Here is a 121,896-nt window from a genome sequence, read left to right on the forward strand (position 1 = left end):
TTTTCACTGGCATTTTCAAACTTTCTCTTTCATATGGCATTGTTCCCTCTTTTTAAAAACGCTATCATCACCCTTTCCATATAAAGCCCACTCACAACCCCAATAATCTTGCCAACCACCACTCTGTAGTGAAGATTTGAGTATGTTGTTCACCTAACTAAGTTTCTAGGTTAACTAGGTAGTTAGGAACCTTTCGAGGTTCTCAACTCTTCCACTGCTCCCTGCTCAAAGTCCTTAAGTCTGATTTCCAGACAACTCACACTTGTTCTTTGTAAAGTCCCGTGTGACTGCAATCATAGTTTTCTGCTTCTCCTTGTCCTCCACAACCTCTCTGCTTTTACATTGTTGACCACCCTATTGTCATCTATCACCTTTTCTTTTTTGGAACTGCTCCTTTGTTGTTCCTCCCCTACCTGTTCCAGTGCAGTCACTACATCTGCTCGAGTGGCACAAGGTCACAAGGTCACCTCTGCTCCAGTACTCCATTCTTAGCTTCTTTTGTTCACCATATGCATGCAATTTCTAGGCAATATCCATCATTAAGAATAATGATGACACCCAATTTTGCATCTCCACTACCAACTCAACTCTTAGGATCAAGATGGTGAGAGTGGAAGAGTCTCAGACCTTGCAATTGAGCAACAAGTTTGAGGTTCTTGCAGCTTGTATGGACAAGAACGAGTGCTGTAGTGTGGATAACCAGGCTGACCATGGCACCATGGTACAGGAAGCCATTCAAGTGGAGGGAGCATAAAGGAAAGTAGTGGTAGTAGGGAACAGTATAGTGAGGGGGATTGACACTGTTCTCTGCAAAAAAGAGAGAGAGTCCAGAAGGCTGTGTTGCCTGCCGGTGCCAGGGCTTGGGACATCTGCTCAGGGCTGGAGAGAAACTTACTGTGGGAGGGCGAGGATCCAGTCATTGTGGTCCATGTAGCTACTAACAACATAGGTAGGACAAGGAAAGAGGTTCTGCATAATCAGTATGAGGAACTAGGCACCAAATTATGAAGCAGAACCTCAAAGGCAATAATCTCTGGAGTACTACCTGAGCCACGTGAAAATTGGCATAAGGCAAATAAGATTAGAGAAATGAATGCGTGGCTCAAAGACTGGTTGGTGGAAATGGGTTCTGGTTCATGTCACCAGGACTGGGGAAAGTGGGGGCTGTACTGTTGGGACAGTCTACACCTGAACCGTGTTGGGACCAGTGTTCTAGTGAGCTGCATAACTAGGGAAGTAGAGAGGGTTTTAAACTAAATAGTGGGGGAAAGGGATCAAATTTGGGAAGATGTGGTAAATCAAAGAGTAGCGACAAGGCAAGAGCGAAAAGATAAACAAATTGTGACATGAAGGGACAGTGAGTACAAATCTAAGAGTAAATCAGCAGATAAGGCTGGAGGTTACAAAAATAATAAAAGGACAAAACTAAAGGCTCTGTATCTGAATGCGCGTAGCATTCGAAACAAAACAGATGAACTGATGGCACAATTAGAAATAAATAAGTATGATCTGATAGCCATTACAGAGACATGGTGGCAGGATGACATAGATTGGGACCTGAATATTGAAGGGTACATGACATTTAGGAAGGACAGGAAGCTAAGAAAAAGTGGAGAGGTGGCTGTGTTAATTAATGATGGTATTTAGCACAATAGAGAGGAATGACCTAAGTTCAGGAAACCAGATGTAGAAGTGGTTTGGGTCGAGATAAGAAATGAGAAAGGCAAGAAGTCACTTGTGGGAGTTGTGTACAGGTCCCCTAACAGTAATCACATGGTAGGATGGGGTAAAAAGGAAGAAATAATGGGAGCTTGTCAGAAAGGTGCGGTGATAATCATGGGGGATTTTAATCTACGTATAGATCAGAAAAATCAGATGAGCAAAGGTAGCCTAGATGAGGAGTTCATAGAATGTTTTTGAGATAGTTTCTTACAATAGCATGTTCTGGAGCCAACCAGAGAGCAGGTTATATTAGACCTGGTACTGTGCAACGAGATAGGATGAATTAATGACCTCATAGTGAAGGCTCCCCTAGGGACCAGAGATCATAATATGATTGAATTTTACATTCAATTCGAGGGAGCAAAGAGTGAGTCTAAGACTAGTATTTTAAACTTAAATAACAGCAATTATGAGGGCATGAAAGCAGAGCTAGCAAATGTGAACTGGCAAAGTAGGTTAAGGGATAGGTCAGTAGAAATGCACTGGCAGACATTTAAGGGGATATTTCAGAATACACAGAATAGATACATTTCAAAAATAAAGAAAAATTCCAAGGGGAGGACCCACCATCTGTGGTTAACTCAAAAAGTTAAAGATAGTATCAAACTTAAAGAAAAAGCATATAATTGCACATAGATGGGTGGCAGGGCAGAAGATTGGACAGAATATAAAAAGCAGCAAAGAACAACTAAAAGTTTAATAAGCAGAGACAACTTAGAGTACGAGAAAAAGCTAGCTAGAATTATAAAAACAGATAGTGAGAGTTTCTATAGATATTTAAAAAAGAAAAGGGTTAACAAAGTGAGAGTTGGTCCCATAGAAAGTGAATTTGGAGAATTCATAAGGAAAAATAAGGAGATGTAGATGAATTGAACAGGTATTTTGGATCGGTATTCACCATTGAGGATACAAGTCACATCCCAGAAATAGCTGTAAATCTGGAAATGGAAGGGAGGGAGGAACTCAAGAAAACTACAATCACCAGGGAAGTGGTACTGAGCAAATTGTTGGAGCTGCGGGCTGACAAGTTCCCGGGTCCTGATGGACTTCATCCTAGGGTCTTAAAAGAAGTGGCCAGTGAGATAGTTGATGCGTTGATTTTAATTTTCCAAAATTCCTTAGATTTGGGGAAGGTTCCATTAGATTGGAAAATAGCGAATGTAACTCCTTTATTCAAAAAGGGAGGGTGACAGGAAGCAGGAAACTACAGGCCAGTTAGCTTAACATCTGTCTTAGGGAAAATGTTAGAAGTTATTATTAAAGACGTTATAACAGGGCATTTAGAATAAGTTACGGTTATCAGGCAGCATCAACATAGTTTTGTGAAAAGGAAATCATGCTTAATGAATTTAGTGGAGTTCTTTGAAGAAATAACATTTGCTGTGGATAAAGGGGAACCAGTGGATGTATTGTACTTAGATTTCCAGAAGGCATTTGATAAGGTGCCACATCAAAGGTTATTGCAGAAAATAAAAGCTCATGTAGGGGATAACATTTTGTCTTGGATAGAGGATTGGCTAGCTAACAGGAAACAGAGAGTAGGCATAAATGGGCCATTTTCTGGTTGGCACAATGGAATGAGTGGTGTGCCACAGGGATCAGTGCTGGGGCCTCAATGTTTTACAATTTATATAAATGACTTAGATGAAGGGACCGAAGATATGGTCTAAATTTGCTGATGACACAAAGATAGATAGGAAAGTAAGTTGTGAAAAGGACATAAGGAGGCTACAAAGAGATATAGAGAAGATAAGAGAGCGGGTAAAGATCTGGCAAATGGAGTATAATGAGGGAAAATGTGAAATTGTCCATTTTGGCAGGAAGAATAAAAAAAAGCATATTATCTAAATGGTGAGAGGTTGCAGAGCTCTGAGATGCAGAGGGATCTGGGTGTCCTAGTGCATGAATCACAAAAGATTAGTATGCAGGTACAGCAAGTAATTAGGGAAGCGAATAGAATGTTAGCATTTATTGTGAGGGGAATTAAATACAAAGTAGGGAGGTTATGCTTCAGTTATACAGGGTACTGGCGAGACCACAGCTGGAGTACTGTGTACAGTATTGATCTCCTTATTTAAGGAAGGATGTAAATGCTTTGGAAGCAGTTTGGAGAAGGTTTACTAGACTAATACCTGGAATGGGCGGGTTGTATTCTGAATAAAGGCTGGACAGACTAGGCTTGTATCTGCTGGAGGTTAGAAGAGTAAGAAGCGACTTGATTGAAACATATAAGATCCTGAGAGGTTTTGACAGAGTGGATGGGGAAAGGATGTTTCCCCTTGTGGGCAAATCTAGCACTAGGGTTAACTGTTTAAAAATAAGGGGTCACCCATTTAAGAAAGAGATGAGCAGAAGTTCTTTCTCTCAGAGGGTTGTGAGTCTTTGGAATTCTCTTCCTCAAATGGCAGTGGAAGCAGAGTCTTTGAATATTTGTAAGGCAGAGGTAGATAGATTCTTGATAGGTGAAAGGTTATTGGGGTAGGTGGGAATGTGGATATGAAGTTACAATCAGATCTGCCATGATCTTATTGAATGGCGGAGTAGGCTCGAGGGGCTGAGTGGCCTACTCCTGCTCCTAATTCGTATGTTCATATGTTCAAAGACTATTGCTCTACTTTCTGGATGCCTTTGTGACATCAAGAAATAGTTAAGTCTGAGGTATCAGCTATGGCTCAGTTAGCAGCACTCTTGCCTATAAATCAGCAAGTTGTGGGCTCAATTCCTATTCCTAGATCTTAAGCACAAAAAATCTAGACTTAGGGAGTGCTGTGCTGTCATTTAGATGAGATGTTAAACCAAGGCCCTGTCTGTTGTCTCAGGTGGACATAAAAGATCACATGGCACCCTTTTGAAGAAGAGCAGGTCCCCGGTGTCCTGACTCATATTTATCCCTCAATCAACTTTACAAAAACAGATTAGCTGGCCATTGTTACTTTCCTGTTTATGGGAGCTTGCTGTGTGCAAATTGGCTGCTACATTACAATAGTGATTACACGACAAAAGTACCTCATTAGCTGTAAAGTGCTTTGGTATGTCCTGAGGTCCTGAAATATGCTTTATAAATGCAAATCTTTTTTTTTCTTTGAACTTCTGACAGCTTTTTGTCAAAATTCAGCTTTTGCCAACACCGGTATGTCTCTGGTGGTGAATCCATCAACCTCTTTGACTGAATACTCAGGTCACATACAACCTTGAAGTTAACCTGAGTCTCTTACCTTTTATGTGGCCTGTTGCCAAGATACCTTCTTCCACTGCAGACATTGACATTATACACTTACGCAGCCCTGCTGAACACTTCCTCCACACCCTCTTCAACTCAGAGCTAAATTCCTTAAATGCTCCATGCTGGCTCCCATTCTACTTAAGATTCAACTAATCTAGAATCTTGTTATGCAATAAAATCTCTCACACAAAGTCTCGCCCACCCATCAGCCCTGTCCTCACTCAATTCTACTACCTTCCTATTCGCCAGTGAACTGACTTCAAGATCCTCATTTTCAAATACTTCCACAATCATACCCCACTAAATCTAGGACTATTGTTTCAATCATATGTCCTCTGTCCCTCTGACTGCACACTACTGTTTAATAATCACTCCCTCCACTCCATTATCAGAAGCAAATATTTCACTCAGTTCCAGAGGTCAGGGAAACAATCTTCCAAACCACTTCATCTTTGCCAATGCCGCCTCTGCCTTTAAAGAGTCTTAAAAATAAAACTCTTCAACTGTGCCTTTAGTCTCTTCATTAACACCCCCCCCAGACATACAAATTCCTTGACTCCTTGCTCAATGTCCATTATTGTCTGTTGTAAAGACTCCAAGACATCCTTTTATTTAACCAATCTATATAAAATTAAATTGATGTTGTTGCTATTTCTCGAAATGAATAAAAAAAGGACCAACTAGATCAATTATTAAAGGCAGATCAATCACTGTGAACAATGTTGCAAATTCTAATATTACTGAGCCTTCTATGATTCTACGATTTATGCCTACTGTGCTATAAATTGCACTTGCTTCAAGTTTTAATATCACTTAAAGTCAATACATTTCAAGATAATTTTTGAATAACAGACAACATTTTCAATATATAGAAACCGTTCATACATTGTCGATGCATCAAATAATAAAAAAAATTGTAATATTGCTGGTTTGTAAAAGTATTTGCATTATATTTGCATCTCCTTAGTGTTGTTATTGGACACTGAAGGAACATTAGCATTAACAGTATGCTGACATAGAACAATGCTAATCATCCCTAACATGAATATATCTATGAAAGCAGGACCAAAGGACTGACAGGATATCAGGGCGTCATATATTACAAGATTAATTACCAGACTTTGTTGCGGAGGAGAGTCGTCTAGTTAAAAAAAATTCTGTATGGATTCAGAATGGCAGATAAAGGACGCTATTTGCAAAAGTAATCATTGTTGACTAAATAGGTAATCTGTATACATTCCTCAAACATATGGTGGCTGGTTACATCATATATGATTTATTTACATATAAAAAGCTTAACGAAAACTCATGAACCATTGTAAACAGCAAGCTGCCAACAGGATAACTTGTTAAGAAGCACAACCTCATCTGTGGTGCAAAAATAAAAAGTAAGGAAATCCCTTCATGATATGTGTTACTGTGTTAATTCTGAAGATTAATGACCAGTCTGATTTTTTTTTCCTACTCTCTACCATCCGTGCTTAACAAATTGGACTTAATTAAAAAAGACTCCCAGCAATCGATCTCTCGAGAGACTGAACAGGCTGGCAATTAAAGACACTGAGCTGCCTATCCTCATAACCTGAAGCTTTACCTCCTGCAAAAACCTTATTAACCCTTCTCTAGCTGCTTTCCATGGCTCCTTAGGCAGCATGCCTAAAATTAAAACTAATACAGAGTAATAAAACACAAAACATTTCAGAGTGGACCAATTCTATTTAAATACTCAAGAAGTTGCAACAAGATATTCTCAATTATATTTAATTGTGAAATTCTGATAAGGATAAAGAAAGAACTTATATTTATATAGTGCCTTATGAAACTCTCAGGATATCCCAAAGTGTATGGCAGCAAATGGATTATTTTTTGAAGTGCAGTGCAGTGCTTACTCTTAGATAGGCAAACCTGGCAGCCAATTTGCCAACAGCAAGGTCCCACACACAGTACATGAGAAAATGAAAAAGTATTCTGTTTGGCAATATGATGAATTGTTAATTGACCTGTGTTAGCGGGAATGAACCTAGAAGAATCACTCGACACTCAGGTCTGCTCCAATGTCAAACAGTTTATTTAGTTACGCCAGCGGGGCGCAGGTCACTGGGCTGTCCAGATGCCTCTCCACTGAACAAAGGAAAATCATCCATACTTATACATTTTCAAACAGTTACTCAGCCCATCCCGGCCGGACATGGTCCAATCACAACGATTATCGATTATATACATTGATTATTAGAGCCAATAGAAGCGGTTACTAGGCATAGAGGGGCTGCATGACTGGCCCATACACAAATACGGGATTACTCATGATGTTTTCCATACCCCCTTATCTTCACCTCATTACAATTGTTAGCACCTTTGTCAGCTTCTGCTTTTCATTTTAATTAGCCTTTTGTTTGAGATTGGATTACTCAGCTCCTGTGGAATGTGGTCAAGTTAACTGAGCCCCATGGTGTTTTGCAACCTCCTCACTGTTCACTAATATTGTATGTTACTGGTTACTCAAATAATATTTAAGCATTATGATATTTACGGCAGGTGCCTCTGTGCTTGGGAATACCCTACAACAACCTGTTTTTGTTTTGGTTGAAGGAAAAGTGTTAACCAGGATACAAGGTAGATTCGCTGCACTTTAAATAATGCCATGAAATCTTTTTACCTTCATCTAAGCAAATGTATCCAATTCTAGAGAGCACACTTCTAGCAATGCAGAATTCCATGAGTACCATACTTAATTTTCAGCCTAGATCTGGAGTGGAGCAAATGTTTATCAACTGATCAAAGCTGGCATTAAGTGAGTCACATAGAAACTAGACTAGAGGTACCGATTGAGCTGCAAATACTTGATTTTCTTGATTTTTGTTAAACACAACTATATTCTGGAATAGTAATGGAGGTGAGGTGAGAGTGACTGCCCTTGACATCAAGGCAGCATTTGACCGAGTATGGCATCAAGGAGCCCGAGCAGAACTGAAGTCAATGGGGGAAAACTCTCCACTGGTTGGAGTCATACCTAGTGCAAAGGAAGATGGTTGTGGTTGTTGGAGGTCAATCATCTGAGCTCAAGGACATCACTGCAGGAGTTCCTCAGGGTAGTGTCCTAGGCCCCACAATCTTCAGCTGCTTCATCAATGATCTTCCTTCAATCATAAGGTCAGAAGTGGGGATGTTCGCTGATGATTGCACAATGTTCAGCACCATTCATGACTCCTCAGATACTGAAGCAGTCCGTGTAGAAATGCAGCAAGATCTGGACAATATCCAGGCTTGGGCTGATAAGTGGCAAGTAACATTTGCGCCACACATGTGCCAGGTAATGACCATCTCCATCAAGAGAGAATCTAACCATTTCCCCTTGACATTAAATGCCATTATCATCGCTGAATCCCCCACTATCAACATCCCAGGGGCTACCATTGACCAGAACCTGAACTGGAGTAGCCATATAAATACCATGGCTACAACAGCGGGTCAGAGACTAGGAATCCTGCGGCGAATAACTCACCTCCTGGTTCCCCAAAGCCTGTCCACCATCTACAAGGCACAAGTCAGGAGTGTGATGGAATACTCTCCACTTGCCTTGATGGGTGCAGCTCTAACAACAATCAAGAAGCTCAACACCATCCAGGACAAAGCAGCCCGCTTGATTGGCACCCCACCCACAAACATTCACTCCCTCCACCACCGACGCACAGTGGCAGCAGTGTGTACCATCTACAAGATGCACTGCAGCAATGCACCAAGACTCCTTCAAAAGCACCTTCCAAACCCATGACCTCTATCAACTAGAAGGACAAGGGCAGCAAATGCATGGGAACACCAACACCTGCAAGTTCCCCTCCAGGTCACACACCATCCTGACTTGGAACTATATCGCTGTTCCTTCACTGTCGCTGGGTCAAAATCCTGGAACTCCCTTCCTAACAGCACTGTGGGTGTACCTACCTTCCATGGACTGCAGCGGTTCAAGAAGGCAGCTCATCACCACCTTCTCAAGGGCAATTAGGGATGGGTAATAAATGCTGGCCTGGCCAGCGACGCCCACATGCCATGAATGAATAAAAAAAAAATAATGCAAAAATCTTAAATAAAATCACAGAATAGTACAGCACAGAAGGAAGCCATTCAGGCCATCAAGTCTGCATCAAATTGTATTGTGTTATTCCGAAATTCTTTTCACTGTTATTTCACTTTAACTGAATTAATACATCTGCCTAAAGAGCGATGAGAATAATTTTGGATGATCAAGATACACATTTGTATGCTTATATCCCATGATGTATGCCTGTGCTGGGACGAGGGAGCAGTACCTCAGGACATGCGCGATGACAATATCATCGCCCTCTATAAGAACAAAGGTGACCGCGGTGACTGCAACAACTACCATGGAATCTCCCTGCTCAGCATAGTGGGGAAAGTCTTTGCTCGAGTCACTCTAATCAGGCTCCAGAAGCTGGCCGAGCGCGTCTACCCTGAGGCACAGTGTAGCTTTCGTGCAGAGAGATCGACCGTTGACATGCTGTTCTCCCTTCGTCAGATACAGGAGAAATGCCGTGAACAACAGATGCCCCTGTACATTGCTTTCATTGATCTCACCAAAGCCTTTGACCTCGTCAGCAGACGTGGTCTCTTCAGACTACTAGAAAAGATTGGATGTCCACCAAAGCTACTAAGTATCATCACCTCATTCCATGACAATATGAAAGGCACAATTCAACATGGCGGCGCCTCATCAGACCCCTTCCCTATCCTGAGTGGCGTGAAACAGGGCTGTGTTCTCGCACCTACACTGTTTGGGATCTTCTTCTCCCTGCTGCTTTCACATGCGTTCAAGTCTTCTGAAGAAGGAATTTTCCTCCACGCAAGATCAGGTGGCAGGCTGTTCAACCTTGCCCGTCTAACAGCGAAGTCCAAAGTACAGAAAGTCCTCATCAGGGAACTCCTCTTTGCTGACGATGCTGTTTTAACATCTCACATCAAAGAGTGTCTGCAGAGTCTCATCGACAGGTTTGCGGCTGCCTGCAATGAATTTGGCCTCACCATCAGCCTCAAGAAAACGAACATCATGGGGCAGGACGTCAGAAATGCTCCATCCATCAATATTGGCGACCACGCTCTGGAAGTGGTTCAAGAGTTCACCTACCTAGGCTCGACTATCACCAGTAACCTGTCTCTCGATGCAGAAATCAACAAGCGCATGGGAAAGGCTTCCACTGCTATGTCCAGACTGGCCAAGACAGTGTGGGAAAATGGCGCACTGACACAGAACACAAAAGTCCGAGTGTATCAAGCATGTGTCCTCAGTACCTTGCTCTATGACAGCGAGGCCTGGACAACGTATGTCAGCCAAGAGCGACGTCTCAATTCATTCCATCTTCGCTGCCTCCGGAGAATACTTGGCATCAGGTGGCAGGACCGTATCGCCAAAGCAGAAGTCCTCGAGGCGGCCAACATCCCCAGCTTATACACACTACTGAGTCAGCGGCGCTTGAGATGGCTTGGCCATGTGAGCCGCATGGAAGATGGCAGGATCCCCAAAGACACATTGTACAGCGAGCTCGCCACTGGTATCAGACCCACCGGCCGTCCATGGCTCCGCTTCAAAGACGTCTGCAAACGCGACATGAAGTCCTGTGACATTGATCACAAGTCGTGGGAGTCAGTTGCCAGCGTTCGCCAGAGCTGGTGGGCAGTCATAAAGGCGGGACTAAAGAGTGGCGAGTCGAAGAGACTTAGCAGTTGACAGGAAAAAAGGCAAAAGCACAAGGGAAGAGCCAACTGTGTAACAGCCCCGACAAACAAATTTCTCTGCAGCACCTGTGGAAGACCCTGTCACTCTAGAATTGGCCTTTATAGCCACTCCAGGTACTGCTCCACACACCACTGACCACCTCCAGCTGCTTACCCATTGTCTCTCGAGACAAGGAGGCCAAAGAAGAAGAAGAATGTTAGATACAATGAGACTTCTATGCAGCGGCCAACACCTAAGGGGAAAGCTTTTGAATTTTCTGAGTAATACAAATGTTATGAAAATACTGTGCTGAATTTTTGCTTTGTCATTATGATGACATTAGGAGTTGGGTAATTAGGGTGTCAATTCAGTTTACATCAGCTTTATGATGCACCCAAATTGAATGGGACAGTTTCCTCCTTCCTCAATCCAGTATAATTCAGTAAAAATTGGAAGATCTTAACTTTCAATTGGGGTTAATTAGATGTAGATTTTTGTCATTATTATTGCTTTTTACAGTTTTACATCAATTTGATTAGGGCTTCCAATTAAATAACTAATTCTTAATCACACAGCTACTGTTAAAGGTCAGCAGAAAAAAATACATTCCATAATCTGGAACGTAGGACTTAGGAGCAGGAGTAGGCTATTCAGCCCCTCAAGTCTGCTCCGCCATTCGATGAGATCATGGCTGATCTGGTTGTGGTCTCAACCCCACTTTCCTGCCAGCCTCCATAACCCTTGACTCCCTTGTCTATCAAAAATCTATCTAACTCAGCCTTGAATAAATTCAATGAGCCAGCCTCCACTGCTTTCTGGGGAAGAGAATTCCACAGACTAACGACCCTCTGAGAGAAGAAATTTCTCCTCATCTCCATCTTAAAAGGAAGACCTCTTGTTCTTAGACTGTGTCCCCTAGTTCTAGTCTCCACCCCAAGAGGAAACATCCTCCTGGTATCTATCAAGTCCCCTCAGGATCTTATATGTTTCAATATGATCACCTCTCATTCTTCTAAACTCCAATGGGTACAGGCCCAACCTGTTCAACCTTTCTTCATGAGGTAAGCCCTTCATCCCCAGAATTATTTGAGTGAACCTTCTCTGAACTGCTTCTAACGCAATTAGATCCTTTTTCAAATAATGAGACCAACACCATACACAGTACTCCAGATGTGGTCTCACCAAGGTCCTGTACAGCTGTAATAAAACTTCCCTACTTTTATATCAATAGCAACATGTGAAATAGGAGCAGGAGTAGACCATATGTCTCTCCAGCCTGCTCCACCATTCAATACGATCATGGCTCATCTTCTGCCTCAACTCCACTTTCCCACCTGCTCCTCATATCCCTTGATTTGTGAGAGATCAAAAATCTATCTATCTCAGCCTTAAATATATTCAGTAATGGTGCATCTGCAACTCTCTGAGGTAGAGAATTCCAAAGATTCACAACTCTCTGAGTGAAGAAATTTCTCCTCATCTCAGTCCTAAATAGTCCAATAAGTAAAAGCACATCAAAAGAATACAAGCAAGACTCTCTAACCTTCCATGGAAAAAAAAAGCAAAAATCTGTATCTAAATTAGATGTAAAAACACCTCACTATGAATCAAATGCAAGTAGCTATAGTAATTTTATCCTATTAGCAAGTGCACGACATAACAGGTGGATCAGCTGTACCGGTGGGGTGGGGTGGGGATGGTGGTGGTGGAGGTGGTGGTGGCTGGCGGAAGACTGGCAAAGCAATAGTGAAAGGGGATCCTATAGTTTAGATTAGATTAGAGATACAGCACTGAAACAGGCCCTTCGGCCCACCGAGTCTGTGCCGAACATCAACCACCCATTTATACTAATCCTATATTCCTACCAAACATCCCCACCTGTCCCTATATTTCCCTACCACCTACCTATACTAGTGACAATTTATAATGGCCAATTTACCTGTCAACCTGCAAGTCTTTTGGCTTGTGGGAGGAAACCGGAGCACCCGGAGAAAACCCACGCAGACACAGGGAGAACTTGCAAACTCCACACAGGCAGTACCCGGAATCGAACCCGGGTCCCTGGAGCTGTGAGGCTGCAGTGCTAACCACTGCGCCACTGTGCCGCCCAGGTGAACAGATGGAGTTTCTGTGGCCACAGACATGAATCTAGAATGGTATGCTGCCTTCCTGTTGCCAGGGTCAAAAATATCACTGAGAGCTGCAGAGCACTCTGTGTGGGGGAGGGTGATCAGCCAGAGGTCGTAGTCCACATCACTGCCAACAACATAGGTAGAAAGAGAAATGAGGAACTGTAGGCAGACTTTAGGGAAATCGGAAGAAGACTAGCAAGCATGATTTAAAGGTAATAATCTCCAGATTACTCCCAATGCCACGCATTAGATAGGAAGATAGATGGTGCAGAAGGGAGGATCAGCATTGATCCCTTAGAGGTTGAGACTAGGGAATAATGGGAAACAAGGAAATGGCAGACATTTTGAACAAGCATTTTGTATCTGTTTTCATGGAAGAAGACACAAAAAGCATCCCAAGAATAGTAGAAAATCAAAAGGCAAAAGGGAGGGAAGAATTTAAAACAGTCACAATAACTATAGAAAAATTACTAGGAAAACTAATGAGAGTAAAGCTGATAAGTCCCCTGGAGCTGATGGCCTGCATCCTAGGGTCGTAAAAGAAGTGACTGCATAGAGAGTGAATGCTACAGTTATAATCTTCCAAAATTCCATAGATTCTGGAAAGGTCTCAGTGGATTGAAAAACTGCAAATTTAACACCTCTATTCAAGAAAGGAGGGAGTCAGAAAGCAGGAAACTATAGGCCAGTTAGCCTAACATCTGTTGTTGGGAAAATACTGGAATCCATTATTAAGGAAGTAGTAGCAGGGCAATTAGAAAATCATAATGCAATCAGGCAGAGTCAACATGGTTTTAGGAAAGGGAAATTGTGTTTGACAAATTTATTTGATGTCTTTGAGGATGTAGTATATTTTGATTTCCAAAAGGCATTTGATAAGGTGCCACACAAGGTAAGAGCTCATGGTGTTGGGGGTGATATATTAGTACGGATAGATTGGCTAACTGACAGGAAACAGAGAGTCGGGAATAATGGGGCATTTTCAGGTTGGCAAATTGTAGGGGGGTGCCACAGGGATCAGTACTGGGGCTCAACTATTTATGATCTATAGTAATGACTTAGATGAAAGGACCAATTGTATTGTAGCCAAATTTGCTGATGATACAAAGTTAGGTAGGAAAGCAAGTTGTGAGGAGGGCACAAAGTGTCTCCAAAGGGATATAGATAGGTTAAGTGAGTGGACAAAAATTTGGCAGATGGAATATAATGTGGGAAAATATGAGGCTGTTCACTTTGGCGGGAAGAATAGAAAAGCAGAATATTATTTAAATGGAGAGAGACTGCAGAATGCTGCAGTAGAGAGGGATCTGGGTGTCCTTGTACATGAATCACAAAAAGTTAGCATGCAGGTACAGCAAGTAATTAGGAAGGCAAATGAAATGTTGGCATTTATTGCAAGGGGGATGGAAAATTGAAGTAGCAAAGTCTTGCTACAACTGTACAGGGCTTTGATGAGACCACACCTAGAGTATTGTATCCAGTTTTGGTTTCCTTACTTATGGAGACTTACACCTGCATTTCGAGAAGATTCACAGAGCTGATTCCTGGAATGAAGGGGTTATTTTATGAGGAAAGGTTGAGCAGATTTAGCCTATACTCATGGGAGTTTAGAAGAATGAAAGGTGATCTTATTGAAACATATAAGATTCTGCAGGGGCTTGACAGGGTAGAGGATGTTTCCCCTTGTGGGGAATCTAGGGCACAGTTTAAAAATAAGGGGCTGGATTTTAAGAGCCGCCACCTATCTTGGCTGTGGGCTCAAAAAATGGTGGCCCACTCATGCGGGCCGCATGCTGAAGAGCCACCATGACCTCCCTCGCTCATTTAAATAGTTGGGGTGGGCCGCCCGCCCCCCCCCACATTCACATGGAGGGGGCGGGCTGTCCGTTCCCGGCAATGGCGTCAGCTGCTTGTGCACAGGGGCTGGCACATTTTTAAAGGGCAGCCAACCCTGCCAGCTCATTTAAATTTTTAAAGAAGTATCCCCCCCAAAAATATACAATCAATTTCTAACGCCCCTTTCCCACCCCTCAATAACATTTACATTAATTATTTGCCTTTTCCCCCAAAACACTTACCTTTTAAATCTAACCTTCCCATCTCAGACTCCACAAAGTTTAAAGATCACCACTTCCCACCATCTCCTACATCCATTACATTTATTTGAGCGCATCTCCCCCCACCCCACAGAAAATATTAACTCCTCCCCCCTCCCCCACCAGTGTCACACCACCTTTCCCCGGACGGAGAATTGAAGGCGCGTGAGTGCCGGCCACAACACCAAAGATCACGGCGGACTTGGAAGATAGAAGATAAGTCCATTTAAATGTATTCATTTTATTAATTTAAATATTTAAATTCAAGTCTCGTCGCCCAGCCACAGAGGGGCCGCCATGGAGCCTTGCCACCACGAGAGGATTGGGCTGGGCCCTCCCAGCAACAAACTCCATGGCAGGCCTCTTCCGGACTCACCTTCAGGACCCCCCAGTGATGGATCACAATCTTGGGGGATTGGTAAAATCCAGCCCATGGAAAGAAAGAAAGGAGGAGGGGTAGCAGTATTGATTACAGAGGATATTATAGTGCTGGAAAGAAAGGATGTCTTAGAGGGGTCAAAGACAGAATCTATTTCGTTAGAGTTAAAAAACAATAGAGGTACCATTACACTACTCAGTGTGTTCTATAGGCCACCATCTGTGGTTAACTCAAAAAGTTAAAGATAGTATCAAACTTAAAGAAAAAGCATATAATTGCACATAGATGGGTGGCAGGGCAGAAGATTGGACAGAATATAAAAAGCAGCAAAGAACAACTAAAAGTTTAATAAGCAGAGACAACTTAGAGTACGAGAAAAAGCTAGCTAGAATTATAAAAACAGATAGTGAGAGTTTCTATAGATATTTAAAAAAGAAAAGGGTTAACAAAGTGAGAGTTGGTCCCATAGAAAGTGAATTTGGAGAATTCATAAGGAAAAATAAGGAGATGTAGATGAATTGAACAGGTATTTTGGATCGGTATTCACCATTGAGGATACAAGTCACATCCCAGAAATAGCTGTAAATCTGGAAATGGAAGGGAGGGAGGAACTCAAGAAAACTACAATCACCAGGGAAGTGGTACTGAGCAAATTGTTGGAGCTGCGGGCTGACATGTTCCCGGGTCCTGATGGACTTCATCCTAGGGTCTTAAAAGAAGTGGCCAGTGAGATAGTTGATGCGTTGATTTTAATTTTCCAAAATTCCTTAGATTTGGGGAAGGTTCCATTAGATTGGAAAATAGCGAATGTAACTCCTTTATTCAAAAAGGGAGGGTGACAGGAAGCAGGAAACTACAGGCCAGTTAGCTTAACATCTGTCTTAGGGAAAATGTTAGAAGTTATTATTAAAGACGTTATAACAGGGCATTTAGAATAAGTTAAGGTTATCAGGCAGCATCAACATAGTTTTGTGAAAAGGAAATCATGCTTAATGAATTTAGTGGAGTTCTTTGAAGAAATAACATTTGCTGTGGATAAAGGGGAACCAGTGGATGTATTGTACTTAGATTTCCAGAAGGCATTTGATAAGGTGCCACATCAAAGGTTATTGCAGAAAATAAAAGCTCATGTAGGGGATAACATTTTGTCTTGGATAGAGGATTGGCTAGCTAACAGGAAACAGAGAGTAGGCATAAATGGGCCATTTTCTGGTTGGCACAATGGAATGAGTGGTGTGCTGCAGGGATCAGTGCTGGGGCCTCAATGTTTTACAATTTATATAAATGACTTAGATGAAGGGACTGAAGATATGGTCTAAATTTGCTGATGACACAAAGATAGATAGGAAAGTAAGTTGTGAAAAGGACATAAGGAGGCTACAAAGAGATATAGAGAAGATAAGAGAGCGGGTAAAGATCTGGCAAATGGAGTATAATGAGGGAAAATGTGAAATTGTCCATTTTGGCAGGAAGAATAAAAAAAAGCATATTATCTAAATGGTGAGAGATTGCAGAGCTCTGAGATGCAGAGGAATCTGGGTGTCCTAGTGCATGAATCACAAAAGATTAGTATGCAGGTACAGCAAGTAATTAGGGAAGCGAATAGAATGTTAGCATTTATTGTGAGGGGAATTAAATACAAAGTAGGGAGGTTATGCTTCAGTTATACAGGGCACTGGCGAGACCACAGCTGGAGTACTGTGTACAGTATTGATCTCCTTATTTAAGGAAGGATGTAAATGCTTTGGAAGCCGTTTGGAGAAGGTTTACTAGACTAATACCTGGAATGGGCGGGTTGTATTCTGAATAAAGGCTGGACAGACTAGGCTTGTATCTGCTGGAGGTTAGAAGAGTAAGAAGCGACTTGATTGGAACATATAAGATCCTGAGAGGTCTTGACAGAGTGGATGGGGAAAGGATGTTTCCCCTTGTGGGCAAATCTAGAACTAGGGTTAACTGTTTAAAAATAAGGGGTCACCCATTTAAGAAAGAGATGAGCAGAAGTTCTTTCTCTCAGAGGGTTGTGAGTCTTTGGAATTCTCTTCCTCAAATGGCAGTGGAAGCAGAGTCTTTGAATATTTGTAAGGCAGAGGTAGATAGATTCTTGATAGGTGAAAGGTTATTGGGGTAGGTGGGAATGTGGATATGAAGTTACAATCAGATCTGCCATGATCTTATTGAATGGCGGAGTAGGCTCGAGAGGCTGAGTGGCCTACTCCTGCTCCTAATTCGTATGTTCATATGTTCAAAGACTATTGCTCTACTTTCTGGATGCCTTTGTGACATCAAGAAATAGTTAAGTCTGAGGTATCAGCTATGGCTCAGTTAGCAGCACTCTTGCCTATAAATCAGCAAGTTGTGGGCTCAATTCCTATTCCTAGATCTTAAGCACAAAAAATCTAGACTTAGGGAGTGCTGTGCTGTCATTTAGATGAGATGTTAAACCAAGGCCCTGTCTGTTGTCTCAGGTGGACATAAAAGATCACATGGCACCCTTTTGAAGAAGAGCAGGTCCCCGGTGTCCTGACTCATATTTATCCCTCAATCAACTTTACAAAAACAGATTAGCTGGCCATTGTTACTTTCCTGTTTATGGGAGCTTGCTGTGTGCAAATTGGCTGCTACATTACAATAGTGATTACACGACAAAAGTACCTCATTAGCTGTAAAGTGCTTTGGTATGTCCTGAGGTCCTGAAATATGCTTTATAAATGCAAATCTTTCTTTTTCTTTGAACTTCTGACAGCTTTTTGTCAAAATTCAGCTTTTGCCAACACCGGTATGTCTCTGGTGGTGAATCCATCAACCTCTTTGACTGAATACTCAGGTCACATACAACCTTGAAGTTAACCTGAGTCTCTTACCTTTTATGTGGCCTGTTGCCAAGATACCTTCTTCCACTGCAGACATTGACATTATACACTTACGCAGCCCTGCTGAACACTTCCTCCACACCCTCTTCAACTCAGAGCTAAATTCCTTAAATGCTCCATGCTGGCTCCCATCCTACTTAAGATTCAACTAATCTAGAATCTTGTTATGCAATAAAATCTCTCACACAAAGTCTCGCCCACCCATCAGCCCTGTCCTCACTCAATTCTACTACCTTCCTATTCGCCAGTGAACTGACTTCAAGATCCTCATTTTCAAATACTTCCACAATCATACCCCACTAAATCTAGGACTATTGTTTCAATCATATGTCCTCTGTCCCTCTGACTGCACACTACTGTTTAATAATCACTCCCTCCACTCCATTATCAGAAGCAAATATTTCACTCAGTTCCAGAGGTCAGGGAAACAATCTTCCAAACCACTTCATCTTTGCCAATGCCGCCTCTGCCTTTAAAGAGTCTTAAAAATAAAACTCTTCAACTGTGCCTTTAGTCTCTTCATTAACACCCCCCCCCCAGACATACAAATTCCTTGACTCCTTGCTCAATGTCCATTATTGTCTGTTGTAAAGACTCCAAGACATCCTTTTATTTAACCAATCTATATAAAATTAAATTGATGTTGTTGCTATTTCTCGAAATGAATAAAAAAAAGACCAACTAGATCAATTATTAAAGGCAGATCAATCACTGTGAACAATGTTGCAAATTCTAATATTACTGAGCCTTCTATGATTCTACGATTTATGCCTACTGTGCTATAAATTGCACTTGCTTCAAGTTTTAATATCACTTAAAGTCAATACATTTCAAGATAATTTTTGAATAACAGACAACATTTTCAATATATAGAAACCGTTCATACATTGTCGATGCATCAAATAATAAAAAAAATTGTAATATTGCTGGTTTGTAAAAGTATTTGCATTATATTTGCATCTCCTTAGTGTTGTTATTGGACACTGAAGGAACATTAGCATTAACAGTATGCTGACATAGAACAATGCTAATCATCCCTAACATGAATATATCTATGAAAGCAGGACCAAAGGACTGACAGGATATCAGGGCGTCATATATTACAAGATTAATTACCAGACTTTGTTGCGGAGGAGAGTCGTCTAGTTAAAAAAAATTCTGTATGGATTCAGAATGGCAGATAAAGGACGCTATTTGCAAAAGTAATCATTGTTGACTAAATAGGTAATCTGTATACATTCCTCAAACATATGGTGGCTGGTTACATCACATATGATTTATTTACATATAAAAAGCTTAACGAAAACTCATGAACCATTGTAAACAGCAAGCTGCCAACAGGATAACTTGTTAAGAAGCACAACCTCATCTGTGGTGCAAAAATAAAAAGTAAGGAAATCCCTTCATGATATGTGTTACTGTGTTAATTCTGAAGATTAATGACCAGTCTGATTTTTTTTTCCTACTCTCTACCATCCGTGCTTAACAAATTGGACTTAATTAAAAAAGACTCCCAGCAATCGATCTCTCGAGAGACTGAACAGGCTGGCAATTAAAGACACTGAGCTGCCTATCCTCATAACCTGAAGCTTTACCTCCTGCAAAAACCTTATTAACCCTTCTCTAGCTGCTTTCCATGGCTCCTTAGGCAGCATGCCTAAAATTAAAACTAATACAGAGTAATAAAACACAAAACATTTCAGAGTGGACCAATTCTATTTAAATACTCAAGAAGTTGCAACAAGATATTCTCAATTATATTTAATTGTGAAATTCTGATAAGGATAAAGAAAGAACTTATATTTATATAGTGCCTTATGAAACTCTCAGGATATCCCAAAGTGTATGGCAGCAAATGGATTATTTTTTGAAGTGCAGTGCAGTGCTTACTCTTAGATAGGCAAACCTGGCAGCCAATTTGCCAACAGCAAGGTCCCACACACAGTACATGAGAAAATGAAAAAGTATTCTGTTTGGCAATATGATGAATTGTTAATTGACCTGTGTTAGCGGGAATGAACCTAGAAGAATCACTCGACACTCAGGTCTGCTCCAATGTCAAACAGTTTATTTAGTTACGCCAGCGGGGCGCAGGTCACTGGGCTGTCCAGATGCCTCTCCACTGAACAAAGGAAAATCATCCATACTTATACATTTTCAAACAGTTACTCACCCATCCCGGCCGGACATGGTCCAATCACAACGATTATCGATGATATACATTGATTATTAGAGCCAATAGAAGCGGTTACAAGGCATAAAGGGGCTGCATGACCAGCCCATACACAGATAGGGGATTACTCATGATGTTTTCCATACCCCCTTATCTTCACCTCATTACAATTGTTAGCACCTTTGTCAGCTTCTGCTTTTCATTTTAATTAGCCTTTTGTTTGAGATTGGATTACTCAGCTCCTGTGGAATGTGGTCAAGTTAACTGAGCCCCATGGTGTTTTGCAACCTCCTCACTGTTCACTAATATTGTATGTTACTGGTTACTCAAATAATATTTAAGCATTATGATATTTACGGCAGGTGCCTCTGTGCTTGGGAATACCCTACAACAACCTGTTTTTGTTTTGGTTGAAGGAAAAGTGTTAACCAGGATACAAGGTAGATTCGCTGCATTTTAAATAATGCCATGAAATCTTTTTACCTTCATCTAAGCAAATGTATCCAATTCTAGAGAGCACACTTCTAGCAATGCAGAATTCCATGAGTACCATACTTAATTTTCAGCCTAGATCTGGAGTGGAGCAAATGTTTATCAACTGATCAAAGCTGGCATTAAGTGAGTCACATAGAAACTAGACTAGAGGTACCGATTGAGCTGCAAATACTTGATTTTCTTGATTTTTGTTAAACACAACTATATTCTGGAATAGTAATGGAGGTGAGGTGAGAGTGACTGCCCTTGACATCAAGGCAGCATTTGACCGAGTATGGCATCAAGGAGCCCGAGCAGAACTGAAGTCAATGGGGGAAAACTCTCCACTGGTTGGAGTCATACCTAGTGCAAAGGAAGATGGTTGTGGTTGTTGGAGGTCAATCATCTGAGCTCAAGGACATCACTGCAGGAGTTCCTCAGGGTAGTGTCCTAGGCCCCACAATCTTCAGCTGCTTCATCAATGATCTTCCTTCAATCATAAGGTCAGAAGTGGGGATGTTCGCTGATGATTGCACAATGTTCAGCACCATTCATGACTCCTCAGATACTGAAGCAGTCCGTGTAGAAATGCAGCAAGATCTGGACAATATCCAGGCTTGGGCTGATAAGTGGCAAGTAACATTTGCGCCACACATGTGCCAGGTAATGACCATCTCCATCAAGAGAGAATCTAACCATTTCCCCTTGACATTAAATGCCATTATCATCGCTGAATCCCCCACTATCAACATCCCAGGGGCTACCATTGACCAGAACCTGAACTGGAGTAGCCATATAAATACCATGGCTACAACAGCGGGTCAGAGACTAGGAATCCTGCGGCGAATAACTCACCTCCTGGTTCCCCAAAGCCTGTCCACCATCTACAAGGCACAAGTCAGGAGTGTGATGGAATACTCTCCACTTGCCTTGATGGGTGCAGCTCTAACAACAATCAAGAAGCTCAACACCATCCAGGACAAAGCAGCCCGCTTGATTGGCACCCCACCCACAAACATTCACTCCCTCCACCACCGACGCACAGTGGCAGCAGTGTGTACCATCTACAAGATGCACTGCAGCAATGCACCAAGACTCCTTCAAAAGCACCTTCCAAACCCATGACCTCTATCAACTAGAAGGGCAAGGGCAGCAAATGCATGGGAACACCAACACCTGCAAGTTCCCCTCCAGGTCACACACCATCCTGACTTGGAACTATATCGCTGTTCCTTCACTGTCGCTGGGTCAAAATCCTGGAACTCCCTTCCTAACAGCACTGTGGGTGTACCTACCTTCCATGGACTGCAGCGGTTCAAGAAGGCAGCTCATCACCACCTTCTCAAGGGCAATTAGGGATGGGTAATAAATGCTGGCCTGGCCAGCGACGCCCACATGCCATGAATGAATAAAAAAAAAATAATGCAAAAATCTTAAATAAAATCACAGAATAGTACAGCACAGAAGGAAGCCATTCAGGCCATCAAGTCTGCATCAAATTGTATTGTGTTATTCCGAAATTCTTTTCACTGTTATTTCACTTTAACTGAATTAATACATCTGCCTAAAGAGCGATGAGAATAATTTTGGATGATCAAGATACACATTTGTATGCTTATATCCCATGATGTATGCCTGTGCTGGGACGAGGGAGCAGTACCTCAGGACATGCGCGATGACAATATCATCGCCCTCTATAAGAACAAAGGTGACCGCGGTGACTGCAACAACTACCATGGAATCTCCCTGCTCAGCATAGTGGGGAAAGTCTTTGCTCGAGTCACTCTAATCAGGCTCCAGAAGCTGGCCGAGCGCGTCTACCCTGAGGCACAGTGTAGCTTTCGTGCAGAGAGATCGACCGTTGACATGCTGTTCTCCCTTCGTCAGATACAGGAGAAATGCCGTGAACAACAGATGCCCCTGTACATTGCTTTCATTGATCTCACCAAAGCCTTTGACCTCGTCAGCAGACGTGGTCTCTTCAGACTACTAGAAAAGATTGGATGTCCACCAAAGCTACTAAGTATCATCACCTCATTCCATGACAATATGAAAGGCACAATTCAACATGGCGGCGCCTCATCAGACCCCTTCCCTATCCTGAGTGGCGTGAAACAGGGCTGTGTTCTCGCACCTACACTGTTTGGGATCTTCTTCTCCCTGCTGCTTTCACATGCGTTCAAGTCTTCTGAAGAAGGAATTTTCCTCCACGCAAGATCAGGTGGCAGGCTGTTCAACCTTGCCCGTCTAACAGCGAAGTCCAAAGTACAGAAAGTCCTCATCAGGGAACTCCTCTTTGCTGACGATGCTGTTTTAACATCTCACATCAAAGAGTGTCTGCAGAGTCTCATCGACAGGTTTGCGGCTGCCTGCAATGAATTTGGCCTCACCATCAGCCTCAAGAAAACGAACATCATGGGGCAGGACGTCAGAAATGCTCCATCCATCAATATTGGCGACCACGCTCTGGAAGTGGTTCAAGAGTTCACCTACCTAGGCTCGACTATCACCAGTAACCTGTCTCTCGATGCAGAAATCAACAAGCGCATGGGAAAGGCTTCCACTGCTATGTCCAGACTGGCCAAGACAGTGTGGGAAAATGGCGCACTGACACAGAACACAAAAGTCCGAGTGTATCAAGCATGTGTCCTCAGTACCTTGCTCTATGACAGCGAGGCCTGGACAACGTATGTCAGCCAAGAGCGACGTCTCAATTCATTCCATCTTCGCTGCCTCCGGAGAATACTTGGCATCAGGTGGCAGGACCGTATCGCCAAAGCAGAAGTCCTCGAGGCGGCCAACATCCCCAGCTTATACACACTACTGAGTCAGCGGCGCTTGAGATGGCTTGGCCATGTGAGCCGCATGGAAGATGGCAGGATCCCCAAAGACACATTGTACAGCGAGCTCGCCACTGGTATCAGACCCACCGGCCGTCCATGGCTCCGCTTCAAAGACGTCTGCAAACGCGACATGAAGTCCTGTGACATTGATCACAAGTCGTGGGAGTCAGTTGCCAGCGTTCGCCAGAGCTGGTGGGCAGTCATAAAGGCGGGACTAAAGAGTGGCGAGTCGAAGAGACTTAGCAGTTGACAGGAAAAAAGGCAAAAGCACAAGGGAAGAGCCAACTGTGTAACAGCCCCGACAAACAAATTTCTCTGCAGCACCTGTGGAAGACCCTGTCACTCTAGAATTGGCCTTTATAGCCACTCCAGGTACTGCTCCACACACCACTGACCACCTCCAGCTGCTTACCCATTGTCTCTCGAGACAAGGAGGCCAAAGAAGAAGAAGAATGTTAGATACAATGAGACTTCTATGCAGCGGCCAACACCTAAGGGGAAAGCTTTTGAATTTTCTGAGTAATACAAATGTTATGAAAATACTGTGCTGAATTTTTGCTTTGTCATTATGATGACATTAGGAGTTGGGTAATTAGGGTGTCAATTCAGTTTACATCAGCTTTATGATGCACCCAAATTGAATGGGACAGTTTCCTCCTTCCTCAATCCAGTATAATTCAGTAAAAATTGGAAGATCTTAACTTTCAATTGGGGTTAATTAGATGTAGATTTTTGTCATTATTATTGCTTTTTACAGTTTTACATCAATTTGATTAGGGCTTCCAATTAAATAACTAATTCTTAATCACACAGCTACTGTTAAAGGTCAGCAGAAAAAAATACATTCCATAATCTGGAACGTAGGACTTAGGAGCAGGAGTAGGCTATTCAGCCCCTCAAGTCTGCTCCGCCATTCGATGAGATCATGGCTGATCTGGTTGTGGTCTCAACCCCACTTTCCTGCCAGCCCCCATAACCCTTGACTCCCTTGTCTATCAAAAATCTATCTAACTCAGCCTTGAATAAATTCAATGAGCCAGCCTCCACTGCTTTCTGGGGAAGAGAATTCCACAGACTAACGACCCTCTGAGAGAAGAAATTTCTCCTCATCTCCATCTTAAAAGGAAGACCTCTTGTTCTTAGACTGTGACCCCTAGTTTTAGTCTCCACCCCAAGAGGAAACATCCTCCTGGTATCTATCAAGTCCCCTCAGGATCTTATATGTTTCAATATGATCACCTCTCATTCTTCTAAACTCCAATGGGTACAGGCCCAACCTGTTCAACCTTTCTTCATGAGGTAAGCCCTTCATCCCCAGAATTATTCGAGTGAACCTTCTCTGAACTGCTTCTAACGCAATTAGATCCTTTTTCAAATAATGAGACCAACACCATACACAGTACTCCAGATGTGGTCTCACCAAGGTCCTGTACAGCTGTAATAAAACTTCCCTACTTTTATATCAATAACAACATGTGAAATAGGAGCAGGAGTAGACCATATGTCTCTCCAGCCTGCTCCACCATTCAATACGATCATGGCTCATCTTCTGCCTCAACTCCACTTTCCCACCTGCTCCTCATATCCCTTGATTTGTGAGAGATCAAAAATCTATCTATCTCAGCCTTAAATATATTCAGTAATGGTGCATCTGCAACTCTCTGAGGTAGAGAATTCCAAAGATTCACAACTCTCTGAGTGAAGAAATTTCTCCTCATCTCAGTCCTAAATAGTCCAATAAGTAAAAGCACATCAAAAGAATACAAGCAAGACTCTCTAACCTTCCATGGAAAAAAAAAGCAAAAATCTGTATCTAAATTAGATGTAAAAACACCTCACTATGAATCAAATGCAAGTAGCTATAGTAATTTTATCCTATTAGCAAGTGCACGACATAACAGGTGGATCAGCTGTACCGGTGGGGTGGGGTGGGGATGGTGGTGGTGGAGGTGGTGGTGGCTGGCGGAAGACTGGCAAAGCAATAGTGAAAGGGGATCCTATAGTTTAGATTAGATTAGAGATACAGCACTGAAACAGGCCCTTCGGCCCACCGAGTCTGTGCCGAACATCAACCACCCATTTATACTAATCCTATATTCCTACCAAACATCCCCACCTGTCCCTATATTTCCCTACCACCTACCTATACTAGTGACAATTTATAATGGCCAATTTACCTGTCAACCTGCAAGTCTTTTGGCTTGTGGGAGGAAACCGGAGCACCCGGAGAAAACCCACGCAGACACAGGGAGAACTTGCAAACTCCACACAGGCAGTACCCGGAATCGAACCCGGGTCCCTGGAGCTGTGAGGCTGCAGTGCTAACCACTGCGCCACTGTGCCGCCCAGGTGAACAGATGGAGTTTCTGTGGCCACAGACATGAATCTAGAATGGTATGCTGCCTTCCTGTTGCCAGGGTCAAAAATATCACTGAGAGCTGCAGAGCACTCTGTGTGGGGGAGGGTGATCAGCCAGAGGTCGTAGTCCACATCACTGCCAACAACATAGGTAGAAAGAGAAATGAGGAACTGTAGGCAGACTTTAGGGAAATCGGAAGAAGACTAGCAAGCATGATTTAAAGGTAATAATCTCCAGATTACTCCCAATGCCACGCATTAGATAGGAAGATAGATGGTGCAGAAGGGAGGATCAGCATTGATCCCTTAGAGGTTGAGACTAGGGAATAATGGGAAACAAGGAAATGGCAGACATTTTGAACAAGCATTTTGTATCTGTTTTCATGGAAGAAGACACAAAAAGCATCCCAAGAATAGTAGAAAATCAAAAGGCAAAAGGGAGGGAAGAATTTAAAACAGTCACAATAACTATAGAAAAATTACTAGGAAAACTAATGAGAGTAAAGCTGATAAGTCCCCTGGAGCTGATGGCCTGCATCCTAGGGTCGTAAAAGAAGTGACTGCATAGAGAGTGAATGCTACAGTTATAATCTTCCAAAATTCCATAGATTCTGGAAAGGTCTCAGTGGATTGAAAAACTGCAAATTTAACACCTCTATTCAAGAAAGGAGGGAGTCAGAAAGCAGGAAACTATAGGCCAGTTAGGCTAACATCTGTTGTTGGGAAAATACTGGAATCCATTATTAAGGAAGTAGTAGCAGGGCAATTAGAAAATCATAATGCAATCAGGCAGAGTCAACATGGTTTTAGGAAAGGGAAATTGTGTTTGACAAATTTATTTGATGTCTTTGAGGATGTAGTATATTTTGATTTCCAAAAGGCATTTGATAAGGTGCCACACAAGGTAAGAGCTCATGGTGTTGGGGGTGATATATTAGTACGGATAGATTGGCTAACTGACAGGAAACAGAGAGTCGGGAATAATGGGGCATTTTCAGGTTGGCAAATTGTAGGGGGGTGCCACAGGGATCAGTACTGGGGCTCAACTATTTATGATCTATAGTAATGACTTAGATGAAAGGACCAATTGTATTGTAGCCAAATTTGCTGATGATACAAAGTTAGGTAGGAAAGCAAGTTGTGAGGAGGGCACAAAGTGTCTCCAAAGGGATATAGATAGGTTAAGTGAGTGGACAAAAATTTGGCAGATGGAATATAATGTGGGGAAATATGAGGCTGTTCACTTTGGCGGGAAGAATAGAAAAGCAGAATATTATTTAAATGGAGAGAGACTGCAGAATGCTGCAGTAGAGAGGGATCTGGGTGTCCTTGTACATGAATCACAAAAAGTTAGCATGCAGGTACAGCAAGTAATGAGGAAGGCAAATGAAATGTTGGCATTTATTGCAAGGGGGATGGAAAATTGAAGTAGCAAAGTCTTGCTACAACTGTACAGGGCTTTGATGAGACCACACCTAGAGTATTGTATCCAGTTTTGGTTTCCTTACTTATGGAGACTTACACCTGCATTTCGAGAAGATTCACAGAGCTGATTCCTGGAATGAAGGGGTTATTTTATGAGGAAAGGTTGAGCAGATTTAGCCTATACTCATGGGAGTTTAGAAGAATGAAAGGTGATCTTATTGAAACATATAAGATTCTGCAGGGGCTTGACAGGGTAGAGGATGTTTCCCCTTGTGGGGAATCTAGGGCACAGTTTAAAAATAAGGGGCTGGATTTTAAGAGCCGCCACCTATCTTGGCTGTGGGCTCAAAAAATGGTGGCCCACTCATGCGGGCCGCATGCTGAAGAGCCACCATGACCTCCCTCGCTCATTTAAATAGTTGGGGTGGGCCGCCCGCCCCCCCCACATTCACATGGAGGGGGCGGGCTGTCCGTTCCCGGCAATGGCGTCAGCTGCTTGTGCACAGGGGCTGGCACATTTTTAAAGGGCAGCCAACCCTGCCAGCTTATTTAAATTTTTAAAGAAGTATCCCCCCCAAAAATATACAATCAATTTCTAACGCCCCTTTCCCACCCCTCAATAACATTTACATTAATTATTTGCCTTTTCCCCCAAAACACTTACCTTTTAAATCTAACCTTCCCATCTCAGACTCCACAAAGCTTAAAGATCACCACTTCCCACCATCTCCTACATCCATTACATTTATTTGAGCGCATCTCCCCCCACCCCACAGAAAATATTAACTCCTCCCCCCTCCCCCACCAGTGTCACACCACCTTTCCCCGGACGGAGAATTGAAGGCGCGTGAGTGCCGGCCACAACACCAAAGATCACGGCGGACTTGGAAGATAGAAGATAAGTCCATTTAAATGTATTCATTTTATTAATTTAAATATTTAAATTCAGGTCTCGTCGCCCAGCCACAGAGGGGCCGCCATGGAGCCTTGCCACCACGAGAGGATTGGGCTGGGCCCTCCCAGCAACAAACTCCATGGCAGGCCTCTTCCGGACTCACCTTCAGGACCCCCCAGTGATGGATCACAATCTTGGGGGATTGGTAAAATCCAGCCCATGGAAAGAAAGAAAGGAGGAGGGGTAGCAGTATTGATTACAGAGGATATTATAGTGCTGGAAAGAAAGGATGTCTTAGAGGGGTCAAAGACAGAATCTATTTCGTTAGAGTTAAAAAACAATAGAGGTACCATTACACTACTCAGTGTGTTCTATAGGCCACCAACTAGTGGGAAAGATATAGTAGAGCAAATTTGCAGGGAAATTCCAGAGAGGTGAAAAAGCTATAGAGTGGTGATAATGGTGTACTTTAATTATCCTAATATAGATTGGGATAGTAATAGGGTAAAAGGCAGAGAGGAGGAAGCATTTTTGAAGTGTGCTGATCAGAATTTTCTAGATCAGTATGTTTCTAGCCCAACAAGGAAGCAGGCATTGCAGGACCAGGTTCTGGTGGATGATGTGGGTCAAGTGGATCAAGTGTCAGTAGGGGAACATTTAGAGGGCAGTGACCATAGCATCATAAGGTTTATTTTAGCTATGGAAAAGGACAAGGAGCAATCTGAAGTAAAAATACAAATTGGAGGAGGGCCAATTTCATTGGGGTAAGAACAGATCTGCCCCAGGTAAATTAGAATCAAAGATTGGCAGGCAAAACTGTAACAGAAAAATGGGCTGCCTTAAAGAGAAGATGGTTCAGGAACAGTTGAGCTGCATTCCCACGAGTGGGAAAGGTAGGGCAAGCAAAGCCAGAGAGTAAGATGAAAATGAGTGGGTATGAGAATGACTGGTTGATAATGCAAGTGAGAACCAGGTTGAACATAGAATGTTCAGAGGGGAAGTGAAAAAGGAAATAAGAGAGGCAAAGAGAGAGTATGAGAAGAGACCGACAGCTAACATAAAAGGAAATCCAAAAGTTTTCTACAGGCAGAGTAAATCGTAAAAGGGTAGCAGGAGGAGGGGTCGGGCTGGTTAGGAACCAAAAAGGGAATCTACGCACAGAGGCAGAGGACATAGCTGAGGTACTATGTGCATCTGTCTTAATCAAGGTTTAAGTCAAATGAAAGAGGAGGTAGTTGAGACACTGGATAGGCTAAAAATTGATAAAAAGGAGGTATTAGAATGGTTGGCTGTACTTAAAGTTGATAAGTCACCAGGACTGGATAGGAAGCATCTGAGGATACTGAAGGGAGTAAGGGAGGAAATAGCTGAGGCACTGTCCATAATCTTCCAACCCTCCTTAGATAACAGTGGTCTTGCCAGAGGACTGGAGAATTGCAAATGTTACAACCTTGTTCAAAAAAGGGTTTAAGGAAAAACCCAGCAACTACAGGCCAGTCAGTTTAACCCTGGTGGTGCAGATGTTTCTAGAAACATTAATCCAGGACAAAATTAACATTCACTTGGACAAGTGTTGAATTAGTTAAGGAAAGCCAGCATGAAATTGTTTAACTAACGTGACTGAGTTTTTTGATGAGGAAACAGAACATTTTGAAGGGTAATTGTGAAGGGTAATATGGCGATGTGGCATACTTGAAATTCCAAAAGGCATTTGATAAAGTGCCACATAACAGGCTAGTCAGCAAAGTTGAAGTCTATGGAATTAAAGCGGCAGTGGTAGCATAGATATGAAGTTGGCTAAGTGACAGGAAAGTAAGTAGTGGTGAATGGTTGTTTTTCAGACTGGAGGAAGGTTTATAGTGGGGTTCCCCAGTGGTCAGCGCTAGGACCACTACTTTTCTTGATGTATATTAATAATCTAGACTTGGGTGTACAGGACACAATTTCAAAATTTACAATGACACAAAACTTGGAAGTATGGTGAAATGTGAGGAGGATAGTGATAGACTTCAAGAGAGCGTAGACAGGCAGGTGGGATAGATGGGCAAGTGGCAGATGTAATTTAATGCAGAGAAACGTGAAGTGATTCATTTTGGTAGGATGAACGAGGAGAGGCAATATAAAATAAAGGGCCCATTTCTAAAGGGGGTTCAGGAGCAGAGGGACCTGGGGGTATATGTGCACAAATCATTGAAGGTGGTAGGGCAGGTTGAGAAAGTGAGTAATAAGGCATGCAACATTTATAAATAGAGGTATTGGCCACAAAAGCAAAGATGAAGAAACAAAAGCAAAATATGCTGGAAATCTGAAATAAAAACAGGTAATACTGGAAATATTCAGTAGGTCTGGAAACATCTGTGGAGAGAGAAACAGAGTTAACATTTTCAGGTCAGTCAGTGACTGTTGAGTATTTCCAGCATTTTTAGAAGTTCAGAAGTTAACGAATGTTTATAAAATAATGTTTTGGTCTCAAGTGGAGTATTGCGTCCAATTTTAGGCACCACATTTTAGAAAGGATGGGACGGCAGTAGAGAGGGTGCAGAAAAGATTTACAAGAATGGTTCCAGGGATGAGGGACTTCAGTTAGGTGGTTAGATTGGAGAAGCTGGGGTTGTTCTCCTTAGAGAAAGAGAGGGTTGAGAGAAGATTTGAACAAAACTTTGAGTGGTCTAGACAGAATAGATAGAGAGAAACTGTTCCCATTGGTGGAAGACTGGAGCCTTGACAGAAATATTTGTATCCTCATTGGCTACAGATGAGGTCCCAGAGGACTGGAGAATAGCCAATGTTGTTCCTTTGTTTAAGAAGGGTAGCAAGGATAATCCAGGAAATTACAGGCCGGTGAGCCTTACGTCAGTGGTAGGGAAATTATTGGAGAAGATACGTCGAGACAGGATTTACTCCCATTTGGAAACAAATGGACGTATTAGCGAGAGGCAGCATGGTTTTGTGAAGGGGAGATCGTGTCTCACTAACCTGATCGAGTTTTTTGAGGTAGTGACGAAGATAATTGATGAAGGAAGGGCAGTGGATGTTGTCTACATGGACTTCAGTAAAGCCTTTGACAAGGTCCCTCATGGCAGACTGGTACAAAAGGTGAAGTCACACGGGATCAGAGGTGAGCTGGCAAGATGGATACAGGACTGGCTCGGTCATAGAAGATAGAGGGTAGCAGTGGAAGGGTGCTTTTCTGAATGGAGGGATGTGACTAGTGGTGTTCCGCAGGGATTAGTGCTGGGACCTTTTCTGTTTGTAGTATATATAAATGATTTGGAAGAAAATGTACCTGGTCTGATTAGTAAGTTTACAGACGACACAAAGGTTGGTGGAGTTGTGGATTGTGATGAGGATTGTCAGAGGATGCAGCAGGATATGGATCAGTTGCAGTCTTGGGCGGAGAAATGGCAGATGGAGTTTAATCTGGACAAATGTGAGGTAATGCATTTTGGAAGGTCTAATACAGGTGGGAAGTATACAGTAAATGGCAGAACCTTAGGAGTATTGACAGGCAGAGAAATCTGGGCATACAGGTCCACAGATCACTGAAAGTGGCAACGCAGGTGGATAAGGTAGTCAAGAAGGCATATGGCATGCTTGCCTTCATCGGTCGGGGCATAGAGTATAAAAATTGACAAGTCATGCTGCAGCTGTACAGAACCTTAGTTAGGCCACTTTTGTAATATTACGTACAATTCTGGTCGCCACACTACCAGAAGGATGTGGAGGCTTTGGAGAGGGTACAGAAGAGGTTTACCAGGATGTTGCCTGGTCTGGAGGGTATTAGCTATGAGGAGAGGTTGGATAAACTCAGATTGTTTTCACTAGAACGACAGAGTTGAAGGGGCGACATGATAGAGGTTTACAAAGTTATGAGCGGCATGGACAAAGTGGATAGTCAGAAGCTTTTTCCCAAGGTGTAAGAGTCAGTTACTAGGGGACATAGGTTTTAGGTGTGACGGGCAAAGTTTAGAGGGGATGTGCGAGGCAAGTTTTTTACACAGAGGTTGGTGAGTGCCTGGAACTTGCTGCCGGGGGAGGTGGTGGAAGCAGGTACGATAGCGATGTTTAAGAGGCATCTTGACAAATACATGAATAGGATGGGAATAGAGGTATACGGACCCCGGAAGTGCAGAAGGTTTTAGTTTAGGCAGGCATCAAGATCGGCGCAGGCTTGGAGGGCCGAATGGTCTGTTCCTGTGCTGTACTGTTCTTTGTTCTTTGATCAAGAACCAGAGGACATCAATTTCAGGTGATTGCCAAAAGAAACTATGATGACATGAGGAACAGCTTTTTTATGCAGTGAGTATTTAAGACCGGGAATGCACTGCCTGAGAGCACAGTGAGGCAGCTTCAATCATAGCTTTCAAATTCGATAAGCACCTGCACAGAAAAAAAAATGGCAGGGGAAAGGGCGAGGGAATGAGGCTAGCTGAGTTGCTCTTGGGGTGAGCCGGCACAGATACGAGGGGCTGAATGGCCTCCTTCTGTGCTGTAACCATTCTATGACTCGATGAGCTCAATGAAATAATGAGCTCTGGCATCGGTAGCTCTGTTCCCTACCCCAGCCCAGAATCTATTGGCTCAATCACCATCAACTCAGTCCTGTAAGCAAAGAGAGCAATGGCAATATTTGCAATGGAGCATCGTCATTCAGTTTCACACAATACTATGCTGTCTTATTTCTCATTCATTAATTTGGGGGAATTACCACTGACTCGGTAAACTTGCTCAATTTCTTGCGGCGAGGTGAGGATGCCTGGGGGCAGATCGTAAACATTGCAGGAAATAGCTGAGTCTGTTCACCATCAGTCTGCTTTTTAAAAAAATCCCGAGCACTGAAAAGTAGAAAGGCAAGGTTGAGATCGGAAGAATGTTTTTGTTCATTTATGGTAAGACGAATTTCGTAATTGAATAGGTGGAGCCTTCTGCTGGAGTTACAGGAATCTGGTGCAGGTTCGACACTCTCAGTCTGCTGTTGCTTCATGACAAGGTAGGAACAGTAATCCAATGTTCTTATTGTGAGGGGGTGGTGAAGGGAAACTATTGATCAGCGAATTATATTCCAACATATCTGGGCTGGATTTGGATAGTGTGATCTTCTTCCCTGCATTAAATCTGGTTTTAGATTGAGCGCAAGTCACCTCAGATCAACAACCTTTCCAGTCTCAGTGGTCATTGTCTAATTAACGATGCAGCAACGTTTAAGGTGCACCTTATCCGTTTTCCTCACCCAGAGTTTCCTTCTTTATTATTTACTCCAGATATACTATTGGGATACGTTCTTTCCTAAATAACAATGATGAATCGGCCCCTGAAGCTGCAGGTGTTTCAAGGATTCCCTGCTGTATTTAGGAATCATTCTCCAGTCCGAATTCCTAAATCCTGCTCACTGTGGTGGGAGGGCTGGCCGTTCGTGGGAAAATTAACGTTGCCGAGTTTACATAACTGTTGCCAACTCTCCGGGGTTGGAGCCGGGAGCTGCTCACAAACAGCCCCGGAGATGTGTTTGCTTTAAATATCCCGCCACAGCAGGGAAGGAGTGCTCAGGATTAGGGGGTCTGAGGGGATTGAGGGTTCGGAAATGGAGGTCTGAGGGGTTTGAGGACTTGGGAATGGTGGTCTGAGGGGTAGGAGGGGTGGAAATGGGGGTCTGAGGGGATTGAGGTCTCTGGAATCGGGGTGCGAGAGAATTGAGGGCTCGGGAATAGTGGTCTGTGCGGACATAGGGTTCAGGAATGGGGTCTGAGAGGAAGGAGGGCTTGGGAATGGGGAGGTTCTGAGAGGAATGGGGGTCTGAGGGGAATGTGGGTTTGGGTGGAGAGAGGGGCTTGGGAATGGAGGCTGGTGGGGAAAGGATGAATGGGGTCTGGTACTTGAGAATCAAGTTGGGGGAGAGGGAGGAAACTGGGGATATAAACAAGAAATGCTGGAAACACTCAGCAGGTCTGGCAACATCTGTGGAGAGAGAAGCAGAGTTAATGTTTCAGGTCAGAGACCCTTCTTCAGAATTCTGGGGAGGAAACTGGGGAATTTGGCAGAGCTGTGCCACGAGTCGAGCAGCCAGTAACAGAGTGAGTGAAACCTGATGAACTTATCTGGGATACTGAAGGATTATTTCCATTGATGGCCAAATGAGGAACAAAGAGACAAAGCCTGAATTGGGAAAGGGCGAAGGAAAGTTCTTAACTGAGGGCGATTATACCATGAGAATAGTATTTGAATGGGAGGAAAAGAAAAGGATCTGGGGAAGAGTGAGTGAGCACTGGGGGCCGATTGGCCATCTTCTGTGCTGTACTTACAGTCGTTCTGTGAAAACTCTCCTTTATTGAGTTTGAGTACAGGAGGTGGTTGAAAAATGTTGGTGTTGAACTGAGTTTAGGATGATGTAACCTGTGAGAAGTGCCTTGAACAACAAGCCTGTTGCCTTTTTTATGATCTTTTGGTTTTGTTCAGTTTAGACAGTCAGTTTTGACATATGAGGTCCAAGTGCAGATTGGCTCTGACTAAGGCTCCCAGTTTGGAATCTTCACACCTATTGCATTCTACCAATTACATATCAGTGAGTTATCGTATTAACCTTTGGTTATGAGGGGCATCTATTAGATTGCAGCACAATATTAGTGAGTTCTATTAAGTCAAATTTTCTGCTACCTCTGGTTTCCCCTACTCCCCTCCCCCCCACCCCAAACCCTTTTATCTCTCCTCCCCCTTTGGTTTCCCTTCTTCAGCTTTTCTAAACTTCTCACACAACAGCTGCTGGTGTGAAACCATGAGTAAAGATACTCAACTACAGAGTCCTAACCTTTCTAAGGTAAATGCAATAGCATTTGCAGGTGTTACATGATGTGAACATCTTGTGATCCTGGATGCTTCTCGTAGGCTGGATGACTACGGGTGCAGGAAGTGCCACCAGCTAGAGCAGCCTGAGCTCCGGGTGTCGGAGCTTGAGCGGCGGCTGGAGTCACCATGGGACATCTGTGAGGCTGAGACTTTCGTGGATAGCGTGTTTCTGGAGGTGGTCATCCCGCAGCTTAAAAATGTGCAGGTAGAAGGAGAATGGGGGAATGAAGGACAGGAGGATCCCACAATTGCATCTCACTCTTCAACAGGTATTCAGCTCTGAATACTGGTGAGAGTGATGGTTCCTCTGGGGAATGCAACCAGAGCCAAGTCATCGGCACCATAGATGACTCAACTGTACAGTGGCGGAGGAAGGAGAATAGAAGAGCAATAATGGTAGGGGATTCAATAGTGAGGGGAACAGACAGTGCTTTTGCGGCCTCAGGGGTATAAAGGAAGAAATAAGGGCAGCTTGTCAGAAAGGTGCAGTGATAATTATGGGAGATTTTAACCTACATACAGACTGGAAAAATCAGATGGGCAGAGGTTACCTAAATGAGGAGTACATAGAATGTTTTTGGGATAATTTCTTGGAACAGTACATTCTAGAGCCAACCAGAGAGCAGGCTATACTAGAGATGGTATTGTGCAATGAGATAGGATTAATGAATGACCTCATAGATAAGGCGCCCCTAGGTAGCAGAGATCATAAAATGATTGAATTTTACATTCAGTCTGAGGGAGAGAAGAGTGGGTCCAAGACTAGTATTTTAAACTTAAATAAGGGCAATTATGAGGGCATGAAAGCAGAGCTAGCTAAAGTGAACTGGCAAATCAGGTTAAGGGATAGGTCAATAGAGATGCAGTGGCAGACATTTAAGGGGATATTTCAGAATACACAGAATAGATGTCAATGACAAAGAAAAATTACAAGAGTGGGACCCACTATCCGTGGTTAACTAAAACAGTTAAACTTAGGATCAAACTTAAAGTAAAAGCCTATAATTGCGCAAAGCTGGCAGGCAGGTCAGAAGATTGGACAGAATATAAAAAAACAGCAAATAATGACTAGAAGATTGATATGTAAAGTAAAATTAGAGTATGAGAGAAAGCTAGCTATAGATATAAAGACAGATAGTAAGAGTTTCTGCAGATATTTTAAAAAGAAAAGAGTTAACAAAATGAGCTTTGCCCTATAGAAAATGAGTCTGGGGAATTAATAATGGATAATAAAGATAATGGTGGATGAATTGAACAGGTATTTTGCATCGGTCTTCACTATTGAGGATACAAATAACATCCTCGTCTTAGCTGTAAGTCAGGAAATGGAAGGGAGGGTGGAACTCAAGAAAATTACAATCACCAGGGAAGTGGTACTGAACAAATTGTTGGAGCTGTGGGCTGACATGTCCCCGGGTCCTGAAAGACTTCATCCTAGGGTTTTAAAAGAAGTGGCTAGTGAGATAGCTGATACTTTAGTTTTAATTTTCCAAAATTCCTTAGATTCGGGGAAGGTTCCGTTAGATTGGAAAATAGCAAACGTAACTCCTTTATTCAAAAAGGAATGGGAACAGAAGCAGGAAACTACAGGCCAGTTAGCTGAACATCTGTCTTAGGGAGGATGTTAGAAGCTATTATTAAAGACATTATAGCAGGGCATTTAGAAAAATTCATGGTAGTCAGGCAGGGTCAACATGATTTTGTGAAAGGGAAATCATGTTTAACCAATTTATTGGAGTTCTATGAGGGAGTTACATGTGCTGTGGATAAAGGGGAACCAGTGGATGTATTGTACTTAGATTTCCAGAAGCATTTGATAAGGTGCCACATCAAAGGTTTTTGCAGAAAATAAAAGCTCATGGTGTAGGGGGTAACATATCGGAATGGATAGAAGATTGGCTAGCTAACGGGAAACAGGGAGTAGGCATAAATGGGTCATTTTCTGGTTGGCAAGATGTAATGAGTGGTGTGCTCCAGGGAAAGGGCATGGGAGTAGGTCTAACTGAGTTGCTGTTGCAGAGAGCCAGACTTGAAGGGCCAAATGGCCTCCTTCTGTGCTGCAACCATTCTATGATTCTAAGATTCAATATTTATAGCATAAAAGGAGATTGCTTGGCCCATTATATCTGTGTCAAAAACTAGAGCAAAAATTCCTAGAGGAAACTTCAAAATTAATCCCATCGTCCGGCTCTTTCCTGATCCCACTATGGGTCTCTGTTTCAAATGTTTCCCTACTGTTCCCTTAAGAGACACATGGTCTCTGCTTCAAGTATTCCATTTCATTTCTCCCAACAACGAATATACCTGAGCATTGGTGGATTCATTGAAGTGACCAAAATATATGGAAGTGTTAGTGACTTTTCTGTAATCATTGTACAACCTTTTATCACCTTGTCAATGTTATTATGTTGCATAGAACAACATTGATATGCGATGACCTGTATTTGGCATCAGCAAGTCTCTCACCTCTGTCATTAACTGGTGACTTTTTAAAGAGACATTGGTCCTGAAAATTCTTTGGTTGTTTCTACCAGTTTCCTGTTGTAACTCCTGGTGGAGCCCGACTGAAACGGCATCAAACAACTAAAGATGAATTTCCCCTGGTGTTCTGCCAGAAGTTATGGTGGGAGACCAGTAGAATTCCTGCAGAATTTCAGGACCATTGACACCAGACAAAATGTAGGCAATCTGGTTACCACTGCACTGCTGGTAATGCTCAAAGATATTCTCCATATTCTATATGTTCAGTGAGTGGTTACTGAGTAATTAAACTGCTTTAACGACTGGTCAGGCTACAGTTGGACTTCAATATAATATTGTTGTATTGATTTAGCACCTTTCAAGTTGAAGTGTCTCAAAACACTTTATATATCAAAATACTTTTGAAACACACCGGCTGGTTTTACGTAGATAAATGGAGCAAATGGATCTATGCAGGCAACGCTCCTGAATCTGCCCTTAGATGAATGACTAATCAATCTGTTTTTAATTGGCATTGTTTACAAGAAGGAATGTTGGCCAATATGCAGTTAGAGATCTCTGTCCCACTTCAAATTGCGCCATAATAGGATCTTTAACATCCAACGGAATAGACTATCAGAACATGACTTAAATCTCATTGAAAGGGTGGGAAATCCAATAATGTTGTGGTCCCTTTTTGCTACTCTGGAATGTCAGCTTAGATTATGCACTCAAGCCCTTTGTCCCACATATAAGAAGTGCAATGATGAAAACTTATGGACAAAAACTGAAGAGTTATAAAAATTGATTTTGTCTTTTAAGAAATAGACCTTTCTTTTAAAAAGTGAACAATATGCTCCAAAACGGCGACTGAAGGTTAAAAGTCTTGTCCTTTTTATATTCAAAATGTCTGACATGGGCAAAGGAAAATCTTCAAAGCTAACAGGTGTCAATTGCACCCATCCTTCACACATCCTGAAATATTCCCAAATTGAATGGGTTCTCCTGAAACAAAGAAGGGTTGAAGTAGCCAATATCCTTGGTCATTGTTGATCACTACAGGGAAGAAAATAACTGTCTTCCAGCAGAGGCGAGCTGTAACACATCTTTACTTTAAAAGGCAGTCTAGAGAGAAAGAGAGAGACCCAGAAAGCAGCATCCAAGAAGCTTGTTTCCAGCAACCTGCTGTAGAATTCTATATCTACAATGTCTTCAACTGAGCTTTCAACCAAGAGAGATATCTACAAACACCTCAGGTCTGCAACCAATGAGAACTTGAAACATAGAAAATAGGAGCAGGAGTATGCTATTCGGCCCTTCGAGCCTGCTCCGCCATTCATTATGATCATGGCTGATCATCCAACTCAGTAACCTGTTCCCACTTGCTCCCCAAACCCTTTGATCCCTTTAGACCCAAGAGTTATATCTAACTCCTTCTTGATTTCCAGGAGAATTCAGCAGGTTTACCGTGATGCCCCAAATCCTACTCCCACTTAAATCCACTTACCCGTTTTCCTCTCTCGTGTGTTTGTGTGTGTGTACGAGTGAATGAGTGGATGTCATTGCGATAATTTCGGTATAAGGCGTATTGATCAATAAAGAATTGACTTTCTGTTTTAAACCTGAAAGAAAACCTGTCGCTGTCTGTTTATTTGACAAATAAAACACAAAGGGGTTAAACCCTAATAACGAAACACGCTTACTGCTGTCAGGTGGGTGTTCAACAGAGGGAACCACCCACACCCCTTACCACATGACCATGTAACACCTTTATACTGGGCACCATTCTTAATTTCTCCATACTCTCCCAGTTGGTCTTGCAGGCTCCATGCTCCTCATTCAGATTGCTGCCATTCATATCATATTGGCACAAAATCCTGCACACCTATTCCCTTTGCCCTTGTGAACCTACACCATTCCGTAGCACGTAGCAGGGAGCTCTCCCAGTGGCCTGGCCAACATTCCTCCTGCAACTGACACTACCAAAAATAGATTAACTGGCTCTTCATCCAGTTGTTGTTTGTGGGATCTTCCTGTGTGTAAATTGGTTGCCACTTTGGCCTACTTGTTACGATGAAGGCGGGAGGAGTGCACGGTTTTTCTAGTACCACTTCTCCACAAGTCACAACATATATTTAAATGTGTACCCAGTTACCAATCTTCTTCTTCTTCTTTGGCCTCCTTGTCTCGAGAGACAATGGGTAAGCGCCTCAAGGTTGTCAGTGGTTTGTGAAGCAGCGCCTGGAATGGTTATAAAGGCCAATTCTAGAGTGACAGACTCTTCCACAAGCGCTGCAGATAAAATTGGCTTTCGGGGCTGTTACACAGTTGGCTCTCTCCTTGCGCTTCTGTCTTTTCTCCTGCCAACAGCGAAGTTTTTTCAACTCGCCACTCTTTAGCCCCGCCTTTATGGCTGTCCGCCAGCTCTGGCGATCACTGGCAACTGACTCCCACAACTTGTGATCAATGTCACAGGACTTCATGTCATGTTTGCAGACGTCTTTAAAGCGGAGACATGGACGGCCAGTGGGTCTGATACCAGTGACGAGCTCGCTGTACAATGTGTCCTTGGGGATCCTGCCATCTTCCATGCAGCTCACATGGCCAAGCCATCTCAAGCGGCACAGGCTCAGTAGGGTGTATATACTGTGGATGTTGGCCGCATCGAGGACTTCTGTGTTGGAGATACGGTCCTGCCACCTGATGCCAAGGATTCTCCAGAGGTCATAGTAGCGAAGATGGAATGAATTGAGACGTCGCTCTTGGCTGATATACGTTGTCCAGGCCTCGCTGCCGTAGAGCAAGGTACTGAGGACACAGGTTTGATACACTCGGACTTTTATGTTCCGTGTCAATGCGCCATTTTCCCACACTCTTTAGCCAGTCTGGACACATCAGCGGACGCCTTTCCCATGCGCTTGTTGATTTCTGCATCGAAAGACAGGTTACTCGTAATAGTTGAGCCTTGGTAGGTGAAATCTTGAACCACTTCCAGAGCGTGGTCGCTGATATTGATGGATGGAGCATTTCTGATGTCCTGTCCCATGATGTTCGTTTTCTTGAGGCTGATGGTTCGGCCAAATTTGTTGCAGGCAGCCGCAATCCTGTTGATGAGTCTCTGCAGACACTCTTCTGTGTGGGATGTTAATGCAGCATCGTCAGCGGAGGATTTCCCTGATGTGGACCTTCCGTACTTCAATATGGTCAATCATTGACTCTATTTTTATCCCAGAATAAAATACACCAACCAGGTTTCTTTAATAAGTAACAAAATTATCAGTTTATTATAAAAATAACCTTAACCAGTAATGAAGCAAAGCAGTAACATACAGACTGAAATATGAAGGTTCCCGTTTTACCTTAGCCCCTCACAAACACACACCAGTTAACTGAAAAACAGAGATTTTCTCTTTAGAGCTCTGTTACAAAAAAAAGACAAAAAAGAATATTTTGGCCAAATACTTGCTCATTCTTGAAGGAAAAAAGAGACGATTTGGAAAGATGTCAGTTGTCCCTTTTGGGTTTGGCATCCCAAATTCGCATAGATGGCTGTCACTGGGATCTTTCTAGAACAGTTGTTTTCAGGCGACGTTAAAGATGAGTTTGACAAGCTTTCCAGGAGAACTGCGGGCAACGGGTTTCTGGCAGGATTTTCAGGAGAAATGCAGCATCAGTTTTTCTATTTCTTACGCTTGATTCTCATGAAGTTCTTAAAGAGATGGAAGAGGGTGAGCTGATGGTGGCTGCTCTCTTGGCTGGTTTTCTCCAACTGTCTTCAAAATAGTTCACACCCCAACAGACTGTCCAAAGTGAAAACAAAAACAATATCTCAAGAATCAAGCCTCCTGACCCCTATAAATACCTCTTGGTAAACATCTCCCTCAAGTCAAAATGCCCCTGTTGGGTATTTACCTGAAGACAGGTGACTTTCAGTAAATGTTGTTTTCAAACCAGACTTCTCAGTGTCCTTTCAATGACCACAGTAAAAAAAAATCCATGGAATCCTTTTCAGTTTTCCCAAATAAAACAATGTCCATAATTCTAAAATACACGAGTCCTCAAAAAAAAAACTTAACAAAAAAATACAGAAGCACCGTCATAACATACTCAACAGTTACTTCATGCCTGAGAGCCTTGCGCTCCAAATGGGTCAAAGAGCTTTTATAATTTGTTATTGTGCCATTTTTATTATTGTTGGGAACCTGGAGATAGGTTTTCTTTAATTGGGTGGAGGAAGAACGTCCATTGGCCAGATTGCTTTGTCCCACCTACATTTTCTGTCACATGGTCCCACAATGACTGAGGTCTCAGAAACCCAAGGACTGTGCATTCTGTATTTCAAAGCTGCACAGAGAATTCAAACTTAAAGCAACGGAAATAGAAGAAAATATAATCACTGTAACAATGCAAGATTTGATGCGTGTTTTTATCTTTTCAGATGAGGAGACATACTTCTTTTCTGCTGGTCTTTATTACTGCCACCTTCCCAGTGTACATTTCAGGATATTCTAATGGAAAAGTTAGTAGTGCCTGTGCTTCCATGAATCCCGATCATGGAGCTAATGCACAAACAACAACTGCACCATATCAAATCACTGCAAATAGCAGCACCTTTAACCCAGGGGATACAATCAAAGGTACCATATTAGTGAATCTATTAAAACTGGTGCTGAAACTCCTTTCCTAAACAAAGTCTGTCCATAGTACGTCTGATAAGAATACAGATATTGTACCATAAAGCACCATTTTTGTTTCATATGAATTATATAAAACCTGCTTTTGCTTTTTTTCCCCCTTTGAATGCTTTTCTGTGACTGACCAAAATGGCAGTTCTCCGACAGTTAGAAGAGGTGAGTTGCAAAATTCCACTCCAGATATGGTGCCTCATTTGATGGGAGTACCGATTGGAGAAATATATGTGGAAATCAGATTTGTAACTCTGGCTGTAGGCACAGATGTTAGTCCTTCGGGCAACAACTTGTCATGTAGAAGTGGAAACTTGCAAAAGGACTGATTAAACAGCAACACACAGTCCATAGTAATCCTCTAGCCCGAGAACGCTGCCTTTACTTCAAGAAAGGAAAATTCAGATCTTAACCCAGAGTGGCACAGTTACATCAATTCCGATTTTAGATGAATGAGCTTAAACCAGATTTGTGTTTCTGTTTCATCCCTATCTGTGGTGCTCAGTATCTGTGAGTGAGTTCACTCTGCTGTCCCCTTGATTGCGATTGTATTTGTACAGTGAAACCTGTAAATTACAGACACCTAAAGCACTGGCGTTGTTTTGCAGATGTCCTTATTTTCAAAATCGTCGTATGTACGGTAAAGATTTTCAGTGGAACAGGGAGCTCTTTACCCAGCCTGCATGGCGGCAGAGAAACAGCTCTATGCATGTTCAATAAAGAACTCTCCATTCCACAAAAGGTTCTTTGTTCACAAAACCTGCTGCTACTTCTCACTAACTTCACAAAAATTTGGGGGCAGGAAGGGAACAAACTGCCGGGGGAAACGTCCACTGATCCCATCTCAGTTGAAGTTCCAGAAACAGCAGCTTTGCAACAGGCAAAGCCCTGAGTTTTAGAACATAGAACATAGAACATTACAGCGCAGTACAGGCCCTTCGGCCCTCGATGTTGCGCCGACCTGTGAAACCATCTGACCTACACTATTCCATTTTCATCCATATGTCTATCCAATGACCACTTAAATGCCCTTAAAGTTGGCGAGTCTACTACTGTTGCAGGCAGGGCGTTCCACGCCCCTACTACTCTCTGAGTAAAGAAACTACCTCTGACATCTGTCCTATATCTATCACCCCTCAACTTAAAGCTATGTCCCCTCGTGTTTGCCATCACCATCCGAGGAAAAAGACTCTCACTATCCACCCTATCTAACCCTCTGATTATCTTATATGTCTCTATTAAGTCACCTCTCCTCCTCCTTCTCTCTAACGAAAACAACCTCAAGTCCCTCAGCCTTTCCTCGTAAGACCTTCCCTCCATACCAGGCAACATCCTAGTAAATCTCCTCTGCACCCTTTCCAAAGCTTCCACATCCTTCCTATAATGCGGTGACCAGAACTGCACGCAATACTCCAGGTGCGGCCGCACCAGAGTTTTGTACAGCTGCAGCATGACCTCGTGGCTCCGAAACGCGATCCCCCTACTAATAAAAGCTAACACACCATATGCCTTCTTAACAACCCTATTAACCTGGGTGGCAACTTTCAGGGATTTATGTACCTGGACACCAAGATCTCTCTGCTCATCTACACTACCAAGAATCTTCCCATTAGCCCAGTACTCTGCATTCCTGTTACTCCTTCCAAAGTGAATCACCTCACACTTTTCCACATTAAACTCCATTTGCCATCTCTCAGCCCAGCTCTGCAGCCTATCTATGTCCCTCTGTAACCTACAACATCCTTTGGCACTATCCACAACTCCACCGACCTTCGTGTCATCCGCAAATTTACTAACCCACCCTTCTACACCCTCGTCCAAGTCATTTATAAAAATGACAAACAGCAGTGGCCCCAAAACAGATCCTTGCGGTACACCACTAGTAACTAAACTCCAGGATGAACATTTGCCATCAACCACCACCCTCTGTCTTCTTTCAGCTAGCCAATTTCTGATCCAAAGCACTAAATCACCTTCAATCCCATACTTCCGTATTTTCTGCAATAGCCGACCGTGGGGAAACTTATTAAACGCCTTACTGAAATCCATATACACCACATCCACTGCTTTACCCTCATCCACCTGTTTGGTCACCTTCTCAAAAAACTCAATAAGGTTTGTGAGGCACGATCTACCCTTCACAAAACCGTGCTGACTATCGCTAATGAACTTATTCTTTTCAAGATGATTATAAATCCTATCTCTTATAACCTTTTCCAACATTTTACCCACAACCGAAGTAAGGCTCACAGGTCTATAATTACCAGGGCTGTCTCTACTCCCCTTCTTGAACAAGGGGACAACATTTGCTATCCTCCAGTCTTCCGGCACTATTCCTGTCGACAATGACGACATAAAGATCAAGGACAAAGGCTCTGCAATCTCCTCCCTGGCTTCCCAGAGAAACCTAGGATAAATCCCATCTGGCCCAGGGGACTTATCTATTTTCACACTTTCCAAAATTGCTAACACCTCCTCCTTGTGAACCTCAATCCCATCTAGCCTAGTAGTCTGTATCTCAGTATTCTCCTCGACAACATTTTCTTTCTCTACTGTAAATACTGACGAAAAAGGGCGTAATGCATTGAAGGCTGTCTGTAGTTTATAATTTGTGAGTGTGCTTGGTTTCAGAGGGCCTCCTGTATATTTTATCATGTATGTTATTTGGGTTTTTCAATAAGTTTTTTTTGCAGGTGACTATTGATCCAGGTTTCACTGTACATAGCTTTTCCAGAAGAATGCTGGGAACTATCTTTAATGTTTGAGGTGCATCATTGAAAATGCACTTTCTTAAATCTGCTTATTTTCTTTAAGTGACATTGAAAAGCAATTCAGGAAGCAACTTCAAAGGATTTTTGCTGGAAGCTCGAGCCGCTGGCTCCTCATCAACTGGGACGCCAGTTGGCACTTTCCATACAACAAGTCAAGAAGCTCAGCTCCTCAACTGCAATATTGATGGGACAACCTACATGGTAAGCTATCAGAAATGATCATTATCAATTGAGATGGTGGCAACATTCTGGACTGTGTTCTCCAGTAGTGAATAACAGTCAGATACATTACTAATACAATATTGTGCTTAGGTAAAACATAACTTCAGACATTTGAATTACAACTTACTCTCGGTGATAATATTGGCTGCAAAATTGAACAGGGCCTGAAAACGGACGCGGCTATCACAATGAGTAATTAAACCACTCCCATTACTTCCGATGCAGACAGCATACAAACTTTGGGCTATCTGTTGAATTGCATGATTGCTATGTGTAACCAGCACTAAATGCACTGCCAGTAGCTGCACGCCTGAGCAAGGGGCACACAATCATGAGAGCCTACCTTAAAGCTAGCCTGCATAACTGAAAGCCTTTTAAAGGGAAGGTGCATTCTGGCTGGAGCAGGTGCTGGAACTGTTTGCAGAATAGAATGCGAACAAAAAGAACACTGAATTATGGGGCAACAGGGCAGACACTGTGCTCCACGTTCTCCGATGCAGTGCTGGATGCCTTGGTGGAGATGAGGAGGAGAGAGATCCTCTATCCACAGGGAGCTAGGAAACCCTTCAGACAAACTGCACAAATGCAGTGGGACAAGATAGCCATAGCGGTTAATGCCAGCAGTCAAGCCCGAGAACCTGGATGCAGTACCGCAAGTATTTCAATGACCTCATATGAATGGACGTCAGTGAATTTATCTTCAAATGCCATATCCCACCAACTGCACCGCTGGCCTCACACACTGTTCAATGCACCACAGCCCCAGCACTCACCCACCAACAATCTCTATCAATCACAACTCATAAATAACATTCATAGCTTCACCTCATCCTCATATACTTAACACTGCTGCAAGCCTCACACCCACATCTTTCAACTGCCACAAATTGCCATCCATTCAACTACGATAGTCACATCACCAAAACGCATTGCACCACACTAACTTGACACTTCCGTTTCTCTTGAAGGACAAGGTGGTACATAACTGGAAGCAGGAGCACCTAACGAACAGCGAACAGGTGCAGCTGCATGTTCTCACTCCAATGAAGGAGACAGTAGTCGCCATCATTGGTGCAGCCATCACTGAGGCTGTGGCAAGCAGAGGGGCTGAAACTATTGAAGATGTAGGTGCAATGATACTTATTCTTCCTTCTCACATCCCACTTCCCCCTCATCCCTTCAATCCCTTCCGATTTCCAAGCTGCAGATGGCATAAGCATGCACCTCTTGCTTTCCCTCCCACACCCCTCCACTCACTAGAACCTTACCCTTGCGCCTTTTTCCTTTCAGCTACCCAAGAACTGCAATCTGGCTAGGCAATGGTGGACAAAGAAAAGCTGGAAGACAGTGATGAAGAAGACACACTGTCACTCACTCTCACCCTTGTAGCCACCAGGTCAGATACTGACACTGTGCATACTTTAGGGGATAGCTTAGAGTTGGGATCTGCATGTGGTGGCACACTGGACTGGAGTGACATGCATCCAGGACAGGGGACAAGGGTAGTGCAGATACCAGCTCGCCAAGGAGCAAGGTTGCACATGGGTTCTGCTGCAGAGGATTCAGATGAGGACTTTGATGGAGTGGCCTACAGAAAAAGGCTCTTGGGTATGACAATGAAATGCTTGGTGCATTGTTAAGCCCACCAGAAAGCCTGTGGTCAATGCCAATGGAGCATAGAGGATTCCAGCACCAACTTGACACAGTGCTTTGTGCAGAGCTTGGAGGCCATCCTTTCCAGCATCGAAGTGGTAGCCAACTCCATGATGGCAGTTACGGACCCAACCATGATGCAGCATCTGATGGCTGAAGTTGTGTACGGTCAGCTTGCTGCCAAGGAAGCTCAGACTGCTCTTATGCAAGCTCAGCTTGCTGCCACGCAGTCTCAGCCTGCTGCCATCATGGCTGCAAATACCTGCTCAAAGGGGCTTGCAGGATGTCACGGCAGTCCAGCAATCTGTCCTCTGACAGATTATTAGGATCGCTGAGGTGCCGCCCTGGGGGAGTGGCAGGGATGCCATGGAGCATGAACCTGCTGTTCTCTCTCAGGATGACAGCATTCGTCCTCCCACACCTGCTACTCTGCCAGTGCCCTTTCTGTTCCCTGTCAGCCAGCCAGTCCAGATTGCTGCTGTCCATGCTAAGATGGTGTATCCAAAGCGGGGCCTTCTAGGCCCAGAGTTTCTCGAGCTGCCTTTTATTTCAACATTGTGGCCAACGGATGCTGTGATGGTCAGTGATAGATGGAAGGGAAGGTGTGGGGCTGTTGGTGAGTGGGGAATTGGGGTTACGTTCACTGGTACTGCAGTCGGATGTGTTAATCATGGACAGCCCAGTCAAAAAGGGACTCTGTTGGTTGCCGCCTCCCTCCTCCTCTTCTCCCTCCTCCGCTGGTGGCAAGGGCTGTGCCTGCATAATTGTGAGGTTATGAAGCATACAGCAAATCATGACAAATCGTGACACACACTCTGCCGTGTACTACAGGGCTCCTGCAGAGTGGTCCACAGTCGAGTCACGAGTCATGTTCCCAGTGATAGCGCTTGTCACCCAATAGAACCTGTGGTGGCTCAAATGCAGCTGGTACGGTGGACTGTCACAGAATGGTGGTATCATTACTGCTGCCAGGATACCAGGCATTAAGCTGCATGATACGCTGCGTATGGTCGCATACCAACTGGGTTGAGGGATTTCAATTCCATTCAGCTGCGGTGTATCTCAGTTGACATGCGCACCCTTCAAAGCAATGTGCCTGCAGTCAGTGGCACCCTACACTATGAGGAAGTCTGCAATCCTCACAAAGCTGCATGTTCATTCCGCTGCTTCCTTCTGGCAAGAGGGCATGAAATGCATTTGGCTCTCTCGGAATACAGAGCCTCAGTGAATTTGCTTATGTAACGGTGGACGGCAAACTGGGAGATGTTGCTAATATCACTTGCTCCAGGCTGAAAGGAGCCAGGCACATAAAAGTTCATGGCCATGGTCACCTTCACTGCCACTGGCAATGACGTTCTCGCCCTGCTCTGGATCTGCAGTTGTGGCTGGTTTCTGCTGGTTGGGGAGTCCAGGACTAGGGGTCATAGTAATGTAAAATTAGTTTTAAAAAAAGAGCTAATGGCAGATTTCAGTGAGGTTCTCCTTAGTGAAGCAGGTTCAGGTAGGAGAATTGCTCCCTGAACGCTCTAGGCGAATATGGCCTTCTACTGAGAGCACTTCACCCCTTCCTGCTCCTCCCTCTTCCAGCAGCTTGTCCTGCTCTGTGTTACCTCTTCTCAGTCTCACTGTAGTCCAAGGGAGATGCCAACTACTGCATCCATGAGCAAGTGGTTTGTGTAGAATTGTTAAAGTCAGGACAAAGTCTTTCAGTACGCCCTGTCGAATTTAGTAACTTTAAACAACTCTGGAAACCACAAAACACTTCTACAATTGCAGCACATATCAGTAGAAATCAATCAGCACTAACCTGAAAGTAGTTGATGAGCCCTTTATGTAGCGCTGAAGGGGGGAATCCTTCCTACTGCTGAACGCATGCTCAGCTGAGGATGTCGAAGAGGTGGACTAAGTTGGAGCTTTGAACTCCAAAATGACAGCGCTGGTGTCAATGTTACACACTGACTGACATCACAAACTACCTACTCTGCATACTTCCAGCAGGCAATCTTATTTCAATGCCTCTATTAAAATAGTGGGCAGAATAATGCCAAATGAACATTTAATGTATTCATCTGCTGTAATCGCAATTCATAATTTCTGGGCAAAAAGCTGTGTTTGGTGGCACAGCACTGCTGCACTTTGGTACCCATGTACTGTTGCTCATTTCAGTAGGACATGGTCTTTTCCTCCACAAATTCTTCACTCCAGCAGTTTCTGATCTTGGCCCATTCCATCACAAGGAAGTGCTGAACAGCAATCGGGTTCTCTCCATCATGTGGAAGAGAAAATCAGAAGCCACGTACTCCAGCTATGCTCTTGGTCGCACCCCCCCCCCACCGCCCCCACCATCCCACCCCCACCACCCCCACACACTCAGTGGCTGGCACAGGAAGAGCACTGAAAGAGATCTGAGCTGACCACCATCTGAATGGGAAAACAGGCCGATCATGTTTCTGGGATGGTCTTTTGTCTGCTGTTTTAGTGCCTATGTTAAAGTAATAGATGGAGGAATTTAATGCAAATTAAATAAGCATTTGTTCACTGATATTACAAATGGTAATTTCTAGGCATGTGTGTGTAGGTGGACACCTCTTCATCTGGAGTGTCACTCCTTTAGCTCAGGTGATGTGGCTCACTCTTGGGTCATTCTCTCCTAGCTTGAGCCACACAATAGCACAGAAACGATTTCTCTAACATTCTGAAGAGTTTTATTGCATCACAGTTCTAAATGCTTAATGGGCCCAGCTGCTAATATTCAGCTGCCTCTAGCAGAGATTTGAAATGGTACAATTCAACACAGTCATGTCGTCTATAGGGAAGTCAAATTTCAGGATTGACTATTTAGAAGTCTGTCTTAAAAGGCATTTAACATCTTTCACTACATGTTTTCATTCTGGCAAAAATACTGGAATGGAGTCTTGTATGTTTACTATTGAAATTAATTTTAAAAATGCAAATCCTGAATACTGTAGTAATTAAAAGTTATTTAATCACCGAAAGGCGTAAGTGGTTAAAATGAATAATTTAGCTTATATCTTTAATATGGACTTCCAGAAGCTATTTGATAAAGTCTCTCATAAGAGACTGTTAGCAAAAGTTGAAGCTCATGGAATTGAAGGCAACTAATTGATTGTGAAAATGGCTGAGCAGCAGGAGACTGAGAGTAGGGATAGCAATTAGTTCAATTGGCAGGATTAGAATTAGAATTAGAATTAGAATATTACAGCGCAGTACAGGCCCTTCGGCCCTCGATGTTGCGCCGATCATCTGACCTACACTATTCCATTTACATCCATATGTCTATCCAATGACCACTTAAATGCCCTTAAAGGATGTGACTAGTGGTGTCCCACAAGGATCTATGTTAGGGGTTCAACTATTCACTGTATTTAGTAATGACTTAGATGATGGGATAGAAAGCAACATATCTCAATTTTCTGATGACACAAAGATAGACAGCATTGCAAGCAGTGCAGATGGAAGCATAAAATTTCAAAGCGATAGTGAATGGGCAAAACTGGCAAATGGATTTCAATGTAGGCAAATAAGAGGTCACCCACTTTGAAGCTGAAAAAAATAGAACAGAGTACTTTCTAAATGGTGAAAAGTTAGAAACAGTGTAGGTCCAAAGACACTTGGCTGTCCTGGTACATAGATCATTAAAATGACATGAACAGGTACAGAAAATAATCAAAACAGCTAATGGAATTCTACCCTTTATAGCTAGAGAACTAGAATATAAGGGGGTAGAAGTTGTGCTGTGGCTGTACAAAGTTATGGTTGGTTCACACCTGAAGAACTGGGCTGGATTTAATGTCCCCACCACACCCCCGGAGACGGGCTGGGTGGCGGTTGCCCATAGACGAGAGGCGGGGGGGTTGGGGTAGTAAGGGCCCATCGCCTTCTCCTCGCAACACGATGAAGTCGGGGGTGGGAAAGATGATCTTCCCACCCAGAGGCTAATTGAGGCCCTTAAGTGGCCTATTATTAGTGGAATTAAACCAGTAGTGGGAGGCAGGTGGGGGTGGGGGTGTCCTCCGCCAAGCGGGGAGGTTGCCCAATAAATGAGGCGACTTCTCTGCGACCTTGAGGTGGGGTGGTGGGGGGTGGTTGGTGGGGGGGTTGGCCTCCTATGTTGACAATCTGTGGCCCACTGAGAGCCCCCGGCTGCAAACTATCGACCTCCCATAACATCACCCCCCCACCCACCCACTCCTGCACTCATCACCCACCTTCACCCACCACCCCCATCACCGGGGCATGCTGGACTGGCCCCATAACCCTGCCTCACTTACCTTCTCTCCAGGGCTTCAGTGCTGGGTCTGCTCCCAGGCCTCCTGTAGGACCGACAGTGACCACCACTGATACTACTGAGCTGCCGGCCCTCTGATTGGTTGGCAGCTCTTGCAGTCAGGATCCCGTCTTTATGGGGACGAGGATCCTGGTGCCGAGCAGTATTGTGCCTGAGCACTATAGAATCATGCCGGCAGCCTCCAAAAGGTCCCTTACTGCCTTATCGGCCCAGTGCCGGGAGCCCCGCCAATGAGACAAACTGTGTGCAGTTCTGGGCACCACACCTTAGGACAGCTATATTGGCCTTCGAGGGAGTGCGGTGTAGATTTACAAGAATAACACCTGGACTCCAATGGTCAAATTATGAAGGGAAATTCCACAAACAAGGTTCTACTTCCTGGCCGCTTTGATTATTTTCTGTATCTGTTCATGCCATTTTAATGATCTATCTACCAGGACACCCAAGTCCTGGAATTTAGAAGATTAAGGGGTGATTCGATCAAGTTTTCAAGATATTAAGGGGAACTGATAGGGTAGATGGAGAAAAACTATTTCCACTTGTTGGGAAGTCCATTACTAGGAGGCATAGTCTAAAAATTAGAGCCAGACCTTTCAGGAGTGGAGTGAGGAAGCACTTCTACAAGCAAAGAGTGGTAGAAGTCTAGAACTCTGTTCCATGAACAGCAATCGATGTTAGATCAATTGTTAATTTTAAATCCGAGATTGATAGATTTAACCAAAGATATGAAGAGATATGAGACAAAGACATATGAAGTTATGTTACAGATCAGCCATGATCTCATTGAATGGTGGAACAGAGTCAAGGGGCTAAATGGCCTACTCCTGTTCCTATGGTTGGCATTGATTAGTTGATGTACAAACCTTTCTCCACAGAACTCTGCTGTAAGTCAAACCTCAGGAAGTGTAAAAACAGAGGTTGATGTCAATTGGATTGCATCGGATACAGGCAACATTGAATTCAGGTAGTTTGTTTTTTATATATATTATCATTTTTCTTTTATGTTTGCTATCCTTTCCTTCCTCTACACCACCGCTAACGCCCCACCCCCCCATCCCCTCATCCCCACTCCCCGAAACAGAGTTGGCAGAGAGGCATTCTGTTCCCAGCTTCTCACAATGCCACTCATGAACAGGTGGTGAACAGGAGCAGAACAGTTTCTCCCACACAGGACATTTTCCTGTTCTTTCCTAAATGAATGATGTACTGGTGTCTATCTCCAGATGACAGACTCATTATATAAGGATTTGAGGAAAGAGCCTGGATCACAACAGTACCACATTAATGTAACATTCAGCCAGAACATTCTTGCGTACTAGGGTTGTGAATACTGGTTTGGCTTATGCCTGGAAATTTGATCATGTGACTTGATCACCTGACATTCAATCATGTGACATTGCTTATATGATGCTTCAACAAAAGGAAATACTTGAAGGAGAAAAAATTGCAGGAATATCAGGAAAGAGCATGGAGTGGGAATCACTGGATTGCTTGTTGAAAGTGTTGGCACGGGTTCAATGGATCAAATGGCCTCCTTCTGTGCTGTACTATTCTATGATTCTAGACCAGGGGTGTCCACCTTTTCACGTGAGGGGCCACATTACAATTTTTGTCCTCCATGGGGGGCTGGCGAGCAAATTTTAGAAAGATAAGGGCATTAAATATTTATCTTACTATTAATCAAAGCAACAACAAATGTGCATCTTTGTGAACAAGCTTTAAATGAGAAGCTTAATTTGTTAATTTACTTTTGCTTGCACAATGTCTGCCCGCACATTTGATGTAGTGGTGTAGAGTATTCTGAATAGATGTCCATCTCTCAGGACTGATCTTGATCTCTTTCCATCTCCCGCCTTCTCTCTGTGTGTCTCCCTGCCCTTTCTCTCTGTGTCTTCCCCGCCTCTTTCTGTGTCTCCCCCCTTTTCTCTGTGAGACCACCCCACCTCTCGCTCTGTCTCCCCCCCCCTCCCCTCTCTGTCTCAGGGGGAGACGGTGGTGTAGTGGTAATGTCAGTTGTAGTAATCCAGAGGCCCAGGCTAATCCCCGGGGACATTGGTTCAAATCCCACCAAGGCAGCTGGTGGAATTTAAATTCAATTAATTAATAAAAAAATCTGGAATTGTAAACTATCATCAATTTGTCATTAAAAAAACAAATCTGGTTCACTAACATCATTTAGGGTAGGGAATCTGCTGCCCTTACCTGGTCTGGCATAGATGTGACTCCAGACCTACAGCAATGTGGTTGACTCTTGACTGCCCTCTGAAATGTCCAGGATGGTGTTGAGCTTCTTGAGTGTTGTTGGAGCTGCACGCATCCAGGCAAGTGGACAGGCATTGGGGAGTCAGGAGGTAAGTTACTCGCCACAGAATTCCCAGCCCTCTGACCTGCTCTTGTAGCCAAAGCATTTATGTGGCTGGTCCAGTTCAGTTTCTGGTTAAAATGTGACCCCCAGGATGTTGATAATGTGACCCCCAGTGATGGTAATTCCATTGAACGTTAAGGGGAGATGGTTAGATTCTCTTGTTTGAGATAGTCGTCGCCTGGCAGTTGTGTGGCACGAATGTTACTTGCTATTGCATTTATCTTAGCTGAGTGTCTTAGTAAAATATTTGACTTTTTGTTTTATAGTGAGATGAATAACAATTTATAAATGAAAGAAAAAACACAAAAGAATAGAAAGATTTCAGGCTAAGTTATATATAAATAAAAACTATTTCTGTGACTTTTCTACACTATTGACCACAATGAGATACAGCAACACCACTGATCTAACAAAATCATTACTATAAGTAACTGAGGTTTGCATACAATTTTATGACCTTTACTATGCACCTCAAGTTATAAAAGTATGAAATACAACCAAAACCAAACCTAATTCAATAGACTGAATTCCAACCCTTACCTAGCTTCAGGAGTTGGGGGTGGCGGGGGAGCTGCTCAGTTCTCAGAAAACAGATCTGACTGGTTTCTTTCTATCCCTCCCCAAAGCTGCAGGACTCCTGTAGGAAAACCCATTATACAATGGTGCATCTCATAGACCAACATGAACTCTTGCACATATAATAAAATAAAAGCAAAATACTGTGGATGCTGGAAATCTGAAATAAAAGCAGAAAGTGCTGAAATACACAGCAAGTCTGCAGCATCTGTGGAGAGAGAAAACCTCTCCACAGATGCTGCCAGACCTGTTGTGTAGTTCCAGAACTTTCTGTTTTTATTTATGAACTCTCCCTCCTTCATTCAGTTTGTGATGCTCCCTCTCTCCCTCCCTTCCCACTTAATCTCTGTCTCTCTTTCTCCCTCCCCAGTTTGCGTTTCTCTCTCACTCTCTCTTGCTTGCTCACACTCTCCTTTCTCTCCCCAATTTGTTTTTTCTCTCTCCCCTGCCCAGTTTGTGTTTCTTTCTCTCTCTCCCTCCCTAGTTTGTGTGTGTTTCTCTGTTCCACCCCAGTTTGTTTCTTTCTCTCTCACCCCTCCCCAGATTTTGTGTGTCTTTCTCTCCCTCCTCAGCTTTTGTTTGTGTGTCTCTCTCTCTCCCCAGTTTGATTCTTTCTCTCTTTCCATCCCAGCTTGTGTGCGTCTCTCCCTCCCACCCCAGTTTGTTTCATCTTCTCTTCCCCTCTCCAGTTTAACCAATTTGTTGGCGTTCTTTAAAGGAGTGACATGTGCTATGGATAAAGGGGAGCCTGTTGATGTACTGTACTTGGATTTCCAGAAGGCATTTGACATAAGAGATTATTGTGCAAAATAGGAGCTCATGGTGTAGGGGGTAACATATTAGCATGGATAGAAGATTGACTTGCTGGCAGAAAACAGAGAGTATGCATAAATGGGTCCTTTTCTGATTAGCAGGCTGTGACGAGTGGAGTCCCGCAGGGGTCTGTGCTGGGGCGTCAACTTTTTACAACTTATATCAATGACTTAAATGAAGGGAGTGATGGCATGGTAGCTAAAATTTGTAGATGACACAAAGATAGGTAGGAAAGTATGTTGTGAAGAGGACATACAGAGGTTGCAGACTGATATAGATAGGTTGAGTGAGTGGGCAAAAATCTGGCAGATGGAGTATAATGTGGGAAAATGCGAAGTTGTTCACTTTGGCAGGAAGAATAAAAAAGCAGAGTATTACTTAAATGGAGAACGACTGCAGAATTCCAAAGTGCAGAGGGATCTAGGTGTTCCAGTGCAGGAGTAACAAAAAGCTAGCATGCAGGTACAGCAGATAATAAAGAAGGCTAATGGAATGCTATCCTTCATTATGAGTGGAATTGAAAATAAAAGTAAGGATGTTATACTTCAGTTATACAGGGCATTGGTGTGACCACATTTCAAATACTATGTGCAGTTTTGGTCTCCTTATTTAAGGAAGGATGTAAATGCATTGGAGGCGGTTCAGAGGAAGTTTATTAGATTGATACCTGGAATGAGTGGGTTGGCTTATGAGGAAAGGTTGGACAGACTGCGCTTATTTTCACTGGAGTTTAGAAGAGTGAGGGGAGTCATGATTGAAGTTTATAAGATCCTGAACAGTCCTAACAAGGTAGATGTGGAAAGAATGTTTCCTCTTGTGGGTGAGTCCAGAATTAGGGGGCACTGTTTTAAAATTAGGGGTTGTCCTTTTAGGACAGAGATGAGGAGAAATTATTTCTCTCAGAGGGTTGTGCGACTTTGGAACTCTCTGCCTCAGAAGCTGGTGGAGGCGGGGTCATTGAATATATTTAAGGCGGGGTAGATAGATTCTTGTTAGGCAAAGGAATCAAAGGTTATTGGGGTAAATGTGAGTGTGGAATTCAAAACACAAGCAGATCTGCCATGATATTATCGAATGGCGGAGCAGTCTCGATGGGCCAAATGGCCTACTTCTGCTCCTAATTTATATGTTTGTATGTAATTTGTCTGTTCTCTCTCTCTCTCCCCTCCCTTCCAAGTTTGTGTTTTTTTTCTCTCTCCCCTCCCCAGTTTGACTGCTTCTCTTTCTCCAGCTTATGTTTCTCTCCCTCCTTCCCTGCTCAGGACTCAATACCACTATCCTCACAAATAGTAATGCGGTGTGTTTCCAAATATCCAGGGTCCAGCAGAGTTCCAACATTGTGGCTTGGTTACTACCTGTGATAGCCGTCGTACAGCGCATAAACAGCGCATATGAGGATTGTTTCTCCCAAGTCGCCAGCAGCAGTGCTTTGGAGACCCATCTCCCTTTTGGGTAGACTCCCGCCCAAAGCGGGAGGGTTAGGAACCCTATTGTACATGGGACTGAAGGCTAATCTGTCTGCAGTGTGTTAGGCCTGGCTAATCTGGTCTCTGAAATTAAAAATGGCAATGCCACAGGAGCCATGCCACAGCCTCATTTCTTTTTAAAAAAACAAAAACTGGTGTTTTTTTTAAAAAAAGGGAATACCAATGATAAGACGATTTATGAAGTTTCATTTTGGAGTATTCCTTTAACTGGCAGTCCATTAACTGGCAGGTTTTAAATTTTGAGTAGATCCAAAGTTATATTACAATAGCAATGCCCTTTTAATCCTACATAGCATCTTACCTTTGTAGAGCTACTTTTGTGCAAACAAAGAAAACGTTTTGGATTCAGGTCAAGAGTCCAACCATCCAAAGATCTGCCACCAGTATATCTCCTACCACGATCAACAACTCAAGCACTGCGTCTCCTACCATGATGAGAACTATCAATCAACCTGAGGAGGTCAGTTTAGCCTCAAACTCTGATTTAAATGTGGATTCATTAAGTCGAGATCATCTCATATACTTTATTCTTCCCAGTAATTACTGCTGAAATTACTTAACCATTCTAATAAACAGGCAGCAATAACAGAACAAGACGATTGAACTATAAGAACTGATTGATGAAAGGAAGGCATTTAGCCGGTGTGTCTGCTGGTTTTGTGTCCCTGACTGTAATCCTATTTCCTTGCCCTTAACATACTTTTACATACAGGGTCACTGTTTCAATAGTCAGATATTCTAATGATGCTTTGTGTGAAGAAAAAAATCTTCAGATGCCTCCTCTTTGGTCTGGTGATAATCCTGAGGTGATGCAACAGCTCGCTTTTCCTGCCCTGTTACTGATTTTGCCACCCAATGGGAAATTCTATCATTATCAAAGCCTGTATTAAATCCCCTCATCACTAAATCCCAACGTTCTAATTGGGGCAGTACTCACAGCAAACAGTCTATTTTTACAGCAAACAGAGTCTATTTAAACAGCACACACAGCACATTCTCCAGAATCTATTTAAACAGATTTTTATGAACTACTGCAACATCTCCCGATAAAAACAGGGTGATTTGTCCAAGAAAATATAATGGGCTGGATTTAGTTCTCCCCCAGGCGTCAGGTTCCGGTGGGGGGGTGCCTGAAGATGGCTTCAGCTGAGGCCTGCCATGGACCTCGACACCGTGAGGGCCCGGCCCGATCATCCCTGCGGCGGCGAGGCTCCATGGCGGCCCACACGTTGCTGGGCAAGGGGGCCACAATTAACATATTCAAATGAATAAAATTATTAAATTAATTTTTTTTATTCATTCATGAGATGTGGGCATCACTGGCTAGGCCAGCATTTATTGCCCATCCCCAATTGCCCTTGAGAAGGTGCTGGTGAGCTGCCTTCTTGAACCGCTGCAGTCCATGTGAGTTTTTGCGAGTGGAAGGCTGTGACCTGTGGTGTACCGCAGGGATCGGTGCTGGGACCCTTGCTATTTATAGTGTACATTAATGATTTAGACGTGAATATAGGAGGTATGATAAGTAAGTTCGCAGATGACACAAAAATTGGTGGTGTCGTAAATAGTGAGGAGGAAAGCCTTAGATTACAGGACGATATAGATGGGCTGGTAAGATGGACGGAGCAGTGGCAAATGGAATTTAACCCAGAGAAGTGTGAGGTGATGCATTTTGGGAGGACTAACAAGGCAAGGGAATACACAATGGATGGGAGGACCCTAGGAAGTACAGAAGGTCAGAGGGATCTTGGTGTACTTGTCCATAGATCACGGAAGGCAGCAGCACAGGTAGATAAGGTGGTGAGGAAGGCATATGGGATACTTGCCTTTATCAGCCGAGGCATAGAATATAAGAGCAGGGAGGTTATGATGGAGCTGTATAAAATGCTAGTTAGGCCACAGCTGGAGTACTGTGTACAGTTCTGGGCACCACACTATAGGAAGGGTATGATTGCATTGGAGAGGGTGCAGAGGAGATTCACCAGGATGTTGCCTGGGCTGGAGTATTTCAGCTATGAAGAGAGACTGAAAAGGCTAGGGTTGTTTTCCTTAGAGCAGAGAAGGCTGAGGGGGGACATGATTGAGGTAAACAAAATTATGAGGGGCATTGATAGGTTAGATAGGAAGAAACTTTTTCCCTTAGAGGAGGGGTCAATAACCAGGGGGCATAGATTTAAGGTAAGGGGCAGGAGGTTTCAAGGGAATCTGAGGAAAAAAAATTTCACTCAGAGGGTGGTTGGAATCTGGAATACACTGCCTGAAGAGGTGATAGAGGCAGGAACCCTCACAACATTTAAGAAGTATTTAGATGAGCACTTGAAACGTCATAGCATACAAGGCTATGGGCCAAGTGCTGGAAAATGGGATTAGGATAGTTCGGTGCTTGATGGCCGGCATGGACACGATGGGCCTAAGGGCCTGTTTCTGTGCTGTATAACTCTATGACTCTCTGACAGTGCTGTTAGGAAGGGAGTTCCAGGATTTTGACCCAGCGACAGTGAAGGAACGGCGATATAGTTCTAAGTCCAGGATGGTGTGTGACTTGAAGGGGAACTTGCAGGTGTTGGTGTTCCCGTGCATTTGCTGCCCTTGTCCTTCTAGTTGGTAGAGGTCGGGTGTTTGGAAGCAGCTATCTAAAGAGCCTTGGTGCATTGCTGCAGTGCATCTTGTAAATGGTGCAAACTGCTGCCACTGTCCGTCAGTGGTGGAGGGAGCGAATATTTGTGGATGGGGTGCCAATCAAGCGGGCTGCTTTGTCCTGGATGGTGTTGAACCTCTTGAGTGTTCTTGGAGCTGCACCCATCCAGTCAAGTGGAGAGTATTCCATCACACTCCTGACTTATGCCTTGTAGATGGTGGACAGGCTTTGGGGAGTCAGGAGGTGAGTTACTCGTCACAGGATTCCTAGCCTCTGACCTGCTCTTGTGGCCACAGTATTTATGTGGCTACTCCAGTCCAGTTTCTGGTCAATGGTAGCCCCTAGGATGTTGTTAGTGGAGGATTCAGCAATGGTAATGCCATTGAATGTCAAGGGGAGATGGTTAGATTCTCTCTTGTTGGAGATGGTCATTGCCTGCACTTGTGTTGCATGAATGTTACTTGCCACTTATCAGCCCAATCCTAGATATTGTCCAGGTCTTGCTGCATTTCTGCACGGACTGCTTCAGTATCTGGGAGTCATGAATGGTGCTGATCATTGTGCAATCATCAGAGAACATCCCCACTTCTGACCTTATGATTGAAGAAAGGTCATTGATGAAGCAGCTGAAGATGGTTGGGCCTAGGACACTACCCTGAGGAACTCCTGCAGTGATGTCCTGGAGCTCAGATTATTGACCTCCAACAAGCACAACTATCTTCCTTTGCGCTAGGTATGACTCCAGCCAGCAGAGGGTTTTCCCCCTGATTCCCATTGACTTCAGTATTGCTGGGGCTCCTTGATGCCATACTCAGTCAAATGCTGCCTTGATGTCATGGGCAGTCACTCTCACCTCACCTCTTGAGTTCAGCTCTTTTGTCCATGTTTGAACCAAGGCTGTAATGAGATCAGTAGCTAAGTGGCCCTGGCGGAATCCAAACTGAGCGTCAGTGAGCAGGTAATTGCTAAGCAAGTGCCACTTGATGGCCCTGTTGATGACACCTTCCATCACTTTACTGATGATTGGGAGTAGACTGCTGGGGCGGTATTTGGCCGGGTTATACTTGTCCTGCTTTTTGTGTACAGGACATACCTGGACAATTTTCCACATTGCACGGTAGATGTCAGTGTTGTTGCTGTACTGGAACAGCTTGGCTAGGGACGCGGCAAGTTCTGGAGCAGAGGTCTTCAGTACTATTGCCGGAATATTGTCAGGGCCCATAGCTTTTGCAGTATCCAGTGCCTTCAGTCGTTTCTTGATATCACGCGGAGTGAATCGAATTGGCTGACGTCTGGCATCTGTGATGCTGGGGACTTCAGGAGGAGGCCGAGATGGGTCATCAACTCGGCACTTCTGGCTGAAGATTGTTGCAAATACTTCAGCCTTATCTTTCGCACTGATGTACTGGGCTCTCCCATCATTGAGGATGGGGATATTTGTGGAGCCACCTCCTCCAGTTAGTTGTTTAATTGTCCACCACCATTCACGGCTGGATGTAGCAGGACTGCAGAGCTTAGATCAGATCCGTTGGTTATGGGATTACTTAGCTCTGTCTATCGCATGCTGCTTACGCAGTTTGGCAAGCACGTAGTCCTGTGTTGTAGCTTCACCAGGTTGACACCTCATTTTGAGGTATGTCTGGTGCTGCTCCTGGCATTCCCTCCTGCACTCTTCATTGAACCAGTTTGGTCTCCTGTATTGATGGTAATGGTGGAGTGGAGAATATGCCGGGCCATGAGGTTACAGATTGTGGTTGAGTACAATTCTGCTGCTGCTGATGGCCCACAGCGCCTCATGGATGTCCAGTTCTGCATTGCTCGATCTGTTCAAAATCTATCCCATTTAGCACGGTGATAGTGCCACACAACACAATGGAGGCTCTCCTCAATGTGAAGGCGGGACTTTGCCTCCACAAGGACTGTGCGTTGGTCACTCTTACCAGTACTGTCAAGGACAGATGCATCTGCAGCAGGCAGATTCGTGAGGACGAGGTCAAGTATGTTTTTCCTTCTTGTTGGTTCCTCAGCACCTGCCGCAGACCCAGTCTAGCAGATATGTCCTTTAGGACTCGGCCAGCTCGGTCAGTAATGGTGTTACCGAGCCACTCTTGGGTGATGGACATTGAAGTCCCCCACCCAGAGTGCCTTCTTCCCCCTTGCCACCCTCAGTGCTTCCTCCAAGTGGTGTTCAACATGGAGGAGTACTGACTCATCAACTGAGGGAGGGCAGTAGGTGGTAATCAGCAGGAGGTTTTCTTGCCCATGTTTGACCTGATGTCATGAGACTTCGTGGGGTCCGGAGACAATGTTGAGGACTCCCAGGGCACCTCCATCCCGACTGTATGCCACTATGCCGCCACCTCTGCTGGGTCTGTCCTGCGGGTGGGTCAGAACATTCCCGGGGATGATGATGGCAATGTCTGGGACATTGTCTGTAAGGTATGATTCCGTGAGCATGACTATGTCAGGCTGTTGCTTGACTAGTCTGTGGGACGGCCCTCCTAAATTTGGTACAAGCCTCCAGATGTTAGTAAGGAGGACTTTGCAGGGTTGACTGGGCTGGGTTTGCCGTTGTCGTTTCCGGTGCCTAGGTCGATGCCGGGTGGTTTGTCCAGTTTCATTCTTTTTTATTGACCTCATAGTGGTTAGTTACAACTGAGAGGCTTGCTAGGCCATTTCAGAGGGCATGTAAGAGTCAACCACATTGCTGTGGGTCTGGAGTCACATGTAGGCCAGACCAGGTAAGGACAGCAGATTTACTTCCCTAAAGGACATTAGTGAACCAGATGGATTTTTACAACAATCAACAATGGTTTCATGGCCATCATTCGACTAGCATTTAATTCCAGATTTATAAATTGAATTCAAATTCCACCTTCTGCTGTGGTGGGATTTAAATCCATATCCCCAGAGCAATACCCAGGGTTACTAGTTCAATGACGATACCACTGTGCTACCTCCTCGAAGCGGCAGCCCACGGCCCTCAGATCCCTGTCTGGAGAAACATGGCGCCACACTGGTGGGGAGGGGGGAAGAGGCAAGTTTGTCAGTGCAGGGGCTGGGGGGCAGGGGGTCAAATATACATAATGGGTGTAGGGGATGGTGGGAAGGGTTGAACCTTAAACTTTGTGCAGTTTGGTGGGGAGGTCAGCTGTAATAGGTAAGTGTTTTGGGGGGGATGGGCAAATAATTATTGTAGTTGTTATTTGGGGAGTGGGACAGGAATGTAAGAAATTTATTTATTTAATTTTGGGGAGTAGGACTTTAAAAATTTAACTTGGGTGACAGGGCTGGCTGCCCTTTAAAGATGGCGCCTGTATCTGCACACAGGCAGCTGAAACCATTGCCAGGGACAGACAGCCCGCCCCCTCCATGAGATTGGCGGGTCGGTGGGGGGGGAGGCCGCCCTGGCTATTTAAATGAGCCGCCACCCCTGAGGTTGCGGCAGCTCTTTGGCATTTGAGCTCTTAAAATCCAACCCAATGGCCGGAATTATACGCCGCCCCAGCAGGTCGGATGGTGGCGTGGGGGCGGCGTATAATTGAGCGGCAGTCTCCGCCTCTTACTGGCCGACTGTCACTTACAGGACGACCAGCGGGTTGGCAGAGGGACGTGGAAGCTCAATGCGACACTGCTGACCCCAGAGAACGTTGAGGAACTCAAAAGGGATTACAATGGTTGGAGGACCGTGAAACCCCTCTTTGAGTCTCCAGTTCACTGGTGGGAAGCGATTAAGGAGATCAAGAGGTTCTTCATCCACAAAGGTGTCCGGGAGGTCTAACCACCCCGAATCCGCCTCCGACCAAGTTTACGGCGGTCCGGTGGGGGGCGGGGGGGGTGAGAAGCGGCCTGCCCGCCCAAGGCCAATCAAGACCATTAAGTGGCCAATTAACGGCCACTTAAGGGCCCTCGCCCGCCTCCACGGGTATTTTACCCGTGGCAAGCGGGTGTGCCGGGGACATGAAAGGCCACCCAGCTAAAGCTGTCGGCCTTTCCGCACCCCGGGGGTGCCTGGCAATCGGGCACAGGGTGCCCGATTGAGGGCCGCCCCCAGCTCCCAACCGCGGGATCCAAGACGCCCCCCAAACGACCACCCTAGCCTCACCAGGGCACGACCGATTCCTCTGGTGAGGCTGTCCGAACTTACCTTCTGTCCCAGTTCCATTGCATCCTCCTCTGTCGGCTGGGCTGCAGTCTCAGCAGTGGCCACCGCTCCCGGTGGCGCTGCTGAGACTAAGAGCTGCCGGCCCGCTGATTGGCCGGCAGCTCACTGAAGCGGGACCTCCTCCCTCAAGTGGGTGGAAGTCCCGTCTCAGGCCAATTAAAGCCTGGGGATCCGTAAAATACAGGACGGATCCCCAGGCTGGGCAGGAGCAGGATCGGTACCGACATTTACGTCGGAGTCCGGCTCCCGTCCGCCCAGCGTAAAATTACAGCCAAAGAGTGGAGGACAGTTGCACACAAATTAATATACATAAAATCAATCCCACTTGCTTTCACATGTGTGATTGACCGGGAGTTACCCAATCATTGCCATTCTGACCGGGAACGAGAGTGTGACTGTATGCAACCTATAAATACAATCTCATTTACCTTTTTATAGCCTTTTCTGTTGGCATTCCAACATCTTTAAAGCTTCGTGTTTCCATAGGTCTAAATTTCTCTGTTTTTCCACTCCTCTGTTATGAATATTGTCATTTAGTGAGTGTGCTACTTCACATTTCTCTAGATTGGAACTGTATCTGCTACCTATCTTCCCACTCGCTGTTAGCCTGCCATCTTCCTCAGATTTACCATGCACTCTAATTTTTATATCATCATAAACTTCAATTTTCCCTTTCTTGTGCCAATGGCACATTAAAATAAGAGGTCCCAGAATAGATTCCCTGGGACACGCATGCTTTTAAATATGCATCTGCAAACCATTATTTTGAAACCAGGGACTAAAGCATGACATATGAAGCTTATTGTAAGCACCATGTCATTTACTACCACCTTCATTCCGTTCAAACCCAGATCTCTAGTAACGGATGTGGGACCAGAAAGTTTTGCTTCAGTAACCCTGCACGATGTAATCCAGCCAGTGATGCGAACTGTTTCTTTATGGCATCCACCCCAGAGAGTAACCGAGGCTTCCGATTTGAAATGAGTGGAAAGGCGGATGGCTACATCTCGATTGGCTTTTCAGATGACAAAATAATGGTAAGGAATCTTGGAGGAAGATATAATGTATAAGACGCAAGTTTAGGAATTAGTCTGTATTGGTCAAAATGAATGATATTCCTGGTTGATAGAGTTATATATACATTGAAATAGCGTATCAGTATTGAAGTACCTGACATGGATGGCTCCCAATTTTCCTTACAAACGGCAAAGAATATTGATCTATGCGACTGGCAATGAAGACACCTGCTGAAGGTTAGTGGCAGAATAGCAGGTCTTCCTGAAATACGAGTGGAAGCACAAGTAATCCCCAACAAAGTTGGATTTTTTTTCTTCCCTTCTTGGCTAACTTAGATTGGAGGGGATGGGGAGGTAGCAAAAGGTAACAAAGTTTCTTAATATTGAAAGTATTCCTGCAATGTACTTTTTAACATCCACAGACTATTACACTCATTTCAGCAAGAATGAGCTAGTCACTTAATTCAGGATTGCTGGGCTATTATAAAGTGTTTGAAATTCCCAACGATACATTTAACAGCAAGATAATGTGTTTGAATGACTAAAGATGCCATACTTGACACATTCCAGGTACTTTTTCTGTGTGAGGTATCCTGTCATTGATTATGTTCCATTTTATATCTAGGGCAATGATGATATCTACATTTGTGGTGTGGGCACCTCTGGAAACATAGAAGTGCAGCATGCCTATGCCACAGGAAAAGTGCGTCCTCGGACTGAGCAGCTGGTAAATATCTTCAACTTGTACACAAATAGACTGTTTGAAAATCATCATGGTGCACCATATAAAAATACAATACAGCCTGTATAAATGGTTCCACTTTTGTACTTTTGCTTCCAGGTTAGAAGTCTGTGGATTCCAACCCCGTACTAGGGATTGGGCTCATATTCTAAACTTGCACTCTAGTGCATTACTGAAACCCGGATTAAGAAACAGCATGCAGTGCAAATGCTAATAGACCACCATAAATTCATTATATGCTTCTGTTTTTTGTGTTGTCCATTGCAATCTGTTGTCCTTTTATTATTTCATATTAGTAGCAGGTTCTGTAACTTTGTGATTCTCAGAAACATGATGTAAAAGACATCGGGCAGGATTTTTAGTGTTGAGTCGGGACCCCGACTTTGGGGTCAAATGGGGATCCCAAAACTGGACTGTGGGGGAATCAGTCGCCCAGGCAGTGATTTTCCCTGAATTGAATAATTAGTGGCCAGAGGACGTGCTCACAGGCTTTTGAAGTTGGAGGACCAATTGGATGCGCTCCAGCATGGAAAAGGCTGCAGCCTGCCATTTCAGGTGGGAGAGAGAGAGAGGGCACCTTGATCTTGAGGCCCCCTCAGCTACTTTTAAATTAAAAAATGGCCACAGTTGCCGGCCCATCATCATGAAGGGGAAACCCTTCCACAAGGCGGCCTGTAGCTACAGCTGTAACCAGGCAGATGGGGAGGGCTTCAAAGCCTGCTTGAAGTGCTGTTCCCCCTGTCTATGGTCGGGAGGCCGCCTCCAGGCAGCTGGCTTAGTTCTCGACACCATGGGAGGCCCACAGGCTAACTCAAAAATTCCACTCCGCCTCTGTCAATTGGCCTTAATAAGCCACTTATGTACTTTAATTGGCTACCAACCACTAGCGGCAGGTAGCCCTTTCACCCCCCCCAATCCCATCTCCGGGAAAATGGCCCGGGGACGGGATGGTGCTGGCAAGGCTGACGGCACAAATTTTCAGGTCCACCCACCGCGGTACTTGCCCCCATTTGGGGGTGAAAATTCTGCCCATAATGTTTGTTCATTATCATGTAAAATAGCAATGATTATTCATCCACAGGGTGAAGTAGACAATATAAATGTTACTAATAAAAATGGAGTCATTCAGTGCTCATTCATCATGAGAAACAACATTTCAACAGCACAAAGAGCTGCCAACAACATGTACTACTTGTTCTTTGCATATGGGCCTTCTGCTGGTGGTAAGTAGTGCAGTGAGATTCAGAACAAACAATTTTGTTTGTCTTCTAAGTTCAATGCAGCACCCAAATACGTTGTGTCTGTATAGGGATGAAATAAGAAACTGATTTAATATAGAAAACTCCTCCATCACATGTACCTTAAAGCATACCTCAGCTTCTTATCACACACAGCTTTAGTTATAATGTAGTTTTGAGCTTTTCCTCAGTGGTAGAATGAAGCTATTAATCTTTCAACCTGTTGTTGACCTACTGTATGTATTTGTTGCTATGTATATATGGTAAACACATTTTAAATACTTGGTATTTGATATATTGGTTCAGATTTTGCAATAGGAATGATGGTGAAATTGTTAGTATTCGCTGTCGATGCTCCTCTGAAACTGACAGAAACTCCTGAAGTCCGCACATGTGTAGTTAAACATGAAAATTCAGGAATTGCTTCCAGTGATTCTATGCTTCTCCATAGGGTGTGCTGTTGAAAAGGCACCCCCCCCCCCCCCACCCCAGCTGCAATAACATAAATCACTGAACTGATGAGAAGTTGCCTTTTTACATTGTTAGTCTTATCGTAAATACACTTTAAAAAGTTGCACCTTGGTAAATAAGGTGTAAGTGGGTTTTTAACGGCATACTAAGTTCATAATTACTGCTGAGAAACCTCTCTGGCTCTGAAAAACAAATTTTATATTTTTGGAATGTCAAATTTCTCCATTATGATAAAAAAAATCCACTTCTTAATTTTTTTTAATGTTTATGATATTTCAGCTTCTATGTTAATTCCATGTATATATCCCAATCATTTATTTCGCACTCCGTAAAATGATAATTAAAGATCAAAAATTCAGAGCATTTACTTCCTGGTTTGTTGTCTATGAGAATACTCCAGTGTGATTGGCTGCTTACCTTGCTTGATGATATTACTGTTACTAGATGTCTGAACCGCCCCTTGGCTTGGCACCGGATTCAAACTAATATAGAGAAAAGGGAAATCCACACCAGAGATTATTTGGTCTTGTGGCAGGTTTCTTTGCAGTCAATGGCAAACACCATTGCTTCACTGCTGACTACAAAATCCTGGCCAATATTAATATGCATGGTACTAGTGTGTTGTGGAGAGTTGATCAATCTCTGCTTTTGTGAATTTTTTTGCTGAAGGATACTCAGCATGGTGAGGAGGGAAAAGCATGATAAACACAGTGTGGAGGTAGCGAATGATACTTTTCTCCAATATCTTTATAAACTGAGTTGTACATTATCATTGATACAAGATGAAAATAAAAATGTATATGTAACACATAATGTGGCTCAGTAGGTTGCACTCTCACCTTTGAGTCAGATGTTAATGTGTTTAAGTCTTGTTCCAGAGACTTGAGCGCAAGAATGTAGGCTGGTGCTCCAGCAGTACTGAGGGACTGTTGCATTATCAGGGGAGTTCGCCTTTTGGATGAGATATTAACTCAAGGCTCCATCTGCTCTCTCAGGTGGACCCCATAGGACAGTGGATGATCAGTTGTTGGGTATATTCAAGTCAGAGCTTGATTAGATTTTGGATAGTAAGAGAATCAAGGGATTTGGGGTTAAATAGCCGGGGCAGCCCATCCTCTCCCCCCAATCATGTGGAGGGGGCAGGCTGTTTAACGCTGGCAATGGCGTCAGCTGCCTGTGAGTAGGTGCTGGCGCCATTTTTAAAGGGCAGGGAGCTCTGCCAGTCAATTTGAAATTTTAAAGTGGTATACCCCCAAAATCTACCAAATAAAGTTGTTGGGTATATTCAAGTCAGAGCTTGATTAGATTTTGGATAGTAAGAGAATCAAGGGATTTGGGGTTACTGTGGGAAGGTTTAGCTGAGATAGAAGATCAGCCATGATCTTATTGAATGATCGGGAAGGGCTGAATGGTCTACTCCTGCTCTTAATTCTTATGTTCTAAAAGATCCCATGGTACTATTTTCAAGTAGAGCAGGGAAGTTCCCCTTGGTGCTCTGGCCAATGTTTATCCCTCAATCAACAACACTAAAACAGATTATATGGTTATTATCATATTGCTGTTCGTGGGACCTTGCTGTTCACAAACTGGCTGCTGAATTTCCTACATTACAACAGTGACTACACTTCAAAAAGTACTTCATTGGCTGTAAAGCACCTTGGGACATCCTGATGTCATGAAAGGTGCTATATAAATGCAAGTCTTTCTCTTCCCTCCCGTTCTCTCTCTCTCTCTCTCTCCCTTTCTCCCTAACATCCTAAGATGATCCACAGGTAAAATGAATACTCAGTAGTAGTAATGAAATTGTAAAAGGATTAGACGTTAAAACACTTTTGAGGCTTGGAAATATAAATTTTGAAGAGTCTTTAAGGACAGGGAATGAGCAATAATGGAGCAAAGGGACAGAGAGAAGGTGCACAGATAATTAAGGTCAAAGAGCACAAGGTGGAATGTAAAGTTGAAGGTGGCTCCTAGTTTAGGTGTAGCAAGACCATGGAGGGATTTGTAAAGGGACATAATGAAGGTTGAAGAGGTCCAGGGTAATGGGCAGGCAGAAACATAGCATAGAACTGGATCTGGGTGACAGAGGTCAGGCCCGATCAGAGTTTGAGTAAAAGCAAAATACTGCGGATGCTGGAAATCTGAAATAAAAACAAGAAATGCTGGAAATACTCAGCAAGTCTGGCAGCATCTGTGGAGAGAGAAGCAGAGTTAATGTTTCAGGTCAGTGACCCTTCTTCAGAACTAGCAAATATTAGAAATGTAAAAGGTTATAAGCAAGTAAAGCAGGGGTGGGGCAAGAGATAACAAAGGAGAAGGTGTAAATAGGACAAGGTCACAGAATAGCTGACCAGAAGGTCGTGGAGCAAAGGCAAACGATATGTTAATGGTGTGTTGAAAGACAAAGCATTAATACAGATAGGGTGTTAACAGACTGAAAATTGAACAGCTGCAAGTACAAACATGAAAAAAGCAGTGGGTAAGCAAACTGAACAAACTAAGATGAAATAAAATTAAATAAACACACAAAAATATTTTAAAAAAGGAAAAAGAAAAAATTAACTGAAAATAAAAGTAAAATGGAGCCCGTCATGCTCTGAAATTATTGAACTCAATGAACATATGCTGGGACAGAAAGCAATGAAACGAAGTAAGGTTGGCTGCAAGGAGGTGGATTGTGGAAGGAAGGTGGTGGGAAGTTGGAATGGTTGACCATGTTAAATGACAAAGAAATAATGTGTCATGGTTGTAATTGCAAAGGTTGTTGTTGGTAAATAATACACAACATTGAGAGTTTTTTTAAAGGAATTACCTACTCCTACCATGTATTTAAACATTTTGCCTATATTTCAGGACAAATAGGGATGCATCCAGAGGCTCCATTCATCTCAACAGAGAAAGTAGATATTTCACTTGTACAGTCAGCAGAGGGGAACAATGACAGATCCATCCTCATCAAGACTCATGGTGAGGAATGTGAAAGCAGGCCGCGAACTGTTACTTTTACACCTAAGTGAGTTCCGTTATCAATGTTGAATCAAAAATTAGCTTCTATGTACTGCAAATCATAGCTACTCACAAAGTATCTCATATACCAAACTTGTTTCAATACGGAACACATTTTACAATTTAGCTGTCCAGCACAAATTGAAATTATAAATGTTTGTGCTTATTGAGCTGACATACAGCACTTTTTCTGAAAGGTAAGTGTGGCACTGTAGACACTACAGACTGGATTTTAAGAGCCCGCTGCTGCTCTCGGCAGCAGGCGTCACGCTGCGGAGCCACCATGATCTCCCGCGCGACGGCTCATTTAAATAGCCGGGGCAGCCCATCCTCTCCCCCCAATCATGTGGAGGGGGCAGGCTGTTTAACGCTGGCAATGGCGTCAGCTGCCTGTGAGTAGGGGCTGGCGCCATTTTTAAAGGGCAGGGAGCTCTGCCAGTCAATTTGAAATTTTAAAGTGGTATACCCCCAAAATCTACCAAATAAAATTGTAACGCCCCTTTCCCAGCCCTCCCATAACAATTACACTAACTATTTGCCCTCCCCTCCCAAAACGCTTACCTTTGAAATCTGAACTGCCACCCCCCCAAACTGTACAAAGTTTAAAGTTCACCCCTTCCCACCAGCCAAAATACTCATTATGTTTATTTGACAATGTTCCCCTCCCCCACACCACACTAAAAATCTTAACTCCCACGCCCCTCCACTCCCCACCAGTGTCACGCCGATATTCCCCAGACAGGGAAATGAAGGTGGGACATGCTGGCCGCCACACTGAAGATCAAGGCATGCCTGGAAAATTGGAGGTGAGTGCATTTAAATTTATTCATTTTATTGATTTACATATTGAAATTAAGGTACGGTCGCCCCGCGGCGGGGGGTGTGGGGGGTGGCCCACCACGGAGCCTCGCTGCCACTGTTAGGAGGATCAGGCCGGGCCCTCCCAGCTTTGAGCTCCATGGCGGGCTTCTGCCGGAACCATCTTCCGGCACCCCCTCGCCCTGCCACGGAGCCCAATGTTGGGGGCCCAGAAAATGCAACCCTACAGATTTGGGATATGGCCTGTAATGAACAACCCACTTGCCCAGGCAGCAAGCAATAATGATTCTCTTTTGGTGATTGGTGATGGCATTTTTAAAAAATTGAGAAACCAAGGTGAAGGCCCAGAACCCATCGGACAGGATACCACCCCAGTTATAAGGTCATAAGGTCATAAGGTCGTAAGAACTAGGAGCAGGAATAGGAAATTCAGCCCCTCGAGCCTGCTCCGCCATTCAATACGATCATGGCTGATCTCATCTCGGCATCAATCCACTTTCCTGCCCATTCTCCATAACCCTTCAAACCTTTACTAATTAAAAACCTGTCTATCTCCTCCTTAAATTTACTCAATGTCCCGGCATCCATCGCACTCTGGAGTAGTGAATTCCACAGATACACAACCCTTTGAGAGAAGTAATTTCTCCTCATCTCTGTTTTAAATTTGCTACTCTTTATACTAAAATTATGACCTCTCGTTCTAGATTTCCCCACAAGAGGAAACATCCTCTCTAAGTCTACTTTGTCAATCTCCTTAATCATCTTATATACCTCAATTAGATCTCCTCTCATTCTTCTAAACTGTACAGAGTAAAGGCCGAAAGTGCTCAATCTCTCTTCATAAGACAAACCCCTCATCCCTGGAATCAATGTAGTGAGCCTCCTCTGAACTGCCTCCAGTGCAACTACATCCTTCCTCAAGTAAGGGGACCAAAACTGTACGCAATATTCCAGGTGCGGTCTCACTAATGCCTTGTACAGTTGCAGCAACATTTCCCTACTTTTATATTCTATTCCTTTAGCAATAAATGCCAAAATTCCATTTGCCTTCCTTATTACCTGCTGTACCTGCATACTAGTTTTCTGCGATTCATGCACGAGGACACCCAGATCCCTCTGCACCAAAGCATTCTGAAGTATCTCTCCATTTAGATAATAATTTGCCTTTCTATTCTTCCGACCAAAATGGATAACCTAACACTTATCCACGTTAAACTCCATCTGCCAAATTTTGGCCCATTCATCTAACCTATCCATATCCATTTGCAAATTTCTTATTTCTTTCTGGCAACTTACTGTCCCACCTATTTTAGTGTCATCTGAAAATTTGGCTATAGTACATTCTATCCCTGCATCCAAGTCATTAATATATATTGTAAATAGTTGGGGCCCAAGGACCGAACCTTGAGGCATCTCACTGGTTACATCTTGCCAACCAGAAAAGGACCCATTTATCCTGACTCTCTGTTTTCTGTTGATTAGCCAATCCTCGATCCAAGCTTATAAATTGCCCCAACCCCATGTGATCTTAACCTTTTGTGCGGCACCTTATCAAATGCCTTCTGGGAGTCCAGATATACTACATCTACAGGATCCCCATTATCCACTTTGCTTGTTACAGCTTCAAAGAACTCTCGTAAATTAGTCAAACACGATTTACTCTTCATAAAACCATGCTGACTCTGATGGATTGTGTTTTGACTTTCTAAATGTCCTGTTAGTACTTCCTTCATAATGGATTCTAACAATTTCCCAATGACAGACTGGTCTATAGTTTCCTACTTTCTGCCTCCCTCCCTTTTTGAATCAGGGCATTATATTAGCCTTTTTTCCAATCCACTGGAACCTTTCCCACATCCAGAAAATTTTGGAATATTATAACCAATGGATCCACTCTCTCTGCTGCCACTTCCTTTCAGACCCTAGGATGTAGGCCATCAGGCCCTGGAGACTTGTCTGCCTTCAATCCCAATAGTTTGCTCAGTACTTTTTCCCTAGTGATGATGGTTGTGCTAAGTTCCTCTCTTTCTATAACCTCTGCATTTCCTGCTTCTTTTGGGATGGTACTAGTGTCCTCCACCATGAAAACTGAGGCAAAATACTGATTTAGTGTCTGCCATTTCTGTGTTCCCCACTATTAACTCCACAGTCTCATCCTCCAAAGCACCAACATTCACTTTAGCTGCTCTCTTACCTTTTATATACTTATAGAAGCTTTTGCTATCTGTTTTTATATTTTGCGCTAGTTTTCTTTCATAATTTACCTTTGCTCTTTTTATTACTTTTTTTAGTAACCTTTTGTTGATCTTTAAAAGTTTCCCAATCTTCCAGCCTGCCACTGGCCTTTGAAATATTGTATGCCAGTTGTGAAGATTGAAAGAGATTAAGTAAACTGTGAAGCACAGAATAGGTGATTCCAAGCTTGGGTTTCAAAAGCCTGAAAAGTAAAGGATGATGGATAAACTGAGATTTGGAAAAAGATTATTGCGTATCCTTCCACATCCCACTTTTATGTTGTGACCTTTAGATTGAGGACCAGTGCTAAACACCTTAACCTTAATTTACAGTACAATCCTTCAGGCTAGATTCCGGATTTTGTATGTTCTCGTGAGGTTTGTGGCATCGGGGATGTCTCACAACAGACTATAAAATAAGGAAATAGCCAAGCTTCATTTGTGATAGTTACCCAATCAGACTAATACTTTGAGGCTTTTAATGGGAGTGAGTGTATTAATAACTTCAGACTTAACACTATGCATTTTGATTATCTGATATGCTTCACCACATGCAGATTTATGTCACTTCTCTATCTACTAGAAGCAGAAATATATCGGCCAATTTCCCCAGTTGGAGAAGTGGCATCAGTGTTTCTCCTGGTAAACAAGACTTCAATGACTTGTTTAGTAAATTGATAGATTAGAGTCTGACTACTGTGGGCAATATTACCAGAGATGGCTTGAAAGGATTGGTGGTGCAAAAGTGCAACACTGTGGTGACTCAACCTTATAGTTTTCTGTGTTCATTTATTTTTCAGTTTTTTTAAAAACAATCTTCCATTTTGTGTCATGTACTCTTTTCAGTGCTTTCATTTGTATACCATGTAAAACTTGAAGCAAAATCGCTAAAGGGATAATGCCTAACTCACAGCCTACATCACCGCTTGGGAGTACAAGATCGCAGAATTAGCCCTTATAAGTATTTGCCTCAATCAAATATCTTGGGGAGTGAGCATGAAACATGGAGCAGAGATTTAGAGAGAAGATTAAATTATATTTTTGATGACTTTTATGTTTTAGAGATACAGCACTGAAACAGGCCCTTCAGCCCACCGAGTCTGTGCCGACCATCAACCACCCATTTATACTAATCCTACACTAATTCCATATTCCTACCACATCCCCACCTGTCCCTATATTTTCCCTACCACCTACCTATACTAGGGGCAATTTTATAATGGCCAATTTACCTATCAACCTGCAAGCCTTTGGCATGTGGGAGGAAACCGGAGCGCCCGGAGGAAACCCACACAGACATAGGGAGAACTTGCAAACTCCACACAGGCAGTACCCTGAATTGAACCCGGGTCGCTGGAGCTGTGAGGCTGCGGTGCTAACCACTGCGCCACTGTGCCGCCCTGCTGACAAGTATTTATTTTGCTGATCCTCTCTACCCAAGTGTAAAAATTATATCATAAACGTACATAAATAGTAAAATATTATGCAGCCATTTAGTCGGGCTTCTGCTTTAATGAATAATCACAGATTTCAATTTTTTTGTGGTTTCAGAGAGAAAAAGAGGCCAAAATCTCTGAAGCAATTTTACAGCATCCTAATTTGATCTGACCATCTGCTTAAACAGTTGGTGATAAAATGAAAATGGCACATAAGGCAACTCATATCTTCCATTTGCTCTTTGTCCAGAACAAGATATTTGATTCTGATTGGAGTATTATCTTGACTTGCATCCAATAGCCTGTGATTTTCCACAGTTGATTATTACATTTGCAATCCTATTATAGATCTCTTGGGGAGAGATTTTAACTCGCTCAAAACCCATTCTCTTACACAGAGATAAACTTGTCTCTAGTTCATTTCCTTAACTAAAGGCATTTTTATGTGGAGAGGTTATTAGCCTGACTCTCAATCCCCTGCCAGAAGAATTGTTGGACTACCTTTACTCTGACGAGCCTACCATTTGAACTCTCTGTTTTGGCTGATGCTAACAGGAGTTATACTCCCATCAGCATAGCTCTCAGGGTACTGGAAGCACAAAAGCCTTCTCACCACATCAAGGTACAATTTCCAGGGAAGGACTTTTAGCATAAAAACATCCCAAGGTGTTTTACAGAAAACAAGATTAAAATGAACAGAGTGAGCCAGAATGGGAAAATTAGGAAACGTAGCCAAAAAGATGTGTATTGAGAAGGTTTTTAAAGATGGTGAGAGAAATTGAGGGATTCAAGAGTGGCATCAAGGCACCTGAAGGCTTTTCCACCACTGGTATTCCAAAGGGAGAGCGGCATGCACAAAAGGCTAGAGTAAGAGGACCATGACGTTGGAACACTAGACTAAAACCTACTTCTTTGACCAAGCTTTTGGTCATCTGACCTAATATCTCCTTTTGTGGCTCGGTGCCATACTTTGTTTTAGAAGGCTTCTGTGAAATGCCTTAGGATGTTTGCTGGTGTCATATAAATATAAGTTGTTGTTGTTGCTGTTGACTGGAGGAGGTTGGAAACATAAAAGTGGAGCGAGGCTATGGAATGATTTGAAGACAAGTCTTTAAATTCAATGCACTGAGGAGTCAGTGTAGGTTAGTGACAGTGTGACTTGTAGGCAAGTGGACCAGTATACAGACAGCGAGGTTGTGAACAGGTTGGGTTTTATGGAGGATGGGAGGCTGGCAAGGAGGATAGTGGAGAAATTAAGTCTAAAAGTAACAGAGGGAGTTAATGTTGCAGAGGTCTTGATAACAGATGGGAATACAAAAATATGTAAAGTCCTACCACTTTTCTATTTTAAAGGTGCACTGATGTTAATAGCCTGGATGACAACTGGAAGCATTGGCATGATAATTGCTAAATTTTTTAAGAGCATTGGAGGCAATAAGAAGATTTTGGGCAAGAATATTTGGTTTCAGGTAAGCTGTAAAAAGTTGATTATTTGCTTTCAGAACTGCCAACTAAACTGGATCATTATTGAGCCCTGACCATTTTTCAATTCATTCTCACTCCTTAGAAATGTCCATGTCCTCTGGTAGAACTCTGGCACTGAGCCAGGCATTTGATCAAGTAATGAAATAGCTTTGTAGTTATGCCATTTTATTCTGTTATATTTACTAATATACTTTATTACTAATATCTTGATGCTTGGAGCTCCTTTTAACAGTTTGAATGCAATAGTTTCAACTGTTTATCTTTTAGAGAATGGTTTGTTCCACAGTCACAGACTTTTGAAGAATAACAGTTCTTTTTTAATGGGAAAGATATGTTAATCTGCTGTCATGAAACTTGTACATGTATGTAAAGCTTAAAGTTAATGCAACATGGGAATGAAAACAATCTGTTAAACAATGCATCTTTTTTTTTGTTAGCTTCATTCGTTTCTGATGATGCTAACTGTTGGAGCAACAATCATTGGCTTTGTGCTGGCATTCGTGCAGGTGAAAGGTTGGAGTTTTGTAAGTTCTCACCTTTAATTCATGTTTTAAAACATGAAATCTGATAAGAAACTCAAGCGGATATAAAGTCTTTTTATTAATATTGATTAATGTTGATATCACTACTCTTTGTGTAAGTACTTCAGCACCACAATCAAAGATGCAATGCAATGACTATTTTTCCTGTTCAATTATGTTTTCAGAATATTATTCCATCCCGAATATCATTTCATCATGTTAAATTTCTTGCAACGCATACACTTCCTGTGTCACAATTTTTATTTCCCTTTATGACACTGAGCACTTGGTAATGTTTGAGGTTATGCCTGCTTATGCTACTTTTAATGAGCAAATGGTCAAGTCTCTTAAAATTCTCATCATCCTGTGTCATAGTATTTTAGTACTCCCGCCAATGCTGACGCTATTTCACCTCCAAAATGTGATCTCTATCCAATTGAATCCAGCTTCTGGGAAGCTGGCTTACTGACTTTCTTTTCCCCCACCCCAATGCTTACCTCTTTGTTTTGCCAACTCTAAGCCTGATCTTGCTCCCAGCTGCAATATTTTTAACTGATCACTTGGACCTAGTTGGGGAATTTGCTGTGCTGACCAACTCATCCCTGACTGGAAATGTTGGATGGTTCCCACTTGCTACCCTGCCCTCACTCTTTTAAGCCCTATTGCTTTACTTCTGGGACCTTCCTGGGATATACTCCCATCATGTGATTAACTGACACTGGGGGAACAGTTCGTAATTATTTTCAAAACGTCTTCAATAAGGTGCTGCATAGTAGATTCATGACTAAATTCAAAGCATGAGGAGTCAGGGGACAGTTAACAGAATGAATAGGAAGCTGGCTGCAAAACAGAAAATAAAGAGTAGGGGTTAAAAGTAACTACTCAGCCGACGGCAGGCCTCTCCTGGAGGTATTTTCTGGGTAAAATCCAGCCCAATGGGTCTGAATGGGGTCGAGAATCTAGAGGTACAAATCACTAAATGTAGTGACGCATGTTAATAGTGCCATTTAAAAAAGCAAGCCAAGCGCTTTGTTTAATTTCTAGAGGAATAGAATTGAAAAGCAGAGGAGTTATATCAAACTTGTATTGAATCTTGGTTGGACTATCCTTGGAGTCCTGTGTGTGGTTCTGGTCTCCATATTGTAGCAATAATATATAGATGGGTGGTTAATGGTCGGCACAGACTCGGTGGGCCGAAGGGCCTGTTTCAGTGCTGTATCTCTAAATCTAAATCTAAAAAATCTATGTTGTAGAAAGCACAAAATGTATTCACAAGGATAATACCTGATCTGAGAGGATATATTTATCAGGAAAAGCTGAACAGGCTGGGGTTCTTTTCTATAGAAAAAGGAAGACAATAGGGTGAGCTGAAAGAGGTCTTTATAATTCTGAAAGGATTTGATAGAGTAGATGTGGGGAACATGTTTCCACTTTGGGGTGGGTGGTGGTGGTGGCAGTTCGAACTAGAGATCATAAATATATGATAGTCACTAATAAATCCAGTAGGGACTTCAGGAGAAATCTTCCTCACTCAGAGAGTGGTCAGAATGTGAAACACCGTGACGAGTTGAAGCAAATAGTATAAATACATTTAAGGAGAAGCTGGATAAACACTTGAAGCTGAAAGGAATAGAAGGATAGGCTGATAGGATTAGATGAAGGGAGGTGGGAGAAGGCTCGTGTGCAACATAAATACTGGCACTGACCTGTTGGAGCCAATGGTTTGTTCCTGTGCTGCAAACTTGATGCAACTTGATGATTCAATCAGGGTGAATTTGTTTGTATAAATTGGGTATAAATGGCAGTCACTGCCTTTACAACATTTTGCTTCAAATGGTACCAGTGATACTCTTGTATTTTCTGACAGGAACAGAAATGTTGAATATTGCCACATGTCTCTACCAAAATAATTCTCCATCTTGATCTGTAACCTAATTATTAACAAATAAGTGGAGAAGACTTTATTTAAAACAAAACTATGTTTTCCTTTATCACAGCAAATACTGTAATTCTTCACCTTAGTAAATAAATACCACCTTTTGCGATAATATTGTGAAATTTTGCTCTTTTTTCCCTATGTTTCTGTACGTTTCTCTTGCAGAATGCAGAAGCTCATGCTGTGTTGGGGTGCATTGTAATGGGGCTCACTCTGATTCAACCCACTGTGGCCGTCTTCCGACCTGCACCAGATGACAAGAGGTCAGTTCAATAGCAATTCACCTCTTGCATTGTAGCCTGATGTATTTTGAATAATGGGTTTGTTCTGAGATGATTCATTCTCTGGATATCAATTTAAACAAAGACAGGTAATTGGATTCTGGTAATATGAGGAAGACCAACTGAGCTGTAACAAAAGAGGAATATATTTCTCCAAGGTTGAAAGGTGGAGTTCCACACTATGTATGTGGAATCCATTGTTGATATTACAAGACATTGCTATATAGTGATGTTAGTAACCATGCTGTTGCAGGAAATAAAGCTGTTGACAATTCTTTTTGAACTTGCTGTATTTCCAAGGAACCTTTTATCATATTAAATAGGTCGTACTGATCATTCTGAGCACTATTTTCTATGAACCTTTCCTGGCTTAACTATTTCCTAATGCTCATCCCCATATTACAATGCAAATATGGTTGATTTGATGGCTTTTTGATTCTTGTGTGACATGCACTATTCTTTGGCTGAGATGTCAGTCAGGCAGATTACTAATGTACCTAGGCCTGTGCTTTCTTTTGTTCTTGTTTCTAGGGATGTGGCACAAATGACTCACCTGCTGTGTTTCCCATTCTCATGAAGACTGCTCCTATTTCTTGTGTTCTTGTGAGGAAATGCATCGGGCTCTCTTGCTGCTTCCTCTTACAGAATAGTAAAGATCAGAAATTTGCTTTCTACCATTCTGAAACCAATATGCTGGCACATCGAGCTGTACTGTAACACTGTATTCTTTTTTAAGAAACATCAGAAAAATTGAGGACTGCAAAAACCAATTAAGTTCCCCAAATTCTAACTGTAATATTCTAACACTCCCACCCTAGCAGTCAACTGTGTTCTGAATAAAAGCAAAATACTGCGGATGCTGGAAATCTGAAACAAAAACAAGAAATGCTGGATTCACTCAGCAGGTCTGGCAGCATCTGTGGAAAGAGAAGCAGAGTTAACGCTTCGGGTCACTGACCCTTCTTCGGAACTGGACATCAGAATTTGTGGCGAGGCAGGGGCCTGAAGATGGCCCCACATGAGGCCTGCCATGGACCTTGGCGCCAGCCGGGCCCGGTCCGATATTACTGGCAGCGCCGAGGCCTCGTGGCGGCCACCCTGATGCTTGACGATGGGGCAGCAATTTAAATATTGAAATAAATTAAAATAATTGAATTGATGAATCTCATGTCACCTCTTGATGTCCCGCTCTGATCCTCAGCCTGGTGGCTGGCACTGCCGCGCCTTTGGACCTCCATCCAGGTAAACGAGGTGGAACACTTGTTAGGTGGGAGGTACGTTTATCAGTATGGGGAGCGGGGGAAATGGGGTCAAATTAGCATTATGGGTGTAGGGATTGGTGGGAAGGGTTGAAGTTGAATGTTTGTACAATTTGGGGGGGAAGGTCAGATGGTAAAGTTAAGTGGTTTGGGGGAGGGGGGAAGGGCAAATAATTAATTTAATTGTTATTGGGAGGGTAGGAGAGGGGAAAAAGAGATGTATTTATTTATTTTAATTCAATTTCCCTTTAATATTTAAATTTCCCAGTAGGGCTGATATTGCCATTGATGGGGACAGACAGCCCACCCCCTCCATGTGATGGGGGATGGGGGGAGTTGGTGGCGGATCGCCACAACTATTTAATTGAGATGGGTTTCTAATTTACTGTCCTTTAAGTTTGCTGTGGAGTCTTTGAATGTTGGTAAGTCCTGCAATGCATTGGGGCTCTGTGCACGCTTCAACTTGTTTCAAGGTCAGAGTCTTTTCTCTTTTGAGTTTACGTATCTTCCGTGGCTCCGGTGTCTTGGGAGAAAGCGAGAGAGAGAGGGGCGTTCTTGATCCAGCTTCAGCTGCAAACTGCCTTCTGAATTCAAACTGTCCTGTGGCTAGTTCAAAAAACCTGGACCAGCTGTTTAGTCATGTGACCAGCTGGTTTAACCAGTCCTGGCTTTGTGGATTGTGTCATCTTAGCAGAACCTGGAATGCACTTCCTTATACCTTCAATGTCTGGTGATCAAAATCCATTTGTGTTAATTGGAGCAGGGAATAGTCCTTTGTCTCCACAAGCAGCGTTGCTTAGTATGCAAATGTCCTTCCAGCCCAGTGTCTGGTGATCTTCAAACAAGTCATTTCTTCACTCCAGCAACAGTTTAAAATCAATGTTCATATGACAAAATTAATATGCCTCATTCTTGGCAGGTGGGGGGTCTACATGACACTTCCACATCCAGCGGAATGAAATGCAATTTTAAAAAAGAGCATTTCATTAAAAGGGACTAGAGAGAATATAAGGACAGGAAAACACACATGCATCTCTCTCATTCATTCAGAACTCTAACAATTGTTACAGTCTGTCTTTTCTTGGTAGCAGTGCTGCTTGAAGCTGCCCTTTTTTGGCATCCCAATATACATGTGGTATCTTGGGGCAGTTTTTCCAGTTTGGAAATTTCCATGACTGCCTAAGGTGACTTTGTTCTTGCTGACGTCTACAGGGAGAGGGGTGGGGGCAGGTGGTTGGTGGGTAAGGTTAGGTTTAATTAACCCTAGGTTAGAGTTCTATTCAGGGGCGGCGGCGGTGGGCGGTTCCATCCTGAACTCTCAGTGCTTTGGTGAGTCATACAAGGGCTTTTCACCTTAGGGGATGGCTGGTTTCCTTTTTTCCTGACTGTGAGGGGTGTTTCTTTGCTAATCTTCCTTTTGTCCTGTGGAACACTCTTGCTTGTAGGTATTTGTCCAGATTCTGCTGCACTCCCCTACGGCACTTTGACTAGGTGAGGCATCACCCTCACAGGTTTTCTGCCTTCTTGAGGATTTTATTTGTCTCTGCAGGTGCCTATAAATGCTGCTAGTCACTCTGGTGGGGTGCTTCTAGTGTCTGAATTTACATAGGAGGATGTGGGGTCTAACTTTTCAAATATTTCGGGGTTGACTGACTGGACAGTAGGGGTTTTCATCCGGGATTTCTCCCAGACTTCCTGTAACCTGCCCTCTTGGTCCCTTCTTCCCTGTTCCTTTCTCACCTTGTGCTAGCCTTGTGCCTGCCTGTCCCCTTTTGTTCTCAGCAGGGCTTCCTTACAATTCACCAGCCCTTGGCTGGAGGTTCCTCCAAACACCAATACAGGACTTAGGGGGTGCAGATTTCACTGTAGGTTGGGGTTTCCCCTCAACCTGGCATATGTGGCAACTCCTACAGTACACCACCACACCTTTGTGGAGTTTTGGCCAGTCAAACTGCTGTCTTATGCGGGCTTTGGTTTTTCATATACCGACATGTACAGCCACTGCACTCTCATGGGCCAGTCTTATTATTTCTCTCTGGTACCTCTGCAGCACCACTAACTAGTGAACTACCATCCAGTCCATGCTCTCAGGTCTATGAGGAGAATCCATTTCTATATCGGTACCTCATTCTTTAAATAGTAGCAATCAGGGACTCCCTCTGCTTCAATTTCAGACTGGGCAGCCTGTGCTATCTCTCCCAGTACTGGGTCAGCTTGCTGAGCCTCAGCTGGGGAAGATCCATTTAACTGATTCCCTGGTTCTTCTAACTTTCCAAAGAAAGCCTCGGACAGACAGACCTCATGGTCATCTGCCTGCAGTGCCAATTCAGTCTCCTCATTACGCATTCAGGGAAACTGGAGGGGACTGTCTCCTGCCACTGCCCTGTTTCTCTGACCTCCTGCGGTCTCTCCTTCACTACTGGGGAAGCTACCACCTTCAGCCTTGCCAGATCATTAGCTGGGAGCAGGTCAACCCTGTGCACAGGCAAACTAGGGACAATCCCTATGGACACCGGTCCTGAAACTAGGTCGCACTCCAAGTGCACCCTGTGTAAAGGTGCAGGCAAGCACTATCCTCAAATACCATTCACCACCATTCTGGTGTTTACTGCACTCTCTGAGGGAAAGGTCAGGCCTTTTCCCAGTAAAAGGGACCTAGTGGCCCCTGTGTCCCTGAGAATTACTGTGGGCTTGCTTGTCCCACCCGAGGGATATGGGGTTACTCTTCCTTCAGACACAAAACTCTGTTAACCTTCAGGAATCCTATTTAATTTTCCTGCACTTGCAGCTGTAAGCTTCCTGGGTCTCACTTCTACTGCAGTTAAAGCCACAGCTTGTTCTGCTGTGCTTTCCATTCGGGTCACTTCTATAGTGAGTGGGTGTGCCCTGATTAACCCTACAGGTTTTCCCTTTAGTTTATAGCAGTCGGCTCTTAAATGACCTGCTTTATTACAATGGATGCACACAGGTCACCGGGTCTCACTCCTGCTTACAGCACCTTCCTTTTTGGTTGGAGGAGGGCCCCCTGTGTCTCCTGCTTTTCTTTCCCTCCCAGGACTGCTTGGGCTTCTATCACATTCCTACCCTTTGTGCTTTTCAGATTTGTGGGGGTGAATAGGAAAGGTTTCCCCCTGGGAAACCGATTTATAAATGAGAGCGAACTCATCGGCCAAGACTGCTGCCTGCTGGGCTTTATCAGCCTTTTGATCCTCCACATGTGTCTTTATGGAGAGTGGGAGAGAGTTTTTAAATTCCTTTAACAAAATTACTTCTCTGAGATTTTTATAGCTGAGCTATACTTTAAGAGCTCTCAGCCAACATCTTTTAGGCACTGAGTTCCAGATCCCCACCATCCACTGAGTGAAAAATGTTCTCCTTAAATCCTCTGTAAACCTCCTACCTCTTACCCTAAATCTATGCCCTCTGGTTCTGAACCCTCAACCAAGGGGAAATAGGGCCTTCCTATCCACTTTATCTAGCCCCCTCATAATTTTATGCACTTCAAATTAAGTCTCCCCTCAGCCTCCTCTGTTCCAAGGAAAACAACCCTAGCCTATCCAACCTTTCCTCATAACTAAAATTCTGCACTCCAGGCAACACCCTCGTAAATTTAAGAATCCCTTGTGCCTTGTTTGGCTACCTTATCTCCCAGCCACCTTCAGGGATCTGTGGACATGCAAGGTCCCTCTGTAACTCTACACTTCTCAGTATCCTACCATTTATTGTGTATTCCCTTGCCTTGTGAACCTTCCTCAAATGCATTTCCTCAACTTCTCCAGACTGATTTTCATTTGCCACTGTACCATCCACCTGATGAGTCCATTGATATCGTCCTGCAGTCTACAGCTTTCTTCTTCATTATCAACCACACGGCTGTGAAAAGGTGACCTGACATAAGGCGTTCCCTATAACAAGGACCGACTAGGCAACAAAGACGGCCTTGTTGGTACATATGTAACTGCCATTGAGCCCATAAAAGAGTAATTGTTGGTTGTCATTTCGGATATCTAAGCCTTATTTATCACTTGTTTGTGTTTTTGAGATTTAATGATCAAAATGAAAACAGATTTTTCTCTGAAATTACTTTGCCTTGGTACTTAAAAATAAAACTAGAAAATGTGCAAAAAATCCTGGGTTTTTAAGTCAGCAATAAAAATTGATTTTAAAAGTCCTTAGCAATTCAACTTGTCTGAGAGGGGGTTGGTGAGTAACAAAGGAGCAGCAGGGAGGAAACTCTCCACTGGTTGGAATCATATCTGGCACAAAAGAAGATGGTGTGGTTGTTGGGGGTCAATCATCTGAGCCCCAATACATCACAGAGGAGTTCCTCAGGGCAGTGTCCTGCGCCCAACCATCTTCAGCTGCTTCATCAATGATCTTCCCTCCAGTGTAAGTTCAGAAGTGGGGATGTTTGCTGATGATTGCACAATGTTCAGTACCATTCACAGCTCCTCAGACACTGAAGCAGTCCATGTCTGCATGCAGCGAGACCTGGACAACATCCAGGCTTGGGCTGATATGTGGCAAGGGCGGCACAGTGGCGCAGTGGTTAGCACCGCAGCCTCACAGCTCCAGGGACCCGGGTTCGATTCCGGGTACTGCCTGTGTGGAGTTTGCAAGTTCTCCCTGTGTCTGCGTGGGTTTTCTCCGGGTGCTCCGGTTTCCTCCCACAAGCCAAAAGACTTGCAGGTTGATAGGTAAATTGGCCATTATAAAAATTGTCACTAGTATAGGTAGGTGGTAGGGAAATATAGGGACAGGTGGGGATGTTTGGTAGGAATATGGGATAAGTGTAGGATTAGTATAAATGGGTGGTTGATGTTCGGCACAGACTCGGTGGGCCGAAGGGCCTGTTTCAGTGCTGTATCTCTAATCTAATCTAAAGTAACAGTTGTGCCACACAAGTGCCAGGCAATGACCATCTTCAACAAGAGAGAATCTAACCATTTCCCTTTGATGTTCAATGGCATTACCATTGCTGAATCCCCCACCATCAACATGCTGGGGGTTACCATTGACCAGAAAAGTAACTGGACCAGCCATTTAAATACTGTGGCTACAAAAGCAGGTCAGAGGCTGGGAAGTCTGTGGCGAGTAACTCACCTCCTGACTCCACAAAGCCTGTCCACCATCCACAAGGAACAAGTCAGGAGTATGATGGAATATTAAAATAAAAGCAAAATACTGCAGATGCTGGAAATTTGAAATAAAAACAGAAAGTGCTGGAAATACTCAGCAGGTCAGGCAGCATCTGTGGAAAGAGAAGCAGAGGTAACGTTTCAGGCCTGTGACCTTTCATCAGAACTGGCAAAGGTAAGAAAAGTATTAGGTTTTAAGCAAGTGAAGGGTGGGGGCAAGGTGGTGGTGGGGAAGAGAATAAAAGGAAAGGTGTGTGATAGGGCAGAGGGCAGGAGTGATTAAATAACAAAGATGTCATGTGACAAAGGTAAAGCATCTGTTAATGAATTGTGGTGAAAGACAAAGAATTGGTCCAGAGAGAGTGTTAATAACAGAATAATGAGCAGCTCTGTCCAAAAGCACAACATGAATAACAGGCACATTGTTAAAAAATAAAATAAAATAATTTTTAAAAAGAAATAAAAAAATAAAGGGTTCAGTTTTCCAGATGGTCTTTTGGAAAATAATTTGATTCATTTTTGATTGATGACAGAGAGACAATCTGACAAATATTTCTGTAGTTGTATGGTTGAGAGAAGTGATGGAGAAATAGAACAGATGCTGTGCTTATGGATGGTGCCACTGAGGGACAGTATGTCTATCAGGGAGCCAAAGATAGTTCCTTGGTTGAACCTGGAGGTGTCATTCATGGGAAGGAAAGATGGGCACATGGAAGTAAATTGAAATAATAACTGAATAAAGTAATTTTTTGTTGTGATTTTTTTGTCAATGAAATATCCAGGATAATTATAAAATGACGAAAGCAAGATTAAATGGCTATTTTGTCTTTTTACAGACGATGCATTTTTAACTGGTTTCATACCTTAACAGCTTTAGCAACCAAGTGTCTTGCAGGTATGTCATTGTTTAACATACAGGAAGTGGTAAATAATTTTAATAAAAATCTACAATATGTTAAATTTCTATTTCCACGTGCTGCCCTTGTGCTGTTGACTTAGTTGTTTACAAGATTTCTTAATATGTATTCATAATACTTAGATATGAAGTTAAGGTATGTGTGTGAATATTTATTTTAAATGGATGAATGCTTTAATTAAGATAGGTGCCTCATGGGGATATATTAAGTGTTTTTACGCTATTATTCAGAATGTAATTTTAAAGCTCTAGGGATTTAATGTAAGAAAGGAACAAAATTCCCCCAAACGGCTGCAATGACTTCAACAGAAGATTGGGACAAGGCCCGGATGGGCTTCTGTAGAAGTTAATGGTAGCCGATTGGAAGGACTTAAAATAAATTCCTGACATTCTTTGAAAATGTATTTTTTTTCTTTTCCTCTCAAAATTAATTTGCAAATGAAAATAGAACCAGTTTCTTACAGAAAAATACCAACTTCCTTGAAACATCCTCACATTTATCCCTCTCTCTCTTCTAGTGGCAGCTCTGTTTCTAGGGTTGTTACAGATAAACGGTGAATGGTCGTTGAAGATCTTGGGAGGATTTGTTGCATGGGAAGCCCTTACGTACATCATGCTTTATGTATGTTGGTATTCTGAAGACAACGGTAAGAAAGAGTTTAGCATTGATTTTTCAAACTGATGATTAATAAATCTCACATTATTGAATATACAGAGTACATGATGAAAGCTAATCATGCCCTTTATATCTCTTATCCTTCAGCTTTGTACAGCAAACTGAAAAAAAAGGTAATGTGTTTCATTTCACTTATTATTTCCTGCCAATAAATGTTCTATATTATTAGGGTTAAAATTCACAGAAACCTGGGGCTAGATTTTCCGGCCCTCTGGGGATGGGCTGGGAGGCGGAAGGCCCAGCAAAATGGCAGGGGAAGGCGTCGGGAGGGGAGCCATATTGCTAATGGTGGGAAAATTGGTGGATTGGCTGCCTGTTTGGTAGCCAATTCAGCCATTCAAGTGGCTAATTAAAGATCACGTCCTGCCTTTGTGGGCATCTTACAATACCCAGGGACAGAACAGTAGCGATCTGTACCAGATACTGGTGTCTTTCACGTGCATTTCTTCAGTTGACTTAAATCATCTTGCCTGCATCAGGAGGGCCTACTGCCGCACCTGGAGATGACCCAGTGAAATCCGATGGCCACCCAGTGCTGGGGGGGCGACCCTCCTTTATGAGCACTCCATAGCCCATAGAGGGCCCCAACCCTCCCCACCCCGGTAGCAATGGCCCACTCTGTGCCTACGTCTCCACCACGAGTACAGGCCCTCCCCCCTCACCCCCACTAGTACCTGCCTTGATTGCGGGGGCCTTCCTGCCTGGCTCTGGCTTCCCCCAACAACACTTATCTCTCTTCGGCGGTGGGGCTGCTGAGGCTGCAAAGCACTATGATTGTGCCTGCAGCTCTGCAGCGGGCTACTGCTGACCTTAATTGGCTACCACTGGCAAAATGCTTCCCTGGGTCCCACTACCCATTGAAGGGAGGTCGCCTCCCGCTTTCGGCCCCAGTGATGGGACTTGTGCCCCCTCCACAAAATTCAGCCCCTGGTAATCCCAAGATAGCAATCAGCATAAGTTGCTCAGTTTTAGGAGATAGCAATTTTACTTTCAAATGAAACCTCTCTAGTGCAGGTCCTGAGGCAAAATGGGGGCTGTGTTATGTCCAAGAAACATTCATTATCAACTTGTGGCTCTTCTGCCCTGCTATTCATTTACATGCCCAGCTTACCTTAGTAGCTGAACTCTTGCTTATCTGAACAGCCAGTCTTGCTACATGAATCTCTGCCTTTACAGAAGGAATCTGATAGTATCAGAGTTACAAATTCAAGTTTGTCATAGATACCTTCTCTGTTCAGTGGTATCAATCACTCCCTTAAATGGTTTGAGCATCTTGCCTTTATGGTCGTTGACTCACACAGCTCTATAGTTACTTGTACAATAGCCATGTGTGTATTTCTTCAATTGATTCAAATCATTTTAAGCTACTTTATTCCACAGTAAAGTGAACATACAGAGTAACATTTATGATTAGATCACTTCGTCCAATTGGTAAAACTTACCTTCGTTTAACATAAAATAATGAATACTTTACACCATCCCACTCATCTTAATTAATTTAAACTCAATAACTGCACTGCATTCTGCCCTATTGCCTAAAGCAGACCATCCTCTCCATGCAGTCAACTACCTTTTACTGGGCATACTTTTAGCAGCCTGAATGCCTGCCCAACATCTTGTTGCTCTGTAATCCTGATTCATGTCAGGTTTTAGTCACACTGACTAACATTACAAATATTCCTTCAACCCCACCCAGCCCCACCCCATGTCTCAGAGCAGAATCCACCAGCTGAACTTGGCAAAGACCCCTGCTGCATTCAAATGGGCAGAGTTATCGCAGGAGAAACAAGTGTATATAAACATTGGGATGTCAAACTCTCTTTTTGCAATTAGACCACTGGCTTCTCAATTCAAGCTGCAGTTATCCAAACATTCCATCATTTGTACAGTGGAGGATTCTTGTAAAGAAATTGCAGCTATTGTGGATATGTATTCATTGCTGACAAGCAGGCAAAGTTCGATCAAGCCTGTACCATACAGTTATGTTGCACCGAGCATCATGATCCCCAATACATCTATTCATCAAAAGTCATCCAATCGCCTGGGAGAGGCAAAGCCCCAGATAATAAAAGCCATGGGCCAACTTAGGCAAGATTAAATTCTTGGAAATTCCTCTGCATCCCCTGAAGGTGATCAAAATTAGTTTCAGGAGACTGCATTAACTACGTGGATAACAAATATGTGTTATGTTGTACATTGGACAGCAATATTTCTTTAAGTACAAAATCTTTATATGATGATCAGTAATGATTGAAAGCAACATATGGTATAGGAAATTGTCTCTCATCTACCTTGACATATCTTAAGTGTGAGCAATCCAGCACATTTATTTTGATGTAGGGGAACAAAGGGAAAATTAAAGCTAATGGGTCAAGGTTCCTTACTCCATCGTCAACCAAGTTGGAAGGACCGCTGGAACCTTTAACAGATGAATGTGGGGCTTTTCCTTCTCAATTTTTGGCTCTTCGCTTCTGCTGCTCCTCTTCTTCAGGTGTTGATTTCTTACTGGAGGATAGTCCCATAGGTGCCAGTCATTCTCTGATAGCTTGCCAAATTCATTGCTCTTTGAGTACCTTTTGTGCTTATGAAGCTAAGGGACAGTGGAAAGAACAAAGAACTTGCATTAACTAATGCTTCTCATTGCCCCTGGCTTTCCCAAAAGTATTTCACAGACAATGAATACTTTTGAAGTGCAGTGACTGTCATCAAGCAACATGTTTTTTAATGACTTAGATGAAGCAAACTGAGAGTAGTGTATCCATATTTGCTGACAATACAGAGCTAAGTGGAAATGTAAGCTGTGAGGAGGACATAAAGAGATAAAGACAAGTTAAGTGAGTGGACAGTAAGGTGACATATGAAGAAAAATGTGGGTAAGTGTGAGGTTATTCACTTTGATAGTAAGAATAGAAAAACAGAAATTTTTTAAAAAGGTGTGAAGCTTTTAAATGTTGGTAATGAGAGAGACTTGGGTGTGCTCATACAAGGAACAGAAAAAGTTAGCATACAGGTACAGAAAACAATCAGGAAGGCAAATGGCATGTTGGCCTTTCTTAACAGGGGACTGGAGTACAAGAACAAGGAAGTCTTGCTACAATTGTATAGGGCTCTGGTGAGACGACACCTAGAGTATTTTGTGTAGTTTTGGCCTCCAAATCTAAGGAAGAAGATACTTGACTTGGTGACAGTACAGCGAAGCGTCACTAGATTGGTTCCTGGGATGAGAAGGTTGTTCTGTGATGAGAGGCTGAATATATTGGGCCTATACTCTCTGGAGTTTAGAAGAATGAGAGGCGATCTCATTGAAACGTTCAAGATGCTGAAGGGATTTGACAGGATAGACATTGAGAGGTTGTTTCCCTGGCTGGGGAATCTAGAATATGAGGATGCAGTTTTGGGAGAAGGGGTCAATTATTTAGGACGAGATGAAGAGACATTTCTTCACTCAGAGGGTTGTGAATTTTAGGAATTCTTTACTCCAGAGAGTTGTGGCCGCTCCATCATTGAGTATATTCAAGGCTGAGGTAGAATGATTCTTGATCTCTCAAGGAATCAAGGGATATGTGTCGAATCTAACGACTTTATCAATAACTCAAATACACTGATTGTTAGAAGCAAAGCAGTATTTTATTCAAACATGCTTGGGAGTAGGCTGCTCAGGATACCACACTCGGTTCCTGGTCAGACTGACTCCCCGAACAGAATTTCAGTGCGTCTTTTTATACATATAAAAAGGGGTAGTTGCTTAATTCTAAGACATCAGGCGGTTTTTATTTATTTTATTTTATTTTATTTTTATTTAGAGATACAGCACTGAAACAGGCCCTTCGGCCCACTGAGTCTGTGCCGACCAAGAACCATCCATTTATACTAACCCTACAGTAATCCCATATTCCTTTTGTAACCCTTCAAATCTGCATGTACACAACTCGAGGTTAATACATAGTTTCTTCCTTTATGTCGCATAAGCAAGTTTTAACAGATGTACCATTGCTCTTTACATGATAACAGGGTGCACCTTTAACCTCAGACTGTTCTCTGATTATGATTATGATTAGAGATACAGCACTGAAACAGGCCCTTCAGCCCACCGAGTCTGTGCCGACCATCAACCACCCATTTATACTAATCCTACACTAATCCCATATTCCTACCAAACATCCCCACCTGTCCCTATATTTCCCTACCACCTACCTATGCTAGTGACAATTTATAATGGCCAGTTTTCCTACCAACCTGCAAGTCTTTTGGCTTGTGGGAGGAAACTGGAGCACCCGGAGAAAACCCACGCAGACACAGGGAGAACTTGCAAACTCCACACAGGCAGTACCCAGAATCGAACCCAGGTCCCTGGAGCTGTGAGGCTGTAGTGCTAACCACTGCACCACTGTGCCGCCCGTTAGTTCGACATTATCTCATCATTCTAAACAGGCAAGCTTCTTTTCCTTGTTATATATATATTAGTTTATATTAGTTCCTTAAAAAACATAACCAGCACTCCTAAGAGTTTGTTAATGCATTGTGATATATTATAATACAGAATATCTTAAAATACAGAAATCCACATATGGGGAGTAGGTGGGAAGGTGAATTGAGGCAGAAGACTTGATTGTATTGAATGGTGGAGCAGGCTCAAAGGTCCAGATAGACAGCTCCTACTCCTATTTCTCATGTTCTTATGATCAGTAATGATTGAAAGCATAGTATAAGGAGTGTCTCTTATCTGCATTGAACCATAACTTCTCTTAAGTGTGAGCATGGCAGCACATTTATTTTGAAGTAGGGCAACAAAGGGCAAATTAAGGCTAACAGTTCAAGGTTCCTTACTCCAACATCAACCGCGTTGGCTGGATTATTAGAACCATTGGCTGATGAATGTGGGGGTTTTCCTTCTCAAGTCTTTTCTTTTCGCTTCTGCTGCTCCTCTCCTTAAGGTTTTGGCTTCTTACTGGAAGATAGTTCCATGGGTGCCAGTCATCCTCTGTAGCTTGCCCAATTCATTGCTCTTTGAGTACCTTTTGTGACTACAAAGCTCATGGACATTAGAAAGAGCAAAGAATGTGCATTAATGTATTGCTTTTCATCTCCCTTGGATGTCCTAAAATCATTTCACAATGTTTACTTTTGAAGCGCAATCACTGTAATTATGCTGGCAAATGCAACAGAATTTTGAATGACTCAGATGAAGAGACTGAGAATAATTTATCCAAGTTTGCTTACAATGTAAAGCTAGGTGGGAACATAAGCTGTGAGGACGACGCAAAGAAATATAGATAGATTATATGAGTGGACAACAAGGCAGCAGGCGGTGTATAGTATGGAGATGTGTGAAGTTATTCACTTTGATAGTACAAATAGAAAAGCAAAACATTTTTAAAAGGCGTGAAACTTTTAGATGTTGATAATCAGAGACTTAGGTGTACTCATACAAGGAACAGAGAAAGTTAGCATGCACAAAACAATTAGGAAGCTAAATAGCTTGTTATCGTTTATTGCCAGTGGGCTGTAGTACAAGAACAAGGAAATCTTGCAACAATTCTATGGGCTTTGGTGAGTACTATGTGCAGTTTTGGTCTCCATATCTAAGGAAGGATATAGTTGCCTTGGTGGCAGTACAGCAAAGTTTCATTAGATTGGTTCCTGAGATGAGAAGGTTGTCCTATGATGAGAGGCTGAGAAAATCTGGTCTACACCAGCGTTGTCCAACATACGGCCCAACAGGTCATAATCGAGCCTGCTGAAGATTTCCGTCTGGCCCGCCAATCTGCCCGTGTCTCAGCTCTCCTTGATGGCTCCCCTTTATGCCAGGTGGAGGGGATAGGTGGGACCTATGTCTGATGGACAAGTTACCCCTGTCTGTGACTTGTCATTCTCTGTGACAGATAGGGGCTGCCCGGACAGGGTTAGCATTGATTGGTGGAATGTGGCTCAGGCGCCTTGGGATTAGCTGTCCCTGCTGCTTTCATGTGGCTCAGAAAATGTCCTGTATCCTGCACACTCAGTAGGTTCCTGCCTTCACTCGCTCCAACTTAAATAAAACAGGCATGATATGTATTCAGTTGTTGGACTGGCTGCTACGGGGAGCATGGAGTAGAGAGCACGCGACGGGTAGCAGGGAACACCGAGAGCGGAGCATGGAGCACGTATGGGGAACATGGAGCGAAGCGTGGAGCAGGTAGTGGGGAGCACGGAACATGGAATACACAGAGACAGAGAGGAGGATGGAGAGAGATGGTGGTGGGGGGGAGAGGGAAAGACTGGGGGGAGAGAGGGAGAGGGAGAAACTTGGGGGAGAGGGAGAGAGGAGGGGAGAGGAGGAGAGAGAGGAGGGGGAGAGTGGAGAGGGAGAGAGGGGGAGGGAGAGAATGGGGGAGGGAGAGAGGAGGGGTGAGAGAAGAGGGGGAGAGAGGGGCGAGGGAGAGGGAGGGGGAGGTAGAGGGAGGGGGGTGCGTAAGACAGGGAGTGGAGGAGAGAGAGAGAGAGAGATGGGGTGGGGAAGGAGAGAGAGGGAGGGAGAGGGCGAGGCAGATTGGGGGGAGGCAGGGGGATCGGGAGAGAGACAGAAAGACACAGAGAGAGCTTGGGGAGAGAGATCAAGATCTCTCCTGACAGCTGGACATCTATCCAGAATACTCTGCATTGCTACATCAAGTGTGAGGGCAGAGAATGACTACTTATGCAAGCAAAAATAATGACAGGTATCTCACTAAATCTGTGTTCAACATAATGCTGAGGAAGTAAGTCAATAAATTAGTCTTCTCATTTAAATCTGCTTCACAAAAATGCACATTTATTGTTTTGATTAATACTAAGATAAATTTTTAATGCTTTTATCTTTCTGAAATTTTCTCAGCAGCCCCTATTTAGGACAAAAATATTAATGTGGCCCCCACAAAAAAAGGTTGGACCCCCTGGTCTATACTGTCTGGAGTTTAGAAGAATGAGAGGTGATCTCATTGAAATATTCAAGATGGAGAAAGAGCTTGATAGGGCAGACAGTGAGAGGTTGTTTTGCTGGCTGGGTAATCTAGAACATGGGGGTGCAGCCTTAAGAGATGGGCTTGATTATTTAGGACTGAGATGAAGAGAAAATTCTTCACTCCGAGTGCTGTGAATCATTGTTGAGTATATTCAAGGCTGAAGTAGAATGATTCTTGATCTCTCAACAAATCAAGGGATATGGGGAACGGGCAGGAAGTTTATTTGAGACAGAAGATCAGCCTTGATCATATTGAATGGCAGAGCAGGCTCAAAGGTCCAGATAGTTTGCACCTGCTCCTATTTCTTATTTTTTTATGATCAGTGATGTTTGAAAGCAACACCATGGTATAGCAATTGTTTTTCATCTGCATTGAACCATAATTTATCATAAGTGTCAGCACATATATTTTGATGTGGGGGAACCAAGGGCAAATTAAGTCCAACAGTTCTAGGTTCCTTACTGCAACATCAACTACATTGGATAGATTTTTGGAACCCTTAGCAGAAGAAACTGATGTCATGGGGTAGGATATCCCAAGATTGAAAAGAATAGGAAGGAAATAAGGTACACTTGGCTGTTAGCCTTTAGATTAGCCTCCAAAAGACTTGCAGGTTGATAGGTAAATTGGCCATTGTAAATTGCCCCTAGTGTAGGTAAGTGGTAGGAGAATGGTGGGGATGTGGTAGAGAATTTGGGATTAATGTAGGATTAGTATAAATGGGTGGTTGTTGGTCGGCACAGACTCGGTGGGCCGAAGGGCCTGTTTCGGAGCTGTATCTATAAATAAATAAAAATGAATTGGGGCTTTTCTTTCTCAATTATTTTCTCTTCGGTTTCACTGTTCTACTCTTTAAGGTTTTGGCTTCTTACTGGAGGATAGTTCCATGTGTGCCAGTCTTCATCTGGTAACTTGTCCAATTCATTGTTCTTTGAATACCTTTTGTGCTTACAAAGCTGAGGGACATTAGACAAAACAAAGAACTTGCATTAATGTAGTGCTTCTCATCTCCCCAGGATGTCCCAAAAGTATTTCACAGGCAAGAATTACTTTTGAGGTGCAGTGACTTCCATCACGCCAGCAAAAGGAACAGGACTTTTAATGGCTTAGAGGAAAGAGACTGAGAGTAATGCACTTAAAATTGCTGATGATACAAATCTAAGTGGGAATGAAAACTGTGAGGACGCAAGAGATACAGATAGGTTAAATGAGTGGCCAACAGGGTGGCAGATGGCGTATAGTGCGGGGAACTGTGAGATTATTCAGTTTGATGGTAGGAATAGAAAAGCAGAACATTTTTAAAAAGGTGTGAAACTTGTAAATGTTGATGTTCAGAGAGAAAAAGGCACACTCATATAAGGAACAGAAAAAGTTAGCTTGCAGGTACATGAAGCAATTAGGAAGGCAAATGGCATGTTGTCCTTACTTGCCAGGGGACTGGAGTACAAGAACAAGGACAAGGAAGTCTTCAATTGTAAAATTTTATAGGGCTTTGGTGAGAAGACACCTGGAGTGTTGTGCTCAGTTTTGCTCTCCACACCTAAGGAAGGATATACTTGCCTTGTTGGCAGTACAGTGAAGGTTCACTAGATTGGTTCCTGGGATGATACGGTTGTCCTATGATGAGAGGCTGAAAAAATTGGGTCTATACTTTCTGGAGTTTAGAAGAATGAAAGGTGATCTCAATGAAACATACAAGATGCAGAAGAGTTTTGGCAGGGGAGAAATGGGGAATCTAGAACACAGGTGCACAGTCTTAGGAGAAAGGATTGATTATTTAGGAATGAGATGAGGAGACATTTCTTCAGTCAGAGTATTGTGAATCTTTGGAATTCTCTGCCCCAGAGAGTTGTGGATGCTCCATATTTGAGGATATTCAAGGCTGAGATAGAATGATTCTTGATCTCTCAAGGAATCAATGGTTATGGGGAGTAGGCACAAAAATTCATTGAGGCAGAAGATCAGCTTTAATCCAACATCAACCATGTTGGACGGATCATTAGAACCATTAGCAGAGGAATATAGGGTTTTTCCAGCTCAATTTTTTTTGTCACTCCTTTCACTGCTCCTCTCCTTAATGTATTGGATTCTTACTGGTGGATAGTCCCATGGGTGCTAGTCATCCTCTGGTAGCTTGCCCAATTCATTGTTCTTTGTGTCCCTTTTTTGCTTACAAAGCTGAGGGACATTAGAAAGAACAAAGAACTTGCATTAGTGTACTGCTTCTCATCTCCCCAGGATGTCCCAAACGCCGTCCACAGGCAATCATTACATTTGAAGTGCAATCACTGTCAAATGTTGGTGTTCAGAGAGACTTGGTTGGACTCATACAAGGAACACAAAAAGTTAGCATGCAGGTACACAAAGCAATCAGGAAGGCAAATAGCATGTTGGCCTTTCATGCAAGGGGACAGGTGTACAAGAACAAGGAAGTTTTGCTACAATTGTGTAGGGCTTTAGTGTCAGCACACGTGGAGTACTGCGTGCAGCTTTGGTCTCCATATCTCAGGAAGGATATACTTGCCTTGGTTGCAGTACAGCAAAAGGTCACTAGATTGGTTTCTGGCATGAGAAGGTCGTCCTATGATGACAGGCTGAGTAAATTGGGTCTTTACTGTCTGGACTTTAGAAGAATGAGAGATGATCTCATTGAATCATACAAGATGGAGATGGGACTTGACAGGGGAGAAACCAAGTGGTTGTTTCCCTGGATGAGGTACCTAGGACACAGGGACACAGTGTCAGGAGATGGGGTCGATTATTGAGGAATGAGATGAGGAGAAAGGTCTTCACTGAGAGTGTTGTGAATCTTTGGAATTCTCTACCCCAGAGAATTTCAGATGCTCTGTTGTTGAGTATACTCAAGGCTGAAATAGAATGATTCTTGATCTATCAAAAAATCAAAGGATATGGAGAGTAGGAGAGAAGGTTAGTTGAAGCAGAAGATCAGCCTTGATCGTATTGGATGGCAGAGCAGGCTCAAAGGTCCAGATAGTCAGCTCCTGCACTTATTTTTCATGTTCTTCTGATCAGTAATGATTGGAAGCAACATATTGGGCTCAAAGGTCCAGATAGTCAGCTGCTGCTCCTATTTTTCATTTTCCTATGATCAGTAATGATTGAAAGCAACATCTTGACATAGGAAATTGTTTTTTATGTGCATTGAACCATAGCTTATCTGAAATGTGAGCAATCAGCACATTAATATTGATATCAGGGAACAAGGAGAAAATTAAATCTAGCAGTTCAAGGTTCCTTAATCCAACATCAACCATGTTGGAAGGATCATTGAAACCATGAGCAGAGGAATGTGGGGTTTTTCCAGCTCATTTTATTTTTTTGGTCATTCTTTCCACTGCTCCTGTCCTTAATGTGTTGGCTTCCTGCTAGAGGATAGCCCCATGGTGCCAGTCAACCTCTGGTAGCTTGCCCAATTCATTGTTCTTTGTGTCCCTTTGGTGCTTACGAAGCTGAGGGACATTAAAAAGAACAAAGAACTTGCATTAATGTAGTGCTTCTTATCTCGCCAGGATGTCCCAAAAGTCTTTTACAGGCAATGATTACTTTTGAAGTACAATCACTGTCAAATGTTGATGTTCAGAGAGACTCGGACAAGGAACATAAAAAGTTCACATGCAGGTATACAAAGCAATTAGCAAGGCAAATAGCAAGTTGGCCTTTCATGCAAGGGGACTGGTGTACAAGAAGAAGGAAGTTTTGCTACAATTGTGTAGGGCTTTAGTGTGAGCACACCTGGAGTACTGTGTGCAGTTTTGGTCTCCATATCTCAGGAAGGATATACTTGCCTTGGTGGCAGTACAGCAATCGGTCACTAGATTGGTTTCTGGCATGAGAAGGTCATCCTATGATGACAGGCTGAGTAAATTGGGTCTTTACTGTCTGGACTTTAGAAGAATGAGAGATGATCTCATTGAATCATACAAGATGGAGAAGGGACTTGACAGGGGAGAAACCAAGTGGTTGCTTCCCTGGATGAGGTACCTAGGACACAGGGGCACAGTGTCAGGAGATGGGGTCGATTATTGAGGAATGAGATGAGGAGAAAGGTCTTCACTGAGAGTGTTGTGAATCTTTGGAATTCTCTACCCCAGAGAATTGCAGATGCTCTGTTGTTGAGTATATTCAAGGCTGAAATAGAATGATTCTTGATATATCAAGAAATCAAAGGATGTGGAGAGTAGGAGAGAAGGTTGGTTGAAGCAGAAGATCAGCCTTGATCATATTGGATGGCAGAGCAGGCTCAAAGGTCCAGATAGTCAGCTCCTGCACCTATATTTCATGTTCTTCTGATCAGTAATGATTGAAAGCAACATATTGGGCTCAAAGGTCCAGATAGTCAGCTGCTGCTCCTATTTTTCATTTTCCTATGATCAGTAATGATTGAAAGCAACATCTTGATATAGGAAATTGTCTTTTATGTGCATTGAACCGTAGCTTATCTGAAATGTGAGCAATCAGCACATTAATATTGATATAGGGGAACAAGGAGAAAATTAAATCTAGCAGTTCAAGGTTCCTTAATCCAACATCAACCATGTTGGAAGGATCATTGAAACCATGAGCAGAGGAATGTGGGGTTTTTCCAGCTCATTTTTTTATTTTGGTCATTCTTTCCACTGCTCCTGTCCTTAATGTGTTGGCTTCCTGCTAGAGGATAGCCCCATGGTGCCAGTCAACCTCTGGTAGCTTGCCCAATTCATTGTTCTTTGTGTCCCTTTGGTGCTTACGAAGCTGAGGGACATTAAAAAGATCAAAGAACCTGCATTAATGTAGTGTTTCTCATCTCCCAGGATGTCCCAAAAGTCTTTTACAGGCAATGATTTCTTTTGAAGTGCAATCACTATCAAATGTTGATGTTCAGATAAACTTGGTTGGACTCGTACAAGGAAGACAAAAAGTTAGCATGCAGGTACACAAAGCAATTAGCAAGGCAAATAGCATGTTGGCCTTTCATGCAAGGGGACTGGTGTACAAGAAGAAGGAAGTCTTGCTACAATTGTGTATGGCTTTAGTGTGAGCACACCTGGAGTACTGTGTGCAGTTTTAGCCTCCATATCTCAGGAAGGATATACTTGCCTTGGTGGCAGTACAGCAAAGGGTCACTAGATTGGTTTCTGGGATGAGAAGGTTGTCCTATGATGACAGGCTGAGTAACTTGGGTCGATATTTGCTGGACTTTAGAAGAATGAGAGTTGATCTCATTGAATCATACAAGATGGAGAAGGGACTTGACAGGGGAGAAACTAAGTGGTTGCTTCCCTGGATGAGGTACCTAGAACACAGGGGCACAGTCTCAGGAGATGGGGTCGATTATTGAGGAATGAGATGAGGAGAAAGGTCTTCACTGAGAGTGTTGTGAATCTTTGGAATTCTCTACCCCAGAGAATTGCAGATGCTCTGTTGTTGAGTATATTCAAGGCTGAAATAGAATGATTCTTGATCTATCAAGAAATCAAAGGATGTGGAGAATAGGAGAGAAGGTTAGTTGAAGCAGAAGATCAGCCTTGATCAAATTGGATGGCAGAGCAGGCTCAAAGGTCCAGATAGTCAGCTCCTGCTTTTTTTTCATGTTCTTCTGATCAGTAATGATTGAAAGCAACATATTGGGCTCAAAGGTCCAGATAGTCAGCTGCTGCTCCTATTTTTCATTTTCCTATGATCAGTAATGATTGAAAGCAACATCTTGATATAGGAAATTGTCTTTTATGTGCATTGAACCATAGCTTATCTGAAATGTGAGCAATCAGCACATTAATATTGATATAGGGGAACAAGGAGAAAATTAAATCGAGCAGTTCAAGGTTCCTTAATCCAACATCAACCATGTTGGAAGGATCATTGAAACCATGAGCAGAGGAATGTGGGGTTTTTCCAGCTCATTTTTTTTTTTGGTCATTCCTTCCACTGCTCCTGTCCTTAATGTGTTGGCTTCCTGCTAGAGGATAGCCCCATGGTGCCAGTCAACCTCTGGTAGCTTGCCCAATTCATTGTTCTTTGTGTCCCTTTGGTGCTTACGAAGCTGAGGGACATTAAAAAGAACAAAGAACTTGCATTAATGTAGTGTTTCTCATCTCCCAGGATGTCCCAAAAGTCTTTCACAGGCAATGATTACTTTTGAAGTGCAGTCACTGTCAAATGTTGATGTTCAGAGAGACTCGTATAAGGAACATAAAAAGTTCACATGCAGGTACACAAAGCAATTAGGAAGGCAAATAGCATGTTGGCTTTTCATGCAAGGGGACTGGAGTACAAGAAGAAGGAAGTCTTGCTACAATTGTGTAGGCCTTTGGTGTGAGCACACCTGGAGTACTGTGTACAGTTTTGGTCTCCATATCTAAGGAAGGATATACTTGCCTTGGTGGCAGTACAGCGAAGGGTCACAAGATTGGCTTCTGGGATGAGAAGGTCGTCCTATGATGTGAAGCTGAGTAAATTGTGTCTATACTCTCTGGAAATTGGTAGAATGGCAGGTGATCTCATTGAAATATATGAGATGGAGAAGGGGATTGACAGGGAAGAAACCGAGTGGTTTCTCTGGATGGGGAATCTACACAGGGGCACAGTCTTAGGAGAAGAAGTTGATTATTTAGACATGAGATGAGGAGAAAGGTCTTCACTGAGAGTGTTGCGTATCTTTGGAATTCTCTACCCCAGAGAGTTGTAGATGCTCTGTTGTTGTGTATATTCAAGGCTGAGATAGAATGATTCTTGATCTATCAAGAAATCAAAGAATATGGGAGTAGAAGAGAAGGTTAGTTGCGGCCAAAGATCAGGCTTGATCATATTGAATGGTGGAGCAGGCAATACGGTCCGGATAGACAGAGTCTGCGCTTATTTTTCATTTTCCTATGATCAGTAATGATTGAAAGCTACAACTTGGCATAGGAAATTGTCATTAATGTGCATTGAGCCATAAATTACATTAAATGTGAGGAATCAGCACATTAATATTGATATAGGGGAACAAAGGGCAAATTAAATCTAGCAGTTCAAGGTTCCTTAATCCAACAGCAACCATGTTGGAAGGATCATTAGAACCATTAGCAGAGGAATGTGGGGTTTTTCCAGCTCAATTTTTTTTGTCATTCTTTCCACTGCTCCTGTCCTTAATGTGTTGGCTTCCAGCTAGAGGATAGTCCCATGGGTGCCAGTCAACCTCTGATAGCTTGCCCAATTCATTGTTCTCTGTGTCCCTTTTTGCTTCCAGAGCTGAGGGACATTAAAAAGAACAAAGAACTTGCATTAATGTAGTGCTTCTCATTTCCCCAGGATGTCCCAAAAGTCTTTTACAGGCAATGATTTCTTTTGAAGTGCAATCACTATCAAATGTTGATGTTCAGAGAAACTTGGTTGGACTCGTACAAGGAACATAAAAAGTTAGCATGCAGGTACACAAAGCAATTAGCAAGGCAAATAGCATGTTGGCCTTTCATGCAAGGGGACTGGTGTACAAGAAGAAGGAAGTCTTGCTACAATTGTGTAGGGCTTTCGTGTGAGCACACCTGGAGTACTGTGTGCAGTTTTAGCCTCCATATCTCAGGAAGGATATACTTGCCTTGGTGGCAGTACAGCAAAGGGTCACTAGATTGGTTTCTGGGATGAGAAGGTCGTCCTATGATGACAGGCTGAGTAAATTGGGTCTTTACTGTCTGGACTTTAGAAGAATGAGAGATGATCTCATTGAATCATACAAGATGGAGAAGGGATTTGACAGGGGAGAAACCAAGTGGTTGCTTCCCTGGATGAGGTACCTAGATCACAGGGGCACAGTCTCAGGAGATGGGGTCGATTATTGAGGAATGAGATGAGGAGAAAGGTCTTCACTGAGAGTGTTGTGAATCTTTGGAATTCTCTACCCCAGAGAATTGCAGATGCTCTGTTGTTGAGTATATTCAAGGCTGAAATAGAATGATTCTTGATCTATCAAGAAATCAAAGGATGTGGAGAATAGGAGAGAAGGTTAGTTGAAGCAGAAGATCAGCCTTGATCAAATTGGATGGCATTGCATGCTCAAAGGTCCAGATAGTCAGCTGCTGCTCCTATTTTTCATTTTCCTATGATCAGTAATGATTGAAAGCAACATCTTGATATAGGAAATTGTCTTTTATGTGCATTGAACCATAGCTTATCTGAAATGTGAGCAATCAGCACATTAATATTGATATAGGGGAACAAGGAGAAAATTAAATCGAGCAGTTCAAGGTTCCTTAATCCAACATCAACCATGTTGGAAGGATCATTGAAACCATGAGCAGAGGAATGTGGGGTTTTTCCAGCTCATTTTTTTTTTTGGTCATTCCTTCCACTGCTCCTGTCCTTAATGTGTTGGCTTCCTGCTAGAGGATAGCCCCATGGTGCCAGTCAACCTCTGGTAGCTTGCCCAATTCATTGTTCTTTGTGTCCCTTTGGTGCTTACGAAGCTGAGGGACATTAAAAAGAACAAAGAACTTGCATTAATGTAGTGTTTCTCATCTCCCAGGATGTCCCAAAAGTCTTTCACAGGCAATGATTACTTTTGAAGTGCAGTCACTGTCAAATGTTGATGTTCAGAGAGACTCGTATAAGGAACATAAAAAGTTCACATGCAGGTACACAAAGCAATTAGGAAGGCAAATAGCATGTTGGCTTTTCATGCAAGGGGACTGGAGTACAAGAAGAAGGAAGTCTTGCTACAATTGTGTAGGCCTTTGGTGTGAGCACACCTGGAGTACTGTGTACAGTTTTGGTCTCCATATCTAAGGAAGGATATACTTGCCTTGGTGGCAGTACAGCGAAGGGTCACAAGATTGGCTTCTGGGATGAGAAGGTCGTCCTATGATGTGAAGCTGAGTAAATTGTGTCTATACTCTCTGGAAATTGGTAGAATGGCAGGTGATCTCATTGAAATATATGAGATGGAGAAGGGGATTGACAGGGAAGAAACCGAGTGGTTTCTCTGGATGGGGAATCTACACAGGGGCACAGTCTTAGGAGAAGAAGTTGATTATTTAGACATGAGATGAGGAGAAAGGTCTTCACTGAGAGTGTTGCGTATCTTTGGAATTCTCTACCCCAGAGAGTTGTAGATGCTCTGTTGTTGTGTATATTCAAGGCTGAGATAGAATGATTCTTGATCTATCAAGAAATCAAAGAATATGGGAGTAGAAGAGAAGGTTAGTTGCGGCCAAAGATCAGGCTTGATCATATTGAATGGTGGAGCAGGCAATACGGTCCGGATAGACAGAGTCTGCGCTTATTTTTCATTTTCCTATGATCAGTAATGATTGAAAGCTACAACTTGGCATAGGAAATTGTCATTAATGTGCATTGAGCCATAAATTACATTAAATGTGAGGAATCAGCACATTAATATTGATATAGGGGAACAAAGGGCAAATTAAATCTAGCAGTTCAAGGTTCCTTAATCCAACAGCAACCATGTTGGAAGGATCATTAGAACCATTAGCAGAGGAATGTGGGGTTTTTCCAGCTCAATTTTTTTTGTCATTCTTTCCACTGCTCCTGTCCTTAATGTGTTGGCTTCCAGCTAGAGGATAGTCCCATGGGTGCCAGTCAACCTCTGATAGCTTGCCCAATTCATTGTTCTCTGTGTCCCTTTTTGCTTCCAGAGCTGAGGGACATTAAAAAGAACAAAGAACTTGCATTAATGTAGTGCTTCTCATTTCCCCAGGATGTCCCAAAAGTCTTTTACAGGCAATGATTTCTTTTGAAGTGCAATCACTATCAAATGTTGATGTTCAGAGAAACTTGGTTGGACTCGTACAAGGAACATAAAAAGTTAGCATGCAGGTACACAAAGCAATTAGCAAGGCAAATAGCATGTTGGCCTTTCATGCAAGGGGACTGGTGTACAAGAAGAAGGAAGTCTTGCTACAATTGTGTAGGGCTTTCGTGTGAGCACACCTGGAGTACTGTGTGCAGTTTTAGCCTCCATATCTCAGGAAGGATATACTTGCCTTGGTGGCAGTACAGCAAAGGGTCACTAGATTGGTTTCTGGGATGAGAAGGTCGTCCTATGATGACAGGCTGAGTAAATTGGGTCTTTACTGTCTGGACTTTAGAAGAATGAGAGATGATCTCATTGAATCATACAAGATGGAGAAGGGATTTGACAGGGGAGAAACCAAGTGGTTGCTTCCCTGGATGAGGTACCTAGATCACAGGGGCACAGTCTCAGGAGATGGGGTCGATTATTGAGGAATGAGATGAGGAGAAAGGTCTTCACTGAGAGTGTTGTGAATCTTTGGAATTCTCTACCCCAGAGAATTGCAGATGCTCTGTTGTTGAGTATATTCAAGGCTGAAATAGAATGATTCTTGATCTATCAAGAAATCAAAGGATGTGGAGAATAGGAGAGAAGGTTAGTTGAAGCAGAAGATCAGCCTTGATCAAATTGGATGGCATTGCATGCTCAAAGGTCCAGATAGTCAGCTGCTGCTCCTATTTTTCATTTCCCTATGATCAGTAATGATTGAAAGCAACATCTTGATATAGGAAATTGTCTTTTATGTGCATTGAACCATAGCTTATCTGAAATGTGAGCAATCAGCACATTAATATTGATATAGGGGAACAAGGAGAAAATTAAATCGAGCAGTTCAAGGTTCCTTAATCCAACATCAACCATGTTGGAAGGATCATTGAAACCATGAGCAGAGGAATGTGGGGTTTTTCCAGCTCATTTTTTTTTTTGGTCATTCCTTCCACTGCTCCTGTCCTTAATGTGTTGGCTTCCTGCTAGAGGATAGCCCCATGGTGCCAGTCAACCTCTGGTAGCTTGCCCAATTCATTGTTCTTTGTGTCCCTTTGGTGCTTACGAAGCTGAGGGACATTAAAAAGAACAAAGAACTTGCATTAATGTAGTGTTTCTCATCTCCCAGGATGTCCCAAAAGTCTTTCACGGGCAATGATTACTTTTGAAGTGCAGTCACTGTCAAATGTTGATGTTCAGAGAGACTCGTATAAGGAACATAAAAAGTTCACATGCAGGTACACAAAGCAATTAGGAAGGCAAATAGCATGTTGGCTTTTCATGCAAGGGGACTGGAGTACAAGAAGAAGGAAGTCTTGCTACAATTGTGTAGGCCTTTGGTGTGAGCACACCTGGAGTACTGTGTACAGTTTTGGTCTCCATATCTAAGGAAGGATATACTTGCCTTGGTGGCAGTACAGCGAAGGGTCACAAGATTGGCTTCTGGGATGAGAAGGTCGTCCTATGATGTGAAGCTGAGTAAATTGTGTCTATACTCTCTGGAAATTGGTAGAATGGCAGGTGATCTCATTGAAATATATGAGATGGAGAAGGGGATTGACAGGGAAGAAACCGAGTGGTTTCTCTGGATGGGGAATCTACACAGGGGCACAGTCTTAGGAGAAGAAGTTGATTATTTAGACATGAGATGAGGAGAAAGGTCTTCACTGAGAGTGTTGCGTATCTTTGGAATTCTCTACCCCAGAGAGTTGTAGATGCTCTGTTGTTGTGTATATTCAAGGCTGAGATAGAATGATTCTTGATCTATCAAGAAATCAAAGAATATGGGAGTAGAAGAGAAGGTTAGTTGCGGCCAAAGATCAGGCTTGATCATATTGAATGGTGGAGCAGGCAATACGGTCCGGATAGACAGAGTCTGCGCTTATTTTTCATTTTCCTATGATCAGTAATGATTGAAAGCTACAACTTGGCATAGGAAATTGTCATTAATGTGCATTGAGCCATAAATTACATTAAATGTGAGGAATCAGCACATTAATATTGATATAGGGGAACAAAGGGCAAATTAAATCTAGCAGTTCAAGGTTCCTTAATCCAACAGCAACCATGTTGGAAGGATCATTAGAACCATTAGCAGAGGAATGTGGGGTTTTTCCAGCTCAATTTTTTTTGTCATTCTTTCCACTGCTCCTGTCCTTAATGTGTTGGCTTCCAGCTAGAGGATAGTCCCATGGGTGCCAGTCAACCTCTGATAGCTTGCCCAATTCATTGTTCTCTGTGTCCCTTTTTGCTTCCAGAGCTGAGGGACATTAAAAAGAACAAAGAACTTGCATTAATGTAGTGCTTCTCATTTCCCCAGGATGTCCCAAAAGTCTTTTACAGGCAATGATTTCTTTTGAAGTGCAATCACTATCAAATGTTGATGTTCAGAGAAACTTGGTTGGACTCGTACAAGGAACATAAAAAGTTAGCATGCAGGTACACAAAGCAATTAGCAAGGCAAATAGCATGTTGGCCTTTCATGCAAGGGGACTGGTGTACAAGAAGAAGGAAGTCTTGCTACAATTGTGTAGGGCTTTCGTGTGAGCACACCTGGAGTACTGTGTGCAGTTTTAGCCTCCATATCTCAGGAAGGATATACTTGCCTTGGTGGCAGTACAGCAAAGGGTCACTAGATTGGTTTCTGGGATGAGAAGGTCGTCCTATGATGACAGGCTGAGTAAATTGGGTCTTTACTGTCTGGACTTTAGAAGAATGAGAGATGATCTCATTGAATCATACAAGATGGAGAAGGGATTTGACAGGGGAGAAACCAAGTGGTTGCTTCCCTGGATGAGGTACCTAGATCACAGGGGCACAGTCTCAGGAGATGGGGTCGATTATTGAGGAATGAGATGAGGAGAAAGGTCTTCACTGAGAGTGTTGTGAATCTTTGGAATTCTCTACCCCAGAGAATTGCAGATGCTCTGTTGTTGAGTATATTCAAGGCTGAAATAGAATGATTCTTGATCTATCAAGAAATCAAAGGATGTGGAGAATAGGAGAGAAGGTTAGTTGAAGCAGAAGATCAGCCTTGATCAAATTGGATGGCAGAGCAGGCTCAAAGGTCCAGATAGTCAGCTCCTGCTTTTTTTTCATGTTCTTCTGATCAGTAATGATTGAAAGCAACATATTGGGCTCAAAGGTCCAGATAGTCAGCTGCCGATCCTATTTTTCATTTTCCTATGATCAGTAATGATTGAAAGCAACATCTTGATATAGGAAATTGTCTTTTATGTGCATTGAACCATAGCTTATCTGAAATGTGAGCAATCAGCACATTAATATTGATATAGGGGAACAAGGAGAAAATTAAATCGAGCAGTTCAAGGTTCCTTAATCCAACATCAACCATGTTGGAAGGATCATTGAAACCATGAGCAGAGGAATGTGGGGTTTTTCCAGCTCATTTTTTTATTTTGGTCATTCCTTCCACTGCTCCTGTCCTTAATGTGTTGGCTTCCTGCTAGAGGATTGCCCCATGGTGCCAGTCAACCTCTGGTAGCTTGCCCAATTCATTGTTCTTTGTGTCCCTTTGGTGCTTACGAAGCTGAGGGACATTAAAAAGAACAAAGAACTTGCATTAATGTAGTGTTTCTCATCTCCCAGGATGTCCCAAAAGTCTTTCACAGGCAATGATTACTTTTGATTTGCAATCACTGTCAAATGTTGATGTTCAGAGAGACTCGTATAAGGAACATAAAAAGTTCACATGCAGGTACACAAAGCAATTAGGAAGGCAAATAGCATGTTGGCTTTTCATGCAAGGGGACTGGAGTACAAGAAGAAGGAAGTCTTGCTACCATTGTGTAGGCCTTTGGTGTGAGCACACCTGGAGTACTGTGTACAGTTTTGGTCTCCATATCTAAGGAAGGATATACTTGCCTTGGTGGCAGTACAGCGAAGGGTCACGAGATTGGCTTCTGGGATGAGAAGGTTGTTCTATGATGTGAAGTTGAGTAAATTGTGTCTATACTCTCTGGAAATTGGTAGAATGGCAGGTGATCTCATTGAAACATATGAGATGGAGAAGGGGCTTGACAGGGAAGAAACCGAGTGGTTGTTTCTCTGGATGGGGAATCTAGAACACAGGGGCACAGTCTTAGGAGAAGAGGTTGATTATTTAGACATGAGATGAGGAGAAAGGTCTTCACTGAGAGTGTTGCGAATCTTTGGAATTCTCTACCCCAGAGAGTTGTAGATGATCTGCTGTTGTGTATATTCAAGGCTTAGATAGAATGATTCTGGATCTATCAAGAAATCAAAGAATATGGGAGTAGAAGAGAAGGTTAGTTGAGTCCAAAGATCATGCTTGTTCATATTGAATGGTGGAGCAGGCGCAACGGTCCGGATAGACAGAGTCTGTGCTTATTTTTCATTTTCCTATGATCAGTAATGATTGAAAGCAACAACTTGGCATAGGAAATTGTCATTAATGTGCATTGAGTCATAAATTACATTAAATGTGAGGAATCAGCACATTAATATTGATATAGGGGAACAAAGGGCAAATTAAATCTAGCAGTTCAAGGTTCCTTGATCCAACATCAACCATGTTGGAAGGATCATTGAAACCATGAGCAGAGGAATGTGGGGTTTTTCCAGCTCATTTTTTGTTGTTGTCATTCCTTCCACTGCTCCTGTCCTTAATGTGTTGGCTTCCTGCTAGAGGATAGCCCCATGGTGCCAGTCAACCCCTGGTAGCTTGCCCAATTCATTGTTCTTTGTGTCCCTTTGGTGCTTACGAAGCTGAGGGACATTAAAAAGATCAAAGAACTTGCATTAATGTAGTGCTTCTCATCTCCCAGGATGCCCCAAAAGTCTTTTACAGGCAATGATTACTTTTGAAGTGCAATCACTGTCAAATGTTGATGTTCAGAGAGACTCGGATAAGGAACATAAAAAGTTCACATGCAGGTACATAAAGCAATTAGGAAGACAAACGTTCGTTTTTCATGCAAGGGGACTGGAGTACAAGAAAAAGGAAGTCTTACTACAATTGTGTAGGGCTTTAGTGTGAGCACACCTGGAGTACTGTGTACAGTTTTGGTCTCTATATCTAAGGAAGGATATACGTTCCTTGGTGGCAGTACAGCAAAGGGTCACTGGATTGGTTTCTGGGATGAGAAGGTCGTAATTTGGGTCGATATTTGCTGGAGTTTAGAAGAATGAGAGTTGATCTCATTGAATCATACAAGATGGAGAAGGGATTTGACAGGGGAGAAACCAAATGGTTGTTTCCCTGGATGAGGTACCTAGAACACAGGGGCACAGTCTCAGGAAGTGGGGTCGATTATTCAGCAATGAGCTGAGGAGAAAGGTCTACACTGAGAGTGTTGTGAATCTTTGGAATTCTCTTCCACAGAGAGTTGCAGATGCTCTGTTGTTGAGTATATTCAAGGCTGAAATAGAATGATTCTTGATATATCAAGAAATCAAAGGATGTGGAGAGTAGGAGAGAAGGTTAGTTGAAGCAGAAGATCAGCCTTGGTCGTATTGGATGGCAGAGCAGGCTCAAAGGTCCAGATAGTCAGCTCCTGCTCTTATTTTTCATGTTCTTCTGATCAGTAATAATTGAAAGCAACATATTGGGCTCAAAGGTCCAGATAGTCAGCTGCTGCTCCTATTTTTCATTTTCCTATGATCAGTAATGATTGAAAGCAACATCTTGACATAGGAAATTGTTTTTTATGTGCATTGAACCATAGCTTATCTGAAATGTGAGCAATCAGCACATTAATATTGAAATCGGGGAACAAGGAGAAAATTAAATCTAGCAGTTCAAGGTTCCTTAATCCAACATCAACCATGTTGGAAGGATCATTGAAACCATGAGCAGAGGAATGTGGGGTTTTTCCAGCTCATTTTTTTGTTGTCATTCCTTCCACTGCTCCTGTCCTTAATGTGTTGGCTTCCTGCTAGAGGATAGCCCCATGGTGCCAGTCAACCTCTGGTAGCTTGCCCAATTCATTGTTCTTTGTGTCCCTTTGGTGCTTACGAAGCTGAGGGACATTAAAAAGAACAAAGAAACTGCATTAATGTAGTGTTTCTCATCTCCCAGGATGTCCCAAAAGTCTTTCACAGGCAATGATTACTTTTGAAGTGCAATCACTGTCAAATGTTGATGTTCAGAGAGACTTGTATAAGGAACACAAAAAGTTCACATGCAGGTACACAAAGCAATTAGGAAGGCAAATAGCATGTTGGCCTTTCATGCAAGGGGACTGGTGTACAAGAACAAGGAAGTCTTGCTCCAATTATGTAGGGCTTTGGTGTGAGCACACTTGGTGTACATTGTGCAGTTTTGGTCTCCATATCTCAGGAAGGGTATACTTGCCTTGGTGGCAGTACAGCGAAGCATCTCTAGATTAGTTTCTGGGATGAGAGGCTGATTACATTGGGTCTATAATCTCTGGACTTTAGAAGAATGAGAGATGATCTCATTGAAACGTACAAGATGGAGAAATGGCTTGACAGGGGAGAAACCGAGTGGTTGTTTCCCTGGATGAGGTACCTAGAACACAGGGGCACAGTCTCAGGAGATGGGTCAATTATTTAGGAATGAGATGAGGAGAAAGGTCTTCACTGAGAGTGTTGTGTGAATCTTTGGAATTCTCTACCCCAGAGAGTTGCAGATGCTCTGTTATTGAGCATAATCAAGGCTGAAATGGAATGATTCTTGATCTATCAAGAAATCAAAGGATATGGAGGGTAGGAGAGAAGGTTAGTTGAGGCCGAAGATCAGCCTTGATCATATTGAATGGCATTGCATGCTCAAAGGTCCAGATAGTCAGCTGCTGCTCCTATTTTTCATTTTCCTATGATCAGTAATGATTGAAAGCAACATCTTGACATAGGAAATTGTCTTTTATGTGCATTGAACCATAGTTTATCTGAAAGGTGAGCAATCAGCACATTAATATTGATATAGGGGAACAAATGGCAAATTAAACCTAGCAGTTCAAGGTTCCTTAATCCAACATCAACCATGTTGGAAGGATCATTAGAACCATGAGCAGAGGAATGTAGGGTTTTTCCAGCTCAATTTTTTTGTCATTCCTTCCACTGCTCCTGTCCTTAATTTGTTGGCTTCCTGCTAGGGGATAGACCCATGGCTGCCAGTCAACCTCTGGTAGCTTGCCCAATTCATTTTTCTTTGTGTCCCTTTTGTGCTCAGCAGGTCTGGCAACATCTGTGGAGAGAGAAGCTGAATTCATGTTTGAGGTCTGTGACCTTTTGTCAGCGCTGGCAAAGGTTAGACATGTAATATGTTTCAAGCAAGTGAAGTGGGGTGGGGGGGGGGGGGTGGTTGTGTGACTGGGAACAAAAGGGAAGGTGTCTCATAGGGCAGAGGACAGGAGAGATTAAGTGACAAGGTGTCATGTGACAAAGGCGAAGGGACTGCTAATAGTTGTGGTGAAAGACAAAGCATTAATCCAGAGAGAGAGAGAGTGCTAATAGCAGAATAATGATCAGCTGTGTCCAAAAGCACAAACATGGCAAACCAATTTTTAGGTAGGCACATGGTTAAAAAAAAATAATAAAAAAGACCAGTTTTTCTCTAAAATTGATGAACTTGATGTTGAGTCCGAAAGACGGTAGAGTGCCTAATCAGAAGATGAGTTGTTCTTCGAGCTTTCGTTGGTGTTCACTGGAACACAACAGCAAGCCAAGGACTAAAATGTGGACATGAGAGCAGGGTGGTGAATTGAAATGGTAAGCAACCGGAGGCTTGGGGTGATGCTTGCGAACTGAGTGGAGATGTTCCGCAAAGTCGTCACCCAATCTAAGAGATTGTTTCTCCTGGCTGTGGAATCTAGAACATGGGAGCAGAGCTTCAGGAGAAGGGATCAATTATTTAGGTCTGAAATAAGGCGAAATTTCTTCACTCAGAAGGTTGTGAATCTTAGGAATTTGCTACCCCAGAGGGTTGTGGATGCTCCATCGTTGAGTATGTTGAAGGCTGAAATAGACAGATATTTGATCGCTCAGGAAATCAAGGAATATAGGGAGCAGGCGGGAAAGTGGAATTGAGGCAAAAGATCAACCATGATCACACTGAATGGCGGAGCAGGCTGAAAGGAACATATGGTTTACACCTCCTATTTTTCATGTTCTTATGATCAGTAATGATTGAAAGCAACAACATGGTATAGAGAATTGTCTCTTATCTGCACTGAAACATAACTTATCTTAAGTGTGGGAGTTCCAACATATTTATTTTAATTTAGAGTAGCAAAGGGCAAATTAAATCTAACGGTCAAGGTTCCTTACTAGAACATCAACCACATCAGCTGATGAACTGGGGCTTTTCCTTCGCAATTTTTTGCTCGTCACTTCCACTGTTCCTCTCCTTTAGGTGTTGGCTTCCTACTGGAGGATAGTCCCATGGGTACCAGTCATCCTCTGGTAGCTTGCCCAATTCATTGTTCTTTGGGTACCTTTTGTGCTTATGAAGCTCAGGGACATTAGAAAAAACAAAGAACTTGCATTAATGTAGTGTTTCTCATCTCCACTGAATGTCCCAAAAGCATTTCACAGACAATGATTACTTTTGAAGTGCAATCACTGTAATTATGCAAACAAATGCGACAGGATTTTGAATGACTTAGATGAAGAGACTGAGTGTAATGTATCCAAGTTTGCTGATGACGTAAAGCTAGGTGGGAGTATAAACTGTGAGGAGGACACAAAGAAATATAGATAGATTAAATGAGTGGACAACAAGGTGGCTGGTGGAGTATAATGTCTGGAAGTGTGAGGTTAGTACGAATAGAAAAGTAGAGCATTTTTTTAAAAACGTGTGAAACTTAGAGAGACTTAGGTGTACTCTTACAAGGAACAGAAAAAGTTAGCCTGCAGGTACACAAAGCAATTAGGAAGGCAAATAGCATGTTGGCCTTTCATGCGAGGGGACTGGTGTACAAGAATAAGGAAGTCAAGGAAAAATTGGATAGGGGTCTGGTGAAACAACACCTCAAGTACTGTGTGCAGTTTTGGTCTCCATATCTAAGGAAGGGATATAGTTGCCTTAGTGGCAGTACAGCAAAGGTTCACGACATTGCTTCCTGGGATGAGAAGGTTGTCCTCTGATTTGAGGCTGAATAAATTGGGTTTATAATCTCTGGAGTTTAGAAGAATGAAAGGTGAAAGCTAACGTGCAGGTACAGCAAGCAATTAGAAGTGTTACGAAAGTGCCTCTCTGTTTTGGAAAATATACTTTTTGAGGATTCATTTTTGAAAGATTGAAGAAATGTTAACTTTGGCATTTTCAAAGGGGGTCATGTAAAGGCCACTTGACTTTGCAAAACAGTCCCTGGAAATGTTTTTTAAACAAAGTGATTCCTGACAACGCAGCGGCCTGCTGACATCATCAGAGAGCGCCAAGCTGCGCACGTGCACAGCTACATCTTGCCAGGACTAAGTGGTGCATGCGTGGGATGATGTCATCGCGCAGCCCTAACGTCATCGCGTATCCACACATGCTCCATCTTCGTGCATGCGCGATAAAGCGTCATCGGGTATCCAGCCCCCCCACTTGGCTGGAGGAAGCGGCAGAATGGGAGACTTTGAGGCCGGAGCTCAATCCCTGTCACTCACTCCCGCCCCACTAGCCACTCTCCCCCCTCGGCATCTCGCTCCATGCCTTGACGTTTCCTCCTCTCAGCCACTTGCTCCAGACCTCGCTGCTCCGCCCCTCACTCCTCTGGTCAATTGGTCACCACTTCACGCCACCCAGCTCTCCGGCCGCTCGCTCCCCGCTTATCTGCCCCCCCCCCCCCATCCAGCCCGCACCGCTTTCCTCCTCTCGGCCGCACGCTCCTACGTCACCCCTTGCGGCTCGCCTTGCTTCTTCGAGTGGTGCGTGGAGACTGATCAAACTTAGGAATGAGTGGCCGAGAGGAGGGAAGCGGTGCGGCCTGGAGCTAGTGGCTGGAGGCGGGGGGCGATGCAGGGAGCAGGTGGCTGGAGAGTAGGGTGGTGCGAGCGGGGAACAATTGGCCAGGGAAGTGGGGGGGAGCAGCGAGGTCTGGAGCAAGCAGCGGTGGTGGGGGGGTGGGGGGGGGGGGTGCGGTGGTGAGGGGGTGAAGCAGCCGGTAGGGAGGAGGGGGAGAAAGCAAGTTGCCGAGTGGGGAGAGCGGCCAGTGGGGCGGGAGCTAGTAGCTGCTTTCGGGTGAAATCAATCCTGGTCAGTCATATAAACGAATCACGATAACGAATTGGCGGCACATTTTATACTCTGCCCGATTTTCCATGGAGGTGACAATTCACTATCTTCCAATGGAAATTCAATTATAAAATTCCTTTTGTATTTAATAGGATTACTGGAATATTAAATGGATCTGAGGATTGCAGTTAGTATCTTATAACTACATAGCAGCCTATTACTGGGCTTCCATCCAACTTAATGTAAGGTTAGTTTGCCTAGTGGTTGCGTTGTCAGCAAACGCAGCCGTTTTTAAAAGGGGCACTGAGAGGTTTTGTGAGGAAAACAAGCCCTTCCGGGAAACCACCTGACTTCCAGCAACAACAACAATCCTTTCCGGGAAACCACCTGACTTCCAGCTCATTAAACAACAGGCAACTTTGGACACCTGGAGAAATTGTTTGCAAAGAAGCGACAGGTCAAGATTGATGGAGGTCAAAAGGTTGACCTCCTGTTGTCAGTTTCGGTTTTGAATTGTTTTGAATTGCAGTTGAACTGCATAAAAAGGAAGAGAACTTCCAAGGAGAGAAGAAAATTCCCAAGGAAGAAGACCACAACCCAGCTCAGCTGTCCAGCACCTCTCTAAAAGACCCTGAGAAGTCCATTGTGTCAATTCATTTCATCTCCTGTCTTTGAAGAAAAGCCTGCTAAATTAATTCTCACTGCCATCTGAAAAGAACTGTTCTAAAAGATCCCAGTGGCCCATCTACGTGTACTGGGAGGCCAGACTGTTTTCCAGTTTTGGAACACAAAATATCTCATCTGCTGTTTATTCAAGAATGAGGAAGTATTCAGCCCAAGTTTTCTTTGTCTGTAATAGAGCTCTAAAAACAAAAATCCCTTTATTTTTCTGGTTAACCAGTGTACGTGTGTGTGTGAGTGTGAGGGGCTAAGGTAAACAGAGATCTTTAATATTTCAATCTGTGTGTTTATGCTTTACTTCATTACTGGTTAAGACTTGTTTTATAATAAACTGATAATTTTGTTGTTTATTAAAGAAATCTGGTTGGTGTGTTTTATTCTGGGATAAAAATAGAGTCTATGATTGACAGTATCAGTAAGTGGGAAAAAATTTAAATATATGTTGTGACCTGTGGAGAAGTGGAACTAGAATAAACAGTGCACTCCTCCCGCCTTTATCGTAACAGAAGACAAATTGTATGTTGGCCTTCATTACAAGAGAATTTGAGTATAGGAGTAAAAATGTCTTACTGCAATTATATAGAGCCTTGGTGTGACCGCACCTGGAGTATAGTGTGCAATTTTGGTCTCTTTACCTAAGGAAAGATATACTTGCCATAGGGGGAGTGCAGCAAAGGTTCACCAAATTAATTCCTGTGATGGAGGGTTCGTCCTATAAGGAAAGATGAAATAGACTGGGCCTTTTTTCTCTGGAGTTTAGAAGAATGAGAGGTGATCTCATTTAAACATACAAAATTCTTCTAGGGCTCTACATGGTTGATGCAGGAAGAATGTTTCCCCTGGCTGGGGAGTCCAGAACCAGGGGAAAAAGTGTTGGAATAAGGAGAAGGGCATTTAGGACTAAGATGAGGAGAAATTTCTTCACTCAGAGGGTTGTGAACCTCAGGAAGTCGCCACCCAATAGAGATGTGGATGCTCCGTCATTGAGTACAGTCAAGGCTGAGATAGAATGTTTCTTGATCTCAGGGAATCAAGGGGATATGAAGAGAATGTGGGAAAGTCAGTTGAGGCAGAAGATCAACCTTTATCGCATTGAATGGCAGAGAAATCTCAAAGTTTCATATGGTCTGCACCTGCTCCTATTTCTCATGTTCTTATGATCAGTAATGATTGAAAGCAACATCATGGTAGAGGAAATTTTCTTTTATGTGTATTGAACCATAAGTTATCTTAAGTGTGAGCATGCCAGCACATTTATTTTGATGTAGGGGAACAAATGGCAAATTAATTCTAGCAGTTCAAGATTCCTTACTGCAACATTTTGGATGGATTATTGGAATCATTAACAGATGTGGGGCTTTTCCTTTTTAATTCTTTTCTCTTCACTTCTGCTGTTCCTCTCCTTAAGGTTTTGGCTTCTTACTAGTCCTCTAGGTGCCAGTCATCCCTTGGCAGCTTGCCTTATTCATTGTTCTTTGAGTACCTTTTGTGCTTACGAAGCTGAGGGACATTAGAAAGAACAAAGAACGTGTATTAATGTGGGATATCCCAAAAGTATTTCACAGACAATAATTACTTTTGAAGTGCAGTGACTTCCATCACACCAGCAAAAGCAACAGGATTTTTAATGACACAGATGAAAGTGACTGAGCGTAATGTCTCCAAGTTTGCTGATGATACAAATCTAGGTGGGAATGTAAACTCTGAGGACACAAAGAGATACAGATAGGTTAAATGAGTGGCCAACAAGGTGGCAGATGGTGTATAGTGTGGGGAAGTGTGACATTATTCACTTTGATAGTAGGAATAGAAAAGCAGAACATTTTTTAAAAGGCGTGAAACTTTTAAATGATGATGTTCAGAGGGATAAAAGCAAAATACTGCGGATGCTGGAAATCTGAAACAAAAACAAGAAATGCTGGAATCACTCAGCAGGTCTGGCAGCATCTGTGGGAAGAGAAGCAGAGTTAACGTTTCGGGTCAGTGACCCTTCTTCGGAACTGACAAATATTAGAAAAGTCACAGATTATAAGCAAGTGAGGTGGGGGTGGGGCAAGAGATAACAAAGGAGAAGGTGCAGATTGGACCAGGCCACATAGCTGACCAAAAGGTCACGGAGCAAAGGCAAACAATATGTTAATGGTGTGTTGAAAGACAAAGCATTAGTACAGATTAGGTGTAAATACACTGAATATTGAACAGCAGCAAGTGCAAACCTGAAAAAAAACCTGAAAAAATCCTGATGTTCAGAGGGAATTAGGTGCACTCATATAAGGAACAGAAAAAGTTAGCACGTAGATTAGAGGTGTGCAAAGGAAACCCGACCCAAGTCCAAATGCTGGACCCAGAAGCCCGACCTGACCCGACCCGAACCCGACACATGCCATCAGATCCCGTCGGGATCAGGTCGGGTAGCAGGCCTTTATCCATGTACTGATGTAAAGGCCTGCCACCTGGCTCGATCCCAACGGGACTCGACGACATGTGTCGGGTTTGGGTCGGGTGGGCTCAGACTTCCGGGTCCGGAATTAGGGCTTGTGTCGGGTTTCCGTTGCACACCTCTAACATAGATGCACGAAGCAATTAGGAAGGCAAATAGCATGTTGTCCTTTCTTGCCAGAGACTGGAGTATAAGAACAGGGACAATAAAGTCTTCAATGACAAAATTTTATAGGGGTTTGGTGAGAAGACACCTGGAGTGCTGTGCTCAGTTTTGGTCTCCATATCTAAGGAAGGAGATACATGCTTTTGTGGCAGTGCAGCGAACGTACATTAGATTGGTTCCTGGTATGAGAATGTTATCCGATGATGAGAGGCTGAGAAAATTGGATCTATACTCTTTGGAGTTTAGAAGAATCAGAAGTGATCTCATTGAAGCATACAAGATGCAGAAGGGGCTTGACAAGGGAGAGGTTGTTTCCCTGGCTGGGGAATTTAGAATAGTCTTAGGAGAAAGGAATTTAGAACAGTCTTAGGAGAAAGGGTTGATTATTTAGGAACGACATGAGGACAGTTTTCTTCACTCAGAGTATTGTGAATCTTTGGAATTCTCTAGCCCAGAGAGTTGCAGATGCTCTGTCCTTGAGTATATTAAAGGCTGAGATAGAACAATTATTGATCTCTCGAGATATCAAAGGATATGGGGAGCAGGTATGAAGGTTTGTTGATGCAGAAGATCAGACTTGATGGTATGGCATGGCAGAGTAGGCTCAAAGGTCCAGATAGTCTGCTCCTGCTCCTATTTTTCATGTTCTTATGAACAGTAATGTTTGAAGGAAACACCTTGGTATCTTAAGTGTGTGAGCAATCAGCATATTAATACTGATATAGGGGAACAAAGGGCAAATTAAATCTAGCAGTGCAAAGTTCCTTAATCCAATATTAACCATGTTGGAAGCAGAGGAATGTGGCTCTTTTCCAGCTCAATTTTTTTTTGCCATTCCTTCCACTGCTCCTCTCCTAACGTTGTTGGCTTCTTACTAGATAGGCGCATGGGTGCCAGTTATCCTCTGGTAGCTTGCCCAATTCATTAGTTCTTTGTGTCCCTTTTGTGCTTATGAAGCTGAGGGATATAGAAAGAACAAAGAACTTGCATTAATGTAGTGCTTCTCAACTTCACAGGCAAAGATTACTTTTAAAGTGCAATCACTGTCAAATGTTGATGTTCAGAGAGAGTTGCACTCGTACAAGGAACACAAATAGTTAACATGCAGGTACACAATTAGGAAGGTAAATGGCATGTTGGTCTTTCTTGCAAGGGGACTGGAGTACAAGAACAAGGAAGTCTTGCTACAATTCTATAGGGCTTTGTTGAGACCGCACCTGGACTACTGTGTGCAGTTTTGGTTTCCATATCTAAGGAAGGATATACTTGCCTTAGAGGCTGTAGCATCAAGGGCCACTAGACTGGTTTCTGGGATGAGAAGGTTGTTCTATGATGCGAAGATGAGTAAATTCTGCCTGTAATGTCTGGAGTTTAGTACAATGAGAGGTAATCTCATTGAAACCCATAAGATGCTGAAGGGGCTTGACAGAGTGGACACTGAGAGGTTGTTTCTCCTGTTTGGGGAATCTAGAACATGGGAGTAGAGCTGCAGGAGAACGGGTTGATCATTTAGGACTGAGATGAGGAGAAAGTTCTTCTTTCAGAAGGTTGTGAATCTTTGGAATTCTTTACCCCAGAGTGTTGTGGATGCTCCTTCATTGAATATGTTGAAGGCTGAGATAGACAACGTATGTCAGCCAAGAGCGACGTCTCAATTCATTCCATCTTATCTGCCTCCGGAGAATACTTGGCATCAGGTGGCAGGACCGTATCTCCAACACAGAAGTCCTCGAGGCGGCCAACATCCCCAGCTTATACACACTACTGAGTCAGCGGCGCTTGAGATGGCTTGGCCATGTGAGCTGCATGGAAGATGGCAGGATCCCCAAAGACACGTTGTACAGCAAGCTCGCCACTGGTATCAGACCCACCGGCCATCCATGTCTCCGCTTTAAAGATATCTGCAAATGCGACATGAAGTCCTGTGACATTGATCACAAGTCGTGGGAGTCAGTTGCCAGCGTTCACCAGAGCTGGCGGGCAGCCATAAAGGCGGGGCTAAAGTGTGGCGAGTCGAAGAGACTTAGCAGTTGGCAGGAAAAAAGACAAAAGTGCAAGGGGAGAGCCAACTGTGTAATAGCCCCGACAAACAAATTTTTCTGCAGCACCTGTGGAAGAGCCTGTCACTCGAGAATTGGCCTTTATAGCCACTCCAGGCACTGCTTCACAAGCCACTAACCACCTCCAGGCGCTTACCCATTGTCTCTCGAGATAAGGAGGCCAAAGAGAGAGAGAGATAGACAGATTTTTGATCTCTCAGGGAATCAGTGAATATGGGGGGCAGGCAGGAAAGTGGAGTTGAGGCAGAAGATCAACCATGGTCACACTGAATAGCGGAGCAGGGATCCGTTCCGTATTTTACGGGTCCCCAGGCTTTAATTGCTCTAAGGCGTGACTTCTATCCGCTTGAGATAGGAAGTCCCGCTTAATAGAGCTGCTGGCCAATCAAAGGACCGGCAACTCTTAGTCCCAGCAGCGTCGCTGGGAGCGGTGGTCACTGCTGGGACCACAGCCCAGCATGAAGACAGGATGCCTGGGAGCCGGGAAATAAGGTAAGTTTTGGTTGCCTTGCCGGGAGTAATCAGTCAGGCTCCGTCGAGGCAAGGGTGGTTGTTTGCGGGGATGGGGGGCGTGTTGGGTCTTGGGGGTGGTTGGGGAAGTGGGGGCCTGCTTTTCCCAGGCAGCTTTTCCCAGCTCCAGGACGCCTGCTTGCCATGCGTAAAATCTGCATGGAGGTGGGCGAAGGCCTTTAAGTGGCCATTAAATGGTCACTTAAGGGCCTTGATTGGCCTGGAGCGGGCAGGCCATCTTGCAGCTAGACAGTGAAGTATTAGCAGGATATTTGACCATGTGGCAGCATCACACAGGAACCAAATCGTGCCTGTATTGTTCACACATGCACAGTTTTTGAGAGAGGTGATCAGGAGTGAGAACCTTAGTCAGTTTTCTCCTCTCTAACACTGAATATCACTTGATAGCAACCCCTACTAGTGCCTCAGCTAATTCCACAATGACTGAGGTTTGAACCTGGGGCTTTCCTGGCTGTATGACCACATCGTTCAGCACCTTAACCAGCTGAGGAATTGGGAGAATTGATGTAAGATTAATGTGACAGTTATTGAGCCATAGCTTTTTCTGGGAATCCACCAACTTGTTGCTCTAAAAAATGGGTTAACTAGCTGCATGTGATTCAGAGGCAGACAAGAATTGCTGCTGGTTTGATTTAGTGATAATTTTGCCATTTTTTTACAGGTGCAGCCCAACTTGCTCATATTGATTTTGTACCTGTGTGGAAACTTGGCATTTCTGATTGCTCTCCTCGTGGGGATTGGACTGTCTTAAAATGCCATTTGCAAGACAGACTGTCATGATATGCATCAATCATCATCAGCTCAACATCACCATATCACAACAAACCTTAAGTCTGATCTGTGTCCCACAGTACATCTCTCAACACAAAGAAATCTAAGCTACATACAGAAGCAGATCCTTATTTGCACAAGGAATACCATTTGATTGTAGAAAGATAATTATTCTGCCAAAAGCACACCAATTAGCTGAGGAATTGTGTGCAGTGGAGCTTCTAAAGTCCAAGGAAACATTTTTTAAATCATTAAGTGTGGCCGCCATTGCATAAATTCCCCCATATGCTATTATATTTTTCACTTACATCAAAATCCATTATGAAGAATTAGAAGTAACTGTTATGCTGCTTTTATTTTCACTTTCTGGTTTCATATTTTCCTACAAATAGTGTGTTGATAACTTCATTGGGAGAAAATGGTGGATGAGTTACTGAGACTGCAAGATGAAATTGTAAAACCAGCAAAGAAATCCTGTGTATCTATTGGGGTTAATGTAACCCCTTCACACCAGCTACTCCTCCAGGTCGACATCTCTAGTGAAGTCATCACAGTTCCACATTTACAGCAGATGAAAGGATTTTAAAGTAATTTTGACTCAGTAAATATTTCAATTTTTATAAGAGCGTGATTCCATTTTTTCTCTCTCTCTTTATATTGGCAATTTTTTCCACCTTCTCCTGAATCGTTATCGTTATTGGTTATCGTTCCATGGAATGGTCAAATACCAATGATACTGAGGCAGTGCTGTGCATTACAATGCTTGATTTCCACTGTCTCTTATTTTAAGAAAAATATCTGATGGTGAACTTATAGTTCTTAATTTATCAAAATGATTCTTTGTCATTCTTCCTTTAATCCATACTATTTGTGTATATAATGTATTTTAAATCAAAGCTTTGATTAAAGCAGATTATTTTCTCAAGCATCATGACTCCGTGTGATTTTTCATTTATACACCTCTTCCTTTGTTCTAATACAAAGAACAAAAAATCCCTGAAATGACATATTTCCATAGTTGTCCTTGTGTACAGAGGACATTTTGAAACATTTTCCAAGGTGGAGAAAGGACCGTGGGTGCCAAGTAGGAGGGTAAAAGGGTAAGAAAAATAGGATGTGAGCAAACAGTATAATACAAGAGGAGGGTTTTCAGGAGATTTTTGCAAATGGAGTGTGCAATGGAAAGCTGGAGTGGTTCGGGGAAGGGTGCTCCAGGGAAAAAAGGAGGAACCAATGGTGGAATTGAGGGAGTGTGGCACAAGGAGTTTGAAATAAACATGCTTGAGAAATTCTGGGTAGATTTGGAAGATGCATTAGCTGAACATAATGAACCCGACCATATTAATTTACAAAACAAAGTCACACAATTGATTAAAGCTTATGTTTCTTATAGATAGTCTGTTGCCCTTTATTGCAAGGGAGTTGGAGTAGAAGAGGAAGGAAGCCTTGCTGTGATTGTGTAGAGCATTGTTGAGACCACACCTGGAGTACTGTGCACAATTTTAGTCTCCATGTCTAAGGAAGGATACACTTGCCTTGGAGGGGATGCAACAAACATTCACTAGATTGATTCCTCGGATGAGAGGGTTGTCTTATGGGAAGAGATTGAGTAAATTGGGCCTATATGCTCTCGGGTTTAGAAGAATGAGAGGCGATCTCATTGAAACATATAAAATTCTGAAGGGGGCTTGACAGGGCCAATACTGAGAGGCTGTTTCCCCTGACTGGAGAGTCCAGAACTAGCAGGCATAGTCCCAGGATAAGGGGACAGCCATTTTGGACTGTAATTATGATTAATTTGTTCACTCGGGATTGTGAATCTCTAACCCAGAGGACTGTGGATGCTTCATTG

At 43.2% G+C, this 121,896-nt stretch overlaps 1 protein-coding gene across 1 annotated transcript; it reads left to right on the forward strand.

Moving 5' to 3' along the window:
• Positions 1 to 33,269: 33,269 nt before the first annotated feature.
• zgc:163022 (putative ferric-chelate reductase 1) lies at positions 33,270 to 120,903 on the forward strand. Its single transcript, XM_068036364.1, has 16 exons — positions 33,270 to 33,311; positions 42,060 to 42,258; positions 45,121 to 45,278; positions 52,137 to 52,225; positions 56,812 to 56,962; positions 64,154 to 64,339; positions 64,944 to 65,045; positions 66,142 to 66,283; positions 69,623 to 69,736; positions 75,618 to 75,733; positions 76,187 to 76,273; positions 78,372 to 78,469; positions 85,721 to 85,779; positions 86,319 to 86,447; positions 86,564 to 86,589; positions 119,935 to 120,903. The coding sequence occupies exons 2-16, from the start codon at positions 42,060 to 42,062 to the stop codon at positions 120,022 to 120,024; spliced, it is 1,746 nt and encodes a 581-aa protein (XP_067892465.1). The 5' UTR covers positions 33,270 to 33,311; the 3' UTR covers positions 120,025 to 120,903.
• Positions 120,904 to 121,896: the final 993 nt, after the last annotated feature.

The sequence above is a fragment of the Heterodontus francisci genome, chromosome 8, assembly GCF_036365525.1.
Source record: "Heterodontus francisci isolate sHetFra1 chromosome 8, sHetFra1.hap1, whole genome shotgun sequence".
In the NCBI taxonomy this organism is placed as follows: domain Eukaryota; kingdom Metazoa; phylum Chordata; class Chondrichthyes; order Heterodontiformes; family Heterodontidae; genus Heterodontus; species Heterodontus francisci.

Bases quoted from the DNA above. Each gene is read 5' to 3' on its own strand.
- zgc:163022 (XM_068036364.1), top strand. From the start codon at position 42,060: ATGAGGAGACATACTTCTTTTCTGCTGGTCTTTATTACTGCCACCTTC. The intron at 66,284-69,622 runs GTAAGTAGTGCA...CCTATATTTCAG, and splicing joins ATATGGGCCTTCTGCTGGTG to GACAAATAGGGATGCATCCA. The intron at 69,737-75,617 runs GTGAGGAATGTG...TCTATTTTAAAG, and splicing joins CATCCTCATCAAGACTCATG to GTGCACTGATGTTAATAGCC.